This window comes from Phacochoerus africanus, chromosome 9 (assembly GCF_016906955.1).
Source record: "Phacochoerus africanus isolate WHEZ1 chromosome 9, ROS_Pafr_v1, whole genome shotgun sequence".
Classification (NCBI taxonomy): Eukaryota; Metazoa; Chordata; class Mammalia; order Artiodactyla; family Suidae; genus Phacochoerus; species Phacochoerus africanus.
In genome coordinates, this window is record NC_062552.1 from 2,380,636 (window position 1) to 2,522,301 (window position 141,666).

General features: G+C 49.6%; 3 protein-coding genes across 22 annotated transcripts; 1 reads left to right on the plus strand and 2 right to left on the minus strand.

The window, feature by feature from the left end:
• Nucleotides 1–2,337: 2,337 nt before the first annotated feature.
• On the plus strand, nt 2,338–36,852 carry PRPF4B (pre-mRNA processing factor 4B). 20 transcript variants are annotated; one of them, XR_007137258.1, is made up of 20 exons: nt 2,338–2,541; nt 7,629–8,825; nt 12,254–12,430; nt 16,097–16,252; nt 16,813–16,894; nt 17,093–17,303; nt 21,131–21,204; nt 23,470–23,560; nt 24,143–24,290; nt 25,236–25,373; nt 26,268–26,421; nt 28,858–28,972; nt 29,479–29,630; nt 31,428–31,514; nt 32,411–32,687; nt 33,015–33,149; nt 33,653–33,698; nt 34,215–34,298; nt 35,051–35,095; nt 36,673–36,852. XR_007137258.1 is itself a non-coding variant. In XM_047797821.1 (15 exons), exons 1-15 carry the CDS (start codon nt 2,405–2,407, stop codon nt 32,612–32,614), a joined length of 3,132 nt encoding a protein of 1,043 aa, XP_047653777.1. In that variant the 5' UTR covers nt 2,338–2,404; the 3' UTR covers nt 32,615–36,852. The 20 variants fall into 20 exon arrangements, 3 of the variants coding, with proteins under 3 accessions (XP_047653777.1, XP_047653779.1, XP_047653780.1); XR_007137259.1 differs by lacking the exon at nt 33,015–33,149; XR_007137253.1 differs by having other exon boundaries at nt 17,093–17,312; nt 32,411–33,149; nt 35,051–36,852.
• A 258-nt stretch (nt 36,853–37,110) lies between these two features.
• Nucleotides 37,111–45,534, minus strand: FAM217A (family with sequence similarity 217 member A). The gene is given in 8 exon segments (XM_053743525.1): nt 37,111–37,293; nt 43,444–43,604; nt 43,607–43,714; nt 43,717–43,872; nt 43,875–44,034; nt 44,037–44,235; nt 44,501–44,771; nt 45,471–45,534. Coding segments are annotated over 8 exon segments (1,302 nt in total).
• A 15,279-nt stretch (nt 45,535–60,813) lies between these two features.
• On the minus strand, nt 60,814–83,618 carry ECI2 (enoyl-CoA delta isomerase 2). Its single transcript, XM_047795396.1, has 10 exons — nt 83,488–83,618; nt 80,508–80,670; nt 76,037–76,135; nt 75,642–75,824; nt 74,014–74,083; nt 69,489–69,591; nt 68,798–68,918; nt 63,941–64,030; nt 62,313–62,456; nt 60,814–61,510 (listed from the first exon to the last, which is right to left on the minus strand). The coding sequence occupies exons 1-10, from the start codon at nt 83,604–83,606 to the stop codon at nt 61,355–61,357; spliced, it is 1,248 nt and encodes a 415-aa protein (XP_047651352.1). The 5' UTR covers nt 83,607–83,618; the 3' UTR covers nt 60,814–61,354.
• Between the last annotated feature and the right edge of the window lie 58,048 nt (nt 83,619–141,666).

Below are 141,666 nucleotides of genomic sequence, written 5' to 3' on the forward strand. Positions count from 1 at the left end.
AAGAGCTGTACGAGTGGGTACCCAAGGAGTAGATGCTAAACAAATGAAGTTTCTGTAGGAAGCAGCACGATAAGAAGGAACCGCACAGACTCGAGAGATTTCAGTTCATACCGCGGTTTGGCGCTTAGGAACTGAGTCATCATAAGAAAACCTACTTGCTAGCGCCAGTTTTCTAGGCTGCTTCTGCTTAAAAGTATGTTATTCTACTTCATCTCCAAGACAAGAACTCTTACTGGTTTGTAGTCACTTCCAAGAAATCTGTAAGAGGTCTGCAGTACATACACTATGTTCATTTATCTTAACTTTAAAGTTATTTAAAATAATGTACTAAATTTCCTGTTACTTTAATAACATTTGAGCTATTCTTAACATAATGGCACATGGCCTTGCCTTCGTGGGACAGAGAATATAAAACCTTAACTACAACATTGTATACATAATAGCTTTGAAAAGATATATTGGAATGAGAATCTAGAGGCAGGAACAATTAGTAGAACTCTGAAATCCCAACTTACACGCTATTAGTAAATAAATATATTGGTTGAAAATATAAACCAATAATAGCACAGTGGTTAACAAATCCAACTAGGAATCATGAGGTTGAGGGTTCGATCCCTGGCCTTGCTCAGTGGGTTAAGGGTCTGGCGTTGCCGTGAGCTGTGGTGTAAGTCACAGACACGGCTTGGATCCCACGTTGCTGTGGTTCTGGCGTAGGCCAGCGACTACAGCTCCAATTGGACCCCTAGCCTGGGAACCTCCATATGCCGCGGGAAGGGGCCCTAGAAAAGGCAAAGAGACAAAAAAAAAAAAAGAAAGAAAGAAAATATAAACCATTCTTAACATAGTTCTGAAAACTATTTTCTTTGAAAGAAGCCTTCTGGATTTCCCTGGTGGCACATCAGGTTAACAATCAGGCAATGTCACTGCTATTGTGGAGGCTGTGGCTCCCGTCTGATCCCTGGCCTGGGAACTTCCACATGCCTCAGGCGATGCCCAAAGGAGAGAAAAAAAAAAAAAAAAAAGCAGCAGCAGCATTCTAAATTATTATACCTGAATTTGATTATTAAGGGGAGAGAAAGCCTTCATAAAGGAAAGAATAGAATTAAGGACCATATAAAGAGATGCTACAGGAGTTCCTGTTGTGGCGTAGGGGAAACGAATCTGACTAGGAACCATGAGGTTGCACGTTCATTTGATCCCTGGCCTCGCTCAGTGGGTTGAGGATCCAGCATTGCTGTGAGCTGTATAGGTCACAGATGCGGCTCAGATCTGGCGTGGCTGTGGCTTAGGCTAGCAGCTGCAGTTCTGATTCAACCCCTAACCTGGAAATCTACATATGCCACGGGGGTGCAGCCTTAAAAAGCAAAAAAAAAAAAAAAAAAAAAGGAAATGCTACAATAGGTGTGGGGTGGGGCAACCCCCAAAAGTCAATAAATATCCAAGGTTGATTTAATGTTCTATGTTAGTAATATTCATGGGGGGAAACGCTTATTAACATTTTAACATGTTTGGAATTCAGCCAACCAGGGACTTATTTTGTTGGAATATTTGTAACTCCTCCCCTCTATAAAATCATGAGGTATATAAGATCAGATATTCCGAGGTCAAAATTCTAGGCCAAACCCCAAAAACTCAGTTGCTGACAAGAATAAAAGTGATCGCCACCCTGCTTTTAAGTTTCGGATCACGGAGAAAGATACTTTTGAGAGAGAGCATATAAAAACATACGTTAAAAGCTCTCCAAGAGCCAATAAATGTTTTCTCATACAATAGTTCATTACTCATAATGAGATACACAACCATTACATAATCGCATTACTGTAGATGCCATTATTATGGAAACACAATCACATGAAGGTATTCGGGCCAAAAATATTACTTAAAAATTCAATTTACGGAACCAGCGAACCTGAACAGGAGCAAGGGACTCCTGAATCCTTATCCTGAAGATTTCAAATAAATGTATCAACAATAGCTCCCTCTGTCCTGGCTCCAGCCCTACCTTTTTTTCTCAACTTGCCTTTCTACAAGCTTTCCCTTAATGCCTTAATGCTAGGCAATAAAAAAGCATTTATTATGCTCCCAGCGTTGCTCTTGTTTGCCCTAGTTTCGGAATTTTAACCAAGTCTGGGTCCCACAGTGAAACCGCTTCTCAGAACTGCGGCCACGGTGCAGACAGCCTCCTCCCTCCGCTCCCTCCTCCCCCCAGCACCCAGAACTCCGCTTGGGTTCCAGCACGCAGCCCAGGCAACGTAACCGCTTACGGCCCGAGCCGGCGCCGCAGCCCAGCCCCGCCCCGCCCCGGAAGTGCGTCACGACGCTCGCGCGCCCCGTCCCCGGATGCACTTTTATATCCGGATTCTTCGAGCGGCCTCAGCTCCACGGTTCCCGACGCGGTCGGCACATGCGCGAGGACCCTGCTCTCTCTTCCTCCGCCTCCACTGGCTCCCACCGTCCGGGAAGCCGCCGCCACCGCCGCCGAGGAGTCAGGAAGTTCAAGATGGCCGCCGCGGAGGCTCCGACGCTGCGGGAACAGCCAGAGTAAGTAGTCTGGGAGCGCGGAAGGCCGGCGTCCGGGCCCGGCCGAGGGGGAACCGGCGGAGAGCTGCCAGGCGGGCGGGAAAGTTCGGGCCCCGCGGCCACGGCCAAACTTTGCCTCGCGCGCGCGCGCGGGTCGTGGGGCGCGGGCGGGCGGCAAGCCGCGCTCCGCTCGTCCGGAGGCCGCGGCTGTTGGGTCCAGGGCGGCGGGGCCTGCCGCGTCGTTGCCCCGGGAGGCGTGGGCGCGAGCGGCCTCTACAGGTCCGGGGCGCGAGGCCCCAGCGCGGGCGCGCCTTCCGCCTGTCCTCGGCGGGGATGAGCCAGGCCCCTGGCTGCAGCCCGGCGGCCTCGGTGCGGACCCCCGGAGCAGCCGGGCGGCAGCGGGCGAGCCCTGAGACCTTCCCTCTGCAGGCGGTACCCCCGGTGGTCCTGGTGCCGGTGTCACTTTTAGGACCTGGAGGCAGGAAGACAAGGGCGCGGGGCCGCCCTCCTTAACCATCCCAGAGCTAGAGTTTGTGGCTGGCGGGGTACTTCCTCCAGCATCCACCCGATATTCATCCCCCTGCCCATTGCAACTCATTTGCCAGCTTGCGAACTTGAGGCAAAGTAAGATCAAGTTCTCGGTTTTGAGGCCTAGTGTTTTTAGCCAGAGCTTATAGCGCTTATTTGGGAGTGGGAGAAATAATGGGCATTGTTACCACCTTCCGAACCCAAGCACTTCACGTCTGTAATTAAGCTAATTATGTGCGGCCGAGTGAAAACCTACTTGTATGTGCGGCAGGGCTAACCATTGCTTAACTAAAAGCGGTGTTTCGTTTTTCATGTGTTTGATAGGGAAACTCAAGAACATAAGAATGGATTTTAAAACAGTATTGCTATAACGACCCTTTTTTTGGCATCTGCATTAACTGATTTGTTTCTAGCCATCTTAGGAAAGAGGCAGATATAGTCTCCCAGCAACTTTGGGCTGAGAGAGGGTGGAAATCTTCCCACCGGTGCTGTTCACCCAGCTCTGGACCCTTCGGTGATTTGCTTTGCTCAGCTAGACAGGGAGTACAGAGTTTTTTATCAAGAGCTTCTGAAAGCAGATTTATCATCTTAACAATTTTACTTAAAAGAGAGCAAATGGGTTCTGAAGTTTTAACTAGACTTTGCCTTTCTCATCGACTTCACAGTGTGGCCCAGTTATGTCTTCGTGCCAGGACAGCGCAGGTCTTAGACTGTGCAGATGATTTTTCTAGTAATCGGTTTAAAGTTCTATGTATTATGTTCACTTATTTGATTTCAGGGACAGTTCCGATTGCTTTTGAGGAGTGGTTCAGCCCTCTTTATTTACATGTTCAAATAACACTAGATATAATAATAATAATAATTTGTAGGCCCTGCCATATGAATGACAGCATGAATAGTCTTTCATTCCACTCCCTCTGCTCAGAACACTTGGTGTGCATAGAATACTTGGTCTATATGTGTCCCACTTTTGCTTATTTGAAAATATTTCACAAAGAAAATGACAGTTTGGAGGAGTTCCTGTCGTGGCTCAGTGGTTAACAAATCCAACTAGGAACCATGCAGTTGCAGGTTCGATCCCTGGCCTCGGTCAGTGGGTTGAGGATCCGTTGCTGTGAGCTGCGGTGTAGGTTGCAGATGCAGCTCGGATCCCGAGTTGCTGTGGCTGTTGTGTAGGCCCAGTGGTTACAGCTCCGATTAGACCCCTAGCCTGGGAACCTCCATATGCCACGGGCGAGGCCCTAGAAAATACAAAAAGACCCCCCCCCCCAAAAAAAAAGAAAGAAAGAAAGAAAATGACAGTTTGATGAGAAAGCGGGTACCCTGTTGGCTGTCCACGGTGAATGCTGAGATGTAGTGTCTTTCCAGGACAAGTTCTTTCCAGGACACTGAGGACTCTCTTCCAAGGGGAACATTTGGAAGAAGTAAACATATGATAGTGTTTAAGTTCGCTGAAGGCTTTCTAGTGACTTTCACATTTGCCAGCCTCATTAGCTCAGCCTTTTTAATGGTTTTAAGCTTTTAAGACTTTATATGTGTTGACTTATTTGCACTTAATCTAGACCGGGTCATGTTCAAAGCACTGAACAAATACTAAGCCATTCAGTCCTTACAACAACCCTGTGGAGGTGGACACTGCTATTTCCCATATTTTACAGATGACGAAACTGAAACACAGAGAAATTAAGTTAACTTGCCTGAGGTCATGGTAAGTGACAGATGGAGGATTCAAGCCCAGGCAGTCTGAGCCTAGAGCCCTGCACCTGACTAATGCTCTGCCTGGTCTCCCACTGTCCATTGTGACACCTTTTAAAAATAGCCTTTAAGGTTTGAGATCATTTTTATTTATTTTCAGTGTCCCAGAAAGGTCCATTTTTATGATAGGATAGTTCTACCTCTTTGAAACTTAATTTTCCAAACCTGACTTGGAAATGGTGGGGGTGGAAAGGGTCGCTTTAACACTAGTCGGTCTTCTGAATCCATTCTTTTTTTTTTTTTGTCTTTTTGTCTTTTTGCCATTTCTTGAGCCGCTCCCATGGCATATGGAGGTTCCCAGGCTAGGGGTTGAATTGAAGCTGTAGCCACCGGCCTACAACGTCAGATCCTTAACCCACTGATCGAGGGCAGGGATCCAACCCACAACGTCATGGTTCCTAGTCGGATTCGTTAACCACTGCGCCACGACGGGAACTCCCATTCTTATTTTTTTTAATCTACGTTAGTTCTGCGTTAAGGTAATTTAACTCGTCAGAGAAACTGCTTCACTATTTTTCTTGTAAAAAGAAATGGCATTCATTTTGTTCACCATTGCTCCCATCTCCAAAGCATTAATCGAATGCCTCCTGAATAAGATGTTACTAAGAATGTTCTTTGAAAAAAATACTTGAAAGAGGAAATTAAAGTAGCATGAGCAGCTGGCGGTCGGTCACTCTGTTTTAAAGCTGTCGCACGGCTGTTTACATCTCGCCCTGTGCCCCACGACGACCTCGGTTGTTGGAAGGGTGAGACTTGTACGTTGCATTTAACCAAATACTTGATTAAATGGCCTCGAACACTCGCGCACTGTCTGCATTTTGAACGCAGCTTCGTTTCCCAGTGAGATTTGAAGGATGTTGCTCAGGTCTCAGCGAGCCCTGTCTCGGGCCAGACACAGCCTTGGCAACGTGCAGGGTTCGACTGCAAAGTGTAAAGGTTAAAGCGTAAACGAGTCTGTGCGGGATTTATATACGTGTTTATTGTTCACATGAACCATCCAAGAAGCCTATTAGATTCCTTAACAAGCAAGCTTTTCCTCAAGCTTTAGAAGAAAACTCTTGCTAATGAACCTGACCGAGCACACGCTCGTTCACTGTCTGTGACTTGTCATGGGTGTCATTGACTCATTGAGTTCAAGTTTCCTGATTGACCTAGTCGGACCTCAGTGGTCATTGACTTTGAAATTTGCCTTGAGAGATCAGCGCAAGAGGCTGAAGGTCTGCTCTTGGCCTGGCACGAGGCGGGCAGAGCTCTGGGGCCGACCGAGCTGGCTCTAAGGTGCTAGTAGCGTCCTGTCGGTAACCCGCTCGTTGTTTCTTGCGTTAACACTCGTTAAGTTGCGGTGGAAACAGGTCTCTCGGAGTGGCCCTTCGGGGGCTTGGGCATCGTGAAGTAGATCCTGATTCTAGAAGCTTTAGGAGCTCAGTCTTCTTTTAAAAGACATTACTTCTCTGTAGGTGAACGCTTAAGAATTTCGCTTTGAAGCTCCTTGGAAGACTTGGAAATTATAGGAAGCATTAGAAAAGGGTTAAGAGAGCAGATGTTTGTGGGGGAGGAGGTTACGTTTCAGCGGTCTGGGGTACTGCAGTCAAGAAGTAGGCGTGTGCACCGGGGAAATAACTGAGCAAAAGCAGAATGTTCACCGTCAAGAGCGGAGAGTTGAGAAGAGTTGGCATAAGCCAGTGGTAGCCAGTGATACCATTTGTGTGTTAGTCTCTCTGTCCAGGTCGTTTCTTTGACCCAGCAAATGCTTCTTGGGCGCCGTCTCTGGGTTAGCTGATCTCCTAGGCCTCAGGGATAGAGCAGTGAGCGGAACAGATCAAAATACTGCTCTCGTGGGGCTTATGTGAGCATCGGGAGAGACAGAGACATCCTATGAGGTGGTGGCAATTTGGAGAAGAATGAAGCAGAGAAAGTGAGTGTGTGTGGTGGGGGTGGGGATTGCGGTTCAAAGGAATTGGTCTGGAAACTTGGCCGGTTTGAGAAAGTGTGATGGGAGTGCAGAGCAGAGGGAGGCAGAGGAGGCAGCAGCATGTACTCAGGAGGGCTCTCCGGGCACGGGGACCGCAGGGACAGCCCCAGGCCGGGGGGGGGGGGGGGGGGGGCGACCTGTCTTATTGGCCTGGGGCAGCGGGGCTGGGGTGTTACTCCAAATGCGGGAGATGGGAGTCAGGTCTCGCTCCCAGGGTGACATGACCTGACGGTTCACAAGCACCTTTGAGCAAGTGCAAGAGCTCTGACGTTGCATCAATACCAGTCTTCTGACCAGCTTGATATGCCTGTGACCTTAGGCGAGTGCCACAAACCTCCTTGAACGTGAAGTGTCATCTGCCGTGGGGACATGTGGAGAGCTAGTACTTCTCGAGCACTTTGTGTGACAGCAGTGTCATCACACACAGCCCGTCCCGCAGCCCAGCGTTGCAGTTCCTGGGCTCTGCCTGTCTCGGCCGTGTCCTCCCAGAATCCCATGCATCTGTGTGGGAGGTGCTGGTTTAACAGCCGAGTTCCTGAGTGACTGTTTCACGGAGTCAGTATTAATGACAGTTGGCTGTAGCCTGGTTTGGATTCCCTTTTTCTGTTAAGTATAACGGTTAGCCTCCCCAATTATGTATTTCCTGTACTACGTTTGGTATTTGAGTTCAACCATTAGAAACAAATTACGGTTGAATCACTCTTCAGCTCCGTTCTTGCCACATACTTTTGAAATAAAATATTTCAGCGACTAACTTCATGTATTACATTGAGATGTATTTTATCATTACTGTTATTTTTTATGAATGTGTGATAAATTATGTGACTTTTACATGTGTTTGATACATTTATAGGATGGAAGATGCTGATAATTCGGAAAAGAGTGTAAATGAAGAAAATGGAGAAGTGTCAGAAGACCAGTCTCAGAACAAGCACAGTCGTCACAAGAAAAAGAAACATAAACACAGAAGTAAACACAAGAAACATAAACATTCTTCAGAAGAAGACAAGGATAAAAAGCATAAGCACAAGCATAAGCATAAGAAACACAAAAGAAAAGAGGTGATTGATGCGTCTGACAAAGAAGGTATGTCTCCAGCCAAAAGAACTAAACTCGATGACTTAGCTCTGCTGGAAGACTTGGAGAAACAGAGAGCCTTGATTAAAGCTGAACTTGACAATGAGTTAATGGAAGGAAAGGTCCAGTCTGGGATGGGGCTCATCTTACAGGGTTACGAGTCTGGCTCTGAAGAAGAGGGGGAGATTCATGACAAAGCAAGAAACGGGAACAGGCCTAGTACTAGGTCTTCGAGCACCAAGGGGAAACTTGAACTTATGGACAATAAAAATAGTGCAAAAAAGCGAAGCAAAAGCAGATCCAAAGAACGGACTAGACATAGGTCTGAGAAAAAGAAGAGTAAGGGAGGTGTCGAGATAGTTAAAGAGAAGACGAGGAGCAAGTCGAAGGAGAGGAAAAAGTCCAGAAGTCCCTCCAAAAGGAGCAAGTCCCAAGACCAAGCGAGAAAGTCGAAGTCTCCTGCCCTCCGAAGGCGCTCTCAAGAGAAGATTGGGAAGGCCAGATCTCCCCCCGACGACAAGGTCAAGATCGAAGACAAAAGTAAGCCAAAAGATAGGAAAAAGTCCCCAGTTACAAATGAAAGTAGAAGTCGGGATCGAGGCAAAAAATCTCGATCCCCAGTTGACGCGCGAGGTAAATCCAAAGACAGAAGGTCACGGTCCAAAGAGAGGAAATCACAACGGTCAGAAACTGATAGAGAGAAGAAACCGGTGAAATCTCCCTCTAAAGATGCCTCTTCTGGGAAGGAAAACAGGTCGCCCAGTAGGAGACCTGGTCGTAGTCCTAAGAGAAGAAGTCTGTCTCCGAAACAACGTGATAAATCACGAAGAAGCAGGTCTCCGCTCGTAAACGATAGAAGGTCTAAGCAGAGCAAGTCGCCCTCCCGAACTCTGTCCCCTGGTAGGAGAGCCAAGAGCCGCTCCTTGGAGAGAAAACGCAGGGAGCCTGAACGCAGACGCCTTTCTTCTCCACGGTAACCTGCTTTCAAACCTTAGTGCCTTTTACCAGCGCCTCGGGTCTTAAAAGGAGAGGGTGATGCGTTTACAGCGTGAGGAACAACCCTGTCCACTGACCGTGTCAGTGTTTGCACGTGGGTCAGTGTCTCGACTGGGGGGTGATTTTCCAGTATTGAAGTTCCTAATTCAGCATCTGATTTGCAGAATCACTCCTCTTTTTATTTTTCTAATTTTTTGGTTTTTTAGGGCTGCACCTGCGGCATGTGGAAGTTCCCAGGCTAGGGGTCAAATCAGAGCCATAGCCACCGGCCTGCTCCACAGCGATGGCACCCCGATCCAACACCACAGCTCACCGCAGCGCTGGTTCCCTAACCCACTGAGTGAGGCCAGGGATCCGCACAGATACTAGTCAGGTTCATTACTGCAGAGCCACAACGGGAGCTCCCAGAATCCTTTAATTTTTTTTTTTTTGTCTTTTTGTCTTTTTGCCATTTCTTGGGCTGCTCCAGCGGCATATGGAGGTTCCCAGGCTAGGGGTCCAATCGGAGCTGTAGCCACCGGCCTAAGCCAGAGCCACAGCAACGCGGGATCCGAGCCGCGTCTGTGACCTACACCACAGCTCACGGCAACGCCAGATCCTTAACCCACTGAGCAAGGGCAGGAACCGAACCCACAACCTCATGGTTCCTAGTTGGATTCGTTAACCACTGCGCCACGACGGGAACTCCCCAGAATCCTTTAAATCCAAGTAATTTGGGTGATAAGTCTGTATACTGATTTATAGGAAAGGGAGGTAATTTGTAGAACCGGCATTTTTCTTCGAACGGTGTGGGCTGAGTCTTTTTTAACTTTAAAAACTGGAGGTATCAGTTTAAGGATCATCGTCTGGCCATTCTTTTGAGTCGGCGTGATCTAACACTCTGTTGGCACTCCGAAACGCTTTTGGTTTCCAAAATGTAGTTAAATTGAAAGTAGAAATTTTTGTTACTGATTCATATAATTACAATCTCATTGTTGGGGGGAAAAACTTTAAGTTCAGCATGACTAGTACAAAAAAGATTTTATTTTTATTAATAACGAAAATCATTCATATTTATATAATACATTTAGTCCATCAATTCTTTTTTTCGTACATTCTCATGATTATCTCTCATGAAGTGGAGTGGTTCTCAGACTTAATTTATAAGTGAGAAAATAGATTGAGAGACTGTTTAGTTACCCAGGCTCACAGAACTGAAAAGTCAAGGCACAGAAAGGATTTTGGGGCCTGCGGGTGGTGGTCTTCAGATTAGTCTAAACTACTTTAGAAACTGGTTTTCTTTCCTTTTTTCTTTTCTTTCTTTTCTTTTCTCTTTTTTAATGGCCACACTCATGGCACATGGAGTTCCTTGGCCAGGGACTGAATCCAGGCCGTAGCAATGACCTGCATGGAGCCCCATAACACACTGTGTGGGCAGGGTGTCAAACCTTTGCCTCCACAGCAACCAGAACCGCTGCAGTCGGAGTCTTAACCCACTGTGCCACAGCAGGACCTCCTAGAAACAGATTTTTTAAATATATTTGTATTTAGCAATTAGGTGTGTGAAATTAGCAACCAGGTTTTGCCTAGAAGAATGTTGGCTCATACCAGGCAGAGATGTTATGAACTCCTAGCTATCTACTGTTGCATCTTAATATTTACTGCGTATGGTATAAATATAAACTGCCCTTGAATTTTAAATCTTCCTGTGTTATGAGAAGCTTCAAGAATGCTGTTTTTCAAAGGGCTCCATCCTAAGAGACACTCAAATGAAGTGGTCCCTGCCTTTTCTCCCTGCCTGGAAGTGGTGTTACACATTGTGTTGCTTCACTTCTTTCTTAGGGATCCTCTCCTCTTTCAGTGGCTTTCAGTTTGAAAAGGAAAATCTGAGGATTTACTAAAGGCTAGAGTTGAATATTTTTAAAAAAAATTTCCTATGCACATACAATTGTATGTATGTATTTTGGCTGGGGGGGGAGGGAGCTTTTTTTTTTTCTTTTAGGGCCACACCCACGGCATATGGAGGTTCCCAGGCTAGAGGCTGAATCAGAGCTACAGCTGTGACCTACACTACAGCTCACGGCAACGCCAGATCTTAACCCACAGAGCGAGGCCAGGGATCGAACCCACAACTCATGGTTCCTCGTCTGATTTGTTTCCACTGTGCCACAATGGGAATTCCTGTATTTTTTTTTCTTAAAAATAGAATTCATACTAGTTATGCCAACAGTGATTTTCTTTATGTAATAAATAGCAACATGTTTCACCGCATAGACGTACCATAATATGATACATTTAAACATTCCCTTGTTGAAATTGATGAAAATTGAAACTTGGTTTGAGCGATGAAACTTGGTCCCAGTTTTTCATGATTGTGTGTAAAGATGACCTTTCGTTATGTGTGCAGTTTCTTTGCAGAATGGATTCGTAGAAGTTGAAGGGTAGCGTCTCAGACGATGAGAGTTTGCTCTCTAGAAAGTTACAGCCGTGTTTCCTTCCAGGGAAGTCACATTGATTCTTACTTCCGGGACCAGAAGGAGTGTCCTTTTTCCTGAAAAATGGCTTACGTTCCCTCTGTTGGAAGGTTACTGTCGGTTGTAAGATGCTTCTGTTCTCGATTGGTATATTAAAAGGAAGGTTCTTGGGAGTTCCCATCGTGGCTCAGTGGTTACCCAACTAGTACCCATGAGGACGTGGGTTTGATCCCTGGCCTCGCTCAGTGGATTAAGGAGCTGGCGTTGCCGTGAGCTGTGGTGTAGGGTGCAGATGCAGCTCAGATCCTGCGTTGTTGTGGCTGTGGTGTAGGCTGGTGGCTACAACTCTGGTTCAGCCTCTAGCCTGGGAACCTCCATATGCCACAGAGAACTCAGGCTCTCAGTTGTAAAACTTAGAAAACAGCCTTCTAACTAAGGGACTGGAATATTATTACTCACTTGTGGAAATTTTATTAGGGTCTGTCTGGGGTTAGAATCAGTGGCTTTAACAATGTGCATCACCTTTAATAATTCTTGTGGGTCTCCCAGCACACCAAAATGGCGTTGTGATCATCTGCACTTGTTTTGTTACAAAACGTGTTTTACCGTCTTAGTTATGTGCCCTTTCTTTTTTCTTTCTTTTTTTTTAAATTTGCTTTTTGCTTTTTAGGGCCGCATCCTCGGCATATGGAGGTTCCCAGGCCAGATGTCGACTTGGAGCTGTAAATGCTGGCCCATGCCACAGCCATGGCAACGCCAGATCCTTAACCCACTGAGCGAGACCAGGGATCGAACCCGCATCCTCATGGATCCTAGTTGGGTTCATTAACCTCTGAGCCACAGTTGGAACTCCGTTCTGTGCCCCTTCTTAAGGTGTTCTCTGCAGGTAGGAGAAGTTCGTTTATTCTGATTGGCTCTCTTCTTCTTTGTACTTGTGTTTGGTCTCCTTAAGAACACGTCCTCGAGATGACATCCTCAGTAGACGGGAAAGGTCAAAAGATGCCAGCCCCATCAGTAGGTGGTCTCCTGCCCGAAGAAGAGCCAGTAGGTCTCCGGTTAGAAGGAGGTCCCGATCCCCCCTCAGACGTAGCCGGTCTCCCAGAAGAAGAAGCCGATCTCCTCGGAGAAGGTAATGACGCCCGTTTGATCCGTCAAACCCTGCATGTCTCTTTTTTTCTTTTGTGGCACATGGAGGTTCCCTGGCTAGGAGTGGAATTGGAGCTGTAGACAACAGCTTACACCACAGCACCGCCTCATCCAAGCCACATCATGACCTAGACCACAGCTTGGGTAACTTGGGATCCTTAACCCACTGAGCGAGGCCAGGAATCGAACCCATGTCCTCATGGATACTAGTCAGTTTCTTAATGCACTGAGCCACAGTGGGAACTCTGAACCGAATGGTTTGGAAGCTCAGTTGGTAGGCTTTCTGTTTTTGTTTTGGCCGCTTCCACGCCATGCAGAAGTTCCTAGGTCAGGGATGGAACCCACAGCAGTGACCTGAGCCACATCAATAGCAATGCTGGATCCTTAATCCTCTGCACCACCAGGGAACTCCAGCTGGTAGGTTTCTTACTGTTTTTCTCTGAAAAATTATAGCTGTGACCCCACGTAGTCTCCTGTTACCAACATGTGATATTTCGCACATGCTCCTTTCTCTTTAATGTAGTTTCTCTTCACAGTTAAATAAATCAGTGTTCATCAAAAATTCAATCATCGTTTTTAAAGTAGGATTTTCTTTTCCTGTTCCTGAAAGAGGTAAATACTAAATGAGCTAGGCTTAAGCTAGATCGCAGAGCAGTACATATCCTGTCCTTTATTGTAGTTCTGCATTTATTTTTCTATGAACTTGTCTATGGTCCTTGTGAGACGGCATCGCAATGGTGATATCCTCAGACGCAGAAGGAAGAGTGGGCCAAGACCTGTGACTCACAGCAGCAGACCCCAGCTCTGCACACCTGGCTCTCAGAGCAGAAATGCTTTCTCTGACAGTGTGTTTGGGTTTTTTTTAAGTCACTGCCGGATGTATTGATGTCTTTGACCAGTTGGTTTTAATACCGCCCCGTACCTTTCTTCTGCCTGGCTCCATCACGTTGCTCGCAGGTGTGCCTGCTCACAGTTTGTGTGCTCACCTTTGGTTCCTTAGCAGACGGGGAGGGGTGCAGGGACCTTCCTTGGTGTGCTCCTGCCTCCGGGGTCTGCTCAGCCAGTTCCCAGGGCGTCTGCGTTCCCTTTTCCGTTTCTCTCGTGCTGCGATTCCATTCCCTGTATTCACTGTCTTTCCATGTCTCACTCCTTGCTTTGGTAATGCGTCTGCAGTATGTCTCGAGGAAAGTGCACGAAACGGACACTGTTGGGGACCTTTGGCTCTAAAAAATGCCATTTCTCACTGCTGATCTGTCAGGGAGTAGAATTCTAATTGAAGTCGTTCGTTGTGAAGAACTTTCGTTCTGGCTACCCCTTGGCATGTGGAGTTCCTGAGCCGCAGTTGCAACCTACGCCAGGTCCTTTGGCAGTGCTGGATCCTTAACTCACTGTGCTGGGCTGGGGGATCAAACCTGCGTCCCAGTGCTCCAGAGACGCCACCAATCCTGTTGCACCGCATTTTAAGAACTTTTATTAGTCCACTGATTTCTAGTTTCCATTATTACTATTGAGGATAACTGGGCGTTTTTTTATCGGGCTTGCTTTTTTCTCTTTTTATAAGAAATGTCCTGTGTTTTGAAATTTCACTGTAATACGCCTTGGACACAGGAAGATTATGGCTGCCTGTTCTGGGAAATTCTCTCGTTTTGTTTTTTCTCTTTGCTTTCTCCCCCATTATTTTCTGTTTTTTTCCACTTGGACTTTGACTTTCCCCTCACTCATCTTTTGTGTTTGTCCTTTTCTACTTACAATCTTGAGAGGTTTTCTCATTCTACCTTCTTACCTTTCTGTTGGCCACTCCCCCCACTCCTGTGCTCATTAAATTTTTGAAACTTCCAAGACATTGTTGGTTGTTTATTTTTTTAATAACTTTTTCTCTCTCTTGAGGGGAAATGGTATCTCATGTCAGGGATGATGATGTGTTTATTATGTGGAGTTTTTGGTTCTTTATCATTTTACCTATATGTACATTGCTTCTTCTCAGAATCTTTTTTCTTTTGGGCGAGTGAGTTTCCAGAATCCTCTTGTCTCCTGCAGGAGAGTAAGCCGTGGCCCTCCGTGGGGTTCTGGTCCTTCGTGATGCAGGCTTTCCCTTAATCCTTCCCTTTCCAGAACAGTGTCCCCTGCCCCACGTGCCTTGGGCCAGTTTGTACAGCCGCCACCACCTCCTCTCTGTGTCCTGCCTGAGCGTATTTCCCACTGCGTCGGAAAGGGGGTAGATCGAGTCAGGCTCTTCCCAGGGGATCTCAGCCGCTTCTCTTTAGCTCCCCCATTCCCGAGCCTTTCCGGGCTTTGGTGGCCTGCACTGACTTGTTTCGTGTTTGCCTTGTCTGTCCCTGTTGCACTAAGATTCGGATTGGATCTGCTGCTGTTTTTCTGTCCATGGAACCTTTCACGGCACTGTTGCCATCTCTGTGGTCACAGCTCGTCACAGTCTTCGAGGGTTTTATTATTTCCTTGTTCCCTTTTACTGTTGTCTTAATAAGGTTTCAGAAGAAATCTGAGGTCAGCATGGGCAGTGTGACGTGCAGAGTTTGTGGGCTTTGTGCCTTTTCTGTTTGGAGTCCTCCCCTTTCTCACGCAGACCCCTCAGGCTTGAGCTCTGATGTGCTGACGGAAAGCAAGGCCCTCGGGCGCCATCACCAGAGCGAGGTGCTGTCTGCTGCGCTGAGGAGGCCCCTGAGGGCCATGTTAATGATTCATTAGACCTAGAATCCTTTTCTCCTTTTTATGGTCCCGGCTGTGGCACACGGACGTTCCCAGGCCTTGCCACAGCCACGACAACCCCAGCTCCTTAACCTGCTGAGCCACAGTGGGAACTCCAGTTCGGCTTCGTCACCTTTGTCTTTCCCATACCTTAGCAGTAGTCATCTTTTTATTTCTTTATTTTATTTAATTAATTAATTTATTTATTTTTGTCTTTTTGCCATTTCTAGGGCCGCTCCTGCGGCATATGGAGGTTCCCAGGCTAGGGGTCGAATCGGAGCTGTAGCCACCAGCCTACGCCACAGCCACAGCAATGTGGGATCCGAGCCGTGTCTGCAACCTACACCACAGCTCACGGCAATGCCGGGTCCTCAATCCCCTGAGCAAGGGCAGGGACGGAACCTGCAACCTCATGGTTCCTAGTTGGATTCGCTAACCACTGCGCCATGACAGGAACTCCAGTAGTCATTTTTTTAAAAATTAGGTTTCTTGAAACATATCACTTATATCAAGTAAAATTCACCCTTTCGGGTGTCGAGTTGTGAGTTTTGAGGGCACATGTGACCCGATGGACACCGTCGAGGTACAGAAGGTCTCCATTGCCTCCAGAGCTGGCTGGTGCCCCTGGGTCGTCAGCAGGCACACAGGCATCTTAGTTCTCTTCCATTCGTCCTCCCAGTCCTGATTCTGTGGTGATCGTGCTTAAAATTTTCGATAGGCAAGAAATAGGCTTATTAGGCTAGGACGCTTGTGAGAGATGCAAGCGGGCAGGCCAGGAAGCCTTGCCACGAACCTTTTTAACGACCTTGTTTGTAGACCAGTCCCGGATTCCCAGCAAAAGTGAGCTGCTGGAAGGCACACAGTTCCTGTCGCACCCTTTCCTCAACACACAATCGCCTCTGCCCGCGTCGACCTTCAACGTGCGTGGTTTTTCCTCGAACAGGGACAGGGCTCGGAGGAGCAGGTCCCGCCTCCGGAGGCGCTCTCGGTCTCGGGGCGGTCGCAGACGCAGGAGCAGAAGCAAGGTGAAGGAAGACAAATTCAAAGGAAGCCTTTCCGAAGGAATGAAGGCTGAGCAGGAGTCTTCATCTGATGATAAGTAAGAAGGGGACTGGCCCGTGTCTTCTTTTTTCCAACTTAGAGAGACACCGTTGGATGTGGAAATAATTTCCATCTGAATATTTAAAGCAAGTCCATTCATTCATTTGGGCCTACATTTGAGTCAGTCTTCTGTGCATGTCTTGTGGGTTATGTGACAGGTCGTGTAGTCTGAGTTTGGAGGGTTCTGTTCGGCTGGGGTGGACGCTGGGCCCCTGTGTCACGAGCCGCCTTTGTTTTCATTAGGAACCACAGGGTATTAGTCCTGTCTGTCTTAGTTACCCGCTTTGGTGGTGAGATCGTTTTTTATACCAAGTTGGAATAGAGGAGTCAAACCAGAGCATCCACTGCCAGCCTGCACCACAGCGTCAGCAACACTGGATCCTTAACCCACTGAGCGAGGCCAGGGATCAAACCTGCAACCACGTGGTTCCTAATCATATTTGTTTCTGCTGCGCCACAGCAGGAACTCCCGACTTATTTTTAGAATGTATAATAAACGCCGTGGTTTTGGAGTCTCTGGGGGTATTTGAAATTAATCGTGGGTGTGATTTTTCTAAGCCTCGAAGACTTTGATGTAGAGGAGGAAGACGAAGAAGCCTTGATAGAGCAGAGACGGCTCCAAAGGCAAGCCATTGTTCAGGTACGGGCAGGGCTTTGGGAAAGACTTGGAGGGTTTTGTGGACTCAGAGTTACGTGTAAGGGATGGTGGGATTAAGACGTCGGAACCCGGAAGTTGACCGTTACCTGGCGCCTCCCTTTTCGGTGGGGCTCCTCTTAGCGGTAGATTCAGGCAGGGAGCATCGGGGTTGGTGGCGGTGACACTGTGCTGCTGTTACAGAAATACCAGTACCTTGCCGAGGACAGCAACCTGTCCGTGCCGTCCGAGCCCAGTAGCCCCCAGAGCAGCCCGCGCACCCGGTCCCCTTCCCCAGACGACATCCTGGAGAGGGTTGCCGCCGACGTCAAGGAGTACGAACGGGAAAACGTGGACACGTTCGAGGCTTCCGTCAAAGCCAAGCACAATCTCATGACAGTTGAGCAGAGTAATGGTGCGTCAGGTAGCCTTTGGTTTCACCCGTGGTTTTCTCGGACGTTTTGGCTTTGCTGCTTCATCGTCTGGGGGTGGGGGAGAAAGAAGGGGGCTGGGAACATTGCCCCTGCAGGGTGGCGTAGGAATCCGGTGCTGGTGGGGCCCAGGCAGAGTTCTCGATTAGTTCACGTAACCCGAGCAGTACACCCAGTCCCCACATGGTCACTACCTTTTGTTTTGCTTGCTGGACTATTTTAAAGGAAATCCCAGCCGTGATTTAATTTCATCTGTGAATACTTCAGTTTTGTATCTCTGTTAAGGGCTTTTTATATTTCTTTTTTTTTTTTTTTGCCGCCCTTTGACATAAGGGGTTCCTGGGCCAGGGATCCTATCTGAGCCCTAGCTGTGGCAGCACCAGATCCTTAACCCTCTGTGCTAGGCTGGGATCGAACCAGCGCACCAGAGACCCCATGCCACCAATCATGGTAGGAACTCCTAGATAAGGGCTTTTTTTCTTTTTTTTTTGTCTTTTTTTTGTCTTTTTTAGGGCCGCACCTGTGGCATATGGAGGGTTCCAGGCTAGGGTCGAATCAGAGCTGTAGCTGCCGGCCTATGCCACAGCAACGCCAGATCCAAGCCACATCGGCGATAGACAAGGGCTTTTTAAAAACATTACTTACACTTCATAACATGGGTAATTTTTAAATATCTAATGTCTGATTACAGTTGGTTTGAATCAAAATCCAAATGAGATATGTATTATATTAGGGTATCCATCTCTTGAGTCTTCTTATAACAGATTTTCTCGCTGAGGTTTCTCTCCTGCCGTTTCCTCGGGCCCTGTGTCTTTTCTGTGTTGACTTTGTTCTGGCCACATTCTTAGGTCCTTTACTTTCTCTGTTCTCTGTATCTCTTTTTCGTTCGTTCTTTTCTTTGTCTTTTTGTCTTTTTTAGGGCTGCACCTGTAGCGTATAGAAGTTCTCAGGCCGGGTGTGGAATTGGAGCTGCAGCCGCCGGCCTACACCACAGCTCACAGCAATGCCGGATCCTTAACCCACTGAGCAGGGCCAGGGATGGAACCTGCGGCCTCATGGATGCTAGTCAGGTTCATTAACCGCCGAGCCACATGGGAACACCTATATTTCTTGAAAACTAGTAGCGTTAGAGACTTAAATAGGTTTTGGTTTCTTTTTTGGCAAAAACACTTGGTAGGTGGTCTTGTGGTGGCATGTGCTGTGTCCTTAGCCTGTTGGCCTTGAGATTGTATGTGAGAGTCGGTGCCCTGGCAGCCTTCAGAGGTGACCAGCGAGACTTGGGTGGGTTTGTTGTTTTTGCTGTCTGGTGTCATCCTGTTCCTGCTTTGGGGTCCGTGGCTGTCCTTTTTCTCTTTGAGGATGTGGGGAGGGTGCCAGAGCCCCTTTTCACTTGTTTCTGGTGCCTTTTTGACCCCCAGCCTTGGCAGTGTCTCACATGGCTATTTCTGGGTCCGGGGTTCACAAGCTTTCTGTCGAATGTCAGTTAGGAAGTACTTTCGGCTTTTCTCACTATTTTAGGCTGTCTGTCCATTCCTTCTCCTGAACTCTGCCCTGTGGTGCAGGGCAGCGCCACCAGCCTGGAGGATGAGCTGTGTCCCCACATTTCATGTTATGTTCACATGTCACAGAATCCTTACCATGTTTGTCCCCAGACCTTTAAAAAATGTAAAAATGGGCCATACAGAACCAAGGGGCCCGATTTGGCCCATGTACTCCTGGGCCTTTCTAGTGGACCGCAGCGGGGAAGGAGGTGCGCATACTGCTGGTTCTGATTTGAAGTTGTAGGGTTTTTATTAACTTCCTTGGTTTGTATTTCTGTCTCTTTTCCAGTAGAAAACTGTGATTCCCAAAAGACACGGTTACTTAGGTTTCATACCTATAGTTAGCACTGCGGTTACCAGTATTAAATACACCAAATGCAATTTCAAAATGTAATGGTTCTTTTTGTCCTTAGGATACATCCCAAGATTTGTCAAATCAGCAGATCAGCTTTTTAGTTATTGAAATAATTCTTCTCTGTATGGGGTTATACTACCAGTTTAATAGATTTAGCTTTCTTGCTTGCTTGCTTGCTTTCTCTCTCTCTTTCTCTCTTTCTTTCTCTTTCTCTCTCTCTCTCTCTCTCTCTCTCTCTCTCTCTCTCTCTCTCTCTCTCTCTCTCTCTTTCTCTTTCAGTTATGGCCACACTTGCATCTTATGGAAGTTCCCAAGCTCAAGACATGCCAGATCCTTAACCCACTGTGCAAGGCCAGGGATTGAACCCACATCCTCACAGAAACTGTCAGGTTCTTAATCCACTGAGCCACAACAGGAACCCTTTTATTTCCTTACTCTATACCTATGGTATGTCTCATTTTATTTTTCAGAATATAGGCTGTAGGGGAGCCAACTAATGTTAACAACTCAGTAGCACATAAAAAATTCTGACGGTTTACTTTTTGATTTTTAGGAATATTTGGTGTTTTAAAAAATTATTAAAACATCTTTTCACATGTGTGTGTGTTATTTCTCTATACATGCGCACATGCACAAAAATTATTCTCTGCACGCTCATCTGTACGAAGAGGTCTTCATTCCTTTTGGCAGCTGCATGCTGCTCTGGCGGAGCGAGTGTCCGCAGATAGCCTTCTTGTGGTGGATATTTGGCTGCAGATTGGAGCATTCGTCGTAACCGCTTTTCCTCTCCTTGTTATTGTGTCTTTGGAATGGTTTCCTAGAAGTGGGATTGCTGAGTCTGAATGAATACATGGATACGTAATTTTGCTATGTATTTCCAAATTCCTTTCTATAAAGGTTATATACAGTTTTGCCATCCCACAAGCAGTGTCTGAGTGCTTCTTATTCAGGGCTTGTTAACAGAATATTGTCATACTTGGATTTTTAGCCAGTCTCACAGGAGAGAAGTGATGTTTTGTTTCAACTGTGATTTGTGTTTCCTTTGCTGTGAGAGTGGGGATGTGTTGATATGGTTAACAGCTATTACATTCTTTTCTTCTAGACTCTCCTTATATTTTTTCGCTTCATTTATCTGTTTTGTTGGTGGCCCTGGAAACGTGTAAGTTCCCAGGCCAGGGATCAAACCCAAGCCACAGCAGTGATGACACTGGATCCTTAACCAACTGAGCCACCAGGGAACTCCCTTTTGCCCCATTTTTTGAATGGGGTTATTAAACTCGTTAGGAGAGTAATATATAAATCTGCATCTATAGTGGGGATATTAACCTCCTGAGATTTAGGTTGCAATTTAGAAATGCAATTCTTCTAAAGAGGAATCTTCTTTTTCCTTGCTTGGTTTTGTTTGTCTGTCTTTTTAGGGCTGCACCACTGGCATGTGGAAGTTCCCAGGCTAGGGGTCAAATCGGAATTTCAGCTGCCACAGCCACAGCAACACCAGATTCCAGATCCGAGCTGCATCTGTGACTTACCCTGCAGCTTACCTCTACGCAGGATCCTTAACCCACTGAGCAAGGCCAGGGATCCAACTCACGTCCTCACAAATACTAGTCAGTTTGGTTACCGCTGAGCCAGAGTGGGAACTCTGAGCTTTCATTTTAATACATAATCATTGCTTAGTTATTAGCATATTAATGTTAGGGAAGCTGATGATAGTAGGTCTTTTAACTTTCTGAAATGCGTTCTTTCAGTAGAAAGTAGATGCCTTTAAGATAGTATTATAAACTGCTTTTAAGTTGGTTGTTAATGGAAAACTAATGTGCAGGAAGAATAATGTTTGAATTGCTTTGTTTTCTGTTGACGTATTTGTGTTTTGTGTCTTTTCATTTCTCAAATATTAATGCTAATTTTCATTAAGGTTCATCTCAGAAGAAGCTCTTGGCACCTGATATGTTTACAGAATCTGATGATATGTTTGCTGCATATTTCGATGTAAGTAAAGTCAAAAAGGTTAACTGTTAAAAAAGCATCTGTAACAAATAGGTATTTGAGCAGTACGTACGTGTGTAGCGGAAGAAGGATAAAGCAAGTTCATGTTAACACTTGGACAGTCTGGGCGAAGTCTCTCTGGAACCTCTACACTAGTTTTGTAGCTTTTCTCTAAGTCTGGAATTAGGTCAGATTTTAACATAAATACAGCAGAGCAATTTGAGAGCTTCCTAAAAGTTACACACAAATGATGTAAGTGTAGTTATTTTGTTTTTAAAAAGTTTTTTGGGGGCATTCCTGTCACGTGTCAGCGGAAACTCATCTGACTAGTATCCATGAGAATGCAGGTTCAATCCCTGACCTCGCTCAGTGGGTTAAGGATCTGGCATTGCTATGAGCTGTGGTGTAGGTCTCAGATGCGGCTCAGGTCTGGCCTTGCTGTGGCTGTGGTGTAGCCTGGGAATTTCCATATGCTGCTGGTTCAGCCCTAAAAAGACCAAAAAAAAAAAAAAACCCAACTCTTTGGGCGTTCCCGTTGCGGCACAGTGGAAATGAATCCAGCAGGTGTCCATGAGGATGCAGATTCCACCCCTGGCCTCACTGAGTGAGTTAAGGATCCAGCGCTGCCATGAGCTGCAGTGTAGGCCACAGATGCATGTCCGTTCTGTGGCTGTGGTGTAGGCCTGCAGCAGTAGCGCCAGTTTGACCCCTAGCCTGGGATCTTCCTTATGCTGTGGGTTTGGCCCTAAATAAATAAGTGAATGAATAAATAACATTTTTCTTGGACTTACAAACCTCGGGTGCGTGTTGTTAGGTGAGACGAGATGAAATCAGTGATTTCCAGGCCTGGAGTTCCCATCGCAGCTCAGTGGAAACAAATCTGACTTGGAACCATGAGGTTTTGGGTTCCATCCTTGGCTCATTCAATGGGTTAAGGATCCAACGTTGCCGAGAGCTGTGGTGTAGGTCACAGATGCAGCTCAGATCCCAGGTTACAGTGGCTGTGGTGTAGGCTGGCAGCTATTCTGGGAACCTCCATGTGCCGAGGGTTAGGCCCTTAAAAAAGGCCAAAAAAATAATAATTACAAGGCCCGGATCCGCTTTGGGCTTCTGTGTGGTTGGAAACCTAAGGACTTAGAGCCTAATATAATTCATTGAAGAGTTGGGAATGTTATTATATAAGCAATGAGTTATGAAATTCTGGTCCCTTAGAGCCATTTTGTCAGTGGTTTTTCTTTTTCTTTTTGGTGGTGGGGGGGGCTGCACCTGTAATATATGGAAGTTGCCAAACCAGGGGTCAAACCGGAGCTATAGCTGCCTGCCTTGACCACAGCCACAGCCACACCGGATCCAAGCTGCATCTGCAACCTATGCCGCAGCTCACAGCAACACCAGTTCCAGAGTGGGGCCAGGTCTTGAACCTGCATCCTCTTGGAGACTGGTCGGGTTCGTTTCCGCTGAACCACAATAGGAACTCCTGTATCAGTGGTTTTTCTTGAAAAAGTTTTAAAACATACTTAAAAGAATGAGACCATCTTAAATTTAGGAGAACACGAGAAGTACAGGGGGTTTTGGTAAAGGGCGTGGGGGAGGTAAGTGTTTAGCAGGGACATTTAAAATGGCATAGGATAGGTGGTAGTGCAGGGCCCTGGGCCAGCTCCCGGGAAGGGTACATTGCAGCAGGAACACCAGACAAAGGTGGGTTAGGAGAGGCTGAGGGATTGTGAGCCCGTTTAAGTATTGGCTGCCATCACTTGCCCGGAAGACCCTGGAGGACGTGCTGGGCACTGGGGAGAGTGGTGTGTAGTAAAGGCTTTTTCCATCCCCACACAGACTCACCCCGTGCAGCCAGGGACACTGGCCGCGTGGGTGGGAAGAGAAGCGGGCTGTGACGGGGCGGCAGGAGCAATGTGAGCATCTGTAGGAGACAGAGGTGGACACCGAACTCCGTGCCCATTCGTAGTGCTCGTCTTCTTCCTGTTGGCAGCTTTAGAAACTCAGATCAGGTTTTACGCTCTAATTGTATCTTTGGAAGCTTTTGGAAAAAATCTTTTTTTCCCCCCCGAGTGTGGCAGTACCAGAGGCAGTGATAACCACGTCCTAGCTACGTTGCATTTACGCAAGTCAGAGTTCAAGTTGACCTGATTAGGCCTAAAATGTTTTGATCAAATTTTAGCTGGCTTCACCCACTTTTTTCTTTTAAAGCAAGTGCTTTAAATGTCTGCCTAAGCGGGGGGTCAATAGCTCATGTTGCTGCCTTCATTTCAGAGTGCGCGTCTTCGGGCTGCTGGCATTGGAAAAGATTTCAAAGAGAATCCCAATCTCAGGGATAACTGGACTGATGCGGAAGGCTATTACCGTAAGTGCACAGTTCTTAGGCGTTTATGCATGTCCCAGTAGCATAAGGAGGCCTTCACACCTGGGAGAGCTCTCCGTGCCATCACTTCAAGTGTGGCACACCTGGCGCCTGCGTGAACACACCTTGGTTCTAGTAAGCAGCCTGGAAGCATCGTCGATGGAAGTGAGGTTGGACTTGATGTGCACCTGAAGCCTGTGCAGAGGCGCTGTAGCTGTGAGCTCGTCCTCGAGAGAAGGGGTGCTTGTCTTGAACTGAAACCTAGAGGACGGCACACTAGGAACTTGGGGGGTGCCAGGCAGCCGGTGTTTGTCGTGCAGGCTGTGGCTGAAAGCACATGTCTCCCCCTGCTGGACGTCAGGGTCGTCAGCAGAAGTGGCCTGTAATGGTTGGAAGCTGAGGCTTCCGGAACAGTTGGCTTCTCTGTGGTGTCGGGAAGCCAGGCACACAGTGGAGACTGATGGACACGCGTCTTTTAAGTGGCTGCACTGCTCGCTGCCCCTTGATGTGTCGTGCGCCTCTCCTAGTTTTGTTCAGCGCTGTTGGTTGTGGCCGGAACTCCCATTTTTCCGTTGCCCTCCTTAGGTGTGAACATAGGCGAGGTCCTGGATAAGCGCTACAACGTGTACGGCTACACGGGTCAGGGCGTGTTCAGTAACGTGGTGCGTGCCAGGGACAACGCGAGGGCCAACCAGGAGGTGGCCGTGAAGATCATCCGGAACAACGAGCTCATGTAAGTCCGGGGGCGGCACGAGCCTTCGCAGCCCAGGCCTTGACCCATGAGCCTGTGTGGAAGGGGCGGGCCTCGGTCCGGGCGGCAGGCATTGCACTTGGAGGGCTGCAGGGCGGCTCTTTGGACGGGGTGTTTGACTGACACTCCGTGTCACGTGACCTAGAGGCGGCGGGTTCGCAGCTCCGTGCGTTTCCGCACCGACTGCACTGAGGCCACTAGGTGCCGCCTCCCACTAGTCTGGGGGGCGTCCCTGCTGTGAACCGTCACCCACAGGACCAGAGGTGAGAAAGCAGGTGGCACTGATGGGCTGTCCCCGAGCGTGGGGTGGCCTGTGAAAGGTAGAACGGATTTCTCACGTGGTTCCGGGAATTACCTGCATCTTTCGTCTGTCCCCTTTCTCCTTATTAACAAGGAGGTAACTGCCCTGCCTGTGTGCCTTAAGGCCTGCCTGGTCCCTTGCTCCGAGCTGGCCAGAGAGTCAACTTAGCATTGGTTTGAAATCACTAGAAAGAAGTGTTTCGATTTATGCTAAAGTCTTAGGCTTCCCTGCTTAGAAAGTTAATTCTGTTTAGTGGAAACCCCCAGTTTCTGTGTTATAGACACCAACTTTAAAATGTAGCCTGCTGACACATTGTAACTGGAATTTCAGAGGATAGTACAGCAAGACATTTGGAGCTAAAGAAAAGGTGCCAGATCGATTTCCCTTTGAGCAGAGCGGGTTTGTTCCTCCGCGTTTGGATAATTAATTATTTTGGAAATTAACTCCATGGAAACACTGGCTGGTTAAGAGTGAAGTGTCCTGTGACTGTTGGAGTCTTGTCACTCCTTAGCAGCCTGGTTAGTAGCGCCTGCAGTACGCAGGCGGCACCGAGCAAAGGCGTGCTGTGAAGTTGTCCTGAATCCTAGATGTCGTCACTTTCGACCTAAATTTCCTTTTCATTTCAGGCAAAAGACTGGCTTAAAAGAACTAGAATTCTTGAAAAAACTTAACGACGCCGATCCTGATGACAAATTCCACTGTTTGCGACTCTTCAGACACTTTTATCACAAGCAGCATCTCTGTCTTGTGTTTGAGCCTCTGAGGTACAGTGTCAGAACCTGTACATCTGTCTACACTGAAGACTTAGCGGCTTCCTCTCGCCCAGCCTCAGTTTAGATAACTGTGTGGCACATTTTCCAGGAATTGGGTTTGGTTTTCCTAGTGGCTCTGGTTTTTGCTTTTAGCTGTTGGTGTTTACCGTGTCTATTGGTGTTTATTGTTTTTAGCTAGCTTCCTGACGGTCGTTAGCGTGTAGACAGTAGTTGGCTCTGTACCATGAGCCACACTCATCTTGTGGCCTTGAGCTTGACCAAGAGAATCTCAGAATCTCTCGTCCAAGGAAGGATTAAACCAGAATGAAAAGAAATGAGAGTAGTGAAGTTAGGAATATACAGTTTTGATCTTCAAAAGCATGGCTCCGTTGCTTATGCTTTCAGATGTAAGCCAGTTCTCAAATCAGTAGGAATTTGACCACTGCATACCTTCCCATTCTGTGTTTTGGAAATTGTGTAGACACAGCTTCCTATTGCTCTGGTTTCAGTGTAGAATAATCTATCAAGCATGGGGGAGAGAGGTCTTTTGTTTTTTGGTTTTTGGTGGGGTTTTTTTGGCCACACTTGTGGCATATGGCAGTTTCCAGGCCAGGGACTGAATCTGAGCTGCAGCTGCAGCTGCAGCTGCAGCAGTGCTGGGTCCTTAATGCACTGCGCTGTGCCAGGGATCAAACCCACGCCTCTGCAGTGACCTGAGCTGAAGAGTCAGGTTCTTAACCCACTGCGCCATGGCGGGAACTCTGGGGGGAGGTTCTTGAACAGAATATTTTCCTTGTAATTTTATTTTGGACTTGCTTTTTACTGCAGTCTTAAAAATGTTTTTGCCTTTTTAATTTCTATTTTGCATTTTAATCCCTAATTTTGTTTGTTTTTCTTTCCTAAAAGTATGAATTTACGAGAGGTGTTAAAAAAATATGGTAAGGATGTCGGCCTTCATATTAAGGCCGTACGATCCTATAGTCAGCAGTTGTTCTTGGCACTGAAACTCCTTAAAAGATGCAATATCCTCCACGCAGATATCAAGCCAGACAATATCTTGGTAAGTCGGCAGTCGGGCTTCCTGACACTTGGTCCAGCTTCTTACCCGATGTGTGATTACCACTGTATTCTAGAAATGATGTCTTAGAAGAGTAATTCAGTATATTGACTCCCTATTACAAATGATCTTGCCCGTTTTTACTTTTTCAGAAGTTGGGCCATGAAATTTTGCAGTAAAATGTAGAGAGAGGAAGTCAGCTGCTGTCCCAGTTTTTCCCTTTCAGTGGTGGGTTTGAGTTCACACAGCTCCTAGGAGTGCTCTGAGGTGGTGGCGGTGGGCTCGTTGCCGGAAACAGCTGAGCGAAGGCGGCGGTGTTGCCCTTCCGGAGGTGGTGTCCGAGGCCTCTGTTCTGCGCTTTGGTGGACGAGCGAGGGCCGTGCGAGGAGGACTCACTCCGAAGCAGATGCATGGGGTCGGGCGGCAGTGCCCAGAAGGAGGCTCGTCCCTTTGTCCTTCATGCATCAGAAGCTGTGGGGCCTTGTACTGCAGGCTTACCTCTCCCGGTGCGGCCTCTCCCGGCTCCTGGCCTCCAGTGAGGGAGAGCAGGTGTCCCAGCGTTTGCTTTTGAACCCACGTGCCCCTGCCCTCCCCGGCCCTGCACCCTCGTCCCGTCAGAGCCTGGGGCATCTTCACGCTCAGGGGATTCTTGGCTTGTCTGCCAGGAACATAGTCCACCTGTTGAGAAGAAGATGCAGTCTTGTTCAGGTTTGTTTAGGACCCCTTCTCATCAGTAACTTAGTTCCTAGTTCAGATTCCTCTTTTTCTTCTTTTTTTTTTTTTTTTTTTTGCTATCTTAATATTTCCTTCCAGACTCCCGCAGTAAGGAGGCCTTCCAGTTTGTTGTGCTTGGTCCTTGTTTATAATGTGTCACGAGTGTCACAGAACCGGGGGGTGGAAGGGCTGAGAAGCCACCGTGAAACAGTAGACACGGTACCAGTGAGTTGTAGGCAGAGGTAGTTGTGCAGCGAGTGTCTGTGTGACGCCACAGGGGTTGCATAAGACAGTGGCAGCGTCTTAAAAGTGCTTGTTTTTAAAACATGATTTTTGAGCTGATCCTAAACTAGTATAGGTTTTCATGTGTGTGTCAGACAGTTTTTCCTTCTTCCTGAGAAAGGGAAAAATAGACATGAGTGGCCACGTGGAGCTGTTTGTTAATGAAAAGCCAGGGCTTGGAGCCCAGCTGGCAGCCGTCTGAGCCGTGGAAGCACCACGTCCCTCCGGGCACGTGGGACGAAGAGGCCCGGGGTCCCTGCTCCTGCCGAGGCGCTTTCTCCAGCCCCTGTCGTGCAGTTTATAGTTCTGGGGTTTCTCTGCCTACCGAAACTGCGTCCTTAAGCAGCTGGATGCAGCTTATATCACAAAGCATCCGAGGCCTTTCCATTGGAAGGCGCTGGGGTTCCCGGTCCCGGGCGCAGGGGGCCATCGACATGGCCGTTCACGTCGTGCCTGTTGTGAATTCCGAGGGTATCTTCTGTCACGGGCCGGTCGTAACACGGACCTTGACCTGGCCTCACGGTGTCCCAGGAGAGCTGGCCGGGGCCCTTTGCCGCAGGGTCGTGTGTCTCGGGGGTGGGCACGGTAGGCCGAGTTCAAGTCCCAACTCGCATTTGTGTGTGTCTCTCTTGAAGGGGGGAAGGGGACTCTGCACTGTGAATTACCTCACTTGTTAATCCCGACCGTGCTTCCGACTCAGGCGTGGCAGCAGCCCTGGGAGCACCTGCAGCCCTTCCCGGCAGATGCCGCTGTCACTGTGTATGTGGAAGTGTTGGCAGAGGAAAAGAAACACGTGACTAATTCGGTGTTCGTGTTGATGAGTTTTGCCCAATAGAGTTAACATTTTCCTGACTAATACCTTCTTTATAGCTAAGGGATTTCATTTTTTTTTTTTTTAAGTGAGTGCTAAATTTGGGTTGGTCTAGCAGCTTCAGATGAAGAACGTTTTTATTCTGTCTTTATCCACATTCAGTCTGAATCATACGTGTGCTGTCACTGCCGGCGTAATTTTCTGGCAAACAGAAGTTAACTCGAGTCAGTTGTAAGTTCATCTGAGTCTGACCCCTTGTTAACAGACGTCTTCGTATCCCTTTAAAGAGTAACTTCCTTCGTGTTTTCTGGGGTTTTTTAAAGACACAGCTTCAGTGCTTTCTCTTACTAGTCCTCCCTTTTCTAAATAGCACTGGTTAAAATTAAATTGACTAGTTCTTATCCCTGATCTCCTCACTGAAGAAAGTTCTTTCACTGATTATAATCAAATATGTGGTAGCTCTTTCATTCATTAGAAAATTGAGTCACAAAATAATTAGAAAAAGGAATTTAAAAATGAGTGACTTTGCTGTCAGTCTTGGAAATAACTTCTCAAAGCCAATGATTTTTATATGAGAGTTCTATTAATTATTCCTGGCCTGAGTTAAACTTCCGTCATGAAATGTTTTGCAGGTTAATGAATCGAAAACGATCTTGAAGCTCTGCGACTTTGGCTCGGCTTCCCACGTCGCGGATAACGACATAACGCCTTATCTCGTCAGTAGATTTTATCGAGCTCCTGAAATCAGTAAGTGTCTTCGGATGCCCTGTGACCAGGGCCGGGAGGCGGCGAGGGTGGCGTGGGTCCCGGCTGAGCGCCGTGTTCCCGCAGCGCTAAGCAGCTGCCCGCGGTCATTCATGAGGGAGGGGACGGCCCCGAGGTCCCCCTCCCTGCTAGAGGGACACGGCCTGGCGGTGGCGGTGGCGGTGGCGTGGCAGGAGTGGCAAGGCAGAGCTGGGAAGAAGCCCTGCACTTTGCAGGCTGCTCTTGGTCCTTGAGGCCTGCTGGTCACCTTCACGGGCTGCGTGGGCCTCTGGGTTTCGTCCTCCTGCCCCTGGGTCCTCCCCACGCCCTCATCCTTAAAAGGCCTTTCAAGGTTCAGAGGCTCGGCTGAGAAGTAGTGGGAAAGAGCAGAGAGGTGGTGCCGAGGTTAGGAACTCGGAGGCGGGTGTGCAGTCCAGGCGAACTTGATCGCCCCGTGGACGGCAATAGTTGTTTCTGTCGTTGTACCTTGAAACCTGTGTTGTTTTCAGTTATAGGTAAAAGCTATGACTACGGTATAGACATGTGGTCCGTAGGGTGTACCCTGTATGAACTCTATACCGGGAAAATCCTATTTCCTGGCAAAACCAATAACCATATGTTGAAGCTCGCCATGGATCTCAAGGGAAAGATGCCGAATAAGGTAGGAGCTTAGCCTGAGCTTGTTGCCTCCGGGGTCTTAGCAGTGCTTTCTGCTAGACTCCTGTAGGCCAGCTGCTGCCACTCACGTGCCACTCGAGGCTGCGAAACATCCTTTCTTAGCTCTCTCTCGTTCCTGGTGTTCAGACTGGTGGTTCTCATCAGCCGGGAGCTGTCGAGAGGGGGAGAATCCCGTTTCCCTTTTCCTGCCAAAGTCTGTCTTGGTGCTTTTCTCCACCCTCCCGAATGGAGCCAGAGGACAGGGCCTGTAGCTTGGGGTAGACCTAGCCTTGAGGGAGCTGACGCAGCTGCGTCTAAGCACCGCGTAGACTGGCGGTGCCCACCTCTCTGTCCTCTCGCTCCCCTGGAGCAGCCTGGCTGGGAACAGGCGGGGTGACAGGCGATCCAGGGCACAGGGGCCGAGGCGAGGGCGGACTGGTCGTCACAGACTGAACGGGGAGTTGAGGGGAGAGGCTCGCTGGCAGTCCCGGTCCGTTTGTTAAAGGTTGGAAGCTGTTTGGGGAAGGGAGAAGGTACGGAAAAACAGTTTTCTAACCAAAAACTTACGTTAATGCTTCACTCATAATCCCTTTTTGTTTAACAGAAAATCCCAAACTGTAGGCATACATAAAAATGTCTGGGAGTTCCCGTCGTGGCGCAGTGGTTAACGAATCCGACTAGGAACCATGAGGGTGCGAGTTCGATCCCTGGCCTCGCCCAGTGGGTTAAGGATCCGGCGTTGCCGTGAGCTGTGGCGTAGGTTGCAGACGCGTCTCGGATCCGGTGTTGCTGTGGCTCTGGCGTAGGCCGGTGGCTACAGCTCCGATTCGACCCCTAGCCTGGGAACCTCCATATGCCGTGGGAGCGGCCCCAAAGAAATAGCAAAAAGACAAAAACAACAACAACAATAAAAAAAAAAAAAAAGTCTGAAGACCATATCTTAGGCTTTTATGATTCCAGCTTATTTGCTGGATTTCTGAGAGATGTAGAGATTTTTCTCCTTATAGGTCAGAGGCCGTTATGGGTTTTTTAGGTCTTATCCAAATTCTGTTATGTTGGGCTTGTTTAGAGTAAGTTGCCCGGAAGATTAGCCATTTTGACACTTGCTTTAATGAGACCTGACTTGTATCACTTCAGGGCTGTTGGAGCATAGTTTTTAATGTCACTGGGTTCTTAACGGCCCAGGGAACGGCCCTGGTCATCTGTCCCGCCCAAGGACAGATGACTGTGTCCTTGTTTAATCTTCAGTTGTGACTAGTGCAAGTACAGCTTGATGTTGTGATTAGCTTAAGTCATTGCCTGGGAAAACACAGTGTCGTGGGGGGGGGGGGCCTTTTTTGCCTTTTAGGGCCACACCCATGGCACATGGAGGTTCCCAGGCTAGGGGTCTAGTCAGAGCTACAGCTGCCGGCCTCCACCACAGTCACAGCAGCTCGGGATCCAGGCTGCCTCTGCAGCCTACACCACAGCTCACGGCAACGCCAGATCTTTAACCCACGGAGCAAGGCCAGGGATCGACCCCGCATCCTCATGAATCCTGGTCGGGTTCGTTTCCGCTGAGCCGCAGTGGGAACGCCACAATTTCGTGTTATTAGGTAGTTGTAGGTACAGCACTTGTACTAGCTTTTCCGAAGATGTTAGACTCTGAAGAGCAAGGAATCTGAGATCATTTTCCAGGCGGTAAATGAAGCCAGAGAGACTTGAAGCTGCGTCTGTGTGACTTGTTTGTATTAACTGTGCGCGGTAGACCAGACTGTGTCTCGGAGCTCCGAATCCAAGTTTTGTTTTGTTTTCTTCCCAGATGATTCGGAAAGGTGTGTTTAAAGACCAACATTTTGATCAGAACCTCAACTTTATGTACATAGAAGTTGATAAAGTAACAGAGAGGGTGAGTGTCTTCTGGGCGTTGCTACGTGGAGTGATGGTCTTACTGCTAATGAATTGAGTGCTGGGTGGTTCTAGGAGCTGTGAGTATTTTAAACACGACAGACAAGTCCTGCCGCTGTTGGCCAATTGCTAATTAAAACACATCGGGTTGTAGAAAAGATGAAGAAATGTGAAAACGTTTGCCTAGTGGAATGAGCTGATTCTAAGTGTCGTCTGGAGGCCCTTTCCTTGGGTCGCTCTCCTGGTCTGGCCTCCCATCCAGCTTCTGTGCTGCTGCCAGGGCCCTGTTTCCGGAAACGGATCCGCTGGTGTTCCTCTCCCTGCCTAGAAACCCCGGTACCTAGAAGAGAATGGGCTTAACTCCCCAGAAAGACCTTCCTCCCTCCTCGCGACCTTATAGACCCCCCCCCCACCACCAACCCATACACACACCCGGCGGGCCCAGGGCTCCGTGCTCTGTGCCACCGGCCATCCCGACACTTCTTGCCTTTTAAACGTCCCCCTCCCCTAAAAAAAACGTCCTTCCGCCTCGGGCACCACGTGAAGTCCCCGTCGTGCGCGAGCTGTGCCGGCTGAAGCGCGGACGGCGCTGTGGTTGCCCCGCAGCCTCGTGGCGACGCCCTCACAGCTTGTCTCTGCTGCTTCAGAGCAGGGAGAGAAGAGTTCACGCAGCAGGTGCTTGCTGTGACTTACCTGAACTCCTTAACGTACGGTTTGGAATGCTCAGAGAGTCCCCTTCTGCGGTCGTCCTAATCTTTTTACAAAACTGAGCTGCAGAATGACGCTTTAGGAAAACGACTGTAGTTAACGTAGCGTGGGGTTGATCTTTTCAGTGGCGTCTTTGACCTTCTGTAGGTGTCGTGATTTAGAGAAACGCATTTTAAACATTATTTCTAGGAGAAGGTTACTGTCATGAGCACCATTAACCCAACTAAAGACCTGTTGGCCGACCTGATTGGCTGCCAGCGCCTTCCCGAGGACCAGCGTAAAAAAGTGCACCAGCTCAAGGACTTGTTGGACCAGATCCTAATGTTGGACCCTGCTAAGCGGATTAGCATCAACCAGGCCCTGCAGCATGCCTTCATCCAGGAGAAGATTTAAACCAGAGAAGAAGCTCCAAGGGGTTGAGTAATTAAGTACAAAGACTGACGAGATTTCACAGCAGTTTATTAATGTATATAAACTTATAAATATTTCTCCAGCAAATTTGAGAACGCATGATATATTTGAATTAACACCAAGGGTGATATTTCTTTTAGAAGTGTTAGTTGATCTGTTTTGTGTCGGATGTGAAATTCCACTGTAGAACTGTTGTAGTTGCCAAGGCTGCCCAGAGTTTCAGTGCGAATGTCAAGGGTTGCAGGTCACAGCAGAGACGGAAGCATCGGTTACAAACGAGGGCTAGTGCTGGGTGGTTGATTTATTTTGGCAAACTTGGCTTCATTGTGGTCTTCGGAGAAAAAGGCCGGCATAAATGCTGTTTATATTCACATTTCCCTAGGTGTGTGTGTGCAGGCCACAGCGGCATGCCCTGGGTGTAGTCAGTGCCGAAAGGGGCCTGTTCCTTCTTGAGCCTGCCTGCAGGGACGGTCTCCTCTTTTAAAGCAGGTTGCGTACAGCATTCAGTACACTGAAGGTAAGCTGAACCATCCGCCTCCCGGTGTCTGCAGATGTTAGTTTATTGGAACAATTTGACAAAGGAGGGATGTTCTTAGCTTTGTGGCGGATTCCCTGCATGTGTGATAACTGATCTTGTTTCTTTTCTGGCATCGCACCTGTGGCATAGTTACAATTTCTGTTCTGTCATCACATTTAAAATTTGAAGAGTATGCGCTTGATGGATGGAGCGCCTTCAGTGTACTGTTTCTTATGACCTTTAATTTTTCTAGATCAACTTGCTATAGACTTTATATACATTTTGTTAAACACAGCTCCTAGTGACCTGGAAACGGGCGTACTTTCATTTACTGATAACAAATGTTGAGGCCTGATTCTGGAAGTCCTCCTATTTAAAGTTAGATAGGCCACGTAATGAATTTTAACTATTTGTATGTCGTTTTGAAAGTGTACTGCTTTGTGGTAAAAGCGTTTCCGTTTGTTCATTTTCACTTCTTGTGATCATGTTGTCTTTCAATACAGGCGTAAACCTCCCACTCTTGAACAAAGCAGCTGCTTTTTAAAAGCGGTAATTGCTTCTTTACCTTCTCCTTCTTTTGTAAATGAAACTGTCCTTTAAGAATGTGACTTGAAAGTGTCGTCCGTTTGCCTAAAACAGTTGGCACGCGCTCACTGTAAAGTGGAGATGGTTCTACTGCATGTGACGTGCACCATGCAGGTTTCTGTGTGTTCTCAGTCCGCACCACTAGAGAATAAAGGCTTTTGTGAACAAGGCATTTGTAGCCATTTCTAAAAGTGTTGTCTTCAGTGCTGGCGAGTCAGGTAACCGTACCTGTAGTGCGAGGCGACCTCTCGCTGCTTCCTTTGAGCCTGACGGAAGGAACTGTCCCTTAAAGACCTAGCTCCGCCCCGGGCTCAGCGCCTCAGGGCAGGTTGGGATCCCGACCGAGCCCTCAAAGCATCCTCCCGAGATAGCGGCAGCTCGCAGTGTAGTGAGGTAACGCCTGTAGGTTGCGGGGTGCGACTCAGGGTGTAACTAATGTTTCTGCTATTTTCTCACTCTTCCTCCTGATGGTGCGGAAAGAGGAGAAGGAGAACGGGGCACAGGCCACTCACCGCCTCTCCAGGGTCTGATTTGCTGAGACACCAGCTTCACCTTCCTAACAAGGTTATTTCCGACAGCATGTGTAGATAAACGTTTAGCAACAATGTAAAGCCAAGTCATGTAAATCAGGGTGGTTTTGCAACACAGAGGAAGTAGTGTTTTTAACGTGGTAGAGGCGAATTTTCAGAAATGTATGGCATCGGTTCTCTTTGGGTGGTAAAATTAGTGCTTGGCTCCCTGAGGAATGTGGAAACAAGCAGCCTTGGGGGGTTTACCTGATCTTTTGAAATTGTAAATGGGATTTTTCTATTCACCCAGGCACCTAATTACAACAGGCATGCACATTTTGGTGCATTCAAGAATGGAAAATCAGAATAGCAGCATTCTTCTGGTGGGTTTTGCTCCATTTAAAGACATGAACTGCAGCCAGGAAGGTGACAGACGCTATCAGAAGCCAGCTTTGAGTCTGGACCCCGTCTGCTCGCTCGTGGTTTAGACCTAAAGCAAAGGCCAGGCAGTGAGGCCTCGTAAATGAGGCTCGGAGGCGCAGCTCTCCTGCCGGAGTGAGACGGCAGCGAGGCCCCCACCATGACTCACCTTGCTGAGAATATGCTGCATTCGGGCCAGGCTTTTGTAGTTACTTTTCACTCAAAGTAGTTAACATTTGGATGTTTCTGGTGCTTTTCATGGCTTCATTTTGTAGACTTATTTTAAGTAAGTTAACTTCCAGTAGAAACAGTTCATCTTATGCCTTCAAAACTGTTACATGTTCTTTAAAAAACAAAGTTGCTTGTTACTTGTTCTTTGTGTTTTAGGTGCAGCTCAGTGGAAGATGATGCCACCAGAAGACATGAGCTAAGGTTTCTGTCCCATAAAAGATTAAAAAAAAAAAAAAAGAAAGAAAAAAAAAAGAGAAAACTCCTCCATTTAATTTGCGTCCAGTTTTTTGTTTTGCAGCCTTTGTGATTGGGTGTGTTCATGTCTGGTACTCAGTGGTGGCACTGTGTCCATTGTGAAATGCTTGTTCCGTCATCTGCCGCCTGCCTCCCTCCCCACCCTCCCTCCCCTCCAGTGAGGATAGCGGCCACATCTAGCGAGGTGGGCGACGTGGGCGGGGAGGTGCCCCACCGCACGGGGTGTCCAGACAGCTCCCCGGGCGTGTTAGAAAACCAGCTGCCCCCGAAGAGCTTCCGTCAGAAAGCCGCCCCACCCCCCCCATGCGGGGTGTCACCTCTCCTCGCCCAGCGCCCTCCCAAGGCCGGGGCCTGGGCTCCTGGAGCCCCACTCAGCTCCTGCGGTGCCCCCAGCTCGCCCCAAGTCTGTCCGCGGCCAGGGCTCAGCAGTGGTCTCGAAACAGACCAGACGTCCAGAGCCACTGTCGGTTTCCCATCTTAAGGGAGTGAGGCGGCAGCCTGCGGCTCTTCTCCCCCGAACACGGCATTCCCAGACGATCTATTTGATAGGAAGCCCGGAAGCAGCCTCTCTCCACGCCCCCACGATTGTTGTAGAGTGTTGGGCCCTGTGTTAGGTCGGGGCCAGGGGCCCGGCTGAGCAGCCCTCGGCAGATGTGCGGTTCTCAAATACAGTTCTCGTGATGCTGGCTCTGTGACACTTGAGGGCAAAAACGTGCCAGTGAGTGTGAGCCTTCGGGGGCCCCCGAGTCCTGGGGTGCAGTTCTCGCTGCGACTGGGGAGTACCTCTCACGGGTCTCAGACCCCACCTCTGGGTAGACCTCCCCTCAAAGGTTGTCAGAAATGAGGCTGGAGTTGCAGAGTTTTGAAGGGAGGGGGTGGCTCCCAGCATTTGTATTTAATAGCATCTTGTCCTTTATCCCCAGCACCTGTTTCATTCCTTCTGCTGCTTTTTTCAAAATAATTTTGCTTTCTTTTTTTTTTTTTTTTTTGCCTTTATAATTACCACTTTCTTTTCCTAAAACACTCAGGACATGCTCACAATACAAACGTTGTGTGTGTGGTGTGTGGTGGAGGCGGTGAAACATAGAGTCCTCAGATCGTTGCTTTGCGTTCTTCCTGCTCCACGTTCCCTGTGCTCTGGCCGTCATTTGTCGCGGACCTCAAGCTGCTGGCAAGGGGAGTCACGTACCTTCAGACGTAGGCCAAGCCGTTAAGGAAGCCCCTTTCAAATACTGAGATAGGAAAGAAGCCAGATGATCAAATATGTAGCACTTCATGTCAGCCTGAGAGCTTTGCAAACTGGGCTTCATAAAGTTTCTTTCCTAGTAACTTAGTTCAAGCGTATATTCAACATGAATTATCTTTTTTTGAGGTGAAATGTCCCCCTTATAGAAATGTTCACTGAAGATTCGTTTGTGTTTTTTACATGTCAGTGTATGCTAAGTTGACTTTTAAAAAAAGTTTTCCAGTTCCTTTGATGGATATCAGCATGACATCTTTAATTTTTCTTCTCCTGTGTGTAGGGTAAGGGACTCTTCTTCTGAAGAATCTTTCCATTTAGTGATCAAGATATGGAAGCTGATCTCTGAAAATACTCTTGTGTGTCCTAATTGTTCCAGTATCATTCAAATTGTAACTTGCACTTCAGTAGCAGTGTTTCTTACTGACTAGGAAAACTTAATAAAATATGTTTCTCGTTTCTATACTGCCTCCTGGCTTTTTCATTGCTCAAGTTGGGTATTTTTCCATTTCAATTAAAAAGTTTCTTACTCAATCTTCATAGATGTGCTTTGAACACTATTTTCTGCTCAAATATGTTTGGGAACTGCCGGGTGAAAAACAGGTGAGCCTTGGGGACCAAGTCATGCACCCGTCCTCGTTTGTTTGTTTGTTTGTTTTTTGTCTTTTTGCCACTTCTTGGGCCGCCCCCACGGCATCGGGAGATTCCCCCAGCCTCATTTCTAATCCAGCAGGAGCAGAGGGTATTGTGCTCGCGCCTGGTGACTGGAGCACAAGAGGGATTCCCCGCCCCCAGGGCCGTGGCTAAATGCCCGATGCAGGTGTCGCCATACCCTGGTGGCGGTGGGGCGCTCCTCCCTGGCTGCCCGCTCTTCACTGTCTCCGAAGGAGAGGGCCTCCTCCGCCTTTGGGGGGGGGGGCACCCTTAGCTCGTGCAGGGAGGCCCCAGGGGAGGGACGGCCAGAGGGGCTGTGCAGCGAGCCTGCAGCCCAGCCGGAGCTCCCGCCCCGGAGCGGCCAGGTCGGGAGAGTCTGGCCCTGTCGTGGTCTTGGGAGCCGCGGGCTGCGTGGCAGGGGCTCCGGGTCCCTTCCTGTGGAAGCCCCGCGTCGACAGCCTGGCCCCGGATCGGGAGCCGCGTGTTCCTCTGTCCGAGGCCACCGCGAGGCTGGGATCCCCCGCGATCAGGGCCAGGGGTGAGCGGCTGCGTTGGCGGGAGGACAACTCGGACGAGGAAGCCCTTTCCGAGAGCTTCTCCGAGAGGAGGCTCGCGGGACAGCGCCTTCGTTCAGACCAAGACGGAGCCAGGAAGAAAGCCCCAGTACCAGACTCATGGGGATCCAGGGGCAAGCCAAGGAGCCAGATGAAAGTTTCCCGTCGTGGCTCAGGGGTTCCTGAACCCGACCAGCACCCATAAGGATGTGGGTCTGATCCCCTGCCTCGCTCAGTGGGTTAAGAATTTGGTCTTGTGGCCGAGGTGTAGACCGGCAGCTGCAGCGACGCTTAACCCCCTAGCCTGGGAACCTCTGCATGCCACAGGTGAGACCATAAAAAGAAAAAAAAAATTTTTTTTTGTCTTTTGGCCATTTCTTGGGCTGCCCCCGTGGCATATGGAGGTTCCCAGGCTAGGGGTCTAACCAGAGCTGTAGTCACCGACCTACGCCAGAGCCACAGCAACGCAGGATCCGAGCCGCATCTGGAACCTGCACCATAGCTCACGGCAACGCCGGATCGTCAACCCACTGAGCAAGGGCAGGGACCGAACCCGCAACCTCATGGTTCCTACTCGGATTCGTTAACCGACGGGATTCATTCATCACGACGGGAGCTCCCAGAAAAAAAATTTGTATAAGATAAAAATAGGAAACACTTGCAAAAAGTGGTGAAAGGTGACTTCCAACAGGCCTGGAAAACGGCGGGTCTTTTGCTCTCATTATAAACCTCCACCCCCCCACTTCCTCCCCCGGCCCAGTTGGTCTGTATGGGCTGTCTTACCCCCGACCTCCAAGGTGAACCTAAGCTTCCTGTACTCACCACTTCCGGCCTCATTTTTTGTTGTTTGTTTTATTTTGGTTTTTGGTTGTGCTTGGAAGTGGAAGTTCCTGAGCCAGAGGTTGAACCCTCGCCACAGCAGCAACCCAAGCCGCTGCAATGACAGGGGTGGAACCTCAACCCACTGAGCCACCAGGGAACTCCCTGGCCTCGATTTTTAGGCCCTCAGTTTAACCAGATAAAAGGATCTGAGCAACCGCATTTTTACCAAGTGATCATGTTAAAATTACTAGTCCCGGGAGTTCCCATCGTGACTCACTGCTAACGAACCCGACTAGCATCCGTGAGGCCTCGGGTTTGATCCCTGGCCTCGCTCGGTGGGTTAAAGGGATCTGGCATTGTCCTGAGTTGTGGTGTAGATTGCAGAGGTGGCTTGGATCCCAAGTTGCTGGGCTGTGGCGTAGGCTGTCAGCCGCAGCTCTGACTTAACCCCTAGCCTGGGAAATTCCATATGCCACGGCCCCCCAAAAATAAAAAAATAAATTCCTGTCCCTTTACCTCATAATTGAAATCGGCAACTCTGCTGATACAATTTTCACATAACTACATCTAAAGCAATTGGGACTCAATTGAAAACCATATGGTAGGTGTTTTGGCTTTTTTCTTTTTTTTTTTTTCTCTTTCTGGTCTAACGGCATCCTAAACAAAGTAGCCTTTATTATGTTTCCAATAAGAAGTTTGCTGTGACCCATCTCCTCTGAGACAGTAAAGCCCAGAGGGGGCCTCACCCCTCTCAGGAGCCCCGCAGGCCTTCAGTGCAGGATGCGCTTCCCGGAGCCCCTGGCAGACACAGCTCCCCAACTCGTGCTCCCCCGTCTTCCTCCAAATCAGGGTCTCTGTTCCTCACTCCACCCCGTGTCCCTGGTGCCGGGCACATGCCTCCTAAGAAGTGGGACACCGAAGGTGTTTTGTGAGCTGTCACTCCGGTGCCAGCTGACCCATTGCCACTTAACCCAGCGTCAGCTGACCCAGTGCCAGCTGACCCGGCGCTGGCTGACCCAGTGCCAAGGCAGCCACCCCACTCATCTCTCCTCCCGTGTACCATTTTCCCTGGCAGATCCTGAATTTGCCAGGCACTTCATTCACTTAATCCTACATCATTACGGGAGATAAAAGGGATCTACTCACAAATAGGAGAGTAAAGAGCTGAGATAAGGAAGTTGCCCGAGGCGTTGGTGGCAGAGCCTGGTGTGGACACAGGCTGTGGAGCCCGCATCACAGCCTCCTGCAGAGAAAGCCCGCTCCTTAGTCACAGGCCCTGAAGGGTGACTACCAGGGGCCGGGCGGTGGAGGGGATCTGGCCGTGATCAAGTGCATGTTCCTTGGGGAAGGATTCACACGTAAAAGATCATTTTGGCTGCACAGGTGCGGGCCTAACATCACCGCAGCTGAAGGAGGAATGAGGGGCAAAAGGCTGGTACGAAGGGCCGGGACTCAGAGTGAGAAGACACTGGTGGAGGAAGCTGGATGGTTGCAGGCTGGAGGTGAGAGGGCGTGATGCCCACCTTGGTACCAGCATCTATGAAAGGAGGTTATTCGTTTGGGCGAAGGACACCAGTTCTATGGGATTCAGGTCACAGTCTGTGACAGGAACGGATCCTCAGCGGTTAAGTTTATTTTTCATCGCTGTCGCTATTGTTCCAGAACTTTGAGGTTAATCTAAAAAGCCAAGCATGTTGTTTGACTCCTGCCTCTAAGAGCTGTTTGAGGGAGTCCCCATCGTGGCTCAGCGGTAACGAACCCGACTAGCATCCATGAGGACTCGGGCTCAATCCCCGGCTTCGCTCAGTGGGTTAAGGATCCTGCATTGCCATGAGCTGTGTGTAGGTCACAGGGGCGGCTCAGATCTGGCATTGCTGTGGCTGTGGTGTAGGCTGGCAGGTGCAGCTCCGATTCAGCCCCTAGCCTGGGACCCTCCATATGCTGCAGGTGCGACATAAATAAATAAAAAAAATAAAAATTTAAAAATAATAACAACGACTTGAACCTTATTCTTTTAGGAGCACTAGAATAGAGGAAGCAAGCTACAGTTGCCTCTTCATCATCTGCTTGAACTGTCCTTCCACTCACCTCCCCCGTCCCGAACTCGAACATTCCATCCTATCTGGGGGTGACACACAAAAACTTAATACCGCCTGCTTTCCTTGGGAGGGGGCAGAGTTCAGGTGTGGAGAGAAGCCTTTTCCCTTTTTTCTTTGGGTAACGTTTGAAGTTAAGGAGAACTAATTTGGGAGTTCCCGCAGTGGCGCAAGGGCGTCGATGGTGTCTCTGTAGTGCCAGGGACGCAGGTTCGACTCCCAGCCCAGCCCATCGCAGTGGGTTAAGGATGCGGCATTAACACAGCTTTGGCTTAGGTCGCAACTCTGGCTCGGATTCCATCCCCGGGCCCAGGAATTCCACGTGCCACGGAATGGCCAAAAAAGCAAAAAAACCAAAACGGATTTGAATTCACCAACCATCCACTAAAACCAAAGCCCACTACCCTCCAGGACATCCCGCCTCTGAGGCACGCGTGTTTCTCAAGTGTGTTCCGAGAGCCACTTGCGGTAGAGTCCCCTGGCGTCCTGTTTGGGCCTGCGCCCTGAGTCCCTTCCCACAGGCCTTAGGAGAACCCAGGACTCCACTCTTCTGTTTGCATCTCGGATTCTCAGGTGCAGGAAAGCGTGTCGGTCACAGTTTCCTCTTTTTACCAGTTAACGAGTCAAACTTAGGTGTCTGTTTCAACCAAGCAGAGTTAAGACTTCCAGCAACAAAGAGCCTTGGGAAAAAAGCCCACTAACAGGCTGCCCGTGGACAGTGATCTTCTCCCATTCCCCCCCACTTTTTCTTTTTCTGCTTTTTAGGGCCACACCCGCGGCGTATGGAGGTTCTCCGGTTAGGGGTCTAATCGGAGCCACAGCTGCCGGCCTGCGCCACAGCCACAGCAAACTCCTTAACCCACTGAGCGAGGGCAGGGATCGAACCTGCAGCCTCACGGTTCCTAGTCGGATTCGTTTCGGCTGCGCCAAGACGGGAACTCCCCCATTTTCCTTTAAAATCCTGAAACCATTAGATCTGCGGGAAGGGGTTTGCTTCATGCCTCGCCCCAGGCCCCGAAGGGAATCCATCTTGCTTTCATTTCTATGACAAAGGACACAGGGAAGGGAAAATGTCTAAGGATTCATGGGCAGACAGAGGGGGCCTTGTCTGTTAATTTTACAAAACAGCAACTTCTTTAGCTTTTCATGGCCAAGCAATACCCAAAGATGAGGTCAAAATGACAGTCAAAGGGAGTTCCCGTTGTGGCTCAGTGGTTAACGAATCTGACTAGGAACCATGAGGTTATAGGTTCGATCCCTGGCCTTGCTCCGTGGGTTAAGGATCCGGCGTTGCTGTGAGCTGTGGTGTAGGTTGCAGACACGGCTTGGATCCCGAGTTGCTGTGGCCCTGGGGTAGGCCAGTGGCCACAGCTCCGATTCGACCCCTAGCCCGGGAACCTCCATATGCTGTGGGAGCGGCCTTAGAAATGGCAAAAAGACAAAAAAAAAAAAAAAAAAGGAAAGACAGTCAAAGGAGATCTATGGAGATGGGAAGGGGAAAAAAAAGACAACAGGGGGGAAAACTAAAAAAAAAAAAAAATCACTGAGAAAAGACAAATATCATATGAAATATATCTTATTATAGGTAGAACCTTAAAAAAAAGATACAAATGAATTTATTAACAAAACAGAAACAGAAAACGAATTTATGGCTACCAAAGAGGAACAGTGGGGAAGGATAAGTTAGGAATTTGGGATTAAGATATACACACTACTCTCCGTAAAACAGCAGACCAACAAGGGCCTGCTGTCTAGCCCGGGGAACTGTGCGCAATGTCTTGTCAAAACCAATATTGGAAAGGCGTCTAGAGCAGAGTATATATATGTGTGTTCTTGTATATATGTATATACAAGTTCAAGCCCACAGAACGGAGTCTCTTTTCGGTACCCCTGAAACTAACACAACATTATCGGTCGACTATACTTCAATTTAAAACCCACCGCCCCTTGCGCCTGTACAACAGAACAGAATAAAAGAATACCTGTACTAGCAGTAAGTCTAGTACACCGTTTATTGATGATGGAATTACACTGGAAAACCACCCCAACCAAAGAACCATCTAGAATAGAAGAGTCACCTAAGTGAAACATTCCTTTGAAACATAACACATGAGAGCCTCAAACGTGTCATCAGGGAAGCCCTTGGTTTGTGTGGAGACATCTCAGCTGAGACGCTCACAGGTTCCACGCCATGGCCCATCCAAGGACGTGTGTGTGCACGCTTAATGTGTGTATGTCAGAATGAGGAACCAGATTTCAGCAGCTCCTTGGACTAGATGTGCTCACGTTAAGATGCAGGAAAGGGAAGAGCTCCTTTGGATCAACAGGCGGGCCCTTTACCCGTGGCTACCAACAAAGGCGAAAAACAGTTTAGCTTCTGCGTATGGAATGGTCTGTTCGGGAGCTCCCATCCTGGCTCAGTGGTTAACAAATCCGACTAGGAACCATGAGGTTGCGGGTTCCATCCCTGCCCTGGCTCCAGTTTCTTTCTTTTTTAAAAGAAGATTATTTAAAACAAAAGCTGGTAAGTAGTATGAGGACAAATGCAGACGTCATATTACTAAAAAAAAAATTAACCAAATAATGTGAAATGTGAAATTCTAGACAAGACTGGAAAAATATAAAAGATTTTGAAAAATACATATGGGTGTGTTAGGAATGGATCAATGAGGGAAGAAAATAAATAAGAATAAGGTGGGAGTTCCCATCGGGGCGCAGCGGACACGAATCCGACTAGGAACCATGAGGTTGCGGGTTCGATCCCTGGCCTCACTCAGTAGGTAAAGAATCTGGCGTTGCTGTGGCTGTGGTGTAGGCCGGCAGCCACAGCTCCGATTGGTCCCCTAGCCTGGGAACCTCCATATGCCGCAGGAGCGGCCCAAGAAACAGCAAAAAGACAAAAAAAAAAAAAAAGCGTCTGTTCAGTACCCTGTTTTTTCAGTAAAGTTTCTTTTTGGTCCTTGGCCCCTTAATTTCTTCCCTCTGATTTTCAGCGAACGACAGGTGTATAGGTGAAACTGCTGTAGGCGACTTCGGTGGCAGCCATCCGGTGGCGACCGGTTCAACCAGCAACCGAGGGGCCTGCACGGAGCCGGCCTGCCTGCGCGCTCTTGGCGTGGACTCAGAGTGCAGCTTTTGGGATTCTTAACGTCATCACCAGCGGCAACCACCGGTTTTGTAGTCGATGAGTTTTCAGAGGCGGTCTAGACGCCCACTGGTATTTGTCAGCGCCACGCCAATTCCACTTGGAAGCATTGTGCTCCAGCGTTCAGGAACCAGCATTGTTTCTCCTTTTTTCGTGACTTTTATCCCAAGTTGCCTGGAGACGCAAAGCGTCAGAGGGGTTGGGCCGTCTCGTTTGGGTTCGGCTCTGGAGGCAGAGGGCCACTGGGTGGCTACGGGAGTACAGACGGCAGGCTGTGCTCTCAGCCTTTCTTTCTGAATGGCCATCTACTGCGGTTGGTCCATCGCCAGTAAACGAGGTATCAAACGCTCCAGAGCACACTTTGCTGGAGAGCCCCTGTCACTTTCCAGCCCTCGGGCTCTGGGAGGGTGAATCTGTGCAAGTCCAGGGTATTGCATGGAGAGGGAAGAAAATCCAGATACGGAAATACTCCACTTGGTTCTTCTGGAAAAGTGTCTTCAGCTCTTTCTATCGTTTCTGGCTGTAAGTTCAGGTCCATCTTTTGAAAAGAGCTGAGTTGCGTCCTTTGCGGTTTCGTCGTCTTCTTTTTTTTTTGCTATTTCTTGGGCCGCTCCTGTGGCATATGGAGATTCCCAGGCTAGGGGTCTAATGGGAGCCGTAGCCACCAGCCTACGCCAGAGCCACAGCAACGTGGGATCCGAGCCGTGTCTGCAACCTGCACCACAGCTCATGGCAACGCCGGATCGTTAACCCACTGAGCAAGGGCAGGGACCGAACCCTCAACCTCATGGTTCCCAGTTGGATTCGTTAACCACTGCGCCACGACAGGAACTCCAGGTTTTGTCTTCTGACAAGTTCCTTTTGTCTGTTAGATATTCTTTCACTCGGCTCTTTCCAGACTTCACATCCCCTTTGGAGCAGTGAAAAAGTTCACCACTGCTGTTGTCATCAGTGGAGCAGAAATGAACCGGAGGCTCAGTCCTGTCTCTTAAAAAGTGTCCATCCGCACAGGGCCAGCAGGGACGTCCCGGCTGCACCTGCACCTGCACCTGCCGTCCAGGCTGAGTGGCAGCCTGCTCCCCAAAAGCCCGGTCCCCACTGCCGCCGGCAGCTGCCACACCTCACGGGCAATGCTGGATACTCCCAGGCTGGTGTCACTGTTTCTTCTCCCCATCGCTCTTCTCGAGGGTGTGGACAGGCACACGGAGGGTTAAAGGGGAGCTCGAAGTGTAGCTCCCCATCCAAAAGAGGTTAAGAAAATGCTTGGAGAGTAAGAGAGGGGCAGGGCAGGCTGGGCCAAAACAGGAAATTAACTGGAAACAGGGCTCAGGGCAGACAAAGAAAGAGGGGCCCCCAAAAAGAATTCAGAGCATCTAAGTGACAGAAGACTGGGAAATTAAGGTCTGAGTGAGTAAAGAGATGTTACCGGCTAGGAAGATAAGATAAATGCAAATGAGAAAAAAATAAGGTGAATTATCTGGAACTTTATTAAACAGACTCATGGACTCTGTTTTAATCACTGAAGACAGATGCTCCATTTGAAAGCAGGGTGACACTGAGGCCCAAGCAGAGCAGACACCCCCACAGGCTTCAGAGACCCCAAAGGCCCTCTCTTTCCCACCACCAGCAATCACGGTTTGAAGGTCCAGAACTGTTTAAGGTAGGAGCATCAGGGAACTATAAGAAAACGAGGGAAGCAATCTTTAAGGCGCTGAGTAAGTGGATTAAGGCACTCATTAAGGTATGGCTATCCGGAAAAAATGCTAAACTAAAGCCACCGCAGTAATCAATATATTTGCTGGTCGTTTACGATCGTCTCCTAGAGGGAAAGGTGGATCCGGAAAAAAGAGCGTGTGGCTCAAGAAGTTCGGCATCGGTAAGTATGGATCCACCGGCTCCACGCCGGGCACGGGGTGGAAGGACCAGGACCGAGGCCGCGTCGCGGGCGGGCTGCCTGGGTCACGGGGGTGCGCCCTGCGCGAGGCCCGCCCGCAGCGCGCGAGCCCGGCCTCTGTGACCCGGCCGGGGAGCGGGTGTCCGGCTGGGGCAGGTGGGGCCGGCCGCCTCTTACCGCTCTGCCCCGCTGGCCACCGGCTCGTCCCCCCCGGAGTCTTGGCGAGCGCTGCCGCCGCGAGGTGCCGGCCGCTCCGCGGCCAGAGCCTCCGCCGCGGGCGGCCAGCCGGGAGGACAGAGGGCAGCGAGCGCCGGGCACCCCTGGGCGGGGCTCCGCGCCCGGACCGCCCACCTGGCCTCGGCCCCGCCCAGAGCCTCGCGCCAGACCCCGCCCCCGGCCCTCGACCCCAGCTCCGGCGCTGGATCCCGACCCCCGACTCCGCCCCTGACCTTGACCCCAACTGTGGCCCCCCGGCCCCGCCCCTGACCCCGCCCCTGGCCTAGCGCCCGGCTCCGACCCAGGTCCCACCGCCCCCGACTCTGCCCCGGAGCTAGACCCCAACCTCTGCCCTGGGGCCCGACCCTGGCCCCAACCCGTCTCCCAATCGGGACCGCGACCCCCAACTCCACCCGCAACCTTTACCCTAACCCCGGCGCCTCCCACGACTTTGACCTCGCGCCCTCCCCGACCTGGAGCCAGACCTCGCTCCCCACCTCGGCCCGCCCTCCGACCTAGGCCCGGACCCTGTCTCGGGATTCCGCCCCCGCCCCGCCCCCCCCCAGCCGGGCCCCTCCCCCGCCCCCAGGCCTGCACGCGCGCGGGTTCAGATCCAGCCACAGCTCCCCCTCCTCCCCTTCCCTCCCCCTTCCCCCCTCTCCCGCCTCTCCCCTTCCCCGCCTCTCCCCTTCCCCTCTCCCTTCCTTCCCTTTCCCCCCTCCCCCACCCCTCCCCTCCCCTCCCCTTTCCCCCTCCCCTCCCCTCCCCTTTCCCCCTCCCCTCCCCCACCCCTCCTATTCCCCCTTCTTCCCTCCCCTTCCCCCCTCTCCTCCCTGCCACCCCGGGGACCGCGCGGGCCAGCGTGGGCCGTTCTGTCCACGCTTCTAGCGAGCATTGTCTACAGAACTGACGAGGAAGAAGGAAGGTGTCCCCGCTGAGCGCAGGCCCACCTCCGGGCGGGTCCTGATTAGTCCCGATTAGGTTATAAAGCTTCGGCATCTGAGAAGAAACATTTGGCTCCTTTGCGGGAGGACTAATAATGCCTTGTGTGGGTGTAAGACCCAGCTCGGGACGCCACCCCCGAAGTGTCTCTTTAAGCGTCTACAGCACCGGTCCTTAACTTCTGGGGAAGGGCTCCTGGGCTCCTGGCAGCGTCTTTGCAGGAAAACGCACAGATAAGCAGATGATGACGCCGTCGCCAGGGTTCTCGCTCCTCTGATCCCGGCCCCGCCCCCAGCCCCGACGTCCCCAGGCGTCTCCCACGGTCCCATTCTCGCTCTACCTTGACTCCACTTTAAAAAAGCCCCAAGGGTGTTCCCGTCGTGGCGCAGTGGTTAACGAATCCGACTAGGAACCACGAGGTTGCGGGTTCGGTCCCTGCCCTTGCTCAGTGGGTTAACGATTCGGCATTGCCATGAGCTGTGGTGTAGGTTTGCAGACGCGGCTCGGATCCCACGTTGCTGTGGCTCTGGCGTAGGCCGGTGGCTACAGCTCCAATTAGACCCCTAACCTGGGAACCTCCATATGCCAGGAGAGCGGCCCAAAGAAATAGCCAAAAGACAAAAAAAAAAAAAAAAGGCCTCAAGCAGTGCTCTTTGAAATTATAAATATTCAAAATAAAATCGGGGGTGAAACGCACAAAAATAAAGTCCTTCCCCGCCCCCCTACTCTGTGCCGTAATCCCCAGTCTTTCCTCCCTGTGTCCCTCCTCCTCTTGTTTGCGTCTTTGTTGTCAGTCTCTTCCCAGTGGGTGTAAAAGTCCAGGAGGCCGGGCATTGCCTCTAGTTCATCGCTGGGTCCCCATCACTTTAAAATTGTGCTGGGAGATCCCTCGGGGCTCAGCGGAAACGAATCTGACTAGTATCCATGAGGACTCAGTGGGTTAAGGATCCCGTGTTGCTGTGGCTGTGGCGTAGGCCAGGGGCTACAGCTCGGATTCAAGCCCTAGCCTGGGAACCTCCCTATGCCCCAGATGAGGCCCTGAAACAAACAAATTAAAAAACAAAACAAACTGTGTTGAGGAGTTCCTGTGGTGACTCAGCAGGTTAGGGACCCATCATTGTCTCTGTGAGGATGTGGGTTTGCTCCCCCGCCTCACTCAGTGGATTAAGGATCTGGCATTGCCACCAGGTGCAGTGCAGGTCACGGATGCGACTCAGATCTGGCGTTGCTGTGACTGTGGGGTAGGACAGCACCTGCAGCTCTGATCTGACCCTTGCCTGGCAGCTTCCATATACTGCAGGCATGGCCATTAAAAACAAATAAAAGAACTGTGCCGGGCAGGAAGCAGAAGCCCAGTGAATACAGGAGAGGGAGCCCAAGACTAACCGAGGCCCCCATTCCCGTCCAGACCGGCTTCCACACAGCGTGTCTAAAACACACGCCTGCCCCAATGTACCCCGCGTGCTTGAAGAGCAAGGTCCCCGATCTGTGGCCGGGCTGGGACGGCCTGTTCATCTCTCCGATGATGCCACCTCGTGTCAAACGTCAGGCCTTTTGTAGTTTTCTTCAACTCTCTCTCTCCGGAACATCCATCCTTCCTGCTTGCCTCCTTTTGATCCCTTTTTGTTCTTCTTCCTTTTTTTATGGCCGCCCCGCGGCACATGGAGTCCCGGCCCAGGGATCAGACCCAAGCCATCGCTGTGACCTATGTCGCAGCTTCGGCGATGCTGGATCCTTAACCCACGGTGCCGGGCTGGGGATGGAACCTTCGTCCCGGTGCTCCTAGGATGGCCTCCTGGGAACGCCGATCCCTCCTTCCTTTTATCAGCCTAAGTCCTGCACATAGAGAGCTAGCTCGCGCATCATCTTCCCTAAAGATCAAACTGCTTCCTCCTCCAAGACCCCTATTTTGGGTTACGTTGTAATGGTTGTTTGCGATTCCTCACTCACATTATAATTATCCAACAATATCTCACTCGCTGTCTTTTCAACACCTTGAAGGCAAGACCTGGCCTCCTTTTACCGACCGAAGTGCCTGGCATATAGTAGGCGCGCAATAAATGTTTGAATTACTTGCTCCCCAAATAACACTTCCTAAACTGCATGGTGTGGTTACGGTGTCAGCTGACTGCTGAGCATTTCATGTGGCTTAATCGATTTCACACTCGACTCCCCAGTGAGGATGGTGCTACTAGTTATTCCTATTTGATAAGCGAGTAACCTGAGCATTAACTCTATTAAGTAGGAGTTCCCATTGTGGGAACTTTGAGGTTGTGGGTTTGATCTCTGGCCTCGCTCAGTGGGTGAAGGATCTGGTGTAGCCATGAGCTGTGGTGTAGATCGCAGACGCAGCTCAGATCCTGCGTTGCTGTGGCTGTGGCTGTGGTGCAGGCCGGTGGCTGTAGCTCTGATTCGACCCCTGACCTGGGAACCTCCATATGCCGCAGGTGCAGCCCTAAAAAAAAGCAAAAAACCCCCAAAACTCTATTAAGTAAATTTTCCCAACTTACGATTACTTGAAAAATAGCGAAGTGGGTAATTGTGGGGTCCCTGTGTTCTCAGCTAATATGTCCTACAACCCTATCTGGGTGGGAAAGATTTTTCCTGGTCTCTGGCTGGGAGACGGAAATGACGCATGTGTGTACAAGTGTGTGTGTACAAGTATGTGTGTGCGTGTGCAGTGCGTGTGTGTACAAGTGCGCGTGTGTGTTTTGTGCAGCTCATGCATCTCCCATCTTCCTTGTTTTCTGCTTCTGCTTTTCCCTTTGGGTCGGAACTTGATTTCTGAGTCCTTAAGATCCCTCTGAGACTTGTCTTCCATGAATGCATCCGCAGTAATGCCGTCTTGGGAGTTCTCGCTGTGGCTCAGCGGGGTAAGAACCCAACATAGTGTCCAGGAGGATGTGGGTTCCATCCTTGGCCCCACTCAGTGGGTCAAGGGTCCAGCATTGCCACAAGCTGCAGCGAAGGTCACAGACGCGGCTTGGATCTGGCCGTGGCCGTGGCCGTGGCCGTGCCCGGCAGCTGCAGCTCCGATTCAAGCCCTAGCCCGGAAACTTCCATGTGCCGAGGATGTGGTTCTAAAAAGCAAAACAAACAAACAAACAAAAACAACCTTTAACACTTTTCTCCTATAACATGAAAGTAGAAGAACTCGTGTTTAAAAATCTATGGATTTAATCCCATTTTGGGGACGTGTGTGATAGTGATGCAGAGGAATATATTTCAAATGTGAGATAAACACAGAGTCAGTAAGTTCTAATCTACATATGTTGCAGCTCATACTTTTGAGTCAGTTCTCGATCAAATATGTCCACCTTTATTTTAATTTTTCTGCCAGATTCGATCTCTGCCACCTGAGTTACTCTCTAGGTCCTCCTGCCCTTCAGACGCCTAAGACTCTGCGGCTGTGTTTTCTTAGCCCGACACGCGAATTCACCTTGAATTGGGTTGGGTTTCAGGATGAGAACTTACTTTCTGGCGCCAGGAAGGCTGCGGCTGGGATCCCCTCGCTGGGCGCTGGGAGCATCCTGCATTTGCTTGGAGCGGAACACGCTCTTGAGAACACTTTCTCGGAGTTCCCGTCGTGGCGCAGGGGTTAACGAATCCGACTCGGAACCATGAGGTGGCGGGTTCGGTCCCTGCCCTTGCTCAGTGGGTTAAGGATCCACTCAGCGGGTTGCCGTGAGCTGTGGTGTAGGTCGTAAACACGGCTCGGATCTGGCATGGCTGTGGCTGTGGCGTAGGCCGGCGGCTACAGCTCTGATTCGACCCCTAGCCTGGGAACCTCCATATGCTGCGGGGGCGGCCCAAGAAATGGCCAAAAGACAAAAAAAAAAAAAAAAGAGAGAGAACACGTTCTCTTTGAGGAACTTGGAGATGGACGTTCCTCTTTGGATGCTCCTGAGGACCCCTCCCCTTCCAGAAGGCAGCTGACCGTGGCACATCCACAGTGGCAGAGCCAGTGGGGAAGGAGTTCGGGTGACACGACAGCGCTCTTTGGACCAAAAAAAGAGTTGCCGTTGACCTAAACGTCATGAATAAGAGGAGACCAGCCTACCTGGAAAACACCCCAGAGCCTGCTGCTCTGCGGCGGGATCACCGCAGCTAATAACACGGTCCCTGCGGGAGCCGCTGGCCCATCATCACAGCAGCACATGGTCCCAGGAAGAAAGAGCGCGCTGGCTGAGGACGGGGCCTTCTAACCTCGTCTAGCGAGAAAACAGGTCTTGGTTCCACATTCAGGTTTGCAAGGTTAGTTTGTCGGTCGTCGGAGAAGAGAACTGGGAAGAAGAGGAGCAGGAAACAAGACACACGTCCCTCAGCAGCAGCACCGCAGGCTGAGACCTGGCTGCCTGCCCCGCCGGTCACGCAGCGAGTTAGCAGCTGGGCTCCAAGCGTGTAACTCCCATCCCCAGCGGTGCTCGCTCCACTGCCCCGTAATCAGAGAAAACGAATGAGACTGATTCCTTAAAGAAGATGTACCCGTGGCAGGAAATAGTTATCCCTCAGAGAGTTTATTTAAAAATAAAATGTAGGCGTTCCCCCCGGGCACAGTGGGTTAAGACTCTTACTGCAACGGCTTGGGTCCCTGTGGAGGCATGGGTTTGATCCCTGGTCTGGCTCAGCAGGTTAAAGGGTTGGTGTTGCCGCACCTGTGGATCGGATTCAATTCCCTGGGGAATGTCCATGTGCCTTGGGTCCAGCCATTAAAAACCTGAAAAAAATAGCAGTTCCCTTCGTAGCTCAGCAGTTAACGGACCCGACGAGGGTCCACGAGGTTTTGACCCCTGGCCTCCTCAGTGGGTTGTGGATCTGGTGTTGCCGTGAGCTGTGGCGTAGGCCGCGGACATGGCTCGGATCCTGCGTTGCTGTGGCTGTGGTGTAGGCAGGTGGCTACAGCTCCAATTCGACCCCTCGCCTGGGAACCTCTATATGCTGCAGGTTCAGCCGTTAAAAAAAAAAAAAAGGAAACATTTGGGTCAAGTATAGATTTGTGGTTGCCAAGGGGGGTCAGGGAGGGAAGGCCTGGGAGTTTGGGGGCAGCAGATGCAAATTATTATGTGTCAGATGGGTAAACAATAAGGTCCCACTGCACAGCACAGGGAACTCTATTCAATAGCCTGAGATAAACCGTAACAGGAAAGAATATGAAAGCGAAACGTGTATAGATGTGTAAATGGATCACTTTGCTGTACCGCAGAAATGAACACAACACTGGGAACCAACGCTAATTCAATAAAATAATTTTTTTAAAAAAGAACATATGGATCAATTTATGTGGATTGAAAAATATCAATTTTAGGAGTTCCTGTTGTGGCTCATCGGGTTAAGAACCCGACTAGTACCCATGAGGATGCAGGTTCAATCCCTGGCATTGCTGCAAGCTTTGGTGTAGGTCACGGATGTGGCTCAGATCTGGTGTTATGGCTGTGGCATAGGCCGGCAGCTGCAGCTCCGATTTGACCCTTAGCCTGGGAACTTTCATATGCTTCCTGTGCAGCCCTAAAAAGGAAAAAAACAATTTTAATAGATCACTTCCTTCACCTGTTGAATGACTTAAAACATGGTTTAGTCTTTCCTGTTTATGTAAATGAGGATTTACAGTCATACCCTCAAATTTGCTTGGAAGAAAGAAATTTCTGGCTCTCAGAATAGTCTACACTCAACTTCATCAATTCCCTTCTTTCTCCAAAAACACCCATGAAATTATGAGAATTACGGTATATTCCAGTGGTCCTAGTAAGTTCTATACTATATTTTCAAAACATTACATTTCTTTTTTCTTTTTCCGTTTTTTTAATGTCTGCACCTGTGGCAATGCCGGATCTTTGACCCCTGATTGAGGCCAGGGATCGAATCTGCACCCTCATGGACACTATGTTGGCTTCTTGACCTGCTGAGCCACAGCAGGAATTCCTATGTTGGGGTGTTAAGTATACGTTTTTGTTTATTTTTTATTTTAATTAATTCATTGCTTTTTTTTTTTTTTTTTTAATGGCTGCACCTGTGGCATACGGAGGTTCCCAGGCTAGAGGTCAAATTGGAGCTGCAGCTGCTGGCTTGCACCACAGCCACAGCAACGCCGGATCTTTAACCCACTGAGAGGCCAGGGAGTGAATCTACATCTTCATAGATATTAGTCGGGTTCATTTCCTCTGAGCCACAAAGGGAACTCCTGTTTATTTTTTAAAGTTTTAGTTTTTAAATTTGCAAGTTGAAAATTAAGGCGTGGAATTTCGTATCTCCAGAGCTGGGCACTCCTATAGCACGATACCATCGTGATTTTTTTTTTTTTTTCACAGTCCGGGTCAAGGGCTTTTGAGTTTGGTAAAAAGCTGGTGAACACGCCCAGATTTTGAAGTGACACACTTGGCTGACCATTTTGCAGTGTGACTGCCCAGCCCGCGAGGGCATGGAGTGACAGGGCAGTGACGGGGACCCTGGCTTAGCTGATGGCATGCTGAGATTAAGGAGTAGCTCTAGCCCACCTCGTCAGCAGCATTCTTACCGCAAATCTGAGGGTGGTTCTCGGCAGCTTCCACCTTTGCTGGGGAGCTGCGCTGTCAAGTGTGGCGGTTTGGGATTATTTTGTTTGTCTACTGCCCTCTGCCTGGAGTCCACAGTGAAGGACGGCTTCTCCAGTCAAGCCAGAGCTGAGCATGTTTGTTGGCTTACTTGTGCTTCTTTGCTGTCAGTTTGGGTCAGAGGATGAGAAGCAGGTGGGCGTCTTACCTGTGTGAACCCGGACACATCCTCGGTTTTCCTCAGTGCTGCTCGAGACCTCTGCGGAGGGAGCCACACTCCCTCTGGGCTGGCCCGTCTGTGGGGCCTTAATTGTGTCCACACAGGGTGCACGGCCTCCCCGGGGGCCAGATGGGCAAAGCACCCTGATGCGTGCACAGCACCCTGTCTTCCTCAGATACTATCCAAGCCTAGACCCGGGAGTTCCCATCGTGGCACAGTGGTTAACGAATCTGACTAGGAACGATGAGGTTGCGGGTTCCATCCCTGGCCTCGCTCAGTGGGTTAAGGATCCGTGTTGCCATGAGCTGTGGTGTAGGTCACAGACGCAGCTCAGATCCCAAGTTGCTGTGGCTCTGGTGTAGGCTGGCGGCTACAGCTCCAACTAGACCCCTAGCCTGGGAACCTCCATGTGCCATGGGAGCGGCCCTAGAAATGGCAAAAAGACAAAAAAAAAAGAAAAGAAAAGAAACCAAGTCCAGACCCGAAATAGGTTTCTGCTGGAAACCCCTGTGAGACCTGCACTGTATTTGAAAGGCCGCTCTCCTCTGGTTTGAAGATGCCAGATGAACTCTCGGGGTTCCAGGCGAAACTCTGGGTCATTGTGACCCTCAGAACGCCCAGCAGCAGAGCCAGAAAACGGGTTCCAAGGTAGCTTCCAGGAGAGGAAGGAAAAGCCCGGAGAAAGGACAGAGCCCAGGGACCCCCCCCAGGTCTGCGCTTCTTCTCTGTAACTGAATGGGTTGCCATGGGAACCGCCAGAAACAGCCACAATGACCTGAAACTCCCACTCCTCGAAACACCTAGGACCCAAAAAAACTACAGCAACCCCGAAGTTCTCCGCCACACCTTTGAGGCTCTGTCCAACCTTTACAAGCTGCTTCCAAACCGCCTGATGGAGCTGCTCTATTCCCACAAGAGTGAAGAGGACCAGAGAAAATGTAGTGGGCAGAGGGGGGTGCGAACTCTTTTCGGTAAGCCCACACCACCTCGTGGTACCCACCCTGCCTTCTCTAGTCTCGAGTGAAAATGGATTCTTTTTTTTTTGCGTTTCAGGCCCGCGGCATGTGGAAGTTCCCAGGCGAGGGGTCGAATCGGAGCTACAACTGCCGGCCTACACCACAGCCACAGCAACGCCAGATCCGAGCCACGTGTGTGACCTACACCCCAGCTTATGGCAACACGGATCCTTAACCCACTGACTCCCACGTGCCACTGGTGCAGCCCCCACGCACCAGGAAAAACCCATTCTGGCCACCTTGGTCATGTGTATTCTGGTGAATCCCCAAACTCCAAATCCACAGGATCACAAATCAACTGCAATATCCAGATTATACCAAAGATTACAGGAAAATCATCAAGAAAAATGTAAGCAACCTAAGAGAAGAGATACTTGGTCTAGACAGACAATTCACAGGATGGACTACAACCCATCTGTAGGCATGAAACATGTCCAAACACCAGTAATTAAGGAAGTAAAAGCTAAATAAAGGAGTTTCCATTGTAGTTTAGCCAGTTGAGGACTTGTTGTCTCCGTGAAGATGCGGGTTCCATCCCCGGCCTCGCTCAGTGGGTTAAGGATCTGGCGATTTCACACTTGGCCGGGGAATTTCCATATGCCGCAGGTGCGGCCGTAAAAAGAAAAAGCAAAAAGAAAGAAAATATTTAAATATTTAGATATCTGCAAAACACACTGCAGAGTTTAAGAACACGATTCGATTTGTGCCAAAAGAAGGATGCATATCTGTAGATGCAAACACGCATCAATGCAGACAGAAGAGTTGCAGAAGAAGACACACAAAATTCAGGACGTGGCTACCTCTGGAGGAAGGAGAGGGGTTGGAGGAAGGCAGACTTTCCCTTTGACTGTTGTTGACCTGAAACCAAAGAGCCACCCATATTCTCCAGCAAAGATGGGTTTATTCAGGATCAGCAGAGAGTTGGAATTTGGGGCCTGCAGACCAGGGCAAGTGTCCAAATGGCAAGCGATGGAGGACGTGTTTATAGATGGGAAGGAAGTTGGGAGGGCAACAATAACGAAATAGTCGACAAAGAGCCCCTGGCTTTTCCCCTGCTGCTCCTGGGAAGAGAGGAACGGGTTCTTCTTCCTGGATGCAGGGGTGAGAGCTCCCCCTGCTGGCCTCCTGTCTCTATTTCACTGAGGTTTCTGTTCATTCATCTTTTAGGGCGCACATCTCTGAGATGTTTGATTTTATTTATTCCAGTAAAAATCTTCTCATGTGTTTTTGTAATTAAAATGCAGTTTTAAAATGGAGAATGCAGTGAGTGTTTACGTGAGGTTGGAGAAGTGGGTTTTCATTCCCAGTGATATTCCAGTTAGGCGTTTAGATTTTATGCTCTTAGTCTCCCAGTGTAGACACGAATAGATAGCAATACAGTTTACCAACTGGTAGTGTTTTTGCCATGTAAGACCGCTGTCCATTCCTTTTATATTTGAAATTCTGACAACCAAAAAGCACACCCTAGGCTCTGCCTCTTGTTCTGCAGAGCCTGCAGGGACTTCTGGGCAGCCAGCAGTGTAGTCACTTAGCCAGTAACTGCCCTAGTCCTGGCCTTAGCCCCCTGGGCAGGAGCCTCATATTCCAGTTCTGCTCGTGAGTCCCTTGCAGTGGTTTTCAGGTCTCTAAGGATTGGCCTATTCAAGTCATTGTGCCACTTAGAGTGCCATGCCATGTCCCTTGAACCAGTTCTGTCTCTGCCCATTACCCTGCCTGGAAGGGACCCTCAGGGCTTCAGCCTGAGAAATCACGGGGGCTGGACAAGTTCCGTTCTAATTCCTTATCCAGGGCAGGGTCGCCCCGAATCTCTTGAGGCTCAGCTTCTCTTTTTGCATCAGGTTTGTGACAGCTTCCTATTTTCCCTTTTCCCTTGTTTTTTTTAGGGCCACACCCGAGGCACATGGAGGTTCCCAGGCTAGGGGTCAAATTGGAGCTGCAGCCACTGACCTACACCACAGCCACAGCCACGCCAGATCTGAGCCACATCTGCAACCTACACCACAACTCAGGGCAACGCCACATCCTCAACCCACTGAGCAAGGCCAGGGGTTGAATCTGCGTCCTCATGGATGCTAATCAGATGCGTTTCTGCTGAGCCACGACAGGAACTCCAAGCTTCCTGTTTTCTACGCACCCAAGCGAACTGCATGCAGAGAGGCTCATGGTGCAGCTTGCAAACTGGCTTTTGCTTCTCAAGGTGTTACCAGCAGGCAAAGAGCTAGCAGCTTACACGGTGGGATAACTTAACAGTCGCTAGACATCCCACGTCGTCCAATGACTCCCCACCTCTCTGCCCGCTTCTCTTCCTCCTTGGGTGTAAGACAGTTTTGGTGAAGGAAGCATCGCATTCCAGCACAAGCCCTTGTCTCACGGCGGATGGGCTGTTTGGTTAGGGACCAACGGAGGTCAGCGTGAAGTAGTGGACGTGATGTCCGTGCAGAGTGAGGTTAGCGTCTCTGAAGACGCAAAACAATTACAAAGTCACTTGCCATTCGCTTGAGAGGCATGCACAGATCACACCGATTACGTGCCTCGTCTGTGGTGGAACCCAGCACACCTGTTCATTCGCTCACTCGTGTCTTGCTGCGCATCTATTAGAGATCTAGGACCAGGCGAAGGTGGAAATTTTGCTCACTGATATGTTTGGAATAAAGAAATGACAGAACTAAATAGTAATGAAGCAGCACGAACATTCATTCTTTCTCAAATTAATCCCACGTTAGCTTTGCTATGCAACGACAAAAAGGAATATTGAATTGCAATAACGCTTATTCTATTATCAGGTGAAAATTCTGAATTCTCTGGCTTAGAAAGGATCTTAGAAAGACATCAGTTCCCCAAAGAGATTCATCTGACCCCAAAACCAAGCAGTATGCCCCTGTGGAGAAGGAAAGCCAACAACAATGAAAATCAGGGGTGGAAGAAATGCCACGTGTGGAATAAAACCACAAAGGAGCCCCCGATGTCGACCATAGTTGTCAGGTAGGGGTCTAACTTTTGTTCTATGCAGGTGTTTTTTTTTGTTTTTTTTTTTGTCTTTTTGCTATTTCTTGGGCCGCTCCCGCGGCACGTGGAGGTTCCCAGGCTAGGGGTCGAATAGGAGCTGTAGCCTCCGGCCTAGGCCAAAGCCATAGCAACGCGGGATCCGAGCCGCGTCTGCAACCTACACCACAGCTCACGGCAACGCCGGATCCTTAACCCGCTGAGCAAGGGCAGGGACTGAACCCACAACCTCATGGTTCCTAGGTGGATTCGTTAACCACTGCACCACGACGGGAACTCCTGTTTTTTGGTTTTGTTGTTTGGTTTTTGTTGTTAGTGGTGGTGTTTTTCTTTTTAGGGACGTATCTGCGGTATATGCGAATTCCCGGACTAGGGGTCAAATTGGAGCTGTAGCTGCTGGCCTGCCACACAGCCGCAGCAACACCGGATCTGTGTTTGTAAGTTTTTGAGTCTATTTCATCTTAAAAAAAAAAAAAAAAAGAGAGCCATCCCCCTCTAAGATAGTTTTACCATTTTACTCTTGGTCTGGAGTACCTCTTCTTCATCCTTTAGCCTGTGCATCGCACGAGACTGGAAGTGAACTGCACCGGCAGCACACAGATGAGTCAGGTGATTTTTTAAATCCATCCTGTCAAATCTGCATTTTTCTGGAGCGTTTCACACATTGACATTCACACGTGCTTTCTCAGCATCTTGTTCTGTGTGCATCGTATCATGATTTTGCCTGTTTCCTCCGTGACTGCTGCTTTCCTTTGTGTTAACTTGATTGTGTGTGTGTGTGTGTGTGTGTGTTGACCTATTTTGATCCCCTTCTCAATTTCTTTTGGTGTATTTTCTTTTTTTCAATTATTAAATTTTTTTTTTGGTCTTTTTATGGCCACACCTGCAGCATATTATAAGTTCCCAGGCGAGAGGTCAAATTGGAGCTAAGCTGCCGGCCTATCCCACAGCCACAGCCACGCCGGATCCGAGCCGCATCTGCAACCTACACTGCAGCTCCCGGCAACACTGGATCCTTAACGGAGCGAGGCCAGGGATCAACCCTGCTAGACAGGTTTGTTACCACTGAGCCGTGACGGGAACTCTGCTCCTAACATCTTCAATGTAATTTTTTTTTCCCTCGATGGACATTCACCTGCTTGCTGTAGATGTTTGACTGGTTTCTACTAGTTGATTACTTGATTTTTTTGGGGGAAAGACAACCTCAAACTTCCGGGTCAGTATCTCGCTGTTGTCACTCTACTTATTCATCTGCCCGATTCTTCTCTCCGTATTTCACATGCTCGAGTTTTTACGGACTTACCTTCTTGGGTCACTGACTCCATCATCTATGCTGTTGCTGAGTTCCTCCAGAGAGTGATTTTTTAATTTCAGATTTTCAGTTCTAAATTTTTTATTTGGTTCTTCTTTCGTAGTTTCCCCGCTGAGAAGTCATAGTTTGAATAATTTCAAGTGTGTTTTTCTTTACCTGGTAGAGCACAGTTATAAGGACTGCTTTCAGGTCTTTGTGTGAAAATGCCAACATCTAGGGCATCTCAGGAGTCACATGTGTTGTCTTTTCTTCACTGGAGTGCGCCCGTATTTTCACAGTCTTTGCACGTCCAAGAGTTTTGGTTTGTATCATGGACAGGGGGACTATTATGCTGCATGTGCCCTGGTTCTGTTGAAATCATCTGGAGATTTTTTTTTTTTTTTTTTTTTAGGGCCGCACTCATGGCATATGGAAGTTCCCAGGCTAAGGGTCGAATTGGAGCTACAGCTGCTGGCCTACACCACAGCCACAGCCACGCCAGATCCAAGCTGCATCTGTGACCCACATCACAGCTCACAGCAACACCAGACCCTTAACCTACCGAGCGAGGCCAGGGATTGAACCTGAAACCTCATGGTTCCTAGGTGGATTCGTTTCCACTGCGCCATGACGGGAACGCCCTTCACTTTTAATTCTTGGCATTGCTTCTTAATGACAAAATGTGACTGTGGGCATTAAGCACTAGAGAAAATAGTGAGAGCTCAATTAACATTAACGGTGTGAGTTTTAATATATTTTCTATAAGACTGAACTTTTTTTCTTTTAGGGCCACACCAGCATATGGAAATTCCTGGGCTAGCAGGTCAAATGGGAGCTGCAACTGCATCTGTGACCTACCCAGCAGCTTGCAGCAACGCTGGATCCTTAACCCACTGAGCAAGGCCAGGGATCGAACCTGCATCCTCATGGATACTAGTTGGGTTCTTAACCTGCTGAACCACAAGCACAATGGGAACTCCCAAGACTGAATGTTCTGGATTAGGATTTCTGGAATTAAAAAGTTAAGCACTAAGGTGTTCTCGACATGGCTCAATGGAAAGGAATCTGACCAGTATCCATGAGGACACACGTTCGATCCCTAGTCTTTCTCAGCAGGTTAAGGATATGGCATTGACCGTGAGTTGTGGTCTAGGTCGAAGATGCAGCTCGGATCTGGCATTGCTGTGGCTGTGGCGTAGGCTCCGACTGCAGCTGCAGCTCTGATTCAACCCCTGATCTGGGAACGTCCACATGCCACAGGTGCAGCCCTAAAAAGACAGAAAAAAAGAAATTAAGAACTAAGAAGTTGGATGTTTGGTGGGTTGGCTACCTACATGCTGGTGCTGGAGGGTGAAAGAGAGTAACGCGGACGCTTAGAAGAGCAGGTAGCCCACGGCCACGGCACAGCCCCTGGAACCACACCCTTGTCTGTCCAAGGACACACGTCAAAGCAGAAAGATGCAAGGACAGTGAAGGCAGCTTTCGCATGAGCCGTTTATAAAATGCCACGTTCAACAAGAATGAAGAAGTTCCCAGAGTTCCTGTTGTGACTCAGCAGAATTGAATCCGACTGGGGACCATGAGGTTGTGGGTTCGATCCCTGGCCCCGCTCAGTGGGTTAAGGATCTGGTGTTGCCAGGAGCTGTGGTGGTCACAGATGCAGCTCGGAGCTGGTATTGCTGTGGCTGTGGCTGTGGCTGGCGGCTACAGCTCCGATTCGACCCCTAGCCTGGGAACCTCCATATGCAGCAGGTGTGGCCCTAAAAAAAAAAAAAGAAGAATGAAGGAGTTCCCTGTGAGGCACAGTGGGTAAAGGATCCAGCGTTGTCACTGCTATGGCTCAGGCTGCAGGTGAGGTGCGGGTTTCATCCCTGGCCCTGGAACTTCCTCATGCCGTGGGTGAGGCCCAAAAAATAAAAAACCCAAGAACAAAACAAAAATATTGCAAAAAAGAGAATGTTTACAAAAACGAGACAGATATAATAAAGACCCGATAACTGAGGAAATGCTTGTTGATTCAGACCATTGCTTTCCAAACGAACAATCTGATTCTCCTTTGTGCTTTTTTATTGATTATGGGGGGGGGGGGTGTCAGTGAAACTAAAAGTCGTATGTATTCCCTGGTAATGCCCCTTCCGCTTGCTCCTCCCGCCAGATGGCTGAAAAAGAACATGCGACCTGCCGAGGACCTGGACTCGGTCACCCAGAAGCTGGCGGTGTTTGGGCCGATCAAGTCCGTGACTCTGTGTGGACGGCAGAGTGCTGTCGTGGTTTTCGAAGACACGGTCTCAGCCTGCCACGCGGTGACGGCTTTTCAGAGCAGGGTGCCAGGCACGATGTTTCGGTGCGCCTGGCAGCAGCGGTTCATGGCCAAGGACGTGAGCCTGCCCCCTGCCCCCCACCTGCCTCCCTTCTCAAAGCCCGTTTCACATCCCTTTTCAGCAGGGCTCCGCTGAAATAAAATCACCCCACCTGCTAGTTAACGCTGAAAAAAGGCACGATGACGCCTCTTTGGTTCGGCAACTGGCACTCAGAACCAGCTGCTGGGAAGTCCTGGGAGGCGCTTGGCTGGGCTGTGGCAGGCGTCACAGCTTCGCCTTCTTGGACAAGAAGGCTACGATGGCCGTGATGCACTCATCAGACACCCACCTCTCTGCCAGGACTCTGCTTTCCTCCGCATTAACCTCATGCAACTTCTCCTTCTCCTGATGCCTCATGAGCCGTTTTGCAATTCTCATGGCCTGAAAAAACAAAACCCGTAGTGATGATAAGAGGTATTTTAGGAGTTCCTGCTATGCAGCAGTGGGTTAAAGATCTGATGGGGTCTCTGCAGTAGCTACGAGGGCTGGATCCCCAGCCCAGGGCACTGGGTTAAGCATCTGGCATTGTTATACCTGTGGCTCAGATTCCATCCCTGGCCCAGGAGCTTCCATATGCTGCAAGTGCGGCTGAAAAAGGGGGAAAAAAAAAAAAGTTTTCTAACAGGAGTGGGATTCTTCTAGAAATCTCCCCACCCCCTCTTTGTTAGGGCCGCACCTGCAGCATATGGACGTTTCCAGGCTAGGGGTTGAATTGGAGCTGCAGCTGCCAGCCTACACCACGGCCACAGCAACTTGGGATCTGAGCCTCGTCTGTGACCACAGCTCACAGCAATGCCAGATCCTTAACCCACTGCACGAGGCCAGGGCTCGAGCCCATGTCCTCATGGATGCTAATAGGGTTCATTAAAAAAAAAGAATCCGGAGTTCCCGTCGTGGCGCAGTGGTTAACGAATCCGACTAGGAACCATGAGGTTGCGGGTTCAATCCCTGCCCTTGCTCAGTGGGTTAACGATCCGGCGTTGCCGTGAGCTGTGGTGTAGGTTGCAGATGCGGCTCGGATCCGGTGTTGCTGTGGCTCTGGCGTAGGCCGGTGGCTACGGCTCCGATTAGACCCCTAGTCTGGGAACCTCGATATGCCGCGGGAGCGGCCCAAGAAATAGCAACAACAACAACAACAACAATAACAACAACAACAAAAAAAAGACAAAAAAAAAATCCTAACATTTGGGGGGAGCTTTGCATATGCTTTCAGCCTGGCCCAAACTTCTTTCTGAAAGGTGTCATCAGGAAAAACCGCAGTAACAAGTCCTTGAGCAAGTGCTTCTCGTGCGGTTAACTTCTTCCCAAAGATGAGCATCTCTGCTGCCTGAAATGAAAAGCGAGAGTGAGACGTGTAGGAACGAACTGCTGAACTGCTGTCCGTCGATGCGGGGACATTCACTCCTGCTCTCTGAGGTTTTGCCGGGATTCCCCGCGGAGGAGACTGAGGAGCCCCCAGTCGAAGGTCTGCCACCTGTGTGCAGACGCCAGTTAGGCTTTTTCTAGAAGGTTTGCAGCAGTTGCTGCGTCTGTGTGTGTCTAGGCTGGGGAGGCAGGAGCGGGGAGCCGGGGGCAATGCTGACTCTCCCACACGTGCCAACTGTGAGTTTCTGGGGTTTTTTCATTTGTTTGTTTTTGTCTTTTTAGGGCCACACCCGTGGCATACGGAGGTTCCCAGGCTAGGGGTCCAATCGGAGCAGTAGCCTCCAGCCCACACCACAGCCACAGCAACACAGGATCTGAGCCTCGTCTGTGACCTGCACCACAGTTCACGGCAACGCTGGATCCTTAACCCACTGCGCAAGGCCAGGGACCGAACCCGCAACCTCATGGTTACAAGTTGGGTTCGTTAACCACTGAGCCATGACAGGAACCCCGTGAGTTTCAGTTTTATACACAATTATTCTTTTAAAAGAAGAAAAAACAAAAAGAAAAATTATGACCATAGGGAATGCCAACGAACTCTTAGAAACCCCAACTTTCAAAATGCCCTTCCCTGCAAATTCACACAGTGCTCCGGCCCGGACAGTTCTCTTTACCTGCCCAGGTAAATTAGGAAAGTGAGGCAGACGAACGCTCTGTTTCTGACCAAGCCGGGCTCACGAGGTCAATGTCCTTCCCTGTGTGCAGCAAACACTGTCTCCTAACCCAGTGCTCTAAGCCTTAGAGCTGGGGTTCTGTCCAGCCTTTCAAAGTTAAAGTCTGTGTCACAATTCAGAGCACAGGACAGAAGAGAGCTTTCAAACACACCCATAGAAACACAGAGGGATTTTCAACGAGCACCTGACAGCACTAAACAGAGGCTCGATTCCCGCCCCCTCCAGATCTTGGAGCGTTTGCTACGCCTTTCCCTCCGTTCCCTCCGCGCTGGCCCTCGGCCTTGTCACTGTCCTCTCAGGGTCCTGCACGCACAGTGGGGCCGCCTAGGCCTCCACAACCCCAGGGACAGATCTGAGCGGCCACTTCCATGTGCCACGGGGGCAGCCAAGGGAAAAAAGGAAGCGGGGGGGGGGGGGGGCGCGCAGGGGGGAAGGCAGGCAGGCTGCGGAGGCCGGGGTCGCTGCGGGGCGGGCACCGGGAGCCTAGCTCAGGGTGACCCGCAGCTGGGGACCCCCAGCCTGAGCGTCCCGTTCCCCCTCCTGCGGGACATGCCCCCCAGCCGGGTTCCCCCGCCTCTGAAACTGCTCAGAGTTGGGGAGCCAACAATTCGCTTCTCTCTCCTCTCTCTTATCGAGGGAAATAACAGCCGGGGATTTCTTCGGGAAGGGAGATGACGCATTGCCATTTAGCTGGAAGGCGTCCAGCAGTTACCTTGCTCGGGCCCATCATCTTCGGAAAAATGTAAGAGGAGCATCCTTCTGGACTCTGGCCGAGGTGGCTGAAGGGCGTGTGAAATGTCGCCTTTTTGGAGGGAAAGAAAAAAGTTTTCATGTCATTTCAAAAAATCATTGTCTGCAGCCTCTTGACCATACTGAATTGAAGAACATTAAAAAAGTTATGATTACCGTGTATCACTGGACAGGCAGACCCCATTTCACTGTGCTTTGCTGTACAGATACTGTGATTTTTACAAACGGAAGGTTTGTGGCCGCTCTGCGTCGAGCGGGTCTCTGGGTGTCATTTTCCCAGCAGCTTTATTTTTAAATTAAGGCCATTGTTTTTAAATGCCTAATTGTTGTCTTAGGCATGGTGCTACTGTACACTTAACACACGACAGGGTAATGTAAACATAACTTTAACGGCACTGGGAAACCGACAAAATCCCACGACTCCCTTTATCGTGAGGTTTGCTTTATGTTGATCTGCAACCCAGCCCGCAGTATCTCCGAGGTCTGCCCGTGTAGACACAAATCCGCTCTCTCCAAGTGTGCAGTCGGATGGTTTTAACAAAGGGGTACAGCGACGCAGCCACCACCACTACCAGGATACAAGGTATCCGCATCACCTGAGTTCCCCCGGCCCCTCTGCTGTCCATCTGTCCCCCCACCGCCGAGCAACCGCTGAGATCTGCTTTTCTGTTCCTATAGTTTTACCTTTTCTGGAAGGTATCTAAGTAGAATCATACATTCTGTAGCCTTCCTCCTTTTGTAGGCTGCTGCCCTTGGCATAAGGGCCATGAGTCACCGTGCCATGGTGTCTTAGGGCTTGTTCCTTCTTCTTTCTGAGCAGGATCCCATTGTGTGGCTGTGCCGTGACTTGTCTGTCCATTCACCGACGGACGCCGCTGTGGCATCCAGTGGGCGGGGTGTTGTGGGTACAGTCATTAAGGACATGGATTTTCAGCGCTCGCTCGTGGGGAGGTACCCAGGGGTGGCGTTGCTGGGCCCCGTGGGAAATGTGTGCTTCACTTTCTAAGATGTTGCCAAACTATTCTGCAAGGGGACCCACCGTTTAAGATGCCACCAGTGGTGCAGAGTTCCGACTTCCCTAAACGCTGTGATGGGTCCTTCCAAGTTCACCCACCTAGCAGGGGTGTAGCGTGAAGAGCAGCATTTATGTGCTTGTCAGCCGTCTGCGGTATCTTTGGGGAAGTAACTTGCAGTACTCTGCCCGCTAGTTTTAAGTTGGATGGGTTGTCTTTTTATTATCCAGTTTTTTTTAAATGCATTTTTATTTTTATTTATTTATTTGTTTTTGTCTTTTTTTTTTTTTTGCCTTTTCTTGAGCCCCTCCTGCAGCATATGGAGGTTCCCAGGCTAAGGGTCTAATCGGAGCTGTAGCTGCCGGCCTACACCACAGCCACAGCAACGCCAGATCCGAACCTCGTCTGCGACCTACACCACAGCTCACGGCAATGCCGGATCGTTAACCCACTGAGCAAGGGCAGGGATCGAACCCGAAATCTCACAGTTCCTAGTCGGATTCGTTAACCACTGCGCCACGACGGGAACTCCTTATTATCCAGTTGTAAGAGTCCTTTACATATTCTATTTATAAGTCCTTTCTTAATGGCATCTTTCTCCTATGTTTTAAAGAGATGTTTATACTTTGTTTTCTATTTTTTATGTTAAGTTGTTGATCCATCACTTTATGAACATATTTAAAACACATACTGTGAGAAAGATGAGCCTCTATGGTGTGAGTGGAAAACTGTTCCCTCCGTCTGCCATTCGTCTGCATTTTGCCCCAGAGGTTTTTTTGATTGTCTTTAAATATTAGAAACTACTTTAATACTGGTATTTTAGAGTACAGAGCCGTTTTCCCCCTAGATCTCAGAAATACTTTTGTGTGTTTCTGGATGAATGAAACGTTCTTATGAAAGGAAATTAATTTATAATTGACAATTCTGTAAACAGAATAGGCTTTGTTTCCCATCGTCAGATACGGTGTGTTTTGAAATGAATGGTATTAGAACTTATAAACATACAAAGTACAAAGCAAACAAATCAAAATCATAAAAAGATAAACAGTTATGGAGGCCACTCCTCTTCTCTTTTTCTTCTAAAAGAAAGCTTATTCGAGAAAATGTACTGAGAAGTCACAACCTAAGCAACACAACTAAAAAACTGAAAAAAGAAGCCAGCTTGGATAAGGAGCCACAAACAAAGCTGATAATAAGAGGCGCTGACCTTATTAGCATAATTATCGGCACACATTTAGCTTATTTTCAGAAAGAGAGCGGTAGCTGTCGCTAAGGGTTAGATGCTGGCAGCAGGCTGCTCAGTGGCCCTGGAGTTTAACCTCTGTGCCAGCTTCCTCACCTGCCAAACATGGCTGAGAGCACCTGCCCCACAGGGTAATTCACGTAGGCATTCACCGAGTTCATATCAGCTGCATCAAGAGAGCATCTACCAACGGGAAATCACTCAAATATTCGCTGCTGGCATTCCCAGCTTTTTATTAACTCAAAGAGAGAATCTGCTAACAGAAAAGCTAACGGGCAGCCAGTAACTATGACCCATAATAAAGAATACTTTGGGGAGTTCCCACTGTGGCACAGCGGGTTAAGAATCTGACTGCAGCAACTTGGGTCCCTGTGGAGGTGCAGGTTTGATCCCCGGCCCTGTGCGGTGGGTTCGAGGATCCAGTTTTGCTGCAGCTGTGGTGCAGGTTGCAGCTGCAGATCGGATTTAGTCCCTGGCCTGGTCACTTCCATATGCCGTGGGTACAGGCATTAAAAAACAAAACAAAAACAAAAACCTGACTTTGGTCATAAGGGTTAAAAGTTAACCCACATTTATTTATTTATTTTTTGTCTTTTTAGGGCCGCCACCCACAGCATATGGAAGTTCCCAGGCTAGGGGTTGAATCAGAGCTGCAGCTGCCAGCCCACACCACAGCCACAGCAATGCTGGATCCCTAACCCACTGAGCAAAGCCAGGGATTGAACCTGTTTCCTCAAGGACACTAGTCAGATTCGTTTCTGCTGAGCCACGATGGGAACTCCTGTTAATTTACATTCACAAACCAGTAACAATAAATTGGGCAAAATGAGTTCCTCTCCACATGGTCTTTCCGATTTTATTTTTGTCTTTTTTTTTTGTCTTTTTGCCATTTCTTGGGCCATTCCCGTGTGGCATATGGAGGTTCCCCAGGCTAGGAGTCGAATGGGAGCTGTAGCCACCAGCCTACACCAGTGCCACAGCAACACGGGATCCGAGTCGCGTCTGCAACCTATACCACAGCTCACAGCAATGCCGGATCCTTAACCCACTGAGCAAGGGCAGGGATCGAACCCGCAACCCCATGGTTCCTAGTTGGATTCGTTAACCACTGAGCCACGATGGGGCTCTGGTCTTTCCCTGATTTTAAATTGAACTTTGGTTTAATTTAGCTGGATGAACTCTTAGCAGTGGTCGATATGTGTCAAATATTTTACTTTGGGCCCAATCTTTTAGCATTTAAATCCCATACACACACCCCTCCCTGATTTCAGTTTTAACCCAAGTTGTGTCCTAAGACGGAGCCCGAGGAGTCTCTGGAAGATGATCACGTGACCATCACGGAGACCCAGTGAGAGAAGCAGGACGAGACTCACATGGGACATTTGACCCAAGTTCTGAAGACTGAGACCCCAGTTCAGGTCAGGAACCTGTGACCCCACTCTGCTCAAAGCAGGTCCCTAAACTGGTCGTGTAACACAGAGGCTGTGCCCACTGATCCCGCCTCGGAGCTGAGCCTCCCACCTACAAAGGCCAGGCGGCCTGGCTAGAGCCTCACCGGCTACTCTTATGGGAAGGTTATTAATGAGAATTAGATCTGCCGATACGCCCAATCTGATTGGACGGAATCCAGGAAAAAGTCACCCTATAACATACGGTCCTATTAGTGGAGAAAATACCTCCCGACAAAACCAGGAATCCCTGCAGCAGTAAAAACCAGACATTCCCTGCAAGGCTCTACGTCAGCGCGTGTGACATCAGCGCATGTGACCGCCACCAAAGCACTGTGGCGCTGAGAATCGCCTCACCCTAAGAGAGGCTCATCAGCTCTACAGTCTAAGTTCTCAGGCAAAGCTTCTGCGATCAGCCTCTCTGTTTACAATGACAAACGCTGGAAAGAGGCTGGGGTTCCAGCATCAGGGGTTGGTTAAACAAGACAAGCGAAATAACCGAAACGTTAGCAAGGCTTATCTCTGGCGAGATGAGGGGGGATTTGTAAATTATCTCTTTTCTGCGTGTTTTTCCATATTTTCCAAAATTTTAGTTTCTGCTATGACATCTATTACTACTATAGAATGAGGAGCAATTAAAAATCTGTCATTCAACAGTGACCACGTGGCAGGTAACAGCGCAGAGCTTCCGTTTTCTCCTCTGCAAAGGAGGGAGGGAAACAGATGACGCCCGAGAGCCCTTTCTTATTCTAGAATCCTCAACTCCAGAATCCATGTACGTGGACAAAATGACCAGCTAACTCACTCGCATACCCTCCAAAGCTGCTCTACGCCCCCCCCAGAGGCTCTGAAGGTCCCCTGCCGACTTCAGAGGAAAGTGATGGGAACACAGCAGAGCTGGCACCACGTGCAGCACGTCGGTGCTGAGGAAGATTCAGTTCACGGCGAAGGGAGAATACAAATGCGTCCAGTTCAACGAATGCTTTGGGGAAAACTGCGCTTCAGTCGACTCTGCCACAAACCGTGTGGGACCTGTTCACTACGAGCAACGGGAGAGCGAACCCAGGTCTCACTTTCACTCGTGTGACCTGCCGCGTCCGCGCCCCCCGACTCACCCTGTCGGACGCGTACACGACATCGAACAGCCCGAGCAGGGTGACAGAGATGCCCACGGCTGGGCCGTTGACCACGGCAACCAGAGGCTTAGGAAAATCTATGAAACGGTCCACAAAGTCCCTGCAGGCAAGGAAACAGAAAAGAAGGCTTAGGCGTTTCCAAGCGGCTCTGTGGAAGCAGGCAGGACAGTGCGAGCCCGAGGCACGGCCGGTCCCCGGCCAGGCCGGGTACGTTTCCGCAGGAGCCAGCAGTGCCCCCCGCCTCCCGTGCCGGATGCACCATGGACCCCGTCTGAATGGCGCCGAGAGAAGCTCCGAGTCCACCTTGCTTCCCGTCTAGGGCTCTGGGCATCAGGGCAGGGCTGCCAGGCAGCTGTGGGCTCAGGTCGGGCTGGGCTCAGTCACAGCTCAGTGCCACCGGGCATGCGGGGGCTGGGTGGGGATGGGGTCACCGAGGCGGGAGGAGACGGCTGAGGCCACTTCAAGTCTCCGGGTAGCCGCCGTCGTGGAAGCCAGGCCTCCCTCTGGCCGGGTGAGAACTTGCTCAGTTCCCCCCTCGGGAGGAGAGAACTCAGTGTGAGCAACGTCCAAAGTCCCAGCTCATTCCACGGAACCAAAGAAGCCCTTGTTTTACTTCTGCCCAGCTGAGTACCGCCTGGATGAGCAGGGATCCGACAAGCGTCACGCTTACCTCAGTAAGACGGCACTGCTCTGGGCTCTCTCCTCTACCTTGTCGGGGGGGATATCCTTGAAGTTGGTCAGATCATTGCCGCTACAGTAATAGTCCCCACTTCCTGAAAGCAAAACCCACCGATTCACCGCGCATCCACCCAGTCCTTAGCGGGCATCTAGCACATGCCAGGCTCCATGCCAAGCTCTGGAAATACACTGGTGAACCACATATAGTTCCTATCTGACTTTACAGACTGGTGAGTCAGCTGCACGCTGACTTAAAAACACATGAACTGGGAGCTCCCTGGTGGCTCAGCAGGTTAAGGAATCAGTGTTAGGGTTCCTGTTGTGTGCAGTGGAAACGAACCTCACTCGTATCCATGAGGATGCGGGTTCGATCCCTGGCCTCGCTCCGTGGGTTAAGGATCCGGTATTGCCGTGAGCTGTGGTGTACGTTGCAGACGTGGCTCGGATCTGGTGTTGCTGTGGCTGTGCTGTAGGCCAGCAGCTATAGCTCCGATTAGACCCCTAGCCTGGGAACCTCCACGTGCCGCAGGTGCAGCCCTAAAAAAAAACGATCTGGTGTTGTCCCTGCTGTGGCTCAGGTCACCACTGTGGCGCAGGTTTGAACCTGGCTCAGGAACTTCTGCAGACCATGGGCTCGGCCAAAAAAAGGGGAAGAGAAAACAGAATTTAGAGAATCTATATAACATGAGTTAAAAAGTCAAGTCTAACTGATACATTCGTAACTCCACACCTAAAAAAAATCAAGAATGAACTTACTTTTTTAAGTGTTCCTGGGTGGTATGAAAAAGTGGCCATTTTTCAATGTTTAACCCTCAAGGTAGAGATTTCCAGACATAGCCAATACAGATAAAATTTTAACAGAACGGAAGAAAGTAAAATCAGGAAAACTGATCATCTCTGACTTTAAAACAACAAGCGACGAATTGCTCATAAGAATAGAAAACCAAAGAAATTCTTTCTGGAAAGTAAAGGTACTGCTGTTCCCATGGAATATGCTTGGCACAAAAGAGGAAGCAAACACCCAAAGCAAAGCCTGTGTAGAAAACAAAGGAAAAGCTCTGTTCAGCCTCCACCCTTCAGTTTTCTCGCCCGTAAAAGATGAGGAAGAAGAGGGCCCAGCCTCGCAGGGTTACTGCCAGCGAGCTTGGGATTCAGCTGCCAAATGAACTAAAGCCCTGCGACCGGGGCTCCGCAAGCCGAGAGGGTGCCGTCTTGGCTGGGTGGCTACTGATGTGAACTCAGCACCTGCATTTCCTCCAGACAAGTCTGCACGTTCACTGAACGACACACACCCAAGGCTACTCCATGCAGCCTGATTTTAACAGGAAAAGACTGGTGAGCGGGATGTACCTGCTCATCAATAGATACGAGGCGCTCCCGGCGTGGCTCAGCGTTAACGAACCTGACAAGGATCCATGAGGATGCAGGTTCGATCCCTGGCCTCGCTCCATGGGTTAAGGATCTGGCGTGGCCGTGAACTGCGGTGTAGGTCGCAGATGTGGCTCGGATCCTGCGTTGCTGTGGCTGTGGTGCAGGCCGGCAGCTACAGCTCCAATTGGACCCCTGGCCTGGGAACCTCCACATGCCGAGGGTGCCGCCCTAAAAGACAAAAAAGCAAACAAAAAACAGAAAGTAAATAAATGAATAAATAAATAGATAGATACATGACGAAATAAATTATGGAATCCAAAGACTTTCAGACTTTGTGGCCCAAAGAGAAAGCTGAGCTGTCTAAATGCCAACAGAGAACTCTTTTCTAGGCTCTGCTGTTACGAGTGGGCACAGCACGTGTGTGCTCTGGGCTTCCTTTTCTGTTTACAAAGGAGGGGGGGAGACACACACACACACACACACACACGGACATGCACAGGCAGTTTCTGGAAGGCATCGAGAAAATCTGAATTTGCAAGGAAGCAGGACCCGGATTCCAAGGAGAGTGAGATGGAGTTTGGCTCAAGACCTTTTCAAGGTCCTTGGATTTTTTAAAAAGCCGTGTGCCTGTGCTATACTTTCTCTTAAAAAAAAGTTAACTAAAAAAATACAACATTCTTCTCCGCTATCAAACCAAGGCCCCTTCCAGAGGGTGTCTGTTCTCCGTTCTCCAGGCGGACCCAGGAAACGCCAGGCCGCTTCGGTGCCGAGCCCTCCACTCCCCCGTCAGCTAGTAGGAAGCTCTCTCTCTCCTCATCTCTGTTTTATACTAAAAGCTGTCTGATAGCTCTACGGGATGTTATTTATTTCGCAAGTTGTAATGAAAATCAAAAGAAAAGAAAACCCCTCCTGCTTCTGCACAGTAACAACCCCCCACCTCTCGAGTGCCTGCTGTGGGCTCTGCCGCCTGAATCATCTCACAGCACCATTTCAACATTTTTTCTTTTCTTTTCTTTTTTTGTCTTTTTAGGGCTGCATCTGCGGCATATGGAGCTTCCCAGGCCAGGGGTCCAATCGGAGCTGTTGCCACCGGCCTACACCACAGCCACAGCAATGCCAGATCCCAGCCGCGTCTGCGACCTACACCACAGCTCACGGCAACGCCCGGATCCTTAACCCACGGAGTGAGGCCAGGGATCGAACCTACAACCTCATGGTGCCTAGTCGGAGTCGTTAACCACTGAGCCACAACGGGAACTCCCAACATTTTTTCTTAAATTTTACTGGCGTATAGCTGACTTCACGTGTACAGCAAAGCGAGTCAGGCACACATATAGCTGCGTCCCCACACTGGCCGTCACAGGGCACTGGGTAGAGGTCCCCGGGCTATAGAGCAGGTCCTGGTTAATTTATCCATTCTGTATACGGCAGTGTGTACGGGCCAACCCCAACCTCCCCACGAGTCCCCTCTGGTGACCATATGTTAATAGGGTTAGGAAGACACTGGCATCTGTCTAGGAAGCAGGGGCCACCTGCCTGCAGGCAGCAAGGAACGAAGCCAGGGCTGGAACTCGAAGTTAACTGAGTCCCAGCCCTCAGCCTTCACCCCTGAACACAGAGCCCCTTCAAAGGTCAGTGACGCCCATTCTCCAAGTTCTCGCCAGTCCAGGCCTATGGGCAGCCACCATATTTTCCAGCTATAAGTACAGTACCGATACGATTGCCAATTTTTTTATTATAGTTTACACATTTCCTATATTGTTAGTCTACCATAATTTTTAATGTGTGTGCAATAAGTAGTCCAGTGGGGCATTCCCGTCGTGGCTCAGGGGAAACAAATCTGACTCGTATCTATGAGGATGCAGGTTCGATCCCTGACCTTGCTCCATGGGTTGAGGATCTGGCGTTGCCGTGAGCTGTGGTGTGGTTCGGATCTCACGTTGCTGTGGCTGTGGTGCAGGCCGGCAGCTGCTACTCCGATTCAGCCTCTAGCCTGGGACCCTCCACATGCCATGGGTGTGGCTAAAAAGACAAAAAAACAAAAAACAAAAACAAAGTCATCCAGTGGGTGTTCTACAACGTGCTTTGTAATTCCAGCAACATGTTTAAAATATGTTCATCTTTTCACAATTACAAGCAATGCTGCAAAGATCGCCTTTCCTGCATGACGCCTTCCCCAACTCTTGGATAATTTCCCTGAAATAAATCCCCGTAAGTGGCCTTCCTGTGTCAAAGTACACAACCATATCCTCAAACGCCCCCATGTACACTTTTGACAGCCGAAACGCCGCTGTCGGCAAGGGTCTAGAGGCATTTATTCTTCCATAACTTTGGCAGAATTAGGAATAATCTGAAATTTTGTTAATTCGAGTAAGTATAAAATGGTATCTCATCATTTTTTTAAAACTGTATTTCATTTTTTTTAGGGCTGCCCCTCCGGCATATGGAGGTTCCCAGGCTAAGGGTCGAATCGAAGCTGCAGCTGCCAGCCGACACCACAGCCACAGCAACGCCAGATCCGAGCCACATCTTTGACCTATACTGCCGCTCCTGACAACACCAGATCCATCACCCGTCGAGTGGGGCCAGGGATAAAATTATCCTTATGGATGCTAGTTGGCCGCACACATGGCATATGGAGGTTCCCAGGAGGCTAGGGGTCAAACTGGAGCTGGAGCTGCCAGCCTACACCACAGCTATGCCAACGCGTCTTCGATCTACGCCACAGTTCACGGCAACACCAGATCCTTAACCCACTGATTGAGGCCAGGGATCGAACCCGCAACCTCATGGTTCCTGGTCGGATTTGTTTCCGCTGCACCACGACGGGAACTCCTGTATTTGTGGTTATCAATCTGGTTGCATTTTCCTTGTTTGTTCAATGCCTGGACTTTCTCACATAAACTGTATTCCTTCTACTCGTCGATTCAACTAATAAGTCTCAGTGCTTTTCTTACCAACGTGTATCTGCTTTTTACAAGATAAAGATACCGACCCCGTGTCTATCATATTTTTTATGTACTTGGGCACCGGAGTGTCCCAGTACTGGACAAGACCTTTAGAGCGTCTGCATTCGACTTCCCATCTCGTAGAAAGTCCCCCCCCCCCGGAGAAACTGCCTTAAGAAATCCAAGGAAATTTCTCACCTGTTAGAACGGTTATGCGCGAGCTGTCCTCGCTCGCCGCTTCCAGCGCAAGCATGATGTCTCGGTACATCTGGGAAAGGGAGAGACGAGGAAAAAGTGAAGTGACCACAACCAGCAGCCGAGGATTCACGAAACGTCCGCCGGCAAACCCACGCTCTGCAGGGACCAGTCTCAACCTAGGTTTCCCGGCTTATTGGTCATGGAGCAAATGAAGACTTCACCGAATTACTGTACTGCTCGGTGCTGGTAACAGCAGGCTCCTGGTGGGAACGAAACAAAACCTCTGTGTGCAAAGCCCCGACACACACAAGGCACCCTGGGCACCATAGGTACCACAAGTACCACCGTGATTTTATATAGGAACGAGTCAGGAGAGAAGGGAAAAGTTTTGTCAATTGAATAGTGCCTCTCCAACTGGACGGACTTCTTCCTGAAGACTCTCTCAGTTACGCTGTGTCTTTCTGCTACAACACAGACGACACGCGCAGCGAGAGGGCTGCCAGCTCTCCTGAACTTCACTCCCCGTTCAGGGCCAACCGCCCAATAAAGTCTCCGTCGTTTTTTCCCAGGGGCAAGGGCTGAAGCAGCCCTTTCCCCCCTCACACTGCGGTTTATTTATTTTTTCAAATGAGGTGTAACATCTATTCATTTCAGGTCTAGGACACAATGATTTAAAAGTCGTATGCACGGCAAAATATGAGCACCGCAGTAAGTATAGCAAACATCCGTCACCACACACACAGTTGGGGTTTTTTTTCCCTCGTGCTAAGAAATTTGAAGACGTCCTATCTGAGCAACTTTTAAAGTGGACAACAGGCTGTCCGGCGTGGTCGCCACGCTGCGAATCCCACCCCAGGACTGATTGGCTTGATCCGTCTGGACCTTCCCCGTCTGGCCAGCAGGAGCGGGCTGTTCTCCGCACCGAGGGCGCCCTAAGGTAGGTGCCTTTCTCTGCCCGACGGACCTCACCCAGCATCATGCCGTCGAGGTCCCCCCGAGGTGTCACAGTGGCAAGATCGCATCCTCTCTTACGGCTGAACTATATGCCGCCACCGTACACACACGTGTGCCCCATTTTCTTTGTCCGCGTCCATGGATGGACGCTGAGGTTGCCACAGTGGTTCTTCCGGGTTAGCATTCTAGCTCCACGGCCGATTCAAAGGTGAGTGCTGCTCTTGTGAAGCCGCTCACTTCACGCGGAGCTGGGTAACGACCCAAGTCCTTTCGCCTTTTTCCCTCTACGTGTACAAAAGAAAGCTCCGTGCAAGGAGACTATTACGCCTCCCCCGTCTAAGTGCCATGAAGTTACTGCCGGGCATCGTCCATGCCAACCTCGGAGCCCCTGGGCACGATCTCTTAGAGGCACTGCCGTTACTGTCACCTGTCTGAGTGTCCATCATTAGCGACGCTGCTGCGCCTTGTAGGCACGCAGGACCCACCCTGGGCTCGCGAGTTCTAAACAGGACTGCCCAGCTCTGCTGTACGAAGTGGCCACCGTGCCCAATCCTGCTGCACAAACTGAACAGGAGCGATCACAGAAACAGGAAGGGTGCTGAAGCGAGGTGGCTCCCGAGCGCGACAAGCAGAGGGAGAAGAGGAGGGCAGGACCCCGGGGCAGTGCGGGCTACCTGGGTGGTGAGAGCATTTTTTTTGGCCGGCCGGTTCAACCTGATCGTTGTGATGCCGTCTTCAGAGGTCACCACCAGGCTGTCACTTTCCGCTTGATTCTTGTCCGCGGCAGGTGTCACCTGGCTGCAGGATGAAGCACTCAGGCTGGACACCAAGTCCACGTAGTTCTGCCTGGCAGTTTCCTGCAGAGAGACGATCAACAACCGTGGTCCAGGGTCAACGAACAAGCAGTTCTGAGGCCCCCCCCTGAGTGAACAGGGAGCACCTCGCCGGGAGGCTCGAGGACAGGTTCCGGCTCGGAACAGGGACCTCCGGGTGGAGAAGGGGCAGCTCTCACGGCTTCACAATGAGAAGCAGAGCGAGGAAAATAAGAGCAGAGTGACCGGAAGTGTACCTTGGGCAGATTGCCGAGAGCATTCCACGCGTCCCATTTGGCCTTAAGGATAAAGTCCAGCATGCCTGGTTTGGGCGCATTACAAGGTCCTTCGGTGGCCTGTGAAAAGGGGAGGGGCAGTTACTGGCCAAATGCACACACAAACCGGAGCCTTAAATATTTAGGACCCATGAAAGGCACACGACGCGCCTGCCCTTCCAAAAGAGTTTCACGGGTACATTCATTGATTTGAACATCCCTCTCCCTCGGCCTCCCTAGGGCGCCGTTGCTAAAAATGCACAAACAGGGAGTTCCCTGGTGGCCTAGTGGGTTAAGGATCCAGCATTGTTACTGCTGTGGCTCAGGTTCAATCCCGAGCCCAGGAACTTCGTTGAGAGTAGCAAAAAAAAAAAAAAAAAAAAAGCACAAACAACAGATTGAAGAGACAAAAATATGCTACTGAATATCACTCCCTAAAATAAGTTATAACTGCCTGTGTATGAAAATAGTGCAGGATAAGGGTTTGGGAAAAGTACTTTAAAAAAATTCTGGGAGTTCCCATTGTGGCTCAGCAGGTTAGGAACTGGACGTTGCCTGAGGATATTGCTTCAAATCCCAGCCTCACTCAGTGGGTTAAGGATCCCACGTTACAGCAAAGCTACAGCACAGGTTGAAGATACCGCTTGGATCCTGTGTTGCTGTGGCTGTGGCTGTGGCCTGCAGCTGCAGCTCTGATTCAACCCCTAGTCCGGGAACTTCCATATGCTTCAGGTGTGGCTGTAAAAAGAAAGAGGGGAGTTCCCGTCGTGGCGCAGTGGTTAACGAATCCGACTAGGAACCATGAGGTTGCAGGTTCCGTCCCTGCCCTTGCTCAGTGGGTTAAGGATCCGGCGTTGCCGTGAGCTGTGGTGTAGGTTGCAGACCTGGCTCGGATCCCGCGTTGCTGTGGCTCTGGCGTAGGCCGGTGGCTACAGCTCCGATTCGACCCCTAGCCTGGGAACCTCCATATGCCGCGGGAGCGGCCCAAGAAATAGCAACAACAACAACAACAACAAAAAGACAAAAAAGACAAAAAAAAAAGAAAGAGGAATTCTAATAGTTCATTAGTTTTACATTGATCACATTCTTTATACATAATAAAAAATATTTGGGCAAACAATCTTCAAAGGTAACTAACCAACAAACATTAAAAAAACACAGTACAGGAGTTCCTGTTGGGGCGCAGCGGAAACGAATCCAACTGGTATCCATGAGGATGTGGGTTCGATCCCTGGCCTCGCTCAGTGGGTTAGGGATCCAGTGTTGCCGTGAGCTGTGGTGCAGGTCGCAGATGCGGCTCCGATCTGGCACTGCTGTGGCTGTGGAGTAGGCCAGCAGCTATAGCTCCGATTCGACCCCTAGCCTGGGAACCCCCATATGTTGAGGGTGCAGCCCTCAAAAGCAAAAAAAATCCAAACAAACCAAAAACCCCCCCAAAGCCACAGTATATTCTGAAAGCCCATTCGAAGGCATCAAAGCCTCCCCTCTAGTTGCATGGTGGATGTCTGGTAAGTGAGTGAGCGAGTGGCCGTCAGAGCCAGTGACCCTTAGGAAACTTAACCGAAGGACATGGGAGCAGAAAAGCAAAAAGCACCTAACGTTTGCTTGTCGGAGGGGAGGCAGAGTGAGCATCCTCAGGTTAAAAAAAAATGCACTCAATTACTTTTCAGAAATAGCAATTTCAAACTCCATTTAGTAAGTACATCACACACTTAAATTTCATAGCATAATTAGCTAAGAGAAAAAAGGGCCTTTGAAAAACAAAGACAGCGAAGGAGGCTAAGACTTCCCAGAGAAAAAAGACTGACCTTGCAAGAGTCAGCTCTTGGGGAAATCAGAGGCAACGGAGGCTGAGAAATGGCCCCCCACTTCAGACACCAAGTGCAAGACTGCGGGCTCCTGAAACCGCTCTCAGAACTCAGAGACTCACCGGAGGGTGTTATTTCTCAGTCAGCGTTCATTTTGGAGAAGATACAAGTTCGCGTCGGCAAAGGAGGGTGTGGAGGGTGGAGTCTGGGGGAGGTGTCCCCCCACGCCCGCGTTCCAGACGTGGTCTGTGACCCCGCACGGAGCACTGCCCACCAGGGAGTCTCTGGGGCTCCATCACTTAGGTGCTATTAAATGTGTAAACAAAGCCGCACCCCGTCTAGTTATTAATTTCTTCTTTCACTGACGCACAGTTGACTTACAATATGCTGTGTTAGTGTCTGTCGCACAGCAAAGTGACATATTCTCTTCCCTTATGGTTTATCACAGGATACCAGGCTGCACTGCAGGACCTTGTTGTTTCATTCTATATGTATGTCTGCCTCTGCTCACCCCAAACTCCTCACCCATCTCTCCCCTCCCTCTCCCGCTTGGACAACCACGAGTCTGTTCTCTGTCTGTTTCATAGCTATGTTCATTTGCGTCATATTTAAACTTCATTTTATTTTTGGCCACATCCCTGGCATGCAGAAATTCCTGGACCAAGGATCTACCTTGAGTCACAGCAGTGACAATATGAAGTCCTTAACCACTAGGCCACCAGGGAACTCCATGGGTCATATTTTAGATTCCACATATAAATGATATCACATGGTATCTATCTTTCTTTCTGACTTACTCTGCTTAGTAAGATCATCTCTAGGTCCGTCCATGTTGCTGCAGATGGCATTATTTCATTCTTTTTACTGGCTGAGTAGTATTCCATTGTATAGACGTATCACTTCTATATCTATTCCTCTGTCCACGGACATTTAGGTTTTGCCATGTCTTGGCTACTGTGACTAGTGCTGCTATGGACATAGGGAGCATGTATCTTTTTGGATCATGGCTTTGTCTGGATAGATGCTCAGGGTGAGATTACTGGATCCTATGAAGCCTCCACTCTAAATCCCACTGTTTCTGTCTGGTGTGGTCAGTTCCATTCTAAATCCCACTGGTAAACTCTCCAAGCAAAGATATTTCTGGGGAGTTCCCACTGTGGTGCAGCAGAAATGAATCCGACGAGAAACCACGAGGTTGCGGGTTCGAGCCCTGGCCTCATTCCGTGGGTTAAGGATCCGGCGTTGCCATGAGCTGTGGTGTAGGTCACAGACATGGCTTGGATCTGGCGTTGCTGTATCTGTGGTGTAGGCTGGCAGCTGTAGCTCTGATTCGACCCCTAGGCTGGGATTCTCCATATGCCACGGGTGCGACCCTAAAAAGACAAAGAGACAAAAAAAAAAAATTTCTATCACGTGTGGCATTTCAAGGGCTTAGAAATTACCTCCCAGAAGCCAAGGGCAAACGCCATACCTCTTTTTGGGCAAAGTTAAATTCTTTATTATACACACCCATGTGAAAGTAAAGGCTCACACCAGCCACAGGAAGAGAAAAGCAGAAAAAAAAAAAACCACAGGAGCCCGGAGGGGCTGACTTCCCAGGACAGGCTTCAGACATTCTGACTTTTTAAAAAAATACTTAGGTTTTTTTTTTTTTTTCTCTTTTTAGGGCCATACCCATGGCACATGGAGGTTTTCAGGCTAAAGGTCGAATCGGAGCTGCAGCTGCCAGCTTACACCACAGCCACAGCAATGCCAGATCCAAGCCGCGACTGTGACCTACACAACAGCTCATGGCAATGCCAGATCCTTATCCCATTGAGTGAGGTCAGGGATTGAACCTGCGTCCTCACGGATGCTAGTCAGATTCGTTTCTGCTGAGCCACGACAGGACCTCCCAGACATACTTACAACTTAAAAACTTAAGTTTTAGAATTTTGTCATAAATATTTCCCAACATAGACACAAGTAGAATATTATACTGAATTCCCAATATTCATCACCCAAATTCAATAACTATCATTTTTTTGCCATTCATTCTTTTCTTTCTTTTTTTTGCTTCATTATTTACAATTTTTTTTCTTAATTTTTACATTTATTTTTTAATTTTTTGGCCATGCCTGCGGCATGCAGAAGTTCCCAGGCCGGGGCTCCAAATTGCACCACAGCAGTGACAACACGGGATCCTTACTAGGCTACCAGGGAACCCCACCGTATTTCATTATTTTACCGACTCCCAACACTACACTATCTTACCCCTATGTACCCAGGATGCATTCCTAAAAATAAAAATCAATATTTTCTTATAGAAACATGACGCCATTAAGAATAATCCCTAGGTATCATCTGATACTCCGTCCATATTCAAATTTCCCCAACTGTCTCAAGACAGCCTTTTCAGCTGATGGACGTTCATTAGGAGCCAAATGAAGTCTACACATTGGGGGTTCTATCTTTGAAGTCTCTTACTCTGGCGGGATCCTGGGGGGTTCTTTTGGCCTTTATTGTATTTCAAACACTGCTATAATAAATTCTCACGCACACACTCTTGAGAGGAAAGACACAAACCCTAAAAACATTAAGAGTGCATTTTTGAGCAACATTCAGCCTGTCTACCTGAGGGCCCATCGGCTAGAGATGCCATTTACCTGCTTATACAGAGCGTAGAGTTTCAGCTTCACCTCATTTCCTGGATCCTCCTTCAAGAGTTTCACTTGATTCATTGCCTTTGCAAAGTCCTCCTGGCTGGCTGCCATCGCGGGCCCACGCACGTGCAGCTGAAGTGCTGGGCAACGAATGACCTGCAGAGGGCTGCAAACAGGAGGACGGGTTTCTAACCTTTCCCAGCCCTTGCCCACCAAGGTGCTGTATTTCTCCGCAAAGAGCTTCCCCAATACTTGCCCCGGCCCCCTGGGTGCCCACGGCAGTGGTGTCATTGCCAGGAAACCAATACAGAAGCTAACCGGAGTAATGGAGCAAAATTCAGATTAAATAGAGAGAGAAGCGGCCAGAAGCCAAGGAGTTCTGTAACTTTGCTGCAAACAGCAGGTAAATGCAAGGGAGGCAGGCAAGACTTCGTGTGACTGCAGAGCCACCTGCCACCACTTCAGTGAAGTCGTTTCAATCCACTTGATTACGGCAAAGAGCAAACAAGTTATTTTTAGAAGTAACGTTGTTCTGATATGAGAATGAAGCAAGCTGGGTCCAGATTTCTGGTTGGTAAGCACTCAGAGCTCAGTGCCCCAGGGGCCCTGCCGGGGGTGTGTGTGTGTGTGTGTGTGTGTGCAGCAACAGGAACAGATGAAGAAGCGACTATGGGGAGGGGACTTTTATTTTGTTGCTGTGCCCACCCTTTTGGAAGTTCCCTGGGCCAGGGATCGAACCCGTGCCACAGCAGTGACAATGCTGGATCCTTAACCCACTGAGCCACCAGGGAACTCCACGAAGGGGACAACTCTCATCAGCAGTGGTGAAGCCATGCAGGAGCCACCAAGGAATCCACTTGCCCATCCACAGCGATAAACTGTGCCAACATCAAGGGATTTTTATTTGGAGGCTGGCAGCTGGACATCAGTGCTTGGATGGCAGAGCCATCTCCCTCTGGAACCCAAAACTCGGAGAAAAGGCACACCTCAGCTGATTGTGGACTTTATTTCTGTCATTTCCCCTTCCTTGAGAAAATAATGCACTTAATCCTTTGCCTGGGGTATGTTATTTCTTTACTGGCTTATTAAGAAACATTATCCTGTAAGCTGTTGCTTAGGAAATTATAATTACTGCAGCGAAGCTGTGTTAGATAAAATATTGGCGAAGACAGGCTCTGAGTGTAATGAGCCTGCCCCATCCCCACCCCCCAAACAAACAAGGATATGGAGACAACGGGGGTAAGTTAACAGAAAGAATTCTGTGCCTTGCGTCCTAGGGGCCAGATACATGCTGCGTAAGGGAACTCGGTTTCAGGGGGACTCACTGTCAACGGCAGAGGCTGTATCTGGCCTTGAGTTCTTGAATCTCTCGCCGTCCACAGCCTCATTCCTCTCTGACCTCAGTCCTGTGCTAAGTGAACACGAATCAACCAGAGTCCGATGACTGAAACTGCCGCTGCTGAAAACACGGTTTTTTGTACTAAAATCGCTATCAGAGACATCACTGTTAACTCCAAACTCAGGTGGTTTTTCCAGAACAGGAAGAGCAAACAGACCTTGGAGCCACAGACCCCGAGGCCAGAGAGACATCCTGACTCCAAACAATTAAATGTCACAAGAGGGTGATTAACCACAGCTTCTATGTTCTTCCTCTTTAAAAAAAAAAAAAAAAAAAAACAGACCCTGTAATTCAAAGACCTGGAGGGGACCTGAGGCTTGAGACCCCCTCCCATGCTTAGCGCCCGGCAATAAATCCTCAGTGCGCTGCCAACTCAGAGTTTGGCTTTCTGCCCTTCTGGGCTCACGGGCCCTTTTGCTTGGTCACATACTCACTAATTAACAAAGGATAAACTAGTGTCCGGTCACTTCCTTACTGTTTGCTCAGCAAAAAATGTGTGTACACAAGCGACAGGCGGGGCGAATGAAGATGCCAGTGTTCAGAAGGGCAGATGAACACGTGCTGGCTTTCCAGACAGAGAATGCCTCTTTGTCTTGGAGGGAGGGAACCCCACCTGCCCTGGATGGTGAAGCCGGTGGGCAGACACCCTCAATCCTCATCCTGAGATGTTTAAGGGGCCAGGTGGACGCAAAGCACAGACAGCAAGTGCTTCCAGGTAAGTAGCAGAATAAGCAGAGGGGAGGGGAAAGCTTCCATGCCCAGCAAGGAGTCACAAACAATGGATGTTCCCAATAATGACCCTGGAATAGCCAAGTCAATGGCATCAAAGATAATTAAAATCACAGTTACAAATAAAGCCCAAACTTAAACGCATCATCCTCAAACCCTGAGTTAGTGTCACTCAGTAAAACTGGTCTTCTATAAGTCTCATATTAAATAACTGAATTTTTTTAATTCGAAAAGGGGAAAGCTATGCATCCTATGTGAATTTAACAGCTGGCCAGTCCTAAGCAGAAAATGAAAGGAAAACTTCAAATGTTTGTGAACGCCGAAATGTTCAAGTTCTCACAAAACAGAGTGCAAATTTATTCATTTTAAAGGACTGTTTTCTAAAAAAATGGCAAAACCCGACCGTTTATTACGTAAAATCGGGAAAAATCACTCCGGACTCCGACCCCCTGAAGGCAACCGGCAGGGTTTTCCCATCACGTGGGCACAGCTCGGTGCGGGATTTCGCGCTGCCTGGCTGAGCACCCGCCACGCCACCGTCCCTGGAACAGGACGTTCTCCAGGAGCGGACAGGTCACCCGCAGCCTGACCCCAGGGCGCGCGCGAACCTGCAGGGCAGCTCGCCCGTCCTCCCCAATCCCCCACTCAGCAAAGCCCCTCGGAGCCCGCGGCGGGGCAGGGAGACCCAGCTGCGCAGTCCTGACCCTGGTGCCCGCCGCGTAGGAGGACGCCTGGCATCCCTCCGTCCTGGAAACTTGCAAACCCAGCGGCTACCGAGACGCTATAGCGGACCAGGTGCCCCCTGCAAGACCCGCGGCGCCCCCGGGAGACCTCGGGCCGGGGCTCAGCACTTACCCCCGGAAAGCGCCCGAGAACCAGCGATGCGCCAGCAGGCCCACCATCCTAGCCATGGCCGGCGTGGGCGGGACTCCGGGGACCGGGCCGCTGACCGCGGGTAGGAGCCGCGACATCATAGGTCGGAGCAGGGCCGGGGCGGGGCCGGAGCGCCGGGGAGCCGGGGCGCGATAGGTTGGAGCGGTAGGGGCGGGGCCATCATACGGGGCGGGGGCGGGGCCAATCTGAAGGGAGTTGGGGCGTATGGGGGCCCGGGGCGGGGCCGACGCTCAAGGTCAGGCAGCCACCGGAAGCCTCCGGGCGCGTGGCCTGGGCACTGCTGGAGCCGGAGGCGCGGCGGGTTCTCTCCGCGGTCCGAGCGCATCTGTGTGAGAGAAGCACTAGTTCTGCGAAGGCCGCGGATGCCAGAGGCGCGGGGCGGGCGGAGCGGGCGGGGCGGCGGGCGGTAGAGGCATAGTGGGGTGGACAGCACTCCCTGACTCAGGTCTGAGGGTAAAACCAGTGGGTCTGGTTATTCAGGATTTTTTTGTTTTTTGTTTTTGTCGTTTTGCTATTTCTTGGGCCGCTCCCGCGGCATATGGAGGTTCCCAGGCTAGGGGTCGAATCGGAGCTGTAGCCACCGGCCTACGCCAGAGCCACAGCAACGCCAGATCCGAGCCGTGTCTGCAACCTACACCACAGCTCACGGCAACGCCGGATCCTGAACCCACTGAGCGAGGGCAGGGACCGAACCCGCAACCTCATGGTTCCTAGTCGGATTCGTTAACCACTGCGCCATGACGGGAACTCCTGGTTATTCAGTTCTTAGTGCAATCATACACTCCCATTCGTTTCTGGATAAAATGAAGAATCACAGAAGGCCAGCCAAGGCTTCGTCTAAGTGCTAATCTCCACCCCGTTATAGGGTCAGGTTGCCCTGTCGCTTCTGAAGGCTTTGGCAGGGGGATGCCCTGTGGACTAGGTCCTGTCTTAGAGTATCAGTTGCAGGGGAGAGGGGGTATGCCAGGGAGGGGAGTTGATCCAGGTCTGCGCAGAGAATCCCAGATGCCCCTCGTGGTCACAGGTCCCCAGGAGGAGCTGTCCCCTGCTGTAACTCGTCTTTGGGGCCAAGATGTTACAGTGTTGTGCTCAGCGTTGGGGCTAAATGTTTACTTTTAGGATCACAGAGTAGAACTTACCATATTTGACTGTCCTGCGTTCATAGTATTATTTCAGCTTCTGACATTCGAGCCATCAGGTGCTCTGATGACAACATGTAAAAGCCTGTCAGGCTCAGTGTTGGGAGACAATTCGGATGCTCTGTTATCAGTGAGAGGCAGGGTCAGAAGCACTCATACCCTCCCGTCAGCAGGCCTGTCACTTCTGATGGCTGCCCAGTCCTGGCGATCCTTTCCAAAACGGATAACCCCCTCCGCCCCCGAACTCTGGTGCTATGTTTGGATTACTGTGGCTTCAATTATTGTCACTTAGGCCACTTGCCAGTTTTGCTGACCTCAGCCCCATCTGCAGGCCACCCTCTTCCTGCTTCCTGACTGATGTGCCTACATTATGAGCCTAACAGGACCCTCATTCTCCCGCAACCTTCCCCTGGGGTTGAAAATGACAGAGTGGGACCCCGTGGCCTTTGGAGCAAACCCGGACAGCTTCGCCTGCCCTGTGAGGTCCTCAGGCTCAGGCCTTTGCCTCCTGCCCGGTGTGTCTCTCACCGACCCCGCCCTTGGACCTGGGAACCTGGCAGCTGGTGGACTGGGGATGTTGTCCCCCTGCCTCCATGTTCTCCCGTCCAGGCACTGTCTCTCCCAGGAAGTCCTCCGACCCTCTGCTGGGTGTGTCCTCTCCGTCCGTCATCTCAAAGCTCCTGTCTGGTTGTGTGTCTCATTGTCACCTGTCTCATCACTCGCCCAAGGGCACGCCCTGGGCAGGGTTCCCCACTTTCCCTTGATGGATGCACTGCTTGCCCTGAAAGACTCTGCGAATGTGTGTTGAAAGCTTCCGACTAGGCCACCTTTATCCATGTTGGGTGGTACGTTGGGAGTAAATTGCTTCCTTTTTATTAAGTTGTCAGGAGGAATTAACACCAGGGTTGGGGGAGAGTTCCCTTGTGGCATGGGGGTTAAGGATCTGGCATTGTCACTGCTGTGTCACTGGTTGGATCCCCCAGTTGGCCTGGGAGCGTCCTCATGCTGTGGGCGTGACCAACACCCCCCCGCCTCTCCCCCCCAAACCTCCCAAACATCAGTGTCTTCGTGCTTTAAAATATTTCTTTCTCCATGAGTGGTATCTCACTGAAAAATTGAGAGAGAATTTGACTATTGCCAGGATCTTGCAGTAAAACCACCTAGTGGTACCAAAGAAACGATGTTATTATTTCGCTCTATGCATTTGGGGAGGGGCAGAGAGTGCATTTCGTGTTCTTCTCTTAGCCTTTAACCACTGTTATTTCATGTTCCGTGTTCTGTATGGTGACCGTTTCCTCCTAGAACATTGCTTGGAATCAATTCATCCTATGCTGTTATTATGCTTTTTTTTTTAAACCAAATTAACCCTGCCTTTTCTTCCTCGTTAGGCTTTGTATCATTTCCCCACACAGCCTTGTGTGTTCATGTCAGGATAGTAACGATAGTATTCTGGAATCTTCTATGCTTTTGAGTGTTCTTTCTATTCCCGACTGCTGTAGTTTAGAGAAGAAAGGCTTTTCAAAAGTAAACATTGGAAGGGGTTCTCACTGTGGCATGGTGGGTTAAGAAGCTGACTGCAGCAGCTCTGATCCCCAGCCTGGCGCAGTGGGTTAAAGGATCTGGCACCGCTGCAGCTGTGGCATAGGTCGCAGCTGTGGCTCAGATTCATTTCCTGACCTGGGAACTTCCTTATGCTGCCAGTGAGGCCAGATAAGCAGGAGCAGCAAGTATTTGACTCAAGGTATCACCCTTGCCTCACTTGTCCTGCTCCTGTGATTCGTTCATTCCCCTGAGGCTAGCTTGCCCAGTTCGGGGTTGTTGCAAGCATGAAGCCAGCCTCGTGCTCGAAGACTACTTTTCAGCTGGCAAAGAACCCTCCCACAGGCACCACCCTCTGAGAATGACTGGACCTGGTAGATACTCTTGTGCAAGAAATGGCTGTTTTTTTCCCAGCATCATTGCACTTTTTCTTGTTCACACCAAAGCTTAACTTACAACCTGTCCAAATGCATAGAAAAGAACAAGAAAAATGGCTGCACAGTGGCTAAAAAGTCAGCAACGAGAAGAAAATCATTATCTGTGTATTCAGCACAATGTTATATGATTTACGTTGATTTCAGGGCTTTAAGAAGGTCGGAGAGTGGCGTCCTTGGTTGATGCAAAGGCCCTCATTGTCCAGTGGATATTCTCAAAGAGTCACTTACTGACTTTTTCTTTCTCTTTCTGGCTGTGCCTGTGGCCTGTGGAAGTTCTCAGACCAGGGATCCAACCTGTACCACATCAGTGACTGGAGCTACAGCCATGACAAACACCTGGTCCTTAACCTGCTGCACAACAAGGGACCTCCATCTCTCACTTGCTAGTTTTGTGCCCACATGTTCTGTAGATTACTAAGAGAAGAATGTTGGAGCTCCTGTCGTGGCTCAGTGGTTACCGAATCCACCTAGGAACCATGAGGTTTTGGGTTTGATCTCTGGCCTTGCTCAGTGGGTTAAGGATCTGGCGTTGCCGTGAGCTGTGGTGTAGGTTTGCAGATGAGGCTCGGATCCCGCGTTGCTGTGGCTCTGGCGTAGGCCGGCAGCTACAGCTCTGATTAGACCCCTAACCTAGGAACCTCCACATGCTGCAGGTATGGCCCTAGAAAATACAAAAAGACAAAACAAAAAAAAACAAAACAAAAAAAAACTAAGAGAAGAACGTTGATGTTGCTAAGTATAATTGTGAATTTGCCTATTTCTCCACTCAGTTCTATCAGTTTGGGCTTCATGGTCTGTTGTTAGATCCATACAAATTGATGGTTCTCGATGAACTGACTTTTTCTAATATTACGTATTGTCCCTTTTTAATCTCTGCTAAATAATTTTCTTTGATAGGATGCCTAATTTTTATGGTATTAATATAGACCATACAGCTTTCTTTTTATTGGGCTTTATGTGGTTTATCTGTTTGATGTATGTATATCATCATACTTAAAGTAGGTTTCTTGTAGACAGTATATGTTTATTTTTTGCTTTTGGGGTTTTTTGTTTGTTGGTTGGTTGGTTTAAATCCAGTCTGACAGTCTTTGTTTGTGAAGTGGTGTGATGTCTCGTGGTGACTGTTTTGGTTGACTCCGTCCTACCGTTTGGTGATTTTTCTGTTTGTTTTCTCTGCTTTTCCTTCTTCCGTTCCCCCCTTCCTGCCTTCTTTTGAGTATTTTTTTCAGTATGCTAATTTGCCTATTAGCATATCCCTTTGGGCTATATCCCTTTGTGTTTTGTTTCAGTCGTTGCTCTAGGGATTCTGATGACGTAGTTTTCACGGTCTGCTCAGAGAAGATACTTTACAGCTTCAGGAAAAACATGTAGAAGGCTCGCGACCACATAGGTGTCTTTACCTTCTCCTGTATTCTGTCGTTGTCACATGTGTCACACTTACATAGGCTGACACCTTCCTAGACAAGAATGTTTAATTATTGCTTTCCACCTCCATACGTATTTCAGGGAGCTTAAAAAGAGAAAGCTATCTCACTTAACCAGATAGCTATCATTTCTGTTGCTTTTTCCTTCATTCTTGAAGTTCCAAGTGTCCCTCTGGGAACATTTTCCTCTGGTCTTAAATTCCTTTAGCAATTTCGCTTAGAACAAACATACCAGCAATGACTTCTTTGGTTTTACTTCACCCTTATTTTACGTTCATCCCTGAAGGATATTTTCATTGGCTACAGAAATCTGAATTGGGAGTTCCCATCGTGGCACAATGGAAAGGAATCCAACTAGGAGCCATGAGGTCGTGGGTTCGATCCCTGGCCTGGCTCAGTGGGTTAAGGATCTGGCGTTGCTATGAGCTGTGGTGTAGGTCGCAGATGCGGCTTGGATCCTGTGTGGCTATGGCTGTGGTGTAGGTCGGCAGCTGTAGCTCCGATTTGACCCCTAGCCTGGGAACCTCCATAGGCCGCAGGTGCAGCCCTATAAAGAAAAAAAACAAAAAACAAAAAACAAAAAAACCAAGACATCTGAATTGGTGTTTCTTTCAGCACCTTAAAGATTTTACTCCACTGCAGTTAGGATTTCTGATGAGCAATCCTTTGCGTTATCTGGCATCGGAAGTATCTGAATGACTGTTCTCACACGTATGGTGTCATTTTGCTATGACTGCTTTTAAGTCTGTATTTTTGCTTTTCAGCAGTTTTTTTCTTTTTTCTTTTTTGATGTGTGTAAGCATGGCTTTATTTATTTATCTTTTTAGTTTATCTTGGTTGGGCTCACTGAGCTTCTTGAATCTATAAATTGATGTCTTTTACAAAATTTGAGGAGTTTTTAGTCATTATTTCTTCAAATATTTTGACTGTCGTACATCTTTCTCCTCTTCTTCAGGGGCACCAGTAATAGGTGTGTTGTTCCCCTGTCCCTCGGACTGCTTATATTTCAGTCCTTTTCCTGTGCGTTCTCCAGATTGGATAATTCCTATGGATCCATCTTCAAGTTCACTAACACTTTCCTCTGTCATCTCCATTCTGCTATTGAGCCTCTCATATGCCTTTTTTCTTTTGGACATCCCCCCCCCCCTTTTTAACCTTTTTTTAGGGCTGCAGCAGTGGCATATGGACGTTCCCAGGCTAGGGGTCGAATTGGAGCTGCAGCTGCTGGCCTACACCACAACCACAGCAATGCAGGATCTGAGCCACATCTGCAACCTACACCATAGCCCATGACATTACCGGATCCCCAACTCATTGAGCAAGGCCAAGAATCGAACCTACTTCCTCATGGATACTAGTCAGATTTGTTTCTGCTGCACTGCAGTGGGAGCTCCCTGACATTCTATTTTTCAATTCCGAAATTTCCATTTTGCTCTTTCTTACAGTTTTTCTTTCCCTGTTGCCAATTTCTCTTTATTTTCATCTCAGAAGTCCTCACATTTACCTCATGGAAGAAGGTTATAATGGCTGGTTTAAATGATTGGCAATAAAAATTGTTGGTTTTATATACACTGCCTCATGTCTTTGGTCGCTTTCCCTTGTCCACTTTGATTCTCTCTGTTTCTGATGCACCTGCTCTGGGGCTCCAGCTTGCCTGTTGGGCTCCCGCACCCACTGCCCCGTCCTGCACTGGGCAAGCGCTGTACTTGATGAGCTATGTCAAAGGTGTGTCTTGGGGTCTCAGCTGGGCTATCAGGTCTCTGCCGACTAGATTCAGACCATTGATTCCTTTTAGATCCCCTCCTTTAACGGTGTCTTTGATCCTGAACCATTTCAAGTAAATTGAAGTTTGATTCGTTGATAGGAAATTCACAAGTCCAGTCCAGCCAATGTAATGCTTTGGTGCAGCATGGCTGTCATCCTGAGTAACTCTTTCCATTCTCTGCACCTGTGGCATTTCAGGGGGAAAAGAATGTCGTGCACATTTGATGCCACCCAACATTTTCAGCCCAAGTATAACTGCAGGCAGCCCTCAGGAGTGTAATCCTGTGTTTTTCTTACAGTCCGCGGTGCCTGAATGGAATGAACACGTCTGAGTGTTGCTGTCAGCACAGGAAGCTGAGACAAAGCCTTGGTTAACAGGACTGATATAAAAGGAGTGGTCTGTCATTCATCTGCCACGATCTGCTCTATTAGGTTGCTGGCAGCCTTTAGCAAGGTGGAAAATTGATGGATGGATGGAAGAATTCGTTCCCTCTTCAGCAGACATTTTTGGGTCACTCATTATGTGTCAGGCAGCAGAAGAGGACTCTCTTGGTGGGTGGGTGAGGCTCCCAGGCAGAGCTCTGGGTGCCCGTGGGATACGGGTTTGTTGAGGAGAGGCTGTGGAACAGCAGGCTCTGCTCTTTCTGCCCAGGCGGAGAAAGGGGAGAGGGACTCCAGCAGAACTGGTGCAGGAAGCCACAGGGGAGGGGCTTAGGACCCGTATTTGCTGTAACAACATCAGTAATTTTTTTTTTCTTGTGAGGGCCACACCTGCAACATGTGTTCGTTCCCAGGCTAGGGGTCGAATCAGAGCTGTAGCCGCCAGCCTACGCCAGAGCCACAGCAACGTGGGATCCGAGCCGCGTCTGCAACCTACACCACAGCTCATGGCAACGCCAGGTCCTTAACCCACTGAGCAAGGCCAGGGATCAAACCCACAACCTCATGGTTCCTAGTCGGATTCGTTAACCACTGCGCCACAACGGGAACTCCAAGCACTTTATTATTTTAATCCAGGTAAATCTAATTTGTGTTAAGTTGAGGTAAATGAATTTGATACAAATGGGAAAGGATTACAGATTAGAGAGGTGTGATGGAAAGCTCTCAGGAAAATATGCTGAAGGTTCTGAGACCATCTGACATTAATATGTGAAGATTTTTATTAAAGGAAACAGATGAAATCAATGAATTGTAATGATGACTGATTGGTTTCAAAATTGTGGTAAAATACATGTAACATAAAATTCAGGAGTTCCATCATGGCTCAGCAGTTAACAAACCCGACTAGGATCCATGAGAACTCGGGTTTGGTCCCTGGCCTCGCTCAGTGGGTTAGAGATCTGGCGTTTCCGTGAGCTGCGATGTAGGTCGCAGATGTGGCTCAGATCCTGCATTGCTGTGGCTGTGGTGTAGGACCGAAGATGCAGCTCTGATTCGACCCCGAAGCTGGGAACCTCCATATGCCGCAGGTGTAGCCCTAAAAAGACCAAAAAAAATTTGCTTTCTTAACCATTTTATGGGTACCATTCATTAGTTTGGAGTACAGTCAATCACTGTACATCCAGGTGCCAAAACGCTGTCCATCCTGCAAAAATGAAACTCTGTGCCCATTAACCCACTCCTCTGTTCTTTTCCCTCCCGGCTTCTGGCAGCCACTAGTCTACTTTCTTTCTCCGTGACTTTGACTATTCGAGGGACCTCATGAATAGAATCACCCAGTGTTTGTCTTTTGCAACGTTCACTTTTTTTTTTTTGGCCTTTTTGTCTTTTATGGCCACACTGGCAGCATATGGAAGTTCCCAGGATAGGGGTCGAATGGGAGCTGTAGCCACTGGTCTATACCACAGCCACAGCAATGCGGAATCTGAGCCACACGTGTCACATGGATTAACCACTGAGCCACGATGGGCACTCCATGTAACTTTCACTTTTCATGATGTCTTCAGGTTCATCCACATTGTAGCACATGTCAGAATTTCCTTCCTTTCTTAGGTGGGATGTGCCTGTGGCATGAGATAGTTCCCAGGCCAGGGATGGAACCCTCACCACAGCAGCAACCCTCGCCACGGCAGTGGCAAAGCCCAATCCTGCACTGCTAGGCCACCGGGGAACTCCAACTTCCATTTCTTTTCAATGATAAACCTCGGTTTGGTCTGAGAGAAGAGACCACCTCCTGGTCTTGCAGGTCTTAGGCGACTTGAGGGCTCGTTTTTCCCCTCCCTTTAGAAAGAGGGTCCAAACCAGCATTAGTCCTTGGGTCACATGTGCACTTGAATTAGAAAGGGTGACCCAGCCGCTGCAGCCCCATGAGAACCTGGCTTGGCCAACTGAGCCGGCTGGACGTCTTCCTGTCTTTGTGTCCCTTGGTCCTCATTGCGTGTAAAAAACGCACACCTGAAAAGTTGAGAGTTATGTTTTATTCCGTGGACAAAACTTAGTACTTAGGCCTGGGACACAACATCTCAGGTAACTCTGCAGAGGTCAGGGAAATAGCCAAGACCTCTGGGAGTTTTTGCAGTAGAGACCAGGTCGTTGCAACATCAAAAGATTACTGTTAAGGGCAAGCCGCTCTCTCAAGGTACGGCATTTAGTTCCTTCTGTGTGTGGGAAGATGCAGGAGTCTGGGCTCACTGAAGTCTTTCCTTTGATGTGTGCAGCTCCGCTCTCTGGGGCGGGTGTCCTGTGCTCCTCGTCTTGAGCCCTCTCGGGGCTCACCGTCGGGGGTGGCTGCAGTGGCTGATGGCCGCAAGGTGCTTGTTACGGATCCAGCCGGTGGTCTTCTTCGTTCACATCCAAGTGTGCTGAGATGACACTCATTGGTTGCCCACAAGTCTTGGTTCACAGGACTCTGGTGGCCTGGACACCATCAGGAGACAACAGATGTTCATTTATTATGCAGGTGCCTGGGCGCGTGGCTCCGCAGACAGTAAGGAGGGATTTGTGCAGGCAGCCTGGGGAGACCTGGAGCTGGAGCTGGAGCTGCCACTGTGGGCTGAAGGGGGGGGGGCTTAGGACCGCGGAGAGACGTGGTTACGCCGCAAGTGGGGAAGGATGCGCTGTCTTCAGAAGATACGTTATCTGCCCACACGGCAGGGCAAGTAGCAGGCTCTTAGATGAGCAGTAGCCTCTTGTCGGGCAGGTCAGCAGTAGATGCACTATTGATGTTCTTGGGAACTCCGTAGAAGGCAGTGAGCTCCAAAACTGTGTGTCTTTCAGAGACGTCTACTGTTTAATATATTCAAGGAAATTAGGTCTCAGTAGGAGGAGTGTGTGTGTGTGTGTGTGTGTGTGTGTTTTTATGGCTAAACCCACAGCATATGGAAGTTTCCAGGCTAGATGTTGACCTACAGCTGTGACCTATGCCGCAGATGTGGCAACACCTGATCCTTTAACCCACTGTGCTGGGCCAGGGATCAAACCCTCACCTCTGCAGCAGTCAGGTTCTTAACCCACTGTGCCACCGTGGGAACTCCCCAAAGTGGGTATTTTTAAAGAGAAATTGTAGATAAACCATGAGATGATCCCATGGGCTGTTTCACCTTTTCTGTCGCTAATGCTGGGTATTTAAAAGCAATAAATTCCTTCCTAACTCAAAGTAATGACTGATACACCGAAGGCCATGAATCTTTGTAATGGAGCTGGGGTTAATTTACTTAATTGCAGATTTCGAAGCAGCGCTCTCTTAAACTTTGTGCTCAGCTTTATTCATTTTCAGAAGCTGGGATTAACTTCGCTGTGGCTGTGATTCTTTTTGAATTCATATTCAAGCACTGCCACGTCCAGCGCTGCAGCAGTGGGAGATCCTGGAAGAGGGAAGGCTCGTACATCTAGAAAGCGGCGGACCAGGAGGCACTCTGCTCCGCAGAACAAAGGCCCTAGGCTCTAGCCCACGTGACTTTTATTAGGGAAGGTGATGTAGGGTCATGAGCAAAATCAGGTGCCGGTCATGACAAAGCTCTTTCTTCGTGGTAGTGCTTTTGCACCTGCACCACGTTTGTTCACTGCCTCGTTCAGCAGTTCCCGTGGTCTCCGCCAAAGTACTCATGGCACACCCCGAGCCCAGTAACGAACTAGTACATTGAATCTGGACAGCTACATCCCCCCCCTTTTTTGGTCTTTTCTTAGGGCCACGCATGCTGCACGGGGACGTTCCCGGGCGAGGGGTCCAGTGAGAGCTGCAGCTGCGGGCCTATGATACAGCCACAGCCACATGGGATCCTTAACCACAGAGTGAGGCCAGGCAGCCTCATGGATACGAGTCGGGTTCGTGGCCACTGAGCCAGGACAGAAACTCCCAACGATACCCCTTTTAATCAACGCTTCCCACAAGAAAGTACCTACACTTTCTGATAAGCTGCAGATATTGAAAACTGAAGGTCACTCCTGAGTGTGCTTGGGAGGTGCTTCCTGAGTGATGCCGTGTGCCAGGTGCGTCCTTGGCACCAGGGAGTGGTGCCAACCACACAGTCTTGCTCTCACTGAACTCACCTTCTGGAGGAGGGAGGCAAAAAGTCATCAGCAGACAAATAAAATCATTTCAGGTATTAAATATTGTGGAGAAAATACACCAGGATCCTGATTTTCAAACGTGCTGTGTGTGTGTGTGTGTGTGTGTGTGTGTGGAAGGGGGGGTGTCCAGAAAGGCTCCAAGCTCTGTCTTGTGAGCTCAGAGAGACCGCTGGGCTCTGTCCAGTCCCTCTTCCAACACCCTCCCCTGTTCGCTTTCTTTCTTTCTTTCTTTGGCCACACCTGCAGCATTTGGAAGTTCCTGGGCTAGGGGTCAAATTGGAACTGCAGCTGCCGCCTACACCGCAGCCACAACAAGGGGTCTGAGCTGCATCGTATGTAACCGGTACATATGTGCCCATTTATGTAAACTGACACATTTACAAATTGGTCTTCAGGAGACGGAAGAATAATGGAATTATTTTCTTTATAGAAACTGTAGAATTTTCGGGCAGAGGGGAACTTTAACAAAAAACTCACTGTTTGTTTTATGGGTGAGGCTGTGACACACAGACAGATGAGTGACACTGGGACAGAGCAGAGCCATCCTAGAAGCCAGCTCTCTGCACCCCCTTTCCACCGGGGGGGGCTACACACAGCGCACATGCCCTCACTCCCCACTCTGCCAGGCCCCAGCTGGCTTCGGAGCTCCGATTCTATCATCCAGTAACCTTAGAGTGACTCCCTTGGGAGTTCCTCGAATTCCTGGGGGTAAGTCAGTTATGACCTCAGGTAGATCAAACATTTGGCCTGAGAATTCATTGTACCTTTTTCATTTTACTTGCTTTATTTTTATTGTTAATTTTTTTTGCTTTACAGGACTGTACCTGTGACATATGGAAGTTCCCAGGCTAGGGGTCGAATTGGGGCTGCAGCTGCCGGCCTACCCCACAGCCACAGCAACGCCAGATCTGAGCCTTCTCTCAAGAACCTGCACCACAGCTCACGGCCACACTGGATCCTTAACCCACTGAGCGAGGCCAGGGATTGAACCCGCACCCTCACGGGTACTAGTCAGGTTCTTAACCACAGCAGGAACTCCCTGTCTTGGCAATTCTAGGCCCTTACATTTCCATATGTATTTAGATTAAATTTGTCTCTTTCCACACCAAACCAAACCAAGCCAAAACAATACAATACAACTCAAAACAATACAATACAACTCTGATTTGAGTTGCATTGCATTGGTAGTTCAATTTGGTGAGAATATTTACAATATTCTTTCAATCTGTGAACATAGAATAGCTTTACACTTATTTAGGCTTAAAATATTTTTTTCTCAGAGTTCCCTTGTGGTACATCAGGTTAAGGATCGGGCATCACTGCAGTGGCGCAATCCTGGCTGTGGCACAGGTTTGATGCCTGGCTCGGGAACTTCCATATGCAAATGTTTTCTCTAAAAGATATTGAAGTTTTTCATACGTCTAAAGTGTCATTTTCTATTTTTTTAATAGCAGGTAGAAGTTAACTTTTGTATGTTGTAGGATCTCCAACGTTACTCAATTTCTTCTTTTTTTTTCCTCAAGCATGTTTGCTTGTATTAGTTCCATAAGTAGTTTCCATTTGCCACAATTTTTTAAGTTTTTTTTTTTTAATTAAAATATAGTTGGTTTACAATGTTGTGCCAACTTCTTCCGTATGGTAAAGTGTGGTATAGATCGCAGACTCGGCTCAGATCTGGCGTTGCTGTGGCTCTGCTTCGATCCCAAGCCTGGAAACTTCCATATGCTGCGGGTGCGACCTTAAAAAGACCAAAAAAAAAAAAAAAAATTGGTAGATGAGAATCTCTTAAGAAGAAAGTAGAATAAGAATTCCGGGTTAAACTGGGATCTTGAACATATCATTTCACTCCTAAAATCCCAGGCAATCAATAGTGAGGATTTTTAAAGAGATCCCACAGGGCTGGGAGAACAGACCTCCCAGATTAAAACAGGGGCAGAGCTTCAGCTCTCCTGTCCTGTGTGTCCTTTGAGAGGTGACTCTGCGGCGTCTCACACGGGAGGGAAAGTGTCTCTCTTGCATCTCTGTGCACTCGACAAAAATATCCTCAAAAAAGTAAAGGAGGAGTTCTCCTGTGGCTCGGTGGGTTAAGGATCTGGCGCTGTCACTGCAGCAGCTCCAGGGGCTGCTGTGGCGCGGGTTCGACCCCTTACCTGGGAACTTGCACATGCCTCGGGCTCGTCATTTCCCCGGTGTCATTTGTGGACGAGTGCATCCTCCCCCCGCATCTGTGGGGCTGCCTCCTTCATTTACAAAGATACCTATCGAAGGCGCCTGCAGTGACTTCCCACGGCTGTTTATCTCTGGGCCTGAAAGTGTGGGGTTGGCCCTCCCTTGGGGCCGCCCCACCAAAGCCTCAGGGGTGGGGCTGTGACTCTCCCAGCTCCCCCTCCAGGTGGGAACATTCTGGGACTTATTCGGCACCTCCCCCCAGAGTTTCTCCCTGGAACCGGTTCCCTGGCGCACTTTCCAGTGGCCGCTGTCCCCACCGCCCTCCCCGCGTCCCCCCATCAACCATCTAAACCTCTGTGTGTGGACTGCCTCTGGCCCCCATCAGTCCCACTGGTTTCTGTGTCTGTCGTTCGGCCTTGTGAAGCGGGTGAACTCACCCCACGTCCCACAGCAGGTGGACACGAGAACTGGCCTCCAAACCCCCACGGCGGCCTCAGGGTTTGGCTTTAGTTTTGACCGTCCTGGCCTTCGCCCACATGGCCCCCTTGCCTGGTTCCTTGCCACCTTCCCCAGCGGGTCATGCTCTGCTGTGACTTCAGACGTGCTTCACTTAAGGTAATTTGGACTGTCCTTCGGGCTGTGGCTCGGGTAGTGCCACCCGGGCTATGATGGAAAGAAGCAGACCTGGAGGAGCAGCAGGCAGATAATCAGCAGTCACCAGCGTGGTGCCCCTTGGGGCCTTCTGGGGCCTTCCAGGGCTATCTCGAAGAAAAAGCGGCAGTCCCACCGCACAAGAGCAAGCAGAAGCCTGCACTGATGTCACAATTCAGCTCTTAATCTTGGGAGGTTGGAGAGGCTGCACGTGGCCTTCGGCCTCCAGTCCCAGAGCCTCGCTTAGGACTAACGTGGGGCAGCCAGGGGAAGGCGCGGGCTAATCAGCTCTGGTTTCTCTGGAGGAATTCGACATTGACCTCAGATCCCACTGTCGCTCCCGTAACCGCGGGTCAAGCTTCCAACATCATCTCATCAAGCAACGTGTGCGTGTGGTGCTTCTCTACCAACACGCTTGCGGCCGCCTTAGTTTTGAGTTTTTTAAAAACACAATACAGCTCTACTTATGCTTTCCACACTTGTGTGAATTTTAGTTTTTTCATTTTTTATTTTATTTTTATTTATTTATTTATTTATTTTTGTCTTTTTGCTATTTCTTGGGCTGCTCCCGTGGCATGTGGAGGTTCCCAGGCTAGGGGTCGAATCGGAGCTGTAGCCACCGGCCTACGCCAGAGCCACAGCAACGCGGGATCCGAGCCGCGTCTGCAACCTACACCACAGCTCACGGCAATGCCGGATCGTTAACCCACTGAGCAAGGGCAGGGACCGAACCCGCAACCTCATGGTTCCTAGTCGGATTCGTTAACCACTGCGCCACGATGGGATCTCCCCATTTTTAAAAGTTTTATTGAAGTGCAGTTGGTTTGCAACGTTGTGAACGGCTATGGTCATTCTGTGTAGGAACCTGGACCCCGATCTGAAGTCCAGAGCGCGTGAAACGAGCAAGAGAGCCCCCGCGTAGCATTCTTAACCCTTTTTATTCCTGCTGGGGCGAACTGCATGATACGACAGTCCAGGCGACAAATTGAAGCCACGGACGTGACCACACGGTCGGAGGGACTGGCACTGATCTGGGGGAGGGGCTCGGCACGGGGAGGGCTGAAGGGCTCAAGGTCAAGAGCCAGCCCATCATTCCTGGGTCAGGTCCGGAGAACGCTGGGACGGGTTAATGTCTCGGAAGGCCCACTGTGCCCGCTTTCCGTTTTCAGCCCTTTCTGTCCCAGGCTCGTGATCCGGCTCAGCCCTGAGCAGAGCTTAGCTAAGCGACCAGAGCTCTGGAGCCGCCAGCTCTGAGGCCACGGCGTGCAGAAAACCCGAGGGGACTGTTCTGCAGCCTTTCTGTTACCGGCTTCTTGTCGGTGCCTATGGTGTTATTTGTGATAAATGTTATTCTATGACACAGACGCAGGAGTTCCACTAACTTTACGTGGATGCTTCCAAAGCTAGGGGCAGACACCCTTGGTTTCTTTCCTTTTTTCTTTTTCTGAAAACTTTCGTGGCGTGACCATCCACTGGTGTCTTCTCAGCGTGGTTTTCAGATTTTCAGATAAATGGCTTTCATTTACTTCGCCTGCTTTGTGGCTCTTGGTACAGGGTTCAAGTGTCACTGGCATCAAAATCACAAGCGGTTGGTCCCCCTCTTGGGGCGATGGGCCCCCGGTTTTCCTCTGCGGGCAGCTGCCTGTTCCCCAGAGCCGGGGCCGGGTGGGGAGCGGCCACAGGCCCAGCCAGGATGGGACACAGTTGTCTAACTCCTCTCCCTGCTCCTGGTGCTTTAATTACACGTTTGCCCCAAGGAACAGCCCCTGGTTCCACCCGCGTGATGTGATTATCTCAGAAAGCCCTGTAGACTCCAAGAGCTGTAATTAAGGAGCGAGAGAGTCCTTGTTGCGATAATTGCAAGGTGGTGGCAGAGGCCTGGGAGTTAAATACTTTTCAGGCCACATGTATCTGCACGTGTTCCTTTCTGTCTGTTCCTTGCCCGCAAAGTACCCCAATCCCGGGTGACCGAGAGTGAGTTCAGTGAGTGCAAGTGCTGGTTTCGGCCCATGCAAGATCTCCAGGCAGCTGACCAGCCTGCGGTGCAGCACCTGCTCCAGGGCCTGACCCTGCGAGGCCCACCTGCCCCCGGGCTCCACGTGGTCCCCGGAGCCATCACCCTCACCGTTAACTAGAGTGCCTTCCTCTCTCCAGCTCTCTGTCCCCTGAGGACAAGGAGGAAACTTCCTGTGCTCCACACCCCTCCGTCCCAGCCTCTGTTTTTTTTTTTTTGTCTTTTTGCTATTTCTTGGGCCGCTCCTGCAGCATGTGGAGGTTTCCAGGCTAGGGGTTGAATCGGAGCTGTAGCTGCCAGCCTACGCCAGAGCCACAGCAACGCTGGATCCGAGCCACGTCTGCAACCTACACCACAGCTCACGGCAACACCGGATCGTTAACCCACTGAGCAAGGGCAGGAACCGAACCCGCAACCTCATGGTTCCTAGTCGGATTGGTCAACCACTGCGTCACGACGGGAACCCCCCAGCCTCTGTTAATAGCACTCAACACCCTGGAATTACCCAGTGTCTCCCAGCTCCCCGGGCCACATGGTCACCGTCAGGGCAGTGGCACCACTCTCAGTAGAGTGACTGCCTCGCCAAGCCCTCCCTTAGCCTTCCTCCAGCCCTGGGCTCTGAGGATGCTTCGCCTCTGCCATCTTCAGACGTTCTTGCTGTGTGGTCATTGGCTTTCTTCTCTCACCTCTGCCACCAGCTGAGAGTGACAGCTCTGCTACCCTATCCAGTGCCTGGCAGAGGCCCTCAGTAAATACGACTGGCTAAATGAAAGAGGCCTGGTGTTATCTTTCTCTCTTTTTTTGCTCCAGTTATCATGACTGGGGTTACTGGGTGAGGGGCAGACTTTTACCCCAAAGTAATAAGTCCAGCTCTTCCAGAAAAATCTTAGGTGAGCAGAAATCTGGGCAAGAGCTGGTCCCACAAAGTATTCTTTCTTTTATGCAGGCCGGCTCGGTGGTGAATTCCTGCAGGACGTGTTTACGCAGAGACTGGATTGGAGGCCATTCGAGGAGCATTCCAAAGTCACTCCCAGGTCCCCAGGTTCTAGACTCACAGCCTCATGACTATGTCACATGGGCAGGTTCATGACAATGAAGGAAATAGCTTCAAGGAGCCCTTCCCCTGGCCCACGTGTTTCTCTCTGTAGATTCGACTTCCCTTCGCCCCTGAAACACCCAGCTGCAGGAGACAGAAGAGGGACACCACCCCTCTTGGAACTTCCTGGATTCCAGAGATCGCCGACCTAAACTTGGACGGCACGCTGAGAGCCCAGACGTTGGCTGGAGCCGAATCTCTGTGCGGACGTGGGTTAGCATCGCCCCGGAGCTATTCCTCTGCAGGAGCATAATGAGGGGGTAATGAAAGGATATGAGATCCTAGAGCAGACCGACGTGCGGAAAGGGGAGTTAAACAGGGAGCAGAAGGAGGGCCCCAAAAGAAGTGCAGTCAGCTCCGTTCAAACCTAGCGCAGGACCTGGAATCTGAGTGTTACAGATTTAGAACCTATTTGAGACCTATCCCAAAGGGCTCTTGTGAAAATCAACACAGACAGACTCTGGAGGTCGGAGTGGGGAGCTCTTTCGCACGGACGGCTCCACATCAATACGGATTCCAACGGGAAGGGAGGCACCTTGCCTCTCTGGCAGGAAGCGACCCTGCTTTACCAGCTAGAAGGAGGCGGCAAGACTTTCTCCTCGCCTGGCAACAGCTCAGCCAATGAGAAGCCGCTGTACTTGGAGGTCCGAGTTTCCTCCAATAGTCTGTTTGTTTACAACAGCTCCTCCCCACGCCCTCTTCTCCGTAAGGGTTCCCTCTGCTTACCTGCCTGTGCTTCCCCGTAGTTGCGTGCCCCAAACTGCTCCTGTACAAATCCACCTTGCTGGGAAAATAAACCGTCTTATTGTTTTAGCTTAGCGCTACGATGATGCCTGTAAAATAGAGTTTTTTGAAAATCAAAATATAGTTGATTTACACTGATGTGTTCGTCTGGGTACAGCAGTGATTCCGGTATACGTATATATATTCTTTTCATTATAAGGTATTGCAAGACATTGAATATAGTTCCCTGTATTAGTCAGTGGGTCCTCGTTTCTATTTCATATGTAGTAGTTTGTTTTTTCTTTTTCTTTTTTTTTTAGGGCCGCACCCGAGGCCTATGCCACAGCCACAGCAACGCAAGATCCAAGCTGCCTCTGCAACCTACCGCACAGCTCGTGGCAACGCCAGATCCTTAACCCACTGAGTGGGGCCAGGGATGGAACCTGCAACCTCATGGTTCCTAGTCGGGTTGGTTTCTGCCGCGCCACGACAGGAACTCCTGTAGTAGTTTGTATCTGCTAACCAATCCCAAACTCCTAATTGATCCCTCCCTCCCCTTCCCCCTTTGGTAACTGTAAGTTTGTTCTCTATGTCTGTGAGTCTGTTTCTGTTTCATAAATGAGTTCTTTTGGAGCGTATTTTAGATTCCACGTAGAAGTGATATCGCGATATTTGTCTTTCTCGGTCTGACTTACATGATGATCAGATGCAGGGCCGTCCGTGCTGCTGCCAATGGCATTCTTTCCTCCTTTCTTTAGCTGAGTAGTAGCCTCTTGTGTATATGTTCCACCTCTCTTTTATCCGTTCATCTGTCGATGGACACTTAGGATGCTTCCATATCTCGGCTCAAAGGGAGTCCTGATTCACGAGCTTTATCCTCCTGACTAGCTGCAGTGCTCAGGCCTCACATAGTCCATGGGGGACTTAAACAGTGAGGTGTAACTGATGCGGTTTCTGCTGGTCCTGACTCTCAGCTTGCTGGATGGACGGCTGGAATACTGCCCGGGGAATGATGACACCTTTGGGGAGTAGCACGAGCCCTCTTGTCAGAGCGGAGCCGTGAATTTTTTTTTTTTTTCTTTTTACAGCCGTACCTGTGGCATATGGAAGTGCCCAGGCCAGCGGTCAAATTAGAGCTGTGGCGGTAGGTCTATACCACAGCCTCAGCAACGCAGGATCCAAACCACATCTGTGACCTTTGCTGCAGCTTGTGGCAATGCTGGATCCTTAACTCACTGAGCGAGGCCAGGGATTGAGCCCACATCGTCACGGACACTGTCAGGTTCTTCACCTGCTGAGCCACAATGGGAACTCCAAGCAGTGGGTCTTGACAGCACTTAAAGGCCAGTGTTTTTCCCCTCCTAGGACACTCCCCCCCCACAGGAGCATCCCTCGTAGGTTCTCTTTTGGGGGTAAACGCTAACTAGTGCTTCACAATCCCCACTGTGTTCCCAGAGGGTAGACCTCCCACTGCAGTAGCTGAGGGTCCCACAACCCTCGGCATCTTTGGTCGCCCAACCACCTCCACAGCTGGATTCTGAGCTCCCAGAAAGGAGGTCCCCAATGTCATCCATCGTTGACTCCTTGGCATCCTGCCCGTTGCATGTGTGTCGTTAGGAAGACGCTCATACTTATTTATTAGAAGACTGATCAGAGGAGACAGGAAGAGTGTGTCTGTGCAACTGAGTGGCTTAGCGAAACGTTCGCCACTGCGGTCAAAGCCGGTAGGCGACGGACACTGCTGCTGGGGTCTGAGAGGACTTCTGAGCATCCTGAAAGCATCCATACTTTTGTCCCCACCCCCTCTGATGCCTGATTGAAGAACTGGTTACTGGGTTCAGGAGCACCTTTAAAGCCACAGATGAAAGCATTTACAAGCGAAGACAGCTCTCACAGCATCGGCACCCGTCGCTGTTCCTGTTGGGATGTATCTGAGACACGTCTTGGGCGCTGCACCTTAAACCGAGACCCACTGAACCGAAGGTGTGCTCCAGGCGGACAGTGGCCTCTGTCCCTGCTGTCATAGCTTCCTCCCCAAAGCAGCAGATGCTTGGGTTTTCTAAGCCTCCTCGCATCTTCGAAGTCTGCCCTGGCCTTAGGGCAGTTACTGCCTTCGTCGCGAAGATGAGGAGGAACCCCTTTGTTGGATTCACTGGGACACCTTATGGTCATGGCGGGGACTGCATCTCAGCCTGGATCTAAACAAGAGCCCCGCCCAGGCCCTGGGGACACCAGGTGGCCGAGGCTCGCTCTTCTCCCTGGGAAAGACTCCATATCTCTTTTTATTTGTCATTCCCAGAAGAATAAGCCTCCTGCTCTGGAAGGATTCGAACTCGTCCTGTTTGATTCCATGTGTGTGACGGGTGACGCTGGTCTCTGCCCCGCCCCACACCCCCAGGACGGGCCCCGTGAGAAGGGTGTGAGTCCCGAGCCGGGGCCACGCTCTCCCAGCTCTCCACTGCCCTGGTGACTTTCTCACGCTGGGGCCACCGGCCTTTCTGGTTCCCCTTCAGCAAATACACTCCTGTCCCCCAGAGACCGATTTCCACGGAAACCATGGCCACAGGGAGCCTTCTAGAGAGGCTGTCTGTCGAGCAGGTGTGGCAGAAAGGAGGCACAGTCTCAGGATGGCATTAGAAATGTGAACGAGACACAGAGACAGCAGAAAAGCCCGTGAACATGCCAAGTGTTCGAGAACATTTCTATTGGTGGAGGGGACAGACCTCAGAAGGATCAGGAGGCCAGACACAGAGCGCCTGCTGTGTGCCAGGCTTGAGGCAAAGTGCCAGAGGGGTCGGGGGTCAGATGGCACCGTCTCCAGGGCGTGTGCAGCCTCTCAGTGCACAGAGAATCACACCAAACAAGAGCCCAGCAAAGAACGGAGCATACGGGCGCACGTCACCGGGTAAGAGGCAGGGTGGCCTCTCACTTTAGGCCGATTAACTTGGTTGTGGACGCGTCTGTTTTCACTCTGCTGCCCTTTTATATTAAAATAAGCAGGGAACAAAGTCATTGCAGGGTGAACCCAGAGGAACCCAGTCAGTCGTTCTCCACCCTGTAAAGGAGCAGTTTTAACGTGCGTACGGGAGGTGGTAGTGAGTGGTTTTAGGGTGTCGGCGATGGTGCAAGAGAAAGACGCAGTTAGAGGATGTGGGAGAGAGGACCACGGCTTATGCCACTGGCTGCACCTGCGGATCACTGGGGGAGTTCTGAAAACACCGATGCCTTATATCCAGAGAAAACTCTAATTCAAAAAGATACATGCACCCCAGTGTTCAGTGCAGCACTATTTACCACAGCCAAGACATGAAAGCCACCTAAGCGTCCATAGACAGATGAATGGATACAGATGAAGTGGTACATATATTCAAAGGAATACGAGTCAGTCATGAAAACAACCAAACCAGCACTGTTTGAAGCAGCATGGATGGACCTGGAGATTATCATACCAAGTGAAGTCAGTCAGACAAAGACAAAGATATATGTGGAATCTAAAATATGAAACAAATGATTTTTAAAAAAGAAAATAAAAAATAGGGAGCTCCCTTTGTGGCTCAGTGGTTAATGAACCTGACTAGGATCCATGAGGATTCGGGTTCGATCCCTGGCCTTGTTCGGTTAGTTGGGGATCCAACATTTTTGTGGCTGTGGCATAGGCCAGTGGCTGTAGCTTCAGTTTGACCCCTAGCCTGGGAACGTCCATATGCCCCAGATGTGGCCTTAAAAAGCAAAACAGAAAATAAAAAAATAAAATATGATACAAGTGAACTTATTTACAAAACAGAATCAGATTCAGACATAGAAAACAAACTTAGGGTTACCAAAGGGGATAGCATGAGGTGGGTGGGGGAGGAAAATTAGGAGTATGGGATTAGCAGATACACATTACTCTCTGGAAAGGAGATAAACAACAAGGACCTACTACGGTCTAGCACAGGGAACTACACTCAATGTCTGGTAATAACCGGTAATGGAGAAGAATCTGAAAAAAGAATATATATATATATTTATAACTGAATCACTTTGCTGTACACCTGAAACTAACACAGCATTATAAATTAACTGTACTTCAATCCTAAAAAAAACGAGCCCCTGATGCCAGCCCTCCCTGTGGATTCTGATTAACTTGGTTTGGGGAAGAGGGAGGAGCCTGTGCATCCGGATTGATGAATTTCCCCCAGATGATCTAATGTGCAGCCACGTTTTAGAACCACTGGAAGATCCTATTCCCAACACTTTCCTCCTCCAGGTTCTGCGACACAGACACACACACACACACACACAGACACACACACAGACACGGAGAGATACACACAGGATACACACACATACACAGGACACACACCACATATACACACACGCAGGATACACACACACTGGCCCTTGCCCTCGTCATTTTCAGCTTTGCAGAAAATGGATACAATGTTAAAAGGGGCTTGGAATTCCACAGGCTCATCATCATCTCTTTAATATGCTAATGAGAGCTGCTGCAGGGGGTGTGCTGCCACAGTGGCTTATGGGAAAGGCTTATCCCGGGGGCTGCTCTGATGGGAACCTAGTTCCCTCCAGCCAGCTGTGAGCCTGACTCTGAGCCAGCCTTCGTCACGTGCTGCATTTGTGCCAAGGGTGGGGAACGTGCTTTTCAGTGTCAGTTAAACACACCACGTTCCTGCTGTCCCCTTTCCCGTGAGGGTGTCCCTGTAGCAGCCTTCTGCATGCCTTCTGTCTGTACCTATGCTTCTCCTTCTGAATTCCTGTTAAAAACAACAGCAGAGTTTAACACAACGAGAGGTTGCTCTATTTTCTGACAACAACAAACTTGAGCCATACAGCACTGCTGTGTTTATTTTGCGTTTTCTGTGCCACACCACTTTACATACTACTGGTTTTTCTTTGTTTGATAGTTTGCTGCAGTGGCAAGGAGTTACTGATGTTCTGTGATTTTAGGAATGTTAAGACAACCCTAACTGGGTCACCATGCTGTACAGTAGAAAAAAAATAATGTATTGGGAAAATGAAAAAATTAAAGAATAAAATAAAATAAAATAACCCCCCTGGAGTTCCTGTCATGGCTCAGTGGGTTAAGAACCTGACTAGTATCCATGAAGATGCGTGTTCACTCCCTGGCCTTGCCCAGTGGGTTAAAGGATCCGGCATTGCTGTGCGCTGTGGTGTAGGCCTCAGATGCGGCTCGGATCTGGAGGAGGAGGAGGAAGAGGAAGACGAGGAAGACTCTGTTTTTCCCTGACAATCAAAGTTACTGTGTAGAGGCAGGTGGGCCGGTGGTGGGCCTGCAGTGGGACCAGGGCGTCGCAGCACTTTGGGACCAGGGCAGTAACACCGCGGCGGAAAGCAGATGCTATGCTGCGGGAGTCGCGCGGATGCAGCACTGGAAGCAGGAAGAGGCGGCTGCGGGTTCCCAAGACGTTCTGATTGATGGAGCGGGGCTGGCACCTCTCAGGCCGGAGGGAGGGAAAGCCTGAATGAGCCCAGGGCGTCCGGCTTGCGCGGAAGAAAGGGTCGGGGCCGCGGGAGCAGGAGGCGGCAGGGGAGCCGACGAGTTCGGTTTCATAAACATTCAAAGGTCCAAGGGGACCCTGCGGGGAAATAGCAGGGAGTCGGGAGCTGGAGAGAAAGCTTAGACCCAGAGACCCAGATTTACTGCCTCCGAGGGGACAGTGACGTTGTGGGCGCTGCAGAAATTGGGGCAGGAGGACGCATGAAAAGGAAAAAGAAAGTAACGACAGACCTCTGGAAGCATTCCAGGATTTACGGTATCTGAACAGGAAAACATGCCAACGAAGCATCAGGCACGGGGTGAGAGTAAGACCTGGAGCCTGACCTCCCCCAGGGAGGGAGAACTTCTCAAGACGGGGGAGGGGAGGGGTGTGTGTGGGGGGGTCAGTCCTCAAGGCGCAGCCTAGGGCTCAAGGGGGCGCCGGCGGCTTCGGCGAGAGTCGCCCCTGGTCCCTGCGGGCTCCCGCCTGCCTCCTCTTCCGCCTGCTTTCCTTCTAGGGCTTCGTCCACACCTGTTCCACCTACTTGGCTCCTCTTTGTCTTCCACTCTTTCTGAAGCCTGGATGCTCTGGCTGCGGCCCGCCTCTGCCCTCTTTTCTGCGGCCACACCCTCTCCCTGTTCAAGGCAATGACCCCTGCAACCCCAGCAGGTCAAGGAAGGGAGGCTTGGCAGCCACAGTTCCCGGAACACTCCCACACCTCTCACTGGAGGCACCACTTATTTAGTTTATAGTTTTATCGCTCTGCACTGTAGTTTAGGCCTGCCCTTTTGCTTTATTTCAAAGTCTCTGAATTGAGGAAGTTGCCTTCTGGCACAGTGGGTAAAGGATCCCGTGTTGCCGGCGGCAACTTCAGCGTGGGTTCATTCTCTGGCCTGGTAACTTCCACATGCCTAGGGTGCGGCCAAAATATGTCTCTTGAGTCTGTTTTAATTCCCGGGTACCCCCTAGATTTTGTGTGTGTGTGGGGGGAAATCTCACCATAGGTGGTGTTTTGTTCTACACTGAAAGGCCGAGAATGTCTAATTGCCTTTTTTTTTTTGGGTGCTGTTAGCAACAGGTAACCGATGCTAAGATCCTTTATTTCATTAGCGATTGCAAAATGGTGACCATCTTATGCATCATTTCTTCTTCTTCTTTTTTTTTTTTTAGCTTTTCTTAGGGCCACACCTGCGACATGTGCAAGTTGCCAGGCTAGGGGTCAAATGGAAGTTGTAGCTGCCGGCCTACCCCACAGCCCCAGCAATGCCAGATCCAAGCTGCGTCTGCGACCTACGCCACAGCTCACAGGCAACGCCAGATCCTTAACCCATTGAGGGAGGTCAGAGATTGAACCCGCATCCTTATGGATACTAGTCGGATTCGTGACTGCTGAGCCACAATGGGGGAAGTCCATCTGGAATATTTTTATAAAGAGAAACTCTCCCTCACCTGCTGTTTGATTAGCCAGTGGCAGGATTTTCCAGGGAAAGATGGGGCACTAACTCAAAATCTTCCCCTTGTTTACTTGTGGTTTTCACAACAGAGTCACTCCCCTAGCAGCCTCTAAAGGCAAGTGGTTAGGATTAGGGTATGGGGGGCGGGATTTATAAACTCGGGGATCAAATAACAGTATTTGATGTGTTTTACCCACCATAGCAGTTATCCTTATTCATTCTCTTTGGTCTGAAGGAGTCTTTTCAAGTTGCTGCCTTCTTTGACCAGCCCTGGTGGTCTTTGACAGCTTTCCTGCCATGCGGCGTGATCTCCCAGGCTCACCTTACCCATTTCCTGCCCCTCCAAGACCCTGATCTGGAGACTGGCGATGCTCATTGCTGCTGGTTTTACATCATCATTTCTCGGCCTTTACAATGGGCAGAACAAAGCTATTTAAAGATTAAAAAGAGGAGTTCCCGTCGTGGCGCAGTGGTTCACGAATCCGACTAGGAACCATGAGGTTGCGGGTTCGGTCCCTGCCCTTGCTCAGTGGGTTAACGATCCGGCGTTGCCGTGAGCTGTGGTGTAGGTTGCAGATGCGGCTCGGATCCCGCGTTGCTGTGGCTCTGGCGTAGGCCGGCGGCTACAGCTCCGATTCGACCCCTAGCCTGGGAACCTCCATATGCCGAGGGAGCGGCCCAAGAAATAGCAACAACAACAACAACAACAACAAAAAGACAAAAAAAAAAACAAGATTAAAAAGAAGATACCGGAGTCCCCCCCTGGGGTGCAATGAGATCAGTGGCGTCTCTGTAGCGCCAGGATGCAGGTTTTTTTGGTTTTGTCTTGTGTTTTCAAAGGGCTGCACCTACAGCATACGGAATTTCCCAGGTTACAGGTCGTATTGGAGCCATTGCTGCCGGCCTGTACCATAGCCCCAGCAATGCGGGATCCTTAACCCACTGAGCGAGGCCAGGGATCGAACCCACATCCTCATGGATGCTAGTTGGGTTCGTTACCACTGAGCCATAGCAGGACCTCCAGGTTTGATTCCTGGCCAAGCACAGGGGGTTAAAGGATCTGGCGTAGGTCACAATGTGGCTCAGATCTGATCCCTGGTCTAGGAACTCCACATGCCACGGGGCAACCAAAAAAGACTAAAAAAAAACCAAAAAAACCTTCATGAATCCATACTGTCACTTCTTTTTCAAAGTCAGGAGTTAAGATAATTCATCACGTCTCTCTTACACGTGTGTGTGTGTGCTCTCCAACCGAGAACCCTGGCTCTCAGGGACACGTAGATGACAGGATTGGATCCCCCAGAGTTCATTTGCTTTTTCCAAAACATTTTCTGGACAACCATGCCAACACTTTTACCATTAGGATTCCTGAAGACAAAGTTAAATTCTTCTTGCATGCGTTCTCTGCGTTATTTACAGTTATACTACAATCTGCCTTGTCAGAGAATATAGCTGTTTTATACTTTCTCGTATCTTTCATCGTCTCCATTGCACATTTAAATGCGCATTTAAGGCTCAGTGCCAGCATTTGAGATGGTGTCTCTCCAAGGCATTTTGGTTGGTTGTAGCTTTTTTTCTAATCGATTCTAAAGAAGGACTCGTCAGAACAGTATTTCCTTAGTTCTTGTATCTGACCACACCTTGTTGCCTTATTCTTGAAAATAAGTTGGCCCGGATATAAAGTCTTTGACTTGCATTATCTTCCTTTGGGTACCTCAGATATGTTGCTACATTTTCTTATAAGAAAGAGTATTATTGTCAAAAAGTCTAATGGTGGAGGTCCCTCGTGGCTCAGCAGAAACGAACCCAACTAGCATCCACGAGGATTTGGGTTCTATCCCCGGCCTTGCTCAGTGGGTTAAGGATCCAGCGTTGTCGTGGGCTGTGGTGCAGGTCAGCAACTACAGCTCTGATTCCATCCCTAGCCTGGCAACTCCATATGCCTTGGGTATAGCCCTAAAAAAAAAAAAAAAAAAAAGGCAAAAATAAGTCTACTGTGATCAGAAAATTTTCCCTTATGTGTGACTTGGTACTTTAACCTGGATACCTCAATGATTTTTTTTTTCTTTTTCTTTAAAGTCTAATAATTTTACTAGACTGTATCTTGTTGTTAATCAATCTGAGTCAATTTTCCCAGGCATGTGAGGCATTCTGTCAATATATGGGCACTTTCAAATCTCTCTTTAAAATGATTTTTATTTTTTCCATTATAGTTGGTTTACGGTGTTCTGTGAATTTTCTAGTGTACAGCAAATGACCCAGTCACACATATATACATTCATTCTTTTTCTCACATTATCCTCCATCCTGCTCCATACAAGTTCAAATCTCCTTTTCTTCCAGGAAAGTCTTCCTGAATCACAGTCTTTGGTGGTTTTTGTTTTGTTTTGTTTTTCTTTTTAGGGCGGCATATAGAAGTTCCCAGGCTAGGGGTCGAATTGGAGCTGCACCTGCTGGCCTACACCACAGCCACAGCAATGCAGGATTTGAGTCAAGTCTGCATCTACACCCTAGCTCACGGCAATGCTGGATCCTTAACCCACTGAGCGAGGCCAGGGATAGAAACTGCACCCTCATGGATACTAGCCGTATTTGTTCTGTCACAACAGGAACTCCTGTTCGGCTCTCTTGCTTTAATTTTCCTTCTGCAGGGACTCCTGTTATTTATTTATTGCATTTTCTTTGCCTGTCTGCTATAGTCACTACTCCTGAATCCAATTTGTTCTTCTCATGTTTTAATTTTAATTTTTTAACATTCTAATATTTTTGGGCAGCACCCACAGCATGCAGGAGTTCCTGGGCTAGGGATCGCACCTGCACCCGAGCAGCATCCCGAGCCACAGCAGTGACAATGCTGACTCCTTAACCTGCTGAGCCACTGGGGAACTGCTTCACGTTCTAGTTTTATTAAGGTTTATCTGTTATGTTTATTTGCTCTTGGGTTTTTAAATTAGTTTTCTTTTCTCCATTTCTGCTTCTTGGTTGTGTTTTATCACTTTCTTTCTGAGATTTCTATTTCAGATGTATATTCCTCTTTTATACACTTTACTATTTTTTGATGCCTTTTTGCTCATTTTGATCCATCAGGTTATGCTTTTCTTCTCTTCTGGATTCTGTTTGGCGGATGTTATTCTGCATCTTTGTCTCTTTGATCTTGATCATTTTCAAGTGTTTTTTGTTGTTGTTTGGTTTTTTTTTTTTTTTTGCTTTTTAGGGCTGCACCTGTGGGATATGGTTAAGGGTCAAATGGGAGCTGTAGCTGCCAGCCTATGCCATAACCACAGCCATGCCACATCCAAGCCTGGCTTGCCACCTACACCACAGCTCATGGCAGCGCCGGATCCCCAACCCACTGAGCGAGGCCAAGGACCAAACCCACATCCTCATGAGTACTAGGTGGATTCCTTCCGCTGCGCCACACTGGGAGCTCCCTAATTGATCATTTTTATGGCATTTGGTTTTCCTGAACTTTTAGAATAAGGTAAGATTCGAGAGAGCTTTCGAGGCCTCACAAACCCCCTCCTTGTTGGGATCCTACATGGTGTTCAATGTGGCGCTTTGCCCCCCTGGTGGCCGTATACTCCCTCTCCCCGTGTGCATCTGCGCTTTCTTTATTCTTTGGGTCCCCTGCTCTTATCCTGCTGAATTTGGATTCTATTTTCAGCAGTTTGTCCTCAGAGTGGAACGTGACCCCCGGAGGGGGCATTTGACTCTTGTCTGGAGAGTCCACAGGCCGTTTGGCCCCTGCACACGGTCCTCAGGACCCCTCGACTCACTTGCCACTGGGGCACAAACCCCTTCCCACTCCTGCTAACTGGGCTGGTAGAGCCTTTCAGGTGGCCCCTCCTCTGACCTTGGTGTTCTTGGTTCTTCAAACGCCTGCTGCTTCCCTTGGCACAGCTGCTGATGCCAGGCAGACCTCGTGGCTGCCAGAGATCTTCCTGCACCTGCTCGGATTTTTGGAATCTGGGGGGCATCTGGTCGACCTCGTTGCAGTGTAGACATTGTCCTTGGGCCTTTTGTTTTGCCATCCTGGTTTCTTTTCTTACGTTCACGGAGGGGTTGGAGGAGGTTAACAAATAAGCTGCCAGCACTGTTGCCTCTTCCCGTTTTCCCAGGTTTTCCCCAGATTTTGGTTCTCGACCATCTAGTCCTTTTTACAAATATGTTTTGAATAAACTTATCACATTCTTCTGCTTTTACCCTTAAGCCCTTGACGCCTGGAGTCACGTCTTCAGTCCCAACCTCTCCCTCGAGCTTCAGTCCCTTATTTTCTGCTGCCACCAGGTGTTCTCAATTGGACACCCAGGAGCATCTGAAACATACATCCCACGTACTCTCACACCTGTTTCTCTTTTCTTGGAAAATATACCTCTGGGGGGAGAATTTGTTTTTCTAACAAATTCAGTGTTGTTGGCAAGAGATCCTCTCATTGTCTCAAAATATCTGGAATAGAATTTATCATGTTGGTCTAGAGACACAAATCAGCTCCACTAAAATGGAATTCTTTATAAGGACTTTGGCTGGTTTTGTTTGCTTTTGGCAAAGGAATATTTAAAACTCTTAGAACATAGATTTCTTATTATAAAAACAGTACAGATTATAGAAAATATGGAAAAGTACAGAAGTCTCACAATCCCAGCACCCAAAGACAATCACTATTTACATTTTTTTTTTTTTTTACGGCCACAGCCGCAGCATATGGAGGTTCCTGGGCTAGGGGTCCAGTCAGAGCTACAGTTGCCAACCTACACCACAGCTCACGGCAACACCGGATTCTTAACCCACTGAGTGAGGCCAGGGATCGAACCCACAACCTCATGGTTCCGCATCAGATTTGTTTCCGCTGCACCACGATGGAAACTCCCCATCACTATTAACATTTCGGATTTTTACCTTAAAATTTTTTTCTACTTGGGTATATATTTTACTTAAAGTTCTTGATGGGTGTTTTCCTATGTCATTTGCTAATATTGGAAAATGTGGTTTAAAAATGATAATATGATATTCCACACTAGATAGAATATATATAGATGTACCATAATTTATTTATATTTTAATTGGCACTTAACTGTCCTACTATTAAGAAATAGCACTGATAATTGTGAAACTTCATGGATCTCTGATTATTTTCCTTTAGGATTAATTTCTAGAAGTGAAATTGTTGAACCAAAGGATATCTATATTTTTAAGCCCTTTGATACACATCACTAAATTTTCTCTAAGAACTGCACACCAACATGCTATCGTACTATTAGCGCATAAAATTCAAAATTTCTTCTTGCTGCTGTTAAAAGGTTTTTGCCAGTTTGATAAGCCACAAGGGCATGTCGCTGCTATTGGAATCTGAATTTGCCGTAGTGCTAGGATGGTTCAATACTGTGGCATGTACTTAATAGCCAAGAGCATTTCATTTGTATGACTTCCCGGCACATGAGTCAGAAGAGCTTTTTCTTGCCAGGGGTCCACAGGTCACAAAGCCTGAAGGTCTTGTGCAACAGCAGCCTCTGACATCGTCCAGGTGACTTGTTGAAATGGTATTTTCAGTGAGTATACATTTTACAGAGTAGGATTGTATATGGGTGCTTAGCGGGTTATTTTTAAATGATGAGATGATTTAAAGTATTGTTGAATCATGAACAGTCATCAGATTCTCCTTCATACCTGCTGGTAACAAAAACAGCCATAATTCATTCTGTCCTTGCTAAGTGCTTGGCAAACAGTGCCTCATCCAACACAGTCTTGTGAAGCTGGCACTTGATTTGGGGTTTTCCATGACTGAGTGAGCCTCAGACACCCACAGCATGCTGGCTAAGGTCACACAGCTATTGGGGGGGGGGGGGGAGGGGGTGAAGGCTGACCTGGAGCTCACTTGAAAGCTGACTTCAGAATCCACCACTGTGCTGTGGGGCTTCTCCCCGTGCTGTGGTTCATAAACTTGCGGCACATCAAGATCAGTGGAGGGCTTTTAAAAAAAAGGACAGATGCCAAGTCGTATAATCCAGACAAATTGCATCAGAATCTTTGGGGGTGGTGCCCCATCATCCATATGTTATAAAAGCTTCCTGAGTCATTGTAACATGCAGCCAGAGTCCAGAGCCATTGCTAGTAATGAGTAACCAGTGTGGCTAAGGAAACAGCTTTGATGTGTCAAGTTCAAATCCTCAGGGCTCCACGTTATTCCTCTGTTCATATATGCTTTTTATGCTATTCTGACCTGTGTTTGGGACAAATCCCTCTCAATTCAGCATTCTTATTACTAATCTCTCCCTCCCCAGACCCCTCTCCCCAACACCTGCCCCCCACTCTCTCTTACACACACACACACACACACACACACACACACACACACACGTCTCTCTAGCTCAGAACCTCTGTTCATACAAGCTGTAGTAAGGATGACAGACCCAAGCCTGGGCGTGTTCTCTGGACGCCAAGGTCAGACACAAGGGTAGAACCTCACTCATTCAGGGCCTGCAGTGGATTAAGCCAAGAAGGACGACTTGAAGGCAAACCTTAGGAGACGCTGAATCAAAAGTCTGCCCAAGAGTCTTTGGTCCAAAGAAGCAAGACAGAAAAATAATCTGCAGATGAGGCATCTGGGATGGGGCCAGATGGATGGAAGAGGGATTTAGAGACCACGGGTGATGCTGGATATGAGAAGGAAGGGGTCATCAATGCCAAGGCCACAGTCTATCGGCTCTGTTTCTTTTCAGTGATATTTCCAAAAACAGTTGAGTCAAGGTTAAAACTAGGAGATGGCACGTATCCATGGAGAGTCCAGCTTAAAACAATGGGAAGTTTGGTGACCTCGGGCCATTGTTCCCATATAGCCACAGTGAGCGTCCCCAGTAGTGGGTGCCCACTTTTCAAGGGAGGCGGGCATCTCTGGGCCCCACAGCCCCGCCAGGGTTGGGGCCACCCATTCAGGAGCTGTGACTGCCCATGCTGACATGTGTTGGCATTTGTGGCTTCTGATTTAAGATTCCAAACCAGCCCGGACATGAGGCAGTCACTGAGCATCAAGTGTTCATCTGCTGATTTTCAGGGTAGCCTTGGCTTCCCTCCAAATGTCCCTACGAGACGGAGGGAGGCTGCTGGGTCAGCGAACAGGCCCGGCTGCAGGCTGCAGCTTCTCTCTCTCCCTCACTGACCAGCACTGCCCGCGGCGCGCGGGGTTGAGGAGTCCCAGCAGGGGCCGGACCCCCGTGCGCCACGTCCAGGAACCTCCCTGTGACGTCATAACCATCCCTTTCTCCCACGGCAGCATCCAGAGCATGCGCAGATGCCGCGGGCCGCCCGAGCGTCCGCTTCACTTTTTATTAACCCTCTTTCCTAGTCGACTTTGATAGGAACGTTCTTAGAAACAGTCAAATGAATTAACTCTGCCTCCCAAGGATAAGTCCCCACCCCTCCCCCCTCCGCCCCAGTTGGCCGCACCTGTTTTCCTGAAGGTTTATTCCTGTATTTTTCTTTAAAGACATAATAATTGAGTTCTTTATACTTGACCGCTTCAGGGAAAGGTCTGAATATTCTGAGCTTGTCCTCCTCTTGCTAAGCCCTGCCTTTCCTGAAGACCTCAGTGGTGGCAAAGGAAAGCAGATGAGACAGTTCCATAAAAAGTCCTTTCTCCTGGGAGAGCAAAGACCCCAGTAATTAAGTAATTCAAAAAACACACCAGAATCCGACCAGTAATCATGAGGTTGCCGGTTGGATCCCTGGCCTCGCTCAGTGGGTTAAGGATCCAGCATTGCCCTGAGCTGTGGTGTAGGTCACAGACACGGCTCAGATCTGGCGTGGCTGTGGCGGCGGCTGGCAGCTAGGGTTCTGATTGGACCCCTAGCCTGGGAGCTTCCGTATGTGGTGGGTGTGGCCCTAAAAAGCCAGAAAAAAAAAAAACCCCAAAAAACACACCAGTAAGTACATAAATCCTAGAGAAACCTGTTGCAGGATATCAGTTGAAAGGCTAAATTCTTACAACCATGCACTTAAAGTTTCTTTTATCCCTTCTCTTATGTATTCTGTCTTAAAAAATAGCCCAAACTAGGATAAAGTAAAAGGACGATGGTGTCTTGCCGTCAGTCAAACCCTGTCCAGGGTGGTCCTCCCTTCATGTCACTTCTGAGTTACTCGCGGTTAGATTTTAGGAATCAGACGTTGACTTGGAGAGTTATAAGGTGGAAATGGTTTTTGTCCAGGAGGGAGTCATGTGACTTCTCTCCTTTAGAAACGAGAGTGACAAAAGTTTTGGTTTTCCTGCCCTGCAGAGACAAAGTCCACTTTCTATCTAGCCTAGCTGTCTTATTACAGCCTTCTGACTTTCAGAGCCCAGTTTCTCTAATTCTCTCTGAACCAGCTTTCCAGTTCTGTTAGCTCCTTCATTAATGCAGACAGCAAAGGTGTGAGGCAGGTTCATTCCACATTTGTATAAGAATCATGTTTTTGACGTTAAAAAGCTACACCTTGGCACCAGCCTGACGTATCCCCAGTAGCAATTTTCGGTGCCCCCAATCTCCTGCTGACGGCACAGAGCTTCTTTCCTTGGTTGCTGTGGCCAAAACCTTGGAAATGCTTTTGTAGTTAATGTACGTTTAAGAGGTGCCCTCCGTTGAGGAAGAGCGAACTGATCAATTAGCTTCAGTTCAGGGGAAGAAAAACCAGATAAGGCCATTTGTGGATAAAGCAGCCAACACTTCACGATGCCTCTGCTGGTCACAAACACGAGCTCTGTTGCTGAGGTCACAACTTCAGGTTCAGGCTTTCAGGGGAAGCAGAGTATTTGCTGCATTTCTCTTTTGACCCAGAAGTCTTTCTGAGGCTCTTTTTCTCCACTCTGCTCCCTTCCCACGCATCTTGGCATTGCGAGGAGGAGGCTCGGAAGCCATCGGGCTGAGCCTCCAGGGAGGGCCAGCAGGCTTTCTAATAAGGACGGTCCTGAAGGGCCAGGGGTAAAGTCAATTGAAAAGTCTTACTTCAAATGAGCCAGGAGGTTTGCTTTATTGTAAAGAGAACAAATTAAAGAAATCCGCTGTGTAGTTCTAGTCAAAGATGGTGTTCGGTGTGCTGTTTAAATATCTGTACCATGACTATTTCAACAAAAATACATTCTCTTCCAAATACTGGAATCGGTTTGGAAAGTTAAATGGTAATACATCATCTGTGAGATGATATAGTAAATATTGATGGGGCTCCCGTCCTGGCTCAGTGGTAATGAACCCAACTAGCATCCATGAGGACTCAGGTTCGATCCCTGGCCCCACTCAGTGGGTTATGGATCTGGCTTTGTGGTGAGCCGCGGTGTAGGTTGCAGAATGGCTCAGATCTCGCATGGCTGCGGCTGTGGTGTAGGCCAGCAGCTGTAGCTCCGATTCGACCCCTAACCTGGAAACTTCCATATGCCGTGGGTGCAGCCCTAAAAAGATAAAACAAAAAAAGTGAAAGTGCTTTACAAGCTCCACAGTGTTCTGTTTTGACACCAATGCTGTTTATCATTAATCCGGTCATTAAGTGTAACCCAAATGTCCCCAAGTCTACCAGAAACTGAGAGGTGGCCATTCCTTTGATATCCAAATAGAGTAACTCAGGTCCACGCCCCACACTTGGTTTTAGTAAGGTGAGTCTCCTGCTAAATATTCCCGAGGATTTCCAGAGAGTGCGAGTCAGCTACCTCTCCTGTCGTCTGCCTGTTCTGGCTCCGCAGGCTACGTGTTCTCCCCCTGCTTCTCCCTCTGTGTCTTATGGCCTTGCACTTCCCTGTGGTGCAGTTCACCTGCCAGCACCATCTCGGCTTTCCCTTTACTCCCTAAGAAAGTGCTAGAAGAAATTTGACACGGAGTTCCCGCTGCAGTCAGGTTAAGAACCCAGCACTGTCTCTGCAGCGGCTTGGGTCCCCATCGAGGCATGGGTTTGATCCCTGCCTTGCACAGTGGGTTGAGAATCCTGAGTTGCCAAGGCTGCAGCTGGGAGTCCATCCCTGGCCTGGGAAGGTCCATATGCCACTGGTGCAGCCAAAAAAAAAAAAAAAATCTGACCCTAATTTAGTTGTTATTAAGCGCCAGCTGAAACCACTGGTGCATGAGAAGAATTAATATACAGAATAAGAAACAACTCAAAATACCCCTCGGCCTTGCCTTTCACCGTAGTGCTGGGTCCACTTTCCACAGGGTCCCACCTACTCTCTGTTGCCTTTTCTCCAGAGGAGCTGAAAGTCATTTCTTTTCTCTCTCTCTCTCTCTTTTTTTTTGTCTTTCTGCAATTTCTAGGGCCTCTCCCGCAGCATATGGAGGTTCCCAGGCTAGGGGTCTAATCGGAGCTGTAGCTGCCGGCCTACGTCACAGCCACAGCCACAGCCAAGAGGGATCCGAGCCGTGTGTGTGACCTACACCACAGCTCACAGCAATGCCAGATCCTTAACCCACTGAGTGAGGCCAGAGATCGAACCCGCAACCTCATGGTTCCTAGTCGGATTCGTTCACCACTGCGCCACGATGGGAACGCCCCTGAAAGTCATTTCAAATTAGCTCATCGTCCTCCCCACAGGACTAGGCTTTTATATGATTATAAACAGCACTCTGCCTCTGGGTTGAGCACATGGAGCTCAGAGGTGATTTACTGTCTTATTTGCGCTTCGCGTGTAGGGAAAAGCCATCCTGTACTGAGCTGGAAACGGTCACGAGAGATGACGTCTCGACAAGCAGGTGGGGATCCAGAGAGAAACAAGCCCAGAGCGGCGGCCGAAAGGGCCTTTCAGCCGGTTGCGACATCCAAGGAAGGAATTCTTTTCGCGCGGAAGAAGTCGCCTCTCGCCAGATCTGTCCAGCGTGAGCGGGCAGCAGCCTCAGGGGAGGGATGGAGAAGACACACGTACGCCCACGTACACACGTGCACACGCACCCTCGAACACCTGCACAGACGCACATACTGCAAACACACACCCGCGATCATGTAGTTACACAGCGGGGCAAGTGAGTCATTGGATTTTTGTTCTTCAGTTCAACCCTTCTTTCTAGAAACAGTAACCCACGGGCATCAGAAAAGCGTCAGAAAAATCCGGAAGAAGCACCCACAGCGCTACCTCTAGGAAAAACAAGGGCGACCTTCGGCACATCTTTCCTTTGCACTTGTTAAGTATAGACCCACTTGTACAAAAGCAATTACTCTCCGTCCTGGGTTTCTCTTCCACTTACCAGTTTCTACCTCAGGTCTGTCCCCATGTTTCTAAGTAGAATTTTAATCGTGACAAAACACCCTTTCAGGTGGCTGCTTCACAATTTCCCTAAAGGCATTGAAATTGTTACACTTTCTCCAAAAATAAAATGAGTCACTGTCATCACATATACCGTCTCTGTCTTGTTTGTTTGTTTGTTTTGTTTTGCGGAGCCCATGGCTGTGGAAGTTCCCAGGCTAGGAATCGAGTCCTCGCCAACAGCAGCCATAATAGGGGATCCTTACCTGCTGCGCCCCCAGGGCAACGCCTGTGTCTTCTGTCTTGGTCGCTCTCAGTTTCAGGGGTCTGTGACCTTCTCCTTAAAGGCTGGAATTCAGTTCTCCACCCATTATGATCTGAACATCGTGAGTTGCCCATGTCCCACCCCTACCCTCATCCTCACCCCAGCGAGCTTGGCAAAATGTTTCTCCCAACACGTGCGCTCTGTGCTCCAGTTGGGGGGCGATTCGAGCAAATTGAAAAAATTCCCATCTGATGATATTTCAGGGGCTATATTTCAGCTCCTTGCTGCATACCTGATGCATTACTGGCTGGGACACCAGTCAGTGCCTGGTGAGAGCGCTTAATTACTCTAGACCTGCACAGTAGGTGAGCCTTCCAGGGGGCTGGTTCAAATGGAAAAGTCTCTGTAAGTGCAATTAACACAACGAACTTCAAAGACGTCATCTGATCAAAAGAATGTGAATTATCTGTCTTATTGATATTATTATTTACATTGCATGTTTAAAATGATAATGCCTCAGCTATAACGGACTAAGTGAAATATTTTAGTAAGATTAGTTTAATTTCTTGGTGTCTCACTGTGGCTACTAGAAACTTTAGAAGTATAACGGTGGCTGGTGTAGTGTTTCAGTTTGAGAGGCAGACTTAGAGCCTAGAGTTGGAGTGTAGGCTCAGGAATCTCACACACACACACACACACACACACACACACACACACACACCCCACCTCCACCCCCGCTCAATCGAGCTTCCAGAATCCAGCAAAGGGAAAATGACAGCAGGCTTCCTCCTGTCTCTTTCCAACATCCAGGCCCACGACGAAGCACGAATGGCAGCACGTGGGAACAGGACGGGGTGGTGGACGGAAGAACTCACCTGGCTGGTTGGTGATGCTGTTTGATTCACGGTAAGGCCGCTTCTGTGTCATGCTGGCTGAGTGACAGGTGCTCCCAGGAGGAACAGATGCAGTTGCAAGGCACTGGCCCAGTGCTCTGTGGGTTTGGACTCTGACTGCACCTTTGAGCCGTTTTTTTTTTTTTTTTTTTTTACTTCTCCGCCTGACTTCAATCAGTCCTTTTGCAAGAGCCACAGTTTCCCCCGTGCCTGCTTTCAGGAGTGCTGAGCCAGGACTCTGCAGACCTTTCTGCCATGTCAGCTGCCAAGCAGATAGAATTGGTGCCCAGCAGAGCTCCCTGCCCAGAGTGCTTGGGAGCAGAGGCAGGACCTGGCATGTCTGGGTTCAGAAGCCTGAAATAACTGAGCCCATTTCTTTGGATTCCGCGGTTTTCCAAGCCCACCAGGACACTCAGCCTCCTGCACAACTCAGGAACTTGGACAGGAAGAGCTTGAGTCACTGGGTGGCAGCTGACGCATGGTCCTGAGCCCACAGCCCCGGCCCAGGGGGGTGGCTGCGGGGGGCTGCTGGTTTCTGCATTGCTAAGAGTGGGATTGCAAGGGGCATCTGAGGTTGCTGGTTGTCCTAACCCACTTATAAAGCTGGTCAAGCTCCCATCCAACCAAACGTCCTTCCTGATTTCAGTATTTTTGTAGGGAGCCTGTGTTTGCACAGAGTCGTATTTCATGCCATGTTTGTTTAGTCTCTTTTCCCACTGGCTCCTCTCCTTCAGGCTGGTAGAGTTAGCGTCTTTTTTGTGGCTTCATGCCACTTGAGTCTCTTCCAGGTATGGCTGGAAGGAGCCTGGCAGATTCCCCTCTGAAGTGAGAACTTCCTGTCTGCCTGGTTCCTCTGAACTGAAGTCTGCGGGAAGAGACAGATGTTGGGTATTCCCTGATCATGCGTATAACAAATGTCTGAGCGCCTTTTCTCTGTTGACTAGGCTCCAGGCTAGCCTCGAGAACCAGATGAGTCAGGTATAAATCCATCTTTGCAGACTTCACTGCCTGTGAAAGATGAAGCGTCCCACTAAAGATCTACCCACGGGGCACTGGGAATTGGGGGCGGGGAGTAGATGGCTTAGAACAGAGTGAGGAAGGATTTGTGGGTGTTTTGTGGAGGTGAAATCGAGCTGGTGTGAAAGATGGGAGCACCTTGGCTCTAGAGCAGAGTTCCTCAGCCTCGGCACGGCTGACATAATGGACCAGACAATTCTCCACTGTGGGGGCCGCTCCGTGCATCGCAGAGTGTTTACCAGCTGCCCAGGCTTCTACCCAGGTGGAGACAGTAGGGCCCCATCACTCGTGGCAGCCAGCGTGTCTCCAGACCTTGGCACACGCCTCCAGGCAAAAGCATATTCCAGGAAGAATAAAACCATGAGCAAAAGCCAGGCCCTGCATGAACGGCAGGCGACTCAGTCTGCTGGGTTGGAGGGTTGAAGGGGCTGTGACAAGGACTCACAGTGCAACATTAGACTCTAAGCCCCACAGCGGGGAGTTTGATGTGTGCGTATCTGTTTTGCTTCATGATGGACCCCAAACACCTGGAATAGGGTCTGGCCCATAGTTGAAACTCAGTGGGTTTGTTGTACGGCAAGAGTCTAGGACCCCTTTCTAGAGGGTTGAGCACTGGTTGAGGAGTATTGATTTAATTCTGCAAGTAGCAGGGAGAAGACACTTAAATGTTTTGGAGTAAGGCAGGGAGGCAACCCATTCCGTTCGCAATGTTCCATTCTCGGTATCAGAAATATTAGTCAGACAGTCATTTGTCAGGGAGATTGGAGAAGAGGCTGACCCCTCAGGTAAGGAAACTGCTGAAAGGCTGTTGGCAGGAGTCCAGGCAAGAGGTCCCGGGGGCTGAGCTGCAGATTCCAAGTGGAGGGAGATGACAAGTAATGACAGCGGGGATTTGACTGTTGGTGATAGGAAGGAGGTGAGATGAAAATGCGTGAAAGCAGGGAACCCAGGAGAAAAAGAGGGAATGTGGGAACAAATTTAATTATTTACCTTTAGCCTTAAAAGAAGAACCTTCCAAGAACTTGAAGAAAAGGGAATGCTTCCAAATTCATGCCATGAGGCCAGCATTGCCCAGATCCTAAAGCCAGATAAGGCCACTACAAGAAAAAAAAATGACAGGCCAGTATTCCTTACCCACATAGATGCAAAACCCTCAATAAAACACTAGCAAGTCAAGTTCAACAGCACTTGGAAAGTATCATACACCATGATTAATTGGGATTTATCCCTGAGATGCAAGGATGTTTCCATGTATGCAAGTTGATAAAGATGATACACCACATTAACAGAGTAAAGAACAAAAATCATATGATCTTCGCAATAGTTGCATAAAAAGCGTTCAACACCCTTTCAACATGAAAACTCTCAATGAATTAAGTAGAGGAGGAATTTACATTAAAAACCCAAATATGAAAAGTCCACGGCTCACATCCTACTCAATGGTACAAAGCTGAAAGCTTTTCCTCCAAATCAGGACTAAGCTAAAGATATCCACTTTTGCCATTTATACTTAATAGGGTACTAAGAGTCCTAGCGAGAGCAACTAGGCAAGAAAAAGAAATAAAAAGCATCCACTTCAGAAAGGAAGTAATAAAATTGTCTCTGTTTGCAGATGACATGATCTTATACATAAAAATTCTAAAAACTCCACCAAAAACCCTGTTAGAGCTAATTAAAAAATCCATTGAAGTTGCAGCATGTAAAATCAACATACAAAGCTTTGATTTCTACACGCAAAGAGCAATTAATAAATCTTCTATTTACAATAGCAGCAAAAACAATCAAATGTTTAGGAATAAATTTAACCAAGGAGGTGAAAGACCTGTACCCTGAAAACTATAAGACACTAATGGAAGAAGCTGAAGCAAGCACAAATAAACAAAAAGATATCCCGTGTTCTTGGTTTAGAGGAATAGCTACTGTTAAAACATCCATACTGCTGAAAGCAATCTATGGATTCAACACAATCTCTATCAAAATTCCCAAAGCACTTTTCCCAGAAACAGAAAACACAATCCTAAAATTCTTATGGAATTCTTTTGCTCTCAAATGGCCAAAGCAATTTTGAGAAAGAAGAGATAAGCTGGAGGTAGCATACTTCTTGGTTTCAAAATATATTGCAAGGTTACAGTACTCAAAACTGTACAGTACTAGCATAAAAGTGGGTACAGAAACCCATGGACTAGAACAGAGAGTCCAGAAAGCAAAAGCCACTCAGTTTGGTCACCTAGTACTTGACAAAGGCACCGAGAACATACAAGAGGTTAAGGATAATCTCTTCAATAAAGTGTTGAGAAACTGGAATGAACGAATGAAAAAAAAGAGTGAAACTAGACCCCTGTTTTAAACCACTCCTGAAAATTCACTTGAAATGGATTAAAACCTCACACATAAAGCCTGAAACCATATAACTCCTAGAAAAAAAAAAAAAATAGGAGAAAATCTCCTTGACATTGGTCTTGGCGATTTTTTTTAAGTTATTTATTTGACTTTTTTTTTTTTTCCTTTATGGCTGCCCATGGCATAGAGAGTTCCCCGGCCAGGGATCAGATCCAAGCTGCAGCGGCAGCCTAAGTCACAGTTCATCATAACACCAGATCCTTAACCCACTGAGCAAAGGGACTGAACCTGCATCCTCATGGACGGTATGTTGGGTTTTTCACATAGTGAACCACAGTGGGAACTCTGGCAATTACTTTTTTATGACATGACACCAAAAGCACCAAAATCACAGGCAACAAAAGCAAAAATAAACACATGGAACCACCTCAGACTAAGAAACTAATGTACATCAAAGGAAACCATCAGCAAAATGAAAAGGCAACTTATGGAAGAGGAGAAAATATTTGCAAACCACACATTTGGTAAAGGATTAATATTCAAAATAGAGGGAACCCATTGCAATTCAACAGCAAAACCAAACAAACAAAACCCCACCAACAACCTAATTAAAAAATGGAGAGAGCAGTAGTTCTTTCGTGATGCAGCAGGTTAAGGATCTGCCCGAATCAGCTTGGGTTGCTGCGTGGTGCTGGTTCAACTGCTGGCTTAGAAACGTCTGCATGCTGTGGGTATAGCCAAAAGGTGGGGGGCGGGGGGGCCGAGCATCTGAATAGACATTTTTCCCAAGAAGACATTCAAAGGACCAACAGGTACACGAAAAGGTGCTCGACATCACTAATCATCAGGGAAACGCAAGTCGAAACCACAATGAGATAGCACCTCACACGCGCTGGGATGGCTCTGCCAAAAAGACAAGAGAAAAACGTTGGCAAAGATGTAGAGAGAAGGGGACACTTATACCTTGTAGGTGGGAATGTGAACGGGTGCAGCCACTATGGAAAACAGTATGGAGGTTCCTTAAGAAATTAAAGATGGAACTACACTAAGATTTAGCCATCTCCCTTCTGGGTATGTATCCAAAGGAAATAAAAGCAGCATCTTGAAGAGCTGTCTGCATTCCCATGTTTATTGCCTCATTGCTCACAATAGCCAAGATAATGGAAGCAACTGTCCATGGATGGATGAATGGATAAAGGACATGTATGCACAATGGAATAGTATTCAGTCATCAAAAAGAAGGAAATGCTGCCATTTGCAACAACATGTATCAACCTGGAAGACTCTGTGCTAAGTGAAATAAGCCAGACATGGAAACACAAATACTGTATGGCATCACTTAAATGTGGAAGGAAAAAAACCATTGACCCCCCTGTGGCCACGCCCCTCATGGCCCCCAAATCTGTGGGTACGAGCAGAGACTAGGGATTGTCCATTATCATTCATTTTCCTCTTCTTCCTTAATGACAGGATCCGCATTTTAAATTTGGGCACAGAATTATCTGAAATAGAGGCTACATAGCCCAGCTTCCCTCGTCACTAGGTTCAGGCCAAGGGACTAACTTTATCCAAGAGATTTAAGAATCAGTGTCCTGTAAGTGCTCTCAGGAACCTGTCCTAACGGAGGCAGGGATGTTCTCTTTGTCCCCTTTTGCTCTGAGCCAAGTTCCGTCCTTCTTCCTGGAACTCTGAGGTGAAGGGCTGGAGTTCCAGCAGCCTCCCTGGACCACGAGGACGGGTGCTGCTCCTAGCGATGGAGCACGGGTCGCTGGCCTGGGGTCAGGACTCTCGATGACTCCGTGCTTTGCCACACCGGCCCTGGCTTGCTGATCCCCAGCCTTTGACACGAGGGAGCGAGGAACCACGAGCTTGTTTCAGCCACTGTAACTGCGGGTCTCCGTGGCTTTCAGCCGAAATGAATCTCAGCTGACAAATCACGAGGCCCAGGAGACCAGAAGAAGCAGCCAGAGAGCGTACACAGGGGCAGTTCAGGGTCACGGAAACCAGGAAGGCAGCGTTTCAGAGGGGAGGTGGCCCACAGCGTGGAAGAGGCTGAGGCCAGAGGACAAAGTCCTGCGTCTGATGGCTCAGAGGTCACTGGTGGTTTTGAGTAAACACCATCCCACTTTAAGTGTAAAGAAGCCGTCGGAAAAGCCTCCTCGCGGCATCTGCAAACACTCAGACTTGCATCTTGGGCTCTGGAGAGAAAATTCTTGCCGCCTCGCCTCATCTGCATAGACTGGGTGGGCTTCCGGGGAATTAGCGCCGTTGCAGTCATGAGGGTGGGGGTGGGGGTGGAGGGGGGCTGGTCACGTTGCTGAAATCTCGGCTGCCTCTGTCCACTGAGGCCAAATAGAAACACGGAGTCAGAGTTGGAGGAAACAGAGAAAGTAGCTCTAATGGCAAAGAGGGGACATAGCAGGCTAGCGCCTCCAGGACTGTGCCCCCGGCAGGGGGCTGTGAGGCATCTTGTGGTGTCAGGGAGCAGGGCAGGCTCAGCCCGTGGACATTTTCCTGTTGGGTGGGTGGTGAGGTCACTGGGAATCGGCAGCAGCATCCTGGTTCCAGCCGGTCTGGGGTCTCCGTGCTGGCGGGCAGCGCACAGGTGACGTCTCCCAGCCCTGGGGGCTTCAGCGAATCAGCTCCAAGGACATGGCTCAGAATCTGATCTATAGTCTTTGAAGAAGAACTGACTAGAGGTCCGTGACTTTGTTGAATGGCTAAACTATCATTATTCTGTCTTGCTTGACGGTTTTCCTTTTTTCTCTGTGTTTTCTCACTCCTCTGATTAAATTGATTCTTTGACAAGAGTTTTCCTCCGGATAAAAAGGCAGGTGGGGACCTGAGTGGGGTCCACCCTGGGGAGGCCTCGAGGGGTCCTGCTCGGTTACATTCAGGTCACTCCAGCCCAGTCCAGCAGTCAGATCTCAGCCTAAAGCCCCCACCCCAGAGGGCCCCCCCCAGAGGCCCTGCAGCTCCTGGCTTTCCCTCTGCACTTCCCAAGGCCACTGTCTGCTCTTCAAAGCCTCCTTAGCTTTGTGAGGCTACGGATCCTGGCTGGCTGGTTGCTGTGTCTTTGGGGCCCAGCCGAGCGTCTGGCCAAGAACAGGAGCTTGGCTCATTGGGGGAGCTTCCTCCTTGTGGACCTGGAGCCGACAGCTTGGTCCTGCTTCATCTGCTCCTTGCGCCCGTGGGGAGGCTTTGTGAAGTTGCTTCCTTTCTTGGCTTCTCAAGGCGCTTTCATCTTTAAAGTTGGAGGTGAAGGAGAGAGAGGAGAAAGTGGGGTTCGGGGACAATGGTGCCTGCGGGGGTGGTGTCTCACTTAATCCCACTGACTCGCTAGGGCATGGGGGTTGGGGGAGTGTCAGCAGGGACGTGTGGGGCTTCGGGTCTTTCAGAACCTGGAGGAGTGAAGGAGGCTCCTGAAGGGCCCCCAGGGAGCCTTCCAGATCGCAGGTGCTCTGACAGGTGTCCTGGCTCAGCACAAGCTAGGGCATCACTTGGATACAGGGGAAATGCAGCATCCCACTCCTCGCAGCAGGACCTCTGTCTCCCCCCTCCCCCAGTCATTGCTCCCCCAGCACGTGGGGTGCTCCCAGCTCTGTGCCTTGTTAGGGGGCCCCCTCCTGGGTGTCCCCTCTTTTCCCCCGTCCCTGCCTTGCAAATGCTTCCCATCCTCAGAGTAAATGCTTCCTCCGGAAAGCCTTCCGTGGGAGCCCCGCAGGCACACACACCTTCCTCCCCTGCACTCCAGCAGCGCCTACTACCCAGAGTTCCCTTGGCAACCAGCACATTCTGGCTTGTGCCGTACGTTCAGGTGGACGGTCAAGCTTCCTGAAAAGGATGCTGCCTGGGGCTTCTGGGTGGCCCTTGGGCACCAGCGGATCACCTGCAAAGTTGGTCTCGGTGAAGAGCTGTTGGTTGACTGATTGTGGCCTCCTGTTTCATAGCCAGGCTCTCCTTTTGCTGACGTAGAAAGAAGACACACACCCACACCCACACCCCCCACACACCCCCACACACGCCCGCAGCAAGCCCCCACCCCAGTGATGGTGCCTTCCCGCGTCTCATCTTGGACTGTCAAATACACACGACGCAAGGTGCAGCGGGGCCCTTTATTTTCCTTTCTTTCTTTTTTTTTTTTTCTGTCTTTTTGCTATTTCTTGGGCCGCTCCCGCAGCATATGGAGGTTCCCAGGCTAGGGGTCGAATCAGAGCTGTAGCCACCGGCCTACGCCAGAGCCACAGCAACGTGGGATCCGAGCCGCGTCTGCAACCCACACCACAGCTCACGGCAACGCCGGATCGTGAACCCACTGAGCAAGGGCAGGGACCGAACCCGCAACCTCATGGTTCCTAGTCGGATTCGTTAACCACTGCGCCACAACGGGAACTCCCATTTTCCTTTCTGGAAAAAGTCGTGACTTATGAACTGGAATATGGGTCATCACAAGTGAGATGCATGTAACTGCTGAGCCTCCAGCTTTAAATAAGCACATGAATGTCAGCGCCTCTTTTCACCGGATCTTCTGACGTGTCGGAAGTGAGCTGAGACCTCATTGAAATGTGAGCCACACAGGGGCCTCCGAGGCCCATCCATCCAGAAGGTGGGGCTGGAGAGGACGCAGGGCTAGGGCCTCCGGGAAGCGCACCTGTTTGGGGGGATGGTCGGAAGGCTGTATGTTCTTGGTCAGAAGAGTGGCGGCATCACCACACGGAGCTGCGACATGGCCTCGAAGCTGCCCTTCTGTCCTGGCTGTTGTTGGAGGCCCCTGGCTGAGGACAGTGGGGACAGGCCGGTGGGGACAGTAACCTCCTCTTGTGACGAAGTTGTACGTTTCTTTCTTTTTGTTTTTCTTTTTAAGGCTGCACCTATGGCCTATGGAAGGTCCCGGGCTAGGGGTCGAATCAGAGCTGCAGCTGCCAGTCTACACCACAGCCACAGCAACGCAGGATCTGAGCCGCGTCTGTGACCTACACCCCAGCTCACGGCAACGCCGGATCCTTAACCCACAGAGCAAGGCCAGGGAGGGAACCTGCATCCTCGCAGACACTGTGTTGGGTTCTTAACCCGCTGAGGCACATCAGGAACTCCTGAAGCTGAGCATTTCATCGTCAAACACTCCTTTTGCAACTGTAGTGACAGCATCAGTCCGGATTTTCCAGAGGAACAGAAACCAGAACACGTGGGGATACGTGCATGGGGCGGGGGGTGAGGCGGTGGCGAAGAGGGAGCGTTACTGTAGGGATTTGCTCGCACAGCTGCGGGGGCTGAGAAGCCCCACAGTGCGCGGCCGTGACCCCGGAGGTCCAGGACGGCCCGTGGTGTAACCTGACGCTTTGAATCCCGGGCCCTGGTCAAGGCCCGGGAACCAGGCGGCTGCAGGCGCAGGCCCTGACGGTGACCCAGATGCGGAGCCCCAGTGTCCCGGCCGCAGGAGACGGCGTCCCAGCGCAGGGCGAGAGTGAATTCACCGCTCCTTTGCCTCCCTGCTCCACGTGGGCCCCAGTGGCCTGGGGACGGCCACTCATCGCAGGGACAGTCCCAACAGCCGCTCCTCACAGCATCAGGGCTGATTTTAAGCATCTTGGCCAAGTCAGACACTCGGCCCCTCGCGTCCCGCCTCGGCCTGTCCAGAGGCCGCGGTAGCTGCGCGCTCCGTGGCAGCAGGGGTGGCACAGGCAAAGGCGGCTGTAACCAAGGTCTCGGACACACCCTGGAACGTGTCAGTGCCCCAGCTGGTGCCAGCCCACCAGCCACGATGGCCCCGTTAGTGCTGAAAAAGCGGCCGTCTCCTTCCTGGGGGCAGGCTGGGCTCTGGGCCGGGCTACACCTCCTCCGTGTTTGGAGCTGTTAGGTTCACATTGTGTCCTAAAGAGTCAGGGGCGGAAAATCCTAGGGCTTTCGTTATTGAGTGCTTTCTCGCTAAAGCAGCTTAGTCAGAAATGACCGATGATTCAAATGTCAGACCCCATTTAAGGGAAAGCTTCACAGGGCGAGTCGTCCTGGTAGAAAGGAAGGGAAACGACTCTCTTCTGATCAAGAGTAACCTGAGGGTGGGAACCACTGGGTTTCTGGATAGCGCCGCTCTGAGCGGATGGCGGGGGTGTGCTTCCCTTTTTTATCTGCACGTGGAATAAAAAAAACCTTCCAGAACCATTGCTGGTCACAGCCATGTTGGGAGGTCCGTGGAGGCAGCACGTGCCCGTTATTCGGAACAAGTCGGGGACCTTCCCAGCTAAGGGGCGTTCCCAGACTGCAAGAAAACTGTTTGCAAAGGTTTTTGCCACAGCAAACCACTGCGGGTCCAATATGGAAAAGCCGGCCGTGATTTAGATGGGTGCAACCTGCTGAAATCAACAAGCGATAAATGAGGCTGTGACTGAGACTGGTTAATGGCTTGCTTGCTTTTCTGTTTTTGATTTTCTTGATCCTTTTATCTCTCCATGGACAGTTAGGTTGTTCCCAACATCTTGGCTCCTGTGAGGAGCGCGGCGATAAACGTGGCAATGCGGACAGCTCTTCAGGCTACTGACTTCATGTCCTTTGGTAAATACCCAGAAGGGGGAATGCTGGATCATATGGTGGTTCTATTTTTTTATTTTTTATTTTATGGCTGCACCTGAGGCATATGGACGTTTCTGGGCCAGGGGCTGAATTAGAGCTGCTGCTGAGGCCTAGGCCACAGCCTCTGAAACACCGGATCCAAGCTGCCTCTGCAACCTACACCAGCGCTCGCGGCAACACGGGATCCTCAACCCACTGAGCAAGGCCAGGGATGGAACCGGAATCCTCATGGACCCTAAGTCAGGTCCTTAACCCAGTGTGCAACAATGGGAACTCCTGGTGGTTCTGGGATTAATTTCTTAAGGCCCCTCCTCTCTGTCTTCCACAGTGGCTGTACTAATTCACAGCCCCCCAACAGGGCACGACGGTTCCCTTTTCCCCACACGCGTGAATAGAAGACAGACTAGCCCAGAGAAGCAGAAGCGCTTCCAGGCGAAGAGTGAGAAAGTGTCGGAGAGGGTGCGCGGAGGCTGAGAGGCTGGACCCCACGGCCAGACCCCACCCCCACGCTCCGCCAGAGCCCCCCTCGGGCCACTCCCTCACCCCCCACCCCTCATCTGGAGCTCCCAAACCAGATCCGAGCTTACAAAGCTTCGCACGTCCGCCCACCCGCAGATCCCCATAAGCAGTGGCGTTGTCCTGTTTTGGTGTCTGGGGCGTGGGGGAAGCTTGACTGCTTTTCTCGTTTTGTTTTCAGCTGGAATACCATTGCAGTCCTGCCAGGTGAGGGGCCGGTTTTCTCTCTCGGCTGAGACCGTGTCTGTATCCATGAGCCACACACACCCTCAGCCCTTCGTGCTCCTGATCCGTCACAGGCCGCGCTGGGCCGACGGGAGAAGTTACATGAACCCTGCAGCGAGCGGCGGAGGTTCACAGGCCGTTGTGCCCTCTGCTGAAATGCCTCCTCACCTGCTGGTTGGCCACGTACAGGCGGCCCTGGGAACCCTCTGGCTTCTCCCTCTTTGCGTTACTGCTTGGAAAGAAGAGAACAACAAACTGCGGTGGGAGAATCTTCATGGGCCCGACGTCAGAGGTGGTTTTGTTTAAAGAGAAGAAAAATTAGGAAGCGTGGCATTACATGGGTCGAGAGGGGTGGAGAGGGCATTTGGGGGAAGGAACGAATGTCTGAAATTAATTTAACCCTTTTTTTGCAGGGGGACCCCATTAACTTTGAGGAGCTGATGAAACTGGATTCTTTTTTTTTTTTTTTGCTATTTCTTGGGCCGCTCCCGCGGCATATGGAGGTTCCCAGGCTAGGGGTCGAATCGGAGCTGTAGCTGCCAGCCTATGCCAGAGCCACAGCAACGCGGGATCCGAGCCGCATCTGCAACCTACACCACAGCTCACGGCAACGCCGGATCGTGAACCCACTGAGCAAGGGCAGGGACCGAACCCGCAACCTCATGGTTCCTAGTCGGATTCGTTAACCACTGCGCCACGACGGGAACTCCAAAATTGGATTCTTACCCAGATAAATGCACACAAGCAGGCACCACAAATTCTACAACACCCATGCGGGGCGCTGGGTCTCCCTGAAGCCCACCCACCACCTGGCAGGCTCAGAGAGCACCAGAAACCCGGCTCCACTGGGACGGAGGGCTGAGAGCAGAGGAGGGAAGAGGAGTCTGGGCAGCCAGATACCAAGGCCAGGTTGGGGGTGGGGGTTCAGGGGTCATAACAGAATCCCCAGGGGGGTGCAGGACAGCTGAATATCTGGGCAGGAGGCACACTGTAGCCAGGGATCCTGGGTTTAGACAAGTCCCGTTTTTTTTTTTTTTTTTTTTGCTTTTTAGGGCTGCACCGGCAGCATACAGGCTAGGGAGCGATTGGAGCTGCAGTGGCAGGCCTACACCACAGCCACAGCAATGTGGGATCCAGACCACGTCTGTGACCTACACCACAGCTCACAGCAATGCTGGGTCGTTAACCCCATGAGCGAGGCCAGGGGTGGAACCCGCATCCTCATGGATGCTAGTCGGGTTCATTACCACTGCACCACAATGGGAACTCCCCAGTCCACCTTTCTGGGCGTTAAGGGGCTCATCTGGAAGGTGGGGATGCTCTCAAGGTCAGCCTGAGGGCAGAGTGAGAACACGTAGGAGAAGGTGTTGTGCAAACCTTCTGGGTTATGCGAGAAAACAAGGTTTCGGGAGATGGACCAGGTTCTCCCGTGCCCAGGCTGCTTCCCCGCAGCCCTCTGCCACGGAGAGGGAGCATCCGACAGGGTTAGAGACCCTCGACCAGGCCCGGGGGCTGAGAGGGTCCGTGGACACAGGACAGAGCAAACCAGGCGGAAGGAACTTACCATGTGCGAAATGAGGGGTGAAACTCTCGCTAGATGGTTTTGCCACCCAGTGTGGGTGGGGAGTCTTGGGCGAGCTTGGGAGGATGGGGAGAAAGGCTCCAGCTGAAAAAGCCCCGCCTTTTCCACAGGTCTTTCTTCCCAAACCAAATGGTGCGTGAATTAGATTCTCTGTGAATGACAGAATATTAAAGTTTATAACCAAATCCAATTGATGTTTTATGCCTGGACCCCCCTGCCCTAGTGTATCTACTGGGATCAGCTTACATGATCTTAACTATTGAGTCATGAAAAAGGTTTTGGCAAATGGTCTCAGACAAGGAATCAAGCCAGAAACAGCATTTGTCGGACCAGATGGGTTGGCTCACCCTTTGGACTGAAGAATTCACCTGTCTTTTTGGAAAAAGGGCCTCGTGGTCTATTAAATTGGCTGGGTTATATATCAGTGGGCACGTCTGCATGATCCAATATATAGAAGCTTCTGGGATGCTTCGGTTGGGAGCTCCAGGTTATCTATGAAGCTGATCTTTTAGAGAAATGTAGTGCCAACCCACCTGAACACCCAGAGATGGGCTCTATGGAAGAAGAGATGGGAAACTGGCCCATAACCACTGCGGGAGAAAAAAGACCTCGTTAGAGGGTGAGACTATCAGGTGCAAGAGACAAGTGGGACATGGACTCTACAGGACAGAAAACAAGAGGTCGTCCATGGCTTGGGGGCCACAGTGGGACCTCGGTGTCTTGACGGCCAAAGGTAATGCCCTAAATCGTCATTTGGATTCAGGTGCTGGCTCTTCTCCCAACTTTGTGCGGCTCTTATGCTCATCCTTTGAAGTTCAGCCCAGTGTCACCTCCGCCACCTGAGCTGCTCTTCTGGCCCTGCCACCAGGCATGTCACATCACCTTGTTCCTTGGCCCCTTGTTTCCGGATGGCGTCCGTTGTTTAGGGTCCGCCTCCCTCCCACGGGGTTGGGGGAGAGGGCCTGTCTGCCTTGCTCAGGGCTGTGCGCTCAGCCCGCAGCACACGTCTGACCCAGATTTGTCAGATGGATGAATCTATGGAGCTTCCGAAACACAGAAGCAAACGCAGACTCGCTTACCGGTTGGTAGAGTCCCAGCCCCCTTACGCTATTCTGAGAGGTCTCCTGGGTTCCGTGCCTGCGGGGTCTCCCTGGCCCCCATGCTGCTGTGTTCTAATTCAGGGCTTCCCTACACGTGGCCGCTGGCAGTGGCTTCTGGAAAGTTCTGCCGGTGACCCCCGCTGGGTCAAGTGTCTATTTCCTATTCAGAAAACTACCCTCGGTCTGACTTTCAAGTTCCCTGAAATCCAGCCCAGGTTCCTGCACCTCTTTCTTTACGCACCTGTGATTCAATCAAATCACACACACACACACACACACACACACACACACACACCTTTCCCTCCAGAGCCCACAGCTGCCCGCCTGCAAAGCCTCTGCCCAAGTGGCCCTCTTTACCTGCCCAAAGGAGAGCCAGCTTTTAGGACCCAACTCATTCTCTTCTCCGGAAAGCTTGGCCCGGTTTCACTAAACGGAAAGGATCCCTGCTTCTCTCCACTTCCCTGACACCTTTGTGGATCCTCTCTTCCCGCAGGAAACCCCGAACAGAAATGTCCGGCCTCTTGCCTGATGGGGGCCCGGGAGGATGGGGACCAGGTCCCAGCCAACCTCGCCCTCCGCGGAGCTCTGGGCACCGAGACTGGCGGGCGCCGGGAGAGCCGGAGAACCAAGGGTTGCATCTGTGCTCTTGTTTGGGTTCAGTTTTATTTTAAGGCCAGGAAAATGCAAAGCATCCTGGCCTGTATTCCTCACGATTCTTGCCAGGGGAAAGAAATCTGTCTCCTGTTTCAAGAACTGCGCCGATGGCTTGTGGTTGGGGCAGCAAAGACAACCCCACAGAACTTTACAGGGTGCAACAGGCTTTCCTTCGTCAGATCCCAAGTGGGACGCCAGTAAGCCCTAACCGCCAATCCTATTAATCAGCCTAGTCACGGAGCTGATGGCTCCTGACTAGATCCACAGACTTCCTGGCCCCTGTTAACACGGGGCCAGGCTCCCCCAGCAGAAAGAGTCTTGGAACCACAAGCCACCACCTCGAGCCTCATCACAGGCATGGCTGACGTCCAAAATGACATCATACCTTCCCCTTCGGATGCTGCAGAGAAGCTGTGCGATCAGACACACACACTCACACACACACCTCTTCCTGCGTGCCTCCTCCCAAGGCTGCGTCACAAATCTGTTGTGCCACCTGGAATTCCCTCCCCACCTCCCCAACCCCAAATGATTTTTTTTTTTTGGCTTTTTAGGGCCAAACCCACGGCATATGGAATTCCCAGGCTAGGGGTCGAATTGGAGCTGTAGCTGCCGGCCAGGGCCACACCCGATCCGAGCCACATCTGCGACCTATTTCACAGCTCATGACAACACTGGATCCTTAAGCCACTGAACGAGGCCAGGGATCGAGCCTGCATCCTCATGGATACCAGCTGGATTCATTACCACTGAGCCGCGGCGGGAACTCTGATTTTTTTTATTAGTGGGTTCTACATGCCTACGTTGGGTGATTTGAGAAGAATGAGAACGCGAATATTTGCCCGCTAAGACGATCATTATCATCGTCATGGCATATTTTTAAGCATATTTTTACCGTCGTTGTGACCATCATACCCATGGGATCTTGTCTCTTGCATACATTTTGCCTGCCGTCATCACAGGCATCTCCCATGTCCCTAAAAATGATTTATCAGGCCTTACTTTCAGGAGTTCGCAACACTCTGCGGTGAGGATGTACCAGCATTTTTCTAACCAATTATTGTTGGACAGTTAGCTGTTTCTAATGTTTCAGTGTTAAATAAAAAAATGTTGCAGTGACCATGCCTATAAGCTTTGGATTGTTTTCTTTGCAGTCTGAGTTTTTAAAAATTATTTGTAAAATTTTTATGGCCGCACCCTCGGCCTATGGAAGCTCCCAGGCCAGGGATTTAATCTGAGCTGGGGCTGTGACCTGTGCCACAGAGGCAGCAACGCCAGATGCTTTAACCCACTGTGCCGGGGCTGCTGATGGAACCTCCACCTCTGCAGTGATCGGAGCCACGGCAGTCATATTCTTAAGCCATGGGGCCACAGTGGGAACTCTTGCAGTCTGAATTCTTGATGGCCATTCAGGAGTTCGCCTGGGGTAAAATGTGGGAAATCATTGCATGTGTTGGATGCACCTGGTTCCTGGAATGTAACAGCCCGGGGAGATCAACTGCGGGCTCTGGGCTACAAGAGGCTCCAGGGAGGGTGGTTGAGATTCTTGAAGGAGATTGGAGGGAAATTCTTTTCTGCACCACCAGCTCCAGGGAGAAGGGCTCTCTGCTTCAGCGTGAGGGACAGGGGCCCCCTCTCCAGTTCAGCCCCCTTTCTTGAAGAGTCTGGGCTCACATGGCCAGAACTGATGGCTACACTACCTGGTCCTACTTCTTGAGTGTTATTCTTTTTTATTTATTGTCTTTGCCCACACCTGAGCATTTAAAAAATTGAGCTATAATTAAAGTAGCATAAAATTCACTCTTTTAAAGGGTACGATTCGATGGTTTTAATATAACCACAAAGTGGTGCAACCATTGCCGCTAACTCCAGAACATGTTTGTCCCCCTGAAAGAAACCCAGACCCATGAGCAACCACCCTCCCGTGTTCCCTTCCCCAGGCCCTGGTGACAAGTAATTTACCTTACTGTCTCTATAGATTTGCTTATTCCAGACTTTGTATAAGTGGAATCTAGACACATCTTTTCATGTGCGGCTTCTTTCACGCAATGGAATGGTCTCCAGGTTCATCCATGTATCAGAACTTCATTTTTCTTGGCTAAATAATATTCCATGATATGGCCAGACCACATTTGTTTATCCATTCATCAATTGATAGACTTTTGGGTTGTTTCCATATTTTGGCTTTTAGGAATAGTGCTGCTGTTAACATTTGTGCACAAGTTATTGTGTGCATATGTTTTTAATTCTCTTGGGTTAGGAGTGGGATTGTTGCATAACTCCATGCTTAGCTTACTGAAAAATTGTCAAATGGGTCCCCAAAGGAGAAGCACATTTTTATTCCCACTAGTAATGTATAAGGATCCTGATGTCCCCACATCCTCGTGGACACTTGTTATTTGTTCATCCTTTACAATCATTTTGATTATAGCTATCCTAGTAGGTGTGAAGTGCTATCTCCTTGAGACTTTGATTTGCATCTTCCTAATGACTGGTACTGTTGAAATCTCCTCATGTGTTTACTGGCCACTTGTATATCTTCTTTAAATAAATGCATATTCAAATCTGTTGCCCACTTAAAAACTTGGTTATTTGCCTTTTTATTATTGATTTGGAAGAGTTCTTTATATACTCTGGATCCTAGGCCTTTATCATGTAGATTTGCAAGTATTTTTTTCCCTGCTCAGGGGTTTGTTATCTCACTTTCTCGGTGGTATCCTTTGAAACACAAAAGTTTTTAATTTAATGAAGTTTGATTTAATGATTTTTTTTTTCCTTTGTGTTGTTGGTGCTTTCGGTGTCATAGTTCATGCAAGGACGTGAAGATGTACTCCTGTTTCTTCTAAGACTTACACTTAAGTCTTTGTTTCATTTCAGGTCAGTCTCATATATGGTGTGAGGTATAGGTCCAACTTCATTCTTTCGCATGTGGACATCCAGTTACCCCAACACCATATGTTGAAAAGTCTATTCTTTCTACTAGATTGTCTTGGCATCCTTGCTGAAAAGCAATTACCTATAAACATACGAATTTATTTTTGGACTCTCAACATATGTCTAGTCTTACGCCAGTACTCACTGTCTTGACTAGTGTTGATTTGTCATGAGTCTTGAAATTGGGGCTTCCGTCTTCCAACTTTGATCTTTTTCAAGATTATTTTGGCTCTTCTGGGTCCCTTGTATTTCTGTCTGAATTTTGGATCTATTTGTCAATTTACACAGGAAAAAAAAACATCAGCTGGTATTTGGAGAAGGATTGTGTTGAATCTGTAGACCAATCCAGGGACTAATTATTATTATTCTTATTTTTTGATGTCTGTATTATATAAAATACTGTATGCACACATATATATGTACGATATACATTCCATACATATATATCTGTACACATACACACACACCAAGGAAACATGTTATATCATACTAGGGATCCCTTTATACATGCTGTTCTAAAATTTACATTTTTCTTATAATATGTCATGAGTAGCCAGGACACAATGTAGCGCAGGGGTTAAGAGCTTAGCTTCTGCCATCTGGCTGCTGGGGCTCCAGTCTTGGTTCCGTGATTGTGAGAACTTGGTTAAGTTACTTCAGTTTTCTAACCACCAGTGTTTCCTGTACCTTGATGGCAAGAACAGTACCTACCACATAACAGAAGTGTTACAAGGATTAAATGAGAAAATATGTGTAAAATTCTTAGCATACCTGGCATCAAAATAAATAAATGAAAGTTATGAATACAAAGCCAACTTAAAACAAATAAACATATTATTCTTGAAAAAGTGAAAGCTTAGTGTTTAGGAAAATGTTATAATAACCTGGAATATGTACTTAGCTTTCTCAAAAATTCTTAGCATGGTAACAAGAGACGACATATCAGCAAAGTCTGTTTGAGGAAAAAAAGGAATTATCAAAATTGCTTCCTGCAGCAAGGACAACACCTGCAAAAGAGGCTGTCACTTAATAGGATAATGCTATGCATTTATTGCAGCATCATAAATAGTTTTCAGAAGTAGAACCTTTTAAAATATGTTGCTACTAAGCATGAGCTTGAATCATCTCCAGACTACTGTGATAATTAGGTGGTGGATACATTTTTAAAAGGTGACTCAAGATCCACTTTAAACATAAATTATTCACTTTGCAAAAGATCTCTCTGATACATGAAACTTTCTTCAAGGCAAGTCTTTAACTTTCTATGTGATTTATGGAATCACCCTTGAAGTACAAGACTTGATGGGTTTATTTATTGCAGCTTTTATTTTTACTGGAGTTTAATTTGTGCATAGAGCAATATGGGTTAATTTCAAAAAAATGTGACTGTTTAGAGGTGCAACAAAAGGAAATGTGTCAATGTCATTTAAAAGCTTGGTCAGGAGTACCTGTCGTGGCTTAGTGGTAATGAACCCAACTAGTATCCATGAGGATGTGAGCTTAGGAGTTCCCGTCGTGGCGCAGTGGTTAACGAATCCGACTAGGAACCATGAGGTTGCGGGTTCGGTCCCTGCCCTTGCTCAGTGGGTTAACGATCCGGCGTTGCCGTGAGCTGTGGTGTGGGTTGCAGACGCGGCTCGGATCCCACGTTGCTGTGGCTCTGGCGTAGGCCGGTGGCTACAGCTCCGATTCGACCCCTAGCCTGGGAACCTCCATATGCCGCGGGAGCGGCCCAAGAAATAGCAACAACAACAACAATAACAACAACAACAACAAGACAAAAAAAAAAAAATTAAGGATGTGAGCTTGATCCCTTGGCCTTGCTCAGTGGGTTAAGGATCCAGCAATGCCATGAGCTGTGGTGCAGGTTGCTGATGTGGCACAGGTTGCCGATGTGGTTTGGATCTGGCGTTGCGGTGGCTGTAGTGTAGACCGGCAGCTGCAGCTCCGATTCGAACCAGGGACTAATTATTTAATCTTCCACAGTGTCATTCTTAAAAGACAAAACCAACCCCAGACCTTAACAGTTACTCAACTCCCATAGCCAATAATTACTAGGTTTTCCTGCTCTAGCTCCTATTTCCTCCAGCTACTTTGAAAAATGGAATGCTTTGCCCTTGTAAATGAATTATCTTCTTTTACCAATCAAGCTTAACTATTTCCTTATTACAGCATAATGATTCTGTTTTAGTAAACTTATTAGGAGAAAATACTACGGGAATTGCACTAAAAGATGGAGAAGCCAAAGCAGAAAAACACACATTCAAACTACTGCCCAACTTGCCACCAAAGAACAGGTGGATTTGTGATGAAAATGACAAGTTCTCGGTTCTCTCTCCCAGAGTATTAACAAGAGCCTAGGAGTTCCCGTCGCGGCTCAGTGGTTAATGAATCTGACTAGCATCCATGAGAACGCAGGTTTGATCCCTGGCCTTGCTCAGTGGGTTAAGGATCAGGCGCTGCCGTGAGCTGTGGGGTAGGTCAAGATGTGGCTCGGATCTGGCGTTGCTGCAGCTCCAATTTGACTCCAAGCCTGGGAATCTCCATATGCTGCAGGTGCGGCCTTAAAAGGCAAAAACGAAACAAAACAAACCAAGGCCCCATTTTGAATCCTAGCTGCTCATCATCCCTCTGCTTTGGTGTGAAAAAACTTTAAAAGAACTTAATTTCTTTGAATCTGTTGCATCTTCTTTATGATTGTGCTGTGATCCAGGTGCCCAGGTGACTGCGCCTGGGCCTGTGTCAGTAACGAAAGTCACACTTCCTTTTAATAACAAATTACTGTGGCCTGAGCCCCCAGATCTCGCTGCCAAAAGGAGCCCCTTCAGGGTATCCCCTACTTGCTTCTGAGCCCCCAGAGGGCGGCTCACATGTCCAGAGCCAGTTTGTCAGCTAGTTACCTGCTCTGTCACACCTGTCCCCCGCTGCCTCTTCTGCACTTGTCCCCACCCCCAGCCGGACTTGTTTCTGCTGGATTTCTAGGATTGCCCAAAGCATGCTTTTTAGGGCTCATTTGAGTCTCCCTGCCCCGAGGGGCACCAGAGCAATGCTGCTTCCTACTTTTTTTTTTTTTTGGCTGTGCCCAGGACACGTGGAATTTCCAGAGCCGGAGACTGAACCTGTGCCACAGCGGTGACAATGCTGCATCCTTAACTGCTAGGCCACCAGGGAACTCGAGAGCGATGCTGTTTCAATAGGATGGGGAGGAAAGCCTTCTCCACCTTAAACACCGCCTGGGAGCCTCTCTGAGTCTTTCTTGGACAATCCAATGGGCCTCAGGCCCTTTTCCCCCAGCCCCACTCCAGCCAGACCCAAGCCCTCCGGGGCAAAGGCAGCCTCCCCGTCATTCTCCTCTGCTCCCCCCACCTCCACCTCACCCTAACCTCCTCCCTCCCAGGGCGCCCGACAGAGGCCTGAAAGGACCGCAACCCACCTGAGGGAAAGCAGGGCGTATGTGCGCGTGCAGGTGTGTGCGTGGGGGGGCACCTCATCGACGCAGCTGGGCACCTGCAAGCACAAGTTTCTGACAGAGGCACTAGGAGGATTAACTGAAGTAATGCAAATAAAACGTGCATTAAAATAATGCAAAATAAACACAAAATAACGCCCCACCCCAAAGTCCCTGCTACAAAGAAGACATTTCCCCCAGGGGTTTCAAATATCAACGGCAAGATCCCTTTTCTGGTTAAAGCGACATTTTCCAAACACTTCTTGCCGCCCCGGTGGAAACCCCCTCCCCCCCAGGCTTGGGATCCCAGAAAGACTTCTGGGCCACCCCGGTCCCCTCCTGCGGATTGACACGGGTCCTTCAAATCCAGGATACAGGTCAGACCCCAGTCAGAAGTCACTCCTCCCTCACCTGCCCGGCACCTGGGCACAAGGCACCGTCGGGGTTCTGGCAGATGGAGCCGACCCCAGGGTGCAGGGCATCCTCGCCGCTTTCAGCCCAGCACCGGAGGATCAGCGGGGGTCCCAGCCCACGCTCCTCTTGCCCACAAGGCCAGGCATCTCAGAGGTCACCCCACACCCCACCCACGACTTTGGCCAGAAAGAGAAGCTTGTCGCATCCACCCCCAGCGCCAGGCCCTTCCCAGGACTCCCGTCTTGGCAGGAATCCCCTCTGCTGTCTGGGAGCGACCCCCTCTGCCACCTCCGCCCCACAGGCCCCGCCCCTCCCAGGCGGGGCCACCGCATCCTACGTCCTCTTGCTTCTGTTGGGCACAGAGCGAGTCTGGGCATTCAGACCAAGCGGTCCCCTTTCCTACTTGGCCAGACGCGGCCGCGCCTAACCGCGCTCTGCCGGCCACCTGCTGCCCCGCGGCCCTGACCCCGCGGCGCGGAGTCTGGGTTAGGAAGCGGGTGAGGCAGGTGGCAGGGGGCGCGGCTCCGAGGAAGTTGTGAGCCAGGAGCCCGGCCACGTGGAGTCTCAGATCTTCTTTTGGTTT

Bases quoted from the DNA above. Each gene is read 5' to 3' on its own strand.
- PRPF4B (XM_047797821.1), top strand. From the start codon at position 2,405: ATGCGCGAGGACCCTGCTCTCTCTTCCTCCGCCTCCACTGGCTCCCAC. The intron at 17,313-21,130 runs GTAGCCTTTGGT...ATTTTCATTAAG, and splicing joins GCAGAGTAATGGTGCGTCAG to GTTCATCTCAGAAGAAGCTC. The intron at 25,374-26,267 runs GTACAGTGTCAG...CTTTCCTAAAAG, and splicing joins CTTGTGTTTGAGCCTCTGAG to TATGAATTTACGAGAGGTGT.
- ECI2 (XM_047795396.1), bottom strand. From the start codon at position 83,606: ATGATGTCGCGGCTCCTACCCGCGGTCAGCGGCCCGGTCCCCGGAGTC. The intron at 80,671-83,487 runs GTAAGTGCTGAG...TCCTGTTTGCAG, and splicing joins TTCTCGGGCGCTTTCCGGGG to CCCTCTGCAGGTCATTCGTT. The intron at 68,919-69,488 runs GTAAGCGTGACG...CCTTGCCTGCAG, and splicing joins AGCAGTGCCGTCTTACTGAG to GGACTTTGTGGACCGTTTCA.